General features: G+C 48.1%; 17 protein-coding genes, 1 long non-coding RNA gene and 1 other non-coding gene across 36 annotated transcripts; 5 read left to right on the plus strand and 14 right to left on the minus strand.

Moving 5' to 3' along the window:
- Positions 1-7,139: 7,139 nt before the first annotated feature.
- Positions 7,140-10,843, minus strand: LOC147208994 (sodium/hydrogen exchanger 9B2). Its single transcript, XM_086106012.1, has 12 exons — positions 10,671-10,843; positions 10,137-10,307; positions 9,851-9,993; positions 9,662-9,789; positions 9,510-9,591; positions 9,309-9,402; positions 8,618-8,724; positions 8,398-8,547; positions 8,161-8,269; positions 7,949-8,085; positions 7,667-7,841; positions 7,140-7,307 (listed from the first exon to the last, which is right to left on the minus strand). The coding sequence occupies exons 1-12, from the start codon at positions 10,768-10,770 to the stop codon at positions 7,237-7,239; spliced, it is 1,467 nt and encodes a 488-aa protein (XP_085962138.1). The 5' UTR covers positions 10,771-10,843; the 3' UTR covers positions 7,140-7,236.
- A 434-nt stretch (positions 10,844-11,277) lies between these two features.
- corin (corin, serine peptidase) lies at positions 11,278-21,201 on the minus strand. Of its 4 annotated transcripts, none has more exons than XM_086103570.1 (24): positions 21,072-21,201; positions 19,964-20,108; positions 19,082-19,306; positions 18,663-18,774; positions 18,480-18,584; positions 18,237-18,418; positions 17,719-17,832; positions 17,530-17,637; positions 17,185-17,295; positions 16,924-17,046; positions 16,735-16,806; positions 16,390-16,621; positions 16,028-16,170; positions 15,848-15,955; positions 15,658-15,771; positions 14,655-14,765; positions 14,424-14,547; positions 14,194-14,322; positions 13,963-14,012; positions 13,694-13,880; positions 13,426-13,588; positions 13,241-13,349; positions 12,838-12,971; positions 11,278-12,188 (listed from the first exon to the last, which is right to left on the minus strand). In XM_086103570.1, the coding sequence occupies exons 1-24, from the start codon at positions 21,114-21,116 to the stop codon at positions 12,003-12,005; spliced, it is 3,132 nt and encodes a 1,043-aa protein (XP_085959696.1). In that variant the 5' UTR covers positions 21,117-21,201; the 3' UTR covers positions 11,278-12,002. The 4 variants fall into 4 exon arrangements, with proteins under 4 accessions (XP_085959696.1, XP_085959706.1, XP_085959688.1 ...); XM_086103580.1 differs by lacking the exon at positions 21,072-21,201 and adding an exon at positions 20,737-21,041; XM_086103562.1 differs by lacking the exon at positions 21,072-21,201 and having other exon boundaries at positions 19,964-20,198.
- A 126-nt stretch (positions 21,202-21,327) lies between these two features.
- On the minus strand, positions 21,328-28,629 carry nfxl1 (nuclear transcription factor, X-box binding-like 1). Of its 3 annotated transcripts, XM_086103603.1 has the most exons (25): positions 28,542-28,629; positions 27,942-28,228; positions 27,199-27,390; positions 26,915-27,024; positions 26,709-26,839; positions 26,589-26,633; positions 26,390-26,523; positions 26,236-26,321; positions 25,459-25,534; positions 25,281-25,378; positions 25,085-25,199; positions 24,870-24,994; positions 24,658-24,780; positions 24,480-24,570; positions 24,284-24,404; positions 23,280-23,436; positions 23,097-23,188; positions 22,981-23,002; positions 22,781-22,903; positions 22,503-22,657; positions 22,321-22,390; positions 21,995-22,099; positions 21,842-21,922; positions 21,701-21,754; positions 21,328-21,614 (listed from the first exon to the last, which is right to left on the minus strand). In XM_086103603.1, exons 2-25 carry the CDS (start codon positions 28,186-28,188, stop codon positions 21,393-21,395), a joined length of 2,775 nt encoding a protein of 924 aa, XP_085959729.1. In that variant the 5' UTR covers positions 28,189-28,228; positions 28,542-28,629; the 3' UTR covers positions 21,328-21,392. The 3 variants fall into 3 exon arrangements, 2 of the variants coding, with proteins under 2 accessions (XP_085959729.1, XP_085959737.1); XM_086103611.1 differs by lacking the exon at positions 28,542-28,629 and having other exon boundaries at positions 28,123-28,228; XR_015099318.1 differs by lacking the exons at positions 21,328-21,614; positions 21,701-21,754; positions 22,321-22,390 and having other exon boundaries at positions 21,878-21,922.
- A 106-nt stretch (positions 28,630-28,735) lies between these two features.
- cnga1b (cyclic nucleotide gated channel subunit alpha 1b) lies at positions 28,736-36,053 on the minus strand. 2 transcript variants are annotated; one of them, XM_086103629.1, is made up of 15 exons: positions 35,684-36,053; positions 35,500-35,567; positions 35,072-35,122; positions 34,952-34,999; positions 34,223-34,306; positions 33,362-33,466; positions 33,195-33,301; positions 32,950-33,124; positions 32,739-32,875; positions 32,429-32,601; positions 32,243-32,368; positions 31,010-31,162; positions 30,689-30,920; positions 29,968-30,143; positions 28,736-29,893 (listed from the first exon to the last, which is right to left on the minus strand). In XM_086103629.1, the coding sequence occupies exons 2-15, from the start codon at positions 35,511-35,513 to the stop codon at positions 29,687-29,689; spliced, it is 1,788 nt and encodes a 595-aa protein (XP_085959755.1). In that variant the 5' UTR covers positions 35,514-35,567; positions 35,684-36,053; the 3' UTR covers positions 28,736-29,686. The 2 variants fall into 2 exon arrangements, with proteins under 2 accessions (XP_085959755.1, XP_085959764.1); XM_086103638.1 differs by having other exon boundaries at positions 35,500-35,564; positions 35,684-35,763.
- Positions 36,054-36,597: 544 nt separating this feature from the next.
- trnag-ucc (transfer RNA glycine (anticodon UCC)) lies at positions 36,598-36,669 on the minus strand. Its single transcript has one exon. It is a non-coding gene; the product is annotated as a tRNA-Gly (tRNA).
- Positions 36,670-37,289: 620 nt separating this feature from the next.
- LOC147208999 (uncharacterized) lies at positions 37,290-42,672 on the plus strand. Of its 2 annotated transcripts, none has more exons than XM_086103661.1 (4): positions 37,290-37,435; positions 38,071-38,217; positions 39,156-40,133; positions 41,055-42,672. In XM_086103661.1, exons 2-4 carry the CDS (start codon positions 38,101-38,103, stop codon positions 41,100-41,102), a joined length of 1,143 nt encoding a protein of 380 aa, XP_085959787.1. In that variant the 5' UTR covers positions 37,290-37,435; positions 38,071-38,100; the 3' UTR covers positions 41,103-42,672. The 2 variants fall into 2 exon arrangements, with proteins under 2 accessions (XP_085959787.1, XP_085959794.1); XM_086103668.1 differs by lacking the exon at positions 37,290-37,435 and adding an exon at positions 37,566-37,671.
- LOC147209000 (uncharacterized) lies at positions 42,662-46,577 on the minus strand. The gene is made up of 4 exons (XM_086103649.1): positions 46,346-46,577; positions 43,921-45,878; positions 43,661-43,759; positions 42,662-43,248 (listed from the first exon to the last, which is right to left on the minus strand). The coding sequence occupies exons 2-4, from the start codon at positions 45,873-45,875 to the stop codon at positions 42,846-42,848; spliced, it is 2,457 nt and encodes an 818-aa protein (XP_085959775.1). The 5' UTR covers positions 45,876-45,878; positions 46,346-46,577; the 3' UTR covers positions 42,662-42,845.
- Positions 46,578-48,138: 1,561 nt separating this feature from the next.
- LOC147209001 (uncharacterized) lies at positions 48,139-49,762 on the minus strand. Its single transcript, XM_086103732.1, has 2 exons — positions 49,475-49,762; positions 48,139-49,336 (listed from the first exon to the last, which is right to left on the minus strand). The coding sequence occupies exons 1-2, from the start codon at positions 49,584-49,586 to the stop codon at positions 48,438-48,440; spliced, it is 1,011 nt and encodes a 336-aa protein (XP_085959858.1). The 5' UTR covers positions 49,587-49,762; the 3' UTR covers positions 48,139-48,437.
- A 190-nt stretch (positions 49,763-49,952) lies between these two features.
- On the plus strand, positions 49,953-52,607 carry cyp17a2 (cytochrome P450, family 17, subfamily A, polypeptide 2). Of its 2 annotated transcripts, none has more exons than XM_086103703.1 (9): positions 49,953-50,545; positions 50,614-50,734; positions 50,807-50,990; positions 51,107-51,378; positions 51,439-51,525; positions 51,592-51,786; positions 51,857-52,023; positions 52,086-52,189; positions 52,261-52,607. In XM_086103703.1, the coding sequence occupies exons 1-9, from the start codon at positions 50,346-50,348 to the stop codon at positions 52,530-52,532; spliced, it is 1,602 nt and encodes a 533-aa protein (XP_085959829.1). In that variant the 5' UTR covers positions 49,953-50,345; the 3' UTR covers positions 52,533-52,607. The 2 variants fall into 2 exon arrangements, with proteins under 2 accessions (XP_085959829.1, XP_085959820.1); XM_086103694.1 differs by having other exon boundaries at positions 50,807-50,945; positions 51,149-51,378.
- Positions 52,599-57,468, minus strand: LOC147209003 (uncharacterized). Its single transcript, XM_086103716.1, has 5 exons — positions 57,322-57,468; positions 56,194-56,654; positions 55,945-56,109; positions 55,656-55,860; positions 52,599-54,637 (listed from the first exon to the last, which is right to left on the minus strand). Exons 2-5 carry the CDS (start codon positions 56,336-56,338, stop codon positions 53,914-53,916), a joined length of 1,239 nt encoding a protein of 412 aa, XP_085959842.1. The 5' UTR covers positions 56,339-56,654; positions 57,322-57,468; the 3' UTR covers positions 52,599-53,913.
- On the plus strand, positions 57,271-63,603 carry LOC147209004 (uncharacterized). 2 transcript variants are annotated; one of them, XM_086103753.1, is made up of 6 exons: positions 57,271-57,413; positions 59,606-59,878; positions 60,760-60,905; positions 60,985-61,124; positions 61,208-61,366; positions 62,369-63,603. In XM_086103753.1, the coding sequence occupies exons 2-6, from the start codon at positions 59,628-59,630 to the stop codon at positions 62,546-62,548; spliced, it is 876 nt and encodes a 291-aa protein (XP_085959879.1). In that variant the 5' UTR covers positions 57,271-57,413; positions 59,606-59,627; the 3' UTR covers positions 62,549-63,603. The 2 variants fall into 2 exon arrangements, with proteins under 2 accessions (XP_085959879.1, XP_085959872.1); XM_086103746.1 differs by lacking the exon at positions 57,271-57,413 and adding an exon at positions 58,673-58,912.
- Positions 63,604-63,798: 195 nt separating this feature from the next.
- Positions 63,799-67,720, minus strand: LOC147209005 (uncharacterized). The gene is made up of 4 exons (XM_086103767.1): positions 67,242-67,720; positions 66,768-66,926; positions 65,613-65,836; positions 63,799-64,820 (listed from the first exon to the last, which is right to left on the minus strand). Exons 2-4 carry the CDS (start codon positions 66,916-66,918, stop codon positions 64,677-64,679), a joined length of 519 nt encoding a protein of 172 aa, XP_085959893.1. The 5' UTR covers positions 66,919-66,926; positions 67,242-67,720; the 3' UTR covers positions 63,799-64,676.
- Positions 67,721-68,011: 291 nt separating this feature from the next.
- On the minus strand, positions 68,012-72,118 carry LOC147209006 (uncharacterized). 3 transcript variants are annotated; one of them, XM_086103684.1, is made up of 7 exons: positions 71,853-72,118; positions 71,327-71,422; positions 71,061-71,252; positions 70,849-70,944; positions 70,598-70,777; positions 69,231-69,590; positions 68,898-69,081 (listed from the first exon to the last, which is right to left on the minus strand). In XM_086103684.1, the coding sequence occupies exons 1-7, from the start codon at positions 72,012-72,014 to the stop codon at positions 69,043-69,045; spliced, it is 1,125 nt and encodes a 374-aa protein (XP_085959810.1). In that variant the 5' UTR covers positions 72,015-72,118; the 3' UTR covers positions 68,898-69,042. The 3 variants fall into 3 exon arrangements, with proteins under 3 accessions (XP_085959795.1, XP_085959802.1, XP_085959810.1); XM_086103669.1 differs by having other exon boundaries at positions 68,012-69,590; XM_086103676.1 differs by lacking the exon at positions 71,327-71,422 and having other exon boundaries at positions 68,012-69,590.
- Positions 72,119-73,192: 1,074 nt separating this feature from the next.
- LOC147209007 (kinesin-like protein KIF1C) lies at positions 73,193-87,833 on the minus strand. Of its 4 annotated transcripts, XM_086103789.1 has the most exons (28): positions 87,544-87,831; positions 87,364-87,449; positions 85,100-85,215; positions 84,959-85,035; positions 84,815-84,893; positions 84,640-84,740; positions 84,003-84,068; positions 83,751-83,929; positions 83,359-83,470; positions 83,216-83,293; positions 83,079-83,144; positions 82,901-82,979; positions 82,484-82,562; positions 82,261-82,409; positions 80,854-81,053; positions 80,695-80,774; positions 80,546-80,621; positions 79,910-79,989; positions 79,695-79,789; positions 79,268-79,351; positions 79,024-79,204; positions 78,867-78,939; positions 78,677-78,775; positions 78,006-78,167; positions 77,625-77,897; positions 77,030-77,143; positions 76,758-76,950; positions 73,193-76,377 (listed from the first exon to the last, which is right to left on the minus strand). In XM_086103789.1, exons 3-28 carry the CDS (start codon positions 85,203-85,205, stop codon positions 75,668-75,670), a joined length of 3,591 nt encoding a protein of 1,196 aa, XP_085959915.1. In that variant the 5' UTR covers positions 85,206-85,215; positions 87,364-87,449; positions 87,544-87,831; the 3' UTR covers positions 73,193-75,667. The 4 variants fall into 4 exon arrangements, with proteins under 4 accessions (XP_085959915.1, XP_085959923.1, XP_085959906.1 ...); XM_086103797.1 differs by lacking the exon at positions 87,364-87,449 and having other exon boundaries at positions 77,054-77,143; positions 87,544-87,833; XM_086103780.1 differs by lacking the exon at positions 87,364-87,449.
- A 1,195-nt stretch (positions 87,834-89,028) lies between these two features.
- On the minus strand, positions 89,029-93,368 carry LOC147209008 (CTD nuclear envelope phosphatase 1A). Its single transcript, XM_086103817.1, has 8 exons — positions 92,812-93,368; positions 91,744-91,810; positions 91,545-91,663; positions 91,401-91,472; positions 91,210-91,326; positions 90,027-90,138; positions 89,871-89,955; positions 89,029-89,759 (listed from the first exon to the last, which is right to left on the minus strand). Exons 1-8 carry the CDS (start codon positions 92,914-92,916, stop codon positions 89,699-89,701), a joined length of 738 nt encoding a protein of 245 aa, XP_085959943.1. The 5' UTR covers positions 92,917-93,368; the 3' UTR covers positions 89,029-89,698.
- A 1,063-nt stretch (positions 93,369-94,431) lies between these two features.
- On the minus strand, positions 94,432-96,613 carry elp5 (elongator acetyltransferase complex subunit 5). The gene is made up of 8 exons (XM_086103847.1): positions 96,217-96,613; positions 96,087-96,147; positions 95,939-96,019; positions 95,624-95,835; positions 95,342-95,511; positions 95,179-95,274; positions 94,741-94,841; positions 94,432-94,660 (listed from the first exon to the last, which is right to left on the minus strand). The coding sequence occupies exons 1-8, from the start codon at positions 96,269-96,271 to the stop codon at positions 94,558-94,560; spliced, it is 879 nt and encodes a 292-aa protein (XP_085959973.1). The 5' UTR covers positions 96,272-96,613; the 3' UTR covers positions 94,432-94,557.
- A 9-nt stretch (positions 96,614-96,622) lies between these two features.
- On the plus strand, positions 96,623-101,339 carry phf23b (PHD finger protein 23b). Of its 2 annotated transcripts, XM_086103837.1 has the most exons (6): positions 96,623-96,876; positions 96,949-97,086; positions 98,710-98,741; positions 98,814-98,906; positions 99,501-100,038; positions 100,339-101,339. In XM_086103837.1, exons 2-6 carry the CDS (start codon positions 97,059-97,061, stop codon positions 100,530-100,532), a joined length of 885 nt encoding a protein of 294 aa, XP_085959963.1. In that variant the 5' UTR covers positions 96,623-96,876; positions 96,949-97,058; the 3' UTR covers positions 100,533-101,339. The 2 variants fall into 2 exon arrangements, with proteins under 2 accessions (XP_085959963.1, XP_085959955.1); XM_086103829.1 differs by having other exon boundaries at positions 96,623-97,086.
- Positions 101,340-101,349: 10 nt separating this feature from the next.
- On the minus strand, positions 101,350-103,011 carry LOC147209011 (uncharacterized). Its single transcript, XR_015099395.1, has 5 exons — positions 102,920-103,011; positions 102,119-102,202; positions 101,883-102,022; positions 101,606-101,675; positions 101,350-101,528 (listed from the first exon to the last, which is right to left on the minus strand). It is a non-coding gene; the product is annotated as an uncharacterized LOC147209011 (long non-coding RNA).
- Positions 103,012-103,682: 671 nt separating this feature from the next.
- LOC147209012 (phospholipid scramblase 2-like) lies at positions 103,683-109,029 on the plus strand. 3 transcript variants are annotated; one of them, XM_086103872.1, is made up of 8 exons: positions 103,683-103,910; positions 105,018-105,058; positions 105,220-105,497; positions 105,882-105,924; positions 105,988-106,208; positions 107,446-107,607; positions 108,046-108,207; positions 108,316-109,029. In XM_086103872.1, exons 2-8 carry the CDS (start codon positions 105,052-105,054, stop codon positions 108,373-108,375), a joined length of 933 nt encoding a protein of 310 aa, XP_085959998.1. In that variant the 5' UTR covers positions 103,683-103,910; positions 105,018-105,051; the 3' UTR covers positions 108,376-109,029. The 3 variants fall into 3 exon arrangements, with proteins under 3 accessions (XP_085959998.1, XP_085959992.1, XP_085959989.1); XM_086103866.1 differs by lacking the exon at positions 103,683-103,910 and adding an exon at positions 104,227-104,600 and having other exon boundaries at positions 104,987-105,058; XM_086103863.1 differs by lacking the exon at positions 103,683-103,910 and adding an exon at positions 104,229-104,600.
- The last annotated feature ends 378 nt before the right edge of the window (positions 109,030-109,407 follow it).

Raw genomic sequence — 109,407 nt, forward strand, 5'->3', positions numbered from 1 at the left:
GTCTTCTTTGGGGGGAAGGTGAGAGGGGTTCCTCCCCTCTACATAAAGCGTAACACAAATGCCCCTCTGCCCCCACCGCCTCCCTCTGCACGAAATCGCCAAACAGGAAGACACTCCCATGGGCGCTCTCTATCACCCAACTATAAAGATGCGCACCAGAGTAACTCCGGGGCTTCCATTTTTACGCATTCATGCAGTCTCAACATATGTACGCATAATGTTCACTCCATTTCATACACCTGCACCTCAGGTTCAACTCAACACAAAAACAAACCGCATCAACACAAAATATATCTTTGCATCCAACCAATCACGACGCGGCATAGCCCAAAGTCCCCGGCGCCCCGTTTTGTCGGTTCCTGCTTATTCGTCAGCATCGTTAGTCGCGGGCCACCAACTTGTAAGCCACGTCGAGTGGCGGCTTTCTCACACTCTCGGGATGATTGTTTCCCATCAACTTGAGGACATTATGGCGCTAACAGCCGCACAGTTGAGACAAAGCATCTGGCAATATGTTCATTTACGCCCCCCCCCCCCGTCTTGCCATCGGAGCCGATTGTTCGTTGCGCACACGCACGTGCTCAACACACAGACGGTATCTGACACGTTCCCATCAAGAATGACGCTTATGCAGATCAGCCTCCTTCCGTCCTGTCAAGTCAATGATCATCGTTGTTGATAAATCAACACCCAAATCCAAACACACACTCCGGGTTATGATTCCTGCAAGTCCAGTTTGTTGACATTCAAAACATTCACTTTTGCCTTCTTTGAGGAAACGGGGGGGAAAAAAAGCAGGCTCTCTTGTCATGATTCTGTTTGTGACCAACAGGTGGCACTGTAGGGCTCTCCCTGCAGCTGCGCACCCGTTGGTCATTATGTAATTAGTGCTTTAAAAGGACTCCCAGCCCGAACGCTCGGTGTCGGGTTATTGTTTGCTCTTGGCTTCTGTCATGTTTGTTTCAGTCATGTTTAGTTCATTGTTATGTTGTAGCTTCAGTCATGATTTTTGTTTGATACTTTGGACTTTGTTTGTTTAGGATTTAGTTTTCTCTGTTTTAATACAATTCATCAAGTACACCCTGCTCCTCTCTCCTGCCTGCTTTTTGGGGTCCACCACCACCACCACGCAACGTGACATCTCTTGCTTGTACAGCTCTCCAAAGAAGAGGACTAGTGTGCTTTGCTTCAAGATGTTTTTCACTCCCAATTGACGTTTTCATTCAAAAACATATGGAAAACAAAATACCCAATCACACACTGTATATTCAGACACCCCAAAGTTCAACCAAAGTGTTGAATTTGTGGAACCAAAGTCCAGGAGAGAACTTGTACTTGTCTATCTACGGAAAAAGAGCGGAATTAAATTGGACAATGATGCGTGAAGAAAAAGATGAGAAGAAGTCTGAAAAAAAAAGATCCCAAATTACAATTCATCACTTGAATCTGCTCACTTGCTTCTCGCCTGGAGCGTTTCTGACCTTTCACCATGATTCGTATCTTTATCTTCACACACACACACACACACACACCTACACACACACACACACACACACACACACACACACACACACACACACACACACACACCTGTAAACATCGCCGCACGTCCCGTGTCGTGTCGCCACATGCCAATTTGACGCCGCACAAAAGCGAGTGACTGTGCCAACAACATGAATAAAGGGCGAGGGGGGCAGCGGGTGGGAAACAGGCTGACCTCAGTTCAGTTGAATAATGAAAAGGGCCTAAAGGAAGACAACACAACAAACTGGCATAATTCATAAGCGCCGGCACCAATAATGCATGAATTAGAAAAAAATAAAATGAGGCAAGGCTTATGCAAGAGGCAGCTGGATGAAAGGGGGCGCCACTCGCTACAATGAAAGGCTGCGCCCTTCGCACGTTAGCGAGCGCTCGTCTTTTCGCGGGGAGAAGCGCGACGGTTGACTCGGTTTCGCCGGCTCTCGCTTGCGTTTAAGCTCCGCTGCACTTCCATGCCAGTGAAGCAGCTTGTTCCCATCAAACAACATCAATTAAAGACGAGCCATGACGCCGTCACATTCTGCCTGAACTAGTTCAGTCCGCATCTCACATTCACCGGGGGTGGGGAATGAGTGAGGATGATGAGATGGAAGAAGAGTGATGCGAGCGTAACGAGGACGCTCGGAGACGGAGGGAGGATGGGGAAGCAAAAGACCGAGGCGAGCGAATCCACTTCGTGCACATCGCATGTCTTCTCCTCACCCTTTGTTTGGGTTTTTTTGGACAGCGTTGCGCCGTCTTCCACCAACCACCACCCCCCCCCCCCTTCGCTGACAAAGGGCAGCAAATCAAATTTGGAGGCGGGTGGGAGGACGTGCACGCTCCGCTTGGCCGAGACGGCCAAACGTCCACATGCCGTCAAGGTAGCACTGCATTGTGCGTTTCATACCGCTCAAAAGTGAGAACAGTTTTTTTTTTTGTTGTTGTTGTTTGTTTTGTTTGCCACAACTGTCGTCTGAAACGCTTACTGGGGGGGAAGCACAACAGAAAACTACGACTGATGGCTATAAAATTTGACACGCACATTTCTACTCGTGCCCACATCAATCGCTGAACGTATCATAAACGATTGCACCAATATTTGGGATTTTATGGACACTGAATGATGGCAGCACGGTGAGCACCCGGTTAGCACGTCCGCCTCTCAGTGGAGAGGTGCAGGGTTCGAATCCGGCTCTGTGTGGAGTTTGCATGTTCTCCTCGTGACTGCGTGGGTTTTCTCCGGGTACTCTGGTGTCCTCCCACATTCCAAGAACATGCATGACAGGCTGATTGAACCCTCCAAATTGTCCCTAGGTGTCATTGTGGACGTGAATAATGCGTACGAGCTTCCAGCTTCTGTTGATTCCAAGCTACGGGGACGCCATTTATTGGTTGTCCTTTTTGTTCACATAACCTCTCATTTGTTGCATCTGCACTATCGAATGCGACAATAATGAATTTCTATTCTATTCTGTGGTTGTTTTTATGTCCTCTACAACAAAGTTGGGTTGAGCGCGTCAAAATGAGCCATGCTAGCTGCAAAATGCTAACTTGAGCACATGCTAGGCTTCGCTATTAGCAGTTCTTTTACCAATAGCACACACCTTGAACAACCAGCAAACCTTTAAACCACATGAGCACCGATCCATTGTGGCTCGCTAACTCACACACACACACACACACACACACACACACACACATGGACACACACAAAAAGCCTCATCCTGGTGATGAGGATGACATCCCTGGGTTGAAGAAGGGCTGCAATGGTTTGTTTGTGGTTTTCCAGGCTGACAAGATAGAGCGCTGACGTGTGTGTGTGTGTGTGTGTGTGTGAGTTGTGATTGTCTTACAAAGCCAATTTCCTTCTTTTGTGTAGCTCGCAAAATGAAGTCAGATTGTATCAATGTCTTTCAGGTTGACGCAGCTGCAGGTTCCTCCCTAAGTCCAGCCCAAAAATGAAAATGTGACCAAAATTCAATATCTTAAATAAAGGCAAAAATATGCTCTTTCTTTGTCTGCTGAGATATTAATTACAGTATTTTGTGCCACCATTTTATTTCACTTAACCCAGGGGTGGGCAAACCTTTTGGCTCGGGGGCCGCATTGACTTTTAAAATTTGACAGAAGGGCCAGGTCAGCACGAGCTATGGTACATTAAAAAAAATAAACTGCATTTGTTGACAGTCCATATCAAACATCAACAGAACAAAAGCATGAAAGTACTGTATTAATATACTTTTTTAAAATGACGACAGTGTTGTTGATGACCTATTTTAGCCTGTGCATTTCTGCAGATGGGTTGTGATCAGACCAGTAGAAGTAGAGCGATACAGAGGTCCTAGGTGGTCGAAAAGATCCCGCCCCCCCCTCCCTGTGTTCTGCAACTTCAAGTCAATGCACCACCTGGCGGTGAAATGCCTGTCATTACAAGTCCAATTGAAATGAATGCAATCATTCACATCGAACCTTAATTGTGGACCGACCTTCGGCGGGCCGGATTAAAAGGACCAACGGGCTGGATTCGGCCCGCGGGCCGTAGTTTGCCCACCTCTGACTTAACCCCTTCATGCACCCTGTAACCTGATAACATGGTTAGCTATCATTCGCATTCAAAGCATTTTGTTCAACTTAGCGATTACGGGCAGCTCCGAGTATGAAGCAGTGCAGTTGAACATGCCTGCAAACGGTTAAGTCATCACTTGTGGATGCAACTCTGGACAAGCCAGAGTGTGTCCGCTTTGCCCAAATCTGCCACATTTGGATGTAGAAAGCAACCCGACGCGTCATCTGCAGAGGCCAAGCTTTTGCGGCAATGTGGGCAGGGCAGACCGAATTAGAAGGCTGCCATATGTCAACCTTGTGATCACGCAGTCGTACAGCGAGGGAGCGGCCGCCGGTAATGAGCATGTAGCCGTGAAGGGTTTCAAGCCCGTCTGTTTTTACTCGGTTCTCTCTTAACTTTAGCATCTGTCTGCCGTTGGATGACTTTGCGAAACGATTGGCAGCTTTGGGGGGTCCGGGGGGAGGTTTCTTTTCAGGGCCAACTCGCTCTTGCCCTCCGCTGCCGGCGTCGAATCATTTTAAAGCGTCTACTTCAATTCAAAGCACATTCTTGGAAGCGCATAAAAGTTAGATGTTTTCCCAGACTAGTAACATGTACAGTAGTTGCTTTACAAGTGTATGTGAAGCCATTTTTGCATTCATTCAAGATCCTACTAGTACGCTCAACTGTCCATGAACTAATACGTGCTCTGTCCTCATAAGTAGAACACTTTAGGGCAACAGTGGAAGAATTATGTCATACTCGTACATTTTTCCCACTAGCGCATACACGAGCAGCTATTATTTTGTGTTTTTTGTTATTGTTAAGTGTCCTTGGGTGTCTTGAAAGGCGCTTATAAATAAAATCTATTATTATTATTATTATTACACTCTTCAGCAACTCAGCAGACTAGGTGTCGTGATTCTGTTTGTGACCAACAGGTGGCACTGTAGCCCCCCCCCTGCAGCTGCACACCTGTTGGTCGTTATGTAATTATTCGTATAAAAGGACTCCCGGCCAACCACTCATTGTCGGGTCATTGTGTGGCTGTTTGTTTGCTGCTGTCGTGTTTGTTCTGGTCATGTTTCGGTTCGTGATCGTTTTTTTGCTTCTGCCATGGTTTTTGTTTGTTACTTTGGATTCGTTTTGTTCTTTGGACTATGTTTTGGATTTAGTTTTCTCTGTGTTTGAATACAATTCTTCAAGTTCACCCTGCTCCTCCCTCCTGCCTGCTTTTTTGGGGTCCTCCACCATCTCGCAAACGTGACACTAGGTCGAATGACGATGTGTCATTAGTAACATATTTGCAATAACATTTCTTCATATTCGTCGAAACAACTGTCTGTGACTTGGCATCTGGGTGCTACGAGCGCCTCTGGTGAGATGATACAATCCTAAATGGTCACATCTGGCTCTTCATTCGTAGTACTGTACTTGTAGCGTGCAGTTTTGTCTGAATAGTAAAAAAAAAATAATCATCAAAAAATAATAATGTAGTTGTCCCCTTTGTCATTCTCCTCATGCAAAGACATACAGTCGTGGAAAAAACATCAGTCATGAGGCACAATTATTCGACGAGCAGGCTGAATTGTCTTACTTGTGAGGACCAAGAGTGTACTAGTACATGAATGGGGAATAAACGCTCAAGTGGTTTTGTACATACACACTACACGCAGAGTGGGTGGCGGTTTGAAGCACATACGCTTGCCTGCCTCTGTGTGTGTGTGTGCTTGCGTGTACGTGGGTGTATGCATGTGTGTGCATGTGTGTGCGTGTGTTTGTACTTCCAAATATAACACGCCAGATGAGGGGCAGTGAGGCAGGGCGAGGTTGGCGCAGGGGGATATAAATGGATACTAATTGTATGGCTCAGTCAGATTAAAAAGCAGAGGATTTAACAAAAACGCACGCGCCCGTGTGAGTGCACGCACACCCATGCGCGCACACTAACACGCACGCACACACGAGCACACGCTCTTCCTGTGAGCGCGTGAAAATGGCCCCTGCTCGTCACTCTCAATGCGTCATCGAGCGCTCCAAAATGACACGTGTGGTTGTGCATGACAATTTTACGCCTCTCATTTGACAGCCAAATCCAACCAAAATGACTTTTTCCTTGTATTATTCCTTTAATCCTTCCCAAAATTCAACCCCGCCTGTCCCCCCCCCCCCCCCAGACCCCACCTCCCTGCACTGCTGTATGGATTTTGCACATTTGTCAGAGCTTAAAAAGCCAAACGACTCTAAAGAGGAAAGCAGGAAATCAAAAGAAGTTGAAGCTCAACCGGCGAGAAGGTGCAAGCTGATGAAGAGGAGGACGAGAAGCAAAACACAACAGCTATGAACTATGAATTCTGATAGACCTGCTTGATGGGGGCGGCTCACTGGCTCCGGGGTCACACGCACCAACCCTCGTATCACATTAGTTCTACGACTTGAGAAGGACTGCCTGAAAGACAAGTGTCATTGAATAAATTCTCGTCCAGTATATGCCGTCTACTGTCAGTTAACTTGGTCTCAGTCGCCGTTTGCTCATTTAAGAACGCGGCAAAAATACCTGCCGAGTGGCGCACAAGCATCACCGAAAGTTACATCAATTGTTTGACTGCATTAATTGGCTCAAATGTTTTGTAAGTTAAGGGTATCATCATATTTGTCCAGGTCTGGTTCATGATTTTTTTAATGAATCTGCTGAACCACAATTCAAAATTAATGCCTGATTTTCATTGGTTGATTTTTGTTATGGTCTGATTATAATTATTATCATTTTTTCCTTAAAAGAGGGGTACCAAAAATTTTCTCCGTTCGTAATTAACGTTTGTGGAATTTAGGCTGAAGATGGATCATTCCAGAACACGATATCGTCCTCAGGCGCTAAGCTGTCGCCATCTTCTGGTCAATACGAGTAATGCTGTTGGTGACAACTTCCGGGAATCGAAAACAAAAAGACGAGCCGTTTTTGTCTCTGTCTCTATTTTCGTTTTAGAAATAAAAGTTTTAAATCGATGTTGTTCGACTTTTCCTTTCCAGACAAATAAAACGAGTAAAATCAATTGTTTAATTTCACACTTGATGTGTGAAATGGAAATCCATACACACAACTATTTGGATACAAACACAACCCAAAAACAAAATCACTTGTATCTAAACTCTCCTCTTTATTGTCATCAGAGCCTGCTCTCAAATATCGCGGGGTCTTCGCTTTGGCCAGACGGAGATCCGTCCACTGGCTCCGGAACTAATAAAAAAAAAAAAAAAGCAATGTCAAAAAAATTGCAAAATATGACCCGTCAAGAAATCAAGTCCAGAGGCAATTTCTGAAGAAAGAACTGACATTGGATTCAAACAAATACTTTAAATCAGTCCAGAAATGTGAAAGGACAACGTATTCAATATGTGAAGGTGTCTCTAATTTGGAAATTGGGATGTGACAAAGTGGAATTTTTGTTGGGAAATGACAAATAGATCATGAGATGTTTTGAATGAGCTAAAGATTTTCAAGCAGTCAAGAAACATAAAAGATACAATAAATACGTCAAATGGCTTAACTAATTTTGTAAAGGAAAATTCAGCACAGTAAATAAATTGTGCTCTGACCTTTGACCTGCCGGCTCAGGAGACGTGGCCCTGCCAAGCCGATGCCCAGCGCTCCGATGGGCGCGGTGATTAAGATGGCCAAGACGGCTAATGTTAGCACGTCTAAACCGAACTTCACCAAGGTCTCGTCACCCACGTCCCTCGCCGTGTCTAACGCCGTGGAGCCGATGGCCGCCTGTCACACGTTTAGTTTTCCATTGTGGCCTCAGAAAATAGGCCACTCCCAACCATTACCAAGATCTGTTGGGCTTTGACCTCCAGCTAAGAGATCGAGTGACGTACCTGCACCGTGGCCTTGGGCAGCCAAGCGATGGCGATGAAGAATTTCTCCTTTAGCACAAAGCCCGCGCCGTGTACCACCGCAAAGGTGGTGGCCAGTCGCACCACCAGACCGATGGCGATCACGGCCACACCCAAACCTGTACGAGACCGCAGATGACTCATCGCAACCTGATGGGTCGCCACCCCCTGTCGTGCCGCGGCGTGCTTCTCACCCACAGTGCTGAGGCTCAGTGTCGTTATTACGATCTCTGCTCCAATCAGGCCGAAGAGGAGGGGCTGGAACACGTCCCAGCACCTCCCCAATATGGCCGCCACCCCCATCTGCAGCAAGATGGAGCAGCAAACCATAATTGCCATCCAGAAGCTATCCCATGGGATTCATCGGTAGTCGTCTAATTGAGGTACGGCGTCTATTCGAGCACACGTTTTTGTCCCTCAACCATGATTACCTTGTCAGTGCGCCAACCCAGCGCGGCCAGGAAAGCCAGAACCAAGGTGCACAGGCCGCCAGCCCCGGAAGCGCCCACCACTTGAGTGAAGAAGACGGCGAAGATGGAGAACGCCAACAGGAGGAAGCTCCTAGTCGCCACCACGTCCTCCTGCATCAGCACCGCCTTCAGCCCGATATCAAGGTCGCGGACTAAACATAAAAGGGTTTTCCACACGAACCTGATCCGCGCCGGGGAAGAAACATAAGAAGACGCCCACAAGGATGCCGCCCAAAACTCCGCCCGCCACTTCCAGGAGACCCTTCAGGACGCTCATCCACGTGGAACCTAAGCACACCCGCACACATGCACACACTTGGATAGGGAGCCGTTACGTCTCGGACAAGCCGAGTTTAGTTTGGATCCTAAAGCGTAGACGTAAACAAGGTCTCCGTAGCAAAATATGCTTTAATGCAAAAATCGCACCGATAAAAGAGGGAACATAAACAGCTGGTCAAAACAAGGACCAGAGGGCACATAAACGAATAACAAAAAGCGCTTGCACAAAAGGCAAGGGAGAAAAATAAAGACCGCGAATACCAACAAAAAACAACGTATCAAAAATACACGCAAGAAAGTCCAATCACAAAACCAAATCCGTACTTACTAACCATGGGTACCGAGAATACAAGAAGCGAAACACGACGAGGTCTAAAGCCAAACAGTCTATGAGCAGCGAAACAGCAATGCAATAAACAATCCTCCGACAACCGGTGCACAGCAGAGGAGTCCCTAAATAGAGAGTCTACTGAATCATTGATTGGCAGCAGGTGTGCACAAAAGTCCGCTCATGCCACCTGCTGGCCAGACCGAAAACAGAACCGTGACAGGTGCAGAACTCAACCCGGCCCAAAGCGAACCAGAAGCCGAACCTGTGGAGAAGGTCACGCCCAGACAGGTGGAGAATCCCGTGATGGCCAAAATGTCATCAAAGCTGCCGGCTGCCATCAGGAGTGTCGGGATGCCCTGCGGAAGCCCCAAACATCTTCGGTCGAAGCCAAGAGGAACTTCAGGAGTAGCCTGGCACAACTTCAGTCGTATCGCAGGCCAAGCCGAGGAAAGCAGCAGTTTACCTTCTCGGTTCCGTAACCTTCCTTCTGCAGCAGTAACATGGATGGAACCACCACGGCCGGTGACACCGCTGCCAGGACAAACCTGCGCACGCGTGAGCACGGGTCACTTGCTGGCCCGCAACCGTGCAACTCCATCGGCACGCAACACGTACCCCAGTAGGAAGCCCCACGCCCACGGCAGAGCCAACAGGAAGTGAGAAACCACGGCAACCACGCAGGCCTCCACCACACACGGCCCGACCGCCACGCGCAGGCACACGGCCTTCAGGCGGCGCAGCGCCTGCAAGAACATCCCCGTCACCTCGTGTGCGTGCTTCCGTGCGCTCGTGTGTGTGCGGTACCGAGGGGTCCAGCCCCAGGCCAGCTCGGGCCAGAATGATGGACAGCGCCACACTCCTCAAAGCTGCGGACCAAGCGGCGTCCACGTAGACGGCATCCGTCACATAGGGAACATTCCTCAGGACCAAGCCGGCCAGCAGCATGCCTGTGCAAACACATACAAAGCATCAGGTGTGTGTGTGTGTGTGTGTGTGTGTGTGTGTGTGTGTGTGTGTGTGTGTGTGTGTGTGTGTGTGTGTGTGTGTGCGTGTGTGTGTGTGTGTGATGTGGACTTATGTCAGGTCATACCAAGCAGTGGTGGAATGGGGGGCAGTCCAGGAAACTGGACCATCCCGAGTAGTCGCCCCCCCAAAACTGCGCTGATGAAGATGATGACCACACCGAACACTCTCCCTCGCGGCAAACACTCATTTCCTGTTACTGACCACGCCGCGCCAAAGAGCAACGCCAACATACATGCTGCGGAAGCATGTGCGCACACACGCACGCGCACAAAAACAAACCGGCACGGAGAAACATACACAGACACTCATAGAGACAGATAGACACAAACATACACGTACACAAAGGGGAAAATAGAAACACACACACAGGTGGACACATTGACACACATTCACCGACGCACGCATACGGACACACGGACAGAGAGAAACACGTGTATACACAAACACACACACACACACTCACACACACAATCAACAACCATGCACGCGTGTAGAGACACAGAGATAGACATTCGAAAAGACACACATGAACACACAGACACACACATCAGCGGAGGGCCCAAACATGTATTGACAAATCGGATTGGCTGGTTGGCACCTTTCGTGACGATCAGGTTGATGAGTCCACGCGGTCGAGGACATCTGCTTCTCAGGCGGCTGAAGGACGAGGCGCAGCAGGAACACATCTGCACAAACATAGAAAGACATAATCATTGTGTGTGTGTGCATGTGTGTGTGTGTGTGTGTGTGTGTGGATGCGCGCGCGACGGACCTCACCATGTCATCCAGCTCGTCCGTCGTGGCCACGACCGCAGCGATCTCTTTGAACCGTCCTGACCTTTACTACCACAATGCACTGTAACCGGTGTGACTTTAACACACGCACACACACGCAATCAAGTCTTGCACTTTGACCCAACTTGCATGTGCAAGTGTGTGTTTTGTAAATTCCTTCCTTGTTGTCACTCCATCCATCTTTCTCTTTTGTGTGAGTCCGTAAACACTCCGTGAAACGCAAACACACAAACGCGCTCATACACAAAAAGAAAAAAAAACATGCGCGCGCACACACACACACACACACACACTCAAAAGAAAATCTGACACACAAACATGCACAGACACACACATTCACCTAATGTACATGCAGACAGACATACACACATTCATACACCAAACACACGTACAGTCAGAAACAAAAAGAGTTTGAGCAGGTGTGTGTAGCTTTATTATTGAACACAAAAAACATTTCACTTCCCTTACATGGCTCCTCACAATACAAAAGCAGGAAGTGACATCATAGGAGGATTCCCCCCCCCCCACGATACACACACATGATGTACAAAAAAGTGTAGAAAAATACTCTTGATAAAAGCAAATCTTCCAGACAACAGCTAACCATTAGCGACCAGGAATGTGAACGTGAAGGAATGAACAAACATCAACAAGTCACAGAATTTCTGCCTGTCGCCATAAGCGTGTTAGCTTCCTCTTTTAGCCTACGCTAGAAAAGTTGAGCTAGCAACAACACCGACGGAACACAGGAATAATCACAAAACTTCACACGCTGTTAACCTCTACTCAACAAAAAAAGCTTTTTGAGCATTTATTCCATATCCTTGATATCCAAATGAAAATCCAAGTACTAGTACACCTTAAGATGGATATAAAAGATATAGAATAAACTGTGCTAGTAGGCCAAACGAGGCACTAGTAGTGAAAAAAATTCATCACTGGTTATGAGACAGTGATTCTGCTAATGTGCCCTAGCTAATACAATGACCTCAACCTGGATATCCTGTAAGTGGCTAACGCGTTAGCTAGACTCTGTCATGTTAATATTACAGCAGCTAACATCTGAAGGCTAACGGTGTCAAATGAGTGCGTGCGGCGCCGCGTCACACCCCCTCAAGAACAGGAAGCCTGCACGTCAGTCAGGCAGGTACGTGCGCATGAAGATCTGCTGGCGGATCCACGGCGTGAAGTGGCTGACGTTGCTGTACACGCCGGGTCCCAGGACTTTGCTGAAGCACACGCTGCCCCATGACGTCAGGCCAAAGAGCGTCCAACGGCCACCCGACAACTCTTCGCACACCAGCGGACCGCCACTGTCGCCCTGGGAACGGGAGCAACACATCACGCTCGACACAGGCCGCAAGAGGGTGGAGGTCATAGGGGCTAGGGCCTAGGAAATAGGATTTGGATGCTACAATTTACAGATTTGACTTAGAACTTGGAATTCGGAAGGTAGAGTTTTAAAGATAGACCTTGAAGCTACAACCTAAAATCTACCTCCTGGATACCTTCAAAGATACACTCTGTAAGCTACACCCTTGTGGCTTGACTTAGAAGCTAGAAACTAGAGGCTAGAAGCTAGGACTTGGAAGGACGACCTTGAAAACTGTAACCAAAATGCGAGAGCCAGGAAGCTAGACTCGTAGGCTAGAACTAGTAAGGGGGACCAAAGGTCTTGAGCCTAGCACTTAGAAGGTAGAGCCTAGTCTCTAGCTCTTGGGAGCAAGTACTCGAAAGGTAGAACTTAGAATGTCAGTCCTAAACATGAGAACCAACAACCCTATGAACTTGTCAGAAGCAAGACTTTAGATTTTGATTCCAAAAGCGCCTTTCAAGGGACCCAAGACCATAAGAACTTCTAAGAGAAGCTAGAACATCAACACTTTTTAAAATCATCAGAAGCTACAATTTACAAGCAACCGACTAGAAGCTAGGACTGTGGCTAAAATTTGAAGGCGCGTGGAGGTTACCATGCAGGAGTCGACGGTCCCGGCCTCGTAACCGGCACAAAGCATCCTGGCAGTTATGGTCTTCATGTCAAAGTAGGACTGGCACTGGGACATGGAGATGATCCGTACCTGGCCCTCCTGCAGCTTGAATGGCACTGCGGAGGTGGCAGGGCGTGTCACACACAGGAAATGGGCCGCAAAACGGAGCCGAGTAGCTAAAACGTCTCAACTCGAACTCGAACGCTCCAACTTAAGGCTTAAGCTTGACCTTAATAACTAGACAAGAAAGTGAGACCCTAAAAGCTCGAACCTACTGGTCAGACCTTGATAGCTAGACTCGCAAGCTAGGACCTACTTTGTAAAAGCGACAGCCCAGAAGCTACGACTCAGAATGTAGAGTCGGGAAATGGGTGATCGGACTTACTCCTGTTGCCCATGTGACCCCATCCAGTGATGTAGCAATAGGAGTCCGGAGTGGGAATCCGATTGGGTCCGGGCAGACACACGGGCCTCACCCATTCCGTCTCCTCCACCTGGGGGGGGATGATATCCCACAATTCCTCAGCAGCTCCAAAAATATTCCCCTCACCCGGCGCTGGGATGGCTCACCTCAGAGTCCAATTCCACCACACTGATGTCGTAGTCCACCACGGCACGGTTGTAGCGTGGGTGTACAGTGATGGCCCGCACGGCACGCCTCTGGCTGTGAACGCCGGGATGGTCCAAGTTGTTGAGACCCAGGAGAACGTTCCACAGGTGGGCCTTATCTCTCCTACGCAGGTAAATTAGATCTTGGAAGGTCAAATTTTTAAGGTAGAGCCCATCATTACGAAGAAGCTAGAAGCTTGAAGCCCAAGTTAGTCGTAGATAGGCTCACCCCTCGAAGCAATGCGCCACCGTCAAGGCCCACTTGGTGCCGATGAGGACGCAGCCGCACACGTGACCGCTCTGACCGCTCTGCAGAGAGCACTGCCACGGCCACGCCCCCCGTCGCGCCACGCGGCCTCCCAAAATCCTCTTCCGCCTTGAGAGATGCGCGCCAACCGCCGGGCGCAGGCCGCATTCTGGCCGAGAGACAGGAAACAGGAAGTCGACTCGGCCCACGCCAGTCCGAGGAGACCGGTCAGAGGGATTGATGAATCTTACCGTCTCTGAGGCAGTCGAAAGCCACTCGCTTGCCGGAATGACACGAGTGACTGACACGTACGTACACACACACAAGCAGAGATCCATAAAACAAAGTTACACACACGCAAACACACACGCAGTCAGAGGTCAGACATGGAGTCTAATGTTAGCATTAGCACATTTCCAGCCTCCTCAACCCCCACAAAAAAATTCGACCTCTCTTTCAAACACACATACGGACACACACACCTCCTCTTCTCGAGGCGTGCCTGTAGAGCCAAGCCTTTGCGCTCCTCCCACTCGGGATGAACATGTAACCAGCGACGGCGGCCCGGAGGACTTCCCTGCTCGGGTACCATGGAAACGGAGGCAGGAACCCTGCGGGACACGCTGCCTGTGATGGATCGGCCGCATCACCTGGGTGTGCATGTGTGCATCTGTGTGTGTGTGTGTGTGTGTGTGTGTGCTACTGACCTTACCCTAGTCCCAGCTGGTCACAGGTCACTTTGCTGAGCTGGTGGTTCCACTCGTCGGCACACACGTGATAGCGGTCCGCCGTCCTCAACACTGTCAGAATGGAACCTGACGACTGGCTCAGAGACACTCCACACCACAACACAACGCTTCATTCATCTCACTATTTGTGTGTGTATGTGTGTGTGTGTGTGTGTGTGTGTGTGTGTGTGTGCGTGCGTGTGTGCATGCCTTACCACAGTCCCACTCGTCGGAGGCATCGCTGCAGTGTTTCTTTCCATCACACCACAAGGTCCTGTGCACGCACTCGTGGTTGTTGCATGCCAACTCATTATCTCCACACGCCGCTACCGCCCCAATACATACAAACATACACACACACTGGGTTAAGTCAAAGCAGGAGCATTTGCAAGCTAGTGCGAGAATATAAAGGCTAGAGTATTATGAGAAGGACTTGGAATCTACGAATTTGAAACTCTGTTTTGTCAACTACTACAGAGAAGCTAAGAATTTGAAACCATGACTTGGAAGCTCGAACTTCAGAAAGAAGAAAGAAGTCAGTATGCAGTAGCTAGCCTTAAATGCTAGAAACTTGTCTTAAAAAACACAGAATAAAAGGTCGAACATATTGCTCGATATAAAGGCTACTACTTAAAAGCTAGTGCCAGATTATCCTCACGAGAGACGCGGGTGTGCTGGAGCCTATCCCAGGTGACTTCAGGCAGTAGGCGGAGTACACCCGAAACAGGCTGCCAGCCAATCGCTGGGCACACAAAAGCGAACAACCATTCGCACTCACACCTATGGACAATTTTGAGTATTCCATTAACCTGCTATGCATGTTTTTCGAATGTGGGAGGAAACCGCAATACCCGGAGAAAACCCACAGAGGCACAGGGAGAACATGCAAACTCCACACGAGAAAGGCCAAAGCCGGAATGGAACCCTGCACCACTGCACTGTGAGGCGGACGTGCTAACCAGTCATCCGCAAAAGCAAGAGCATCGCCAGAATGTAGAAACTAGCTATCACCAGGAAATTAGCACTGAGAAGCTAAAATTGAAAAGCTAGAATCTAGAAACTAGAACTTGGAAGCTACAATTTTAAAAGTCAGAAGTCCGGATCTCGAAGCTCAATTTAAAAAACCTTAACTTGGAAGCCAGACTTAGGAGCTAAAACCAGAGTCAAGAAAGTACAACAGAGAGGCTAGAATGCTGACACTGGTGGGTAACGACTCACAGCAGTTGACCTCGTCAGCCAGCAGGGGGCAGTCTGGGAAGCCATCGCAGATCATGCTGGTCTTGATGCAGACGCCGCTGCCGGGACATTCCCACAGAGCTCGTTCGGTGCAGCCTGCCACATACGCGCAAAGACATGTGAGCGCAGCCGTCTCCACTTTTGTGTCACAAACGCTCGACGGCGGTCGCACCGCAGTGGTCTTCATCGCTGCGGTCGTCGCAGTCGGCGAGGCCGTCGCAACGCTTGCTGGCCAGGACGCAGCGTCCGGAGCGACACTTGAAGTGGCTCGGGGAGCACTCTGTTGACACAGGAAACACGGACAGGAAGTTAGCAAAAAGCGAGTCCAGTGCCGTTGCGTACACGCACGCACCGTCCACGCCAGCCTCGGGCAGAAGGCACGTCAAGTTTCCGCCCTCTTCGGGAAACTGAGCGCAGTCCGAGTCGTCGGGCCACTGCAAGCCCACGATTCCGAGCACCGACTCGCACTTCTCCTTGGCCGTGCGACACAGAGACCTGCGAAAGGGGAGTCGCTCCCATCACACACCGGTAACAATGGTTTGCTCATCCAGTCACTCGTTCATCCTGTCCCGTCTTGTCCTATTTGCAACTTGTTGCTTCTGTGTTTCACATAGTGCAGCGTTGCTTCGCTCACTATTGTCGTTCTGCCTTATTTGAGGAAGGATATCCAATGACTCCACGAGCAAGGAACGGACAGGTTGGACGCACACTCACCTGCAGGGTGGCACGGTGCTCAGGCTGAGTGGATCGCACTTGGGTACGAGCAGCGTGCAGGCGTAGAACATGAGGTACTGGTAGCACCCCGTCTGGACCAGCGCCGGGAAGAGCGACGACTCCCACGACACCGAGCTCTCCCGCTGCGACACGTGACCCAGGAAGTTGGGGAAGCGCGTGTAGTTGTAAGGCAGGTTCATGCACAGCTCCAAGCTGATTGGCTCACAGCCGGCTGACACGCCCACAGGAGGAGGGGGAGGGGGGGTCAAAAGAATTGCAAAGACAGTTTGGGAACTGGAATAAAAATAGGAACCTTGACTATCGATCCATTTGTCAAAGGCTTACTGCAGTTGTGGTGTCGCGAGTCACAGGACGTGGACGTGCATCCCGGTTGAGTAGGGGGGCACGCAGTGTGAGCTGCAACACACACACACACACACACACACACACACACACACACACACACATGCACAGACAGTCAGACACAGACACATGCACACACAAAGGCAGGCTGTTGCCAGGTGGATGTCTCACGCTGCTCGCGCATGCAAAGTTCTTCGTCGCTGCCGTCCTTGCAGTCGTCCTCGCCATCACAGCGGAACGCCGGAGGAATACACTGCCCATTACGGCATTCCCAAAGACCCTGGCTCCGACATGCTGCGCGCCCACATACACACACGCACACACACACACACACACACACACACACACACACACACACACACACACACACACACACAGGTGAGTCCTTCCTGTGATTTGAGCGGCGGGGTCATCGTCACCATGGCAACTCACAGCAGTTGAGCTCATCACTCTTGTCGACACAATCGTGGTCACCGTCACAAAGCCAATCCCTTGACACGCAGCGGCCGTCACCACAGCGATGCTCTCGCGTCGCGTCGCACACTTCCAGACAACAGTCGGTTAGCCTAGCCTAGACTAGCCTAGCCTTGCCTAGCGGCGAGGTTCTCAAACTTTTCCGCCCAATATGGAGAGAAATGTTTCAAAGACCATCTCAAAATCCTAACGTATAAACCGCAAATAATTCTTTCAATGACAATACAGAATTACTGTATATTTTGCAAACTGTCTCTGGCTGAGGGCCATTTGAGAAGTACAATTTCATGTCTGTGCTCTCACCACAGTTGAGCTCATCGCTGAGGTCTCCGCAGTCGTCGTAGCCGTCGCACAGCAGAAGCGGCGGCAGACAGCGGCCCGTCTGGCAGCGGAACTGCGCATCTGAACACACTGAATGATGATGTCATCAATTGTAATGACGTCACGGCATCACGATGACGACCTTTCAAACGTGCATGCGTGCGTTCTCACCGCAGTGCGCCTCATCGCTCCAGTCGTCGCAGTCGTTTTGGCCATTGCACACCAGCTTCTGAGGGACACAAATCCCCGTGGCACACAGAAAGTTTTCCTTCCCGCCGCACGCAGCTGTTGGCCAATCAGAGAGTAGCGCATGACACCACCAAACAGGCTGGGACAATGTCCCTTTCTTATATCAACAGAAAGCACCACTTGGCATCTCCAAAAATGTTATAACAATGTCCTGTCCTTTTCCATCCCGCCCTGCTCTGTCCGAGCCACTCCTTTAACTGTCCCGTCTCAGTCCATCCTGTTCTATTTTCTACTTGTTTTGTCTCTTTCTTATGTGGTCGGCCAATCAGAGAGCACCGCTTGACTTAACCAAAATGAGAGAGAGAAGAATGTCGTGTCCTTTATTGCCCTTGACTGTCCTGTCCTACTAGTCCCATCCTGGCCTATTTGCGGCCCTGTTTTACAGGGCAGCGTATGACATCACCAAATGTGCCAGACTCGTCAAAAGGCATGACACTCACATGGTTTGCCCACAGCTTGTCGGGGTGTGTAGCAGGCCGGGGGCACTCCGGACGATGAGGTGGCCTGGCTGAACTGCGAGCAACGCAGGAAGTCGGGCCAGGAGGCGTTGAACATCTGCAGGACGGGCTCGCAACCTTCCCTGGCTGCCTCGCAGAAGGACGCACACGGCAACACCACCCACCTGCAGGCAAGCGGGTGAGCGAAGATTCTTGGATGTGGCGAGCGGAGCGCCACGCGACTACCTGTGCTGAGTGGCGTCGTCGTGGAAACACTGCGGCAGGGCCAGAGAGCAGCCGAACAGCATGATGTGCTTGTAGCAGGACAGTCTGCTCAAGTAGCTGAAGAACCTACAACACACGCCACGTCACTTCCCCAACGCACGTTTCCCATCGCTGCCACACTCGCCGAGCTCCGCCCATCATTACCTTAGCAACATGTCCACCTCAGAGCTCTTCACCACAGCAGCGGCAGAGGACAGCCATGTTTGGTTGTATGGCAACATGTGACATTGAGGCTCCACCAGTGGCTGGCAACCACCTGCACATATTTTGGATAAAAAAAAAAAAAATCACACAGCATTGTACTTTGAAAAAACATATTACAATAAGAATGTGGAGAATGAAACAATTTGTGAATCATGATATCAGTTTTTAATTCACAGAGCATTATAATATAACCAATGGAGAGACAAAGAAAACAAAGCTGTAGTTATTTTTGTCTTTCTTCCCAGAGGATAAAGAATATGTATGTCTGTGAGACATACTTACACGTGTCTATATGTTTTGCTGCACCATCGGTACTTCAATATCTACTCTCTCTCACACACACACACACACACAATTACCTGTGTCCGATGCAGAGGTGGCGCCAGTCAGCCAGGTAGAGCTCAGCGAGGGGACAGACGTCAGAAACTCGGTGGCTGTCGTGATTGGTGGAGTGGGCGGGGCCTGAGATGCATCCATCGGGAGGGAGGGGATTGTCCTGTTCCCACAGTAACCGTGTTCCCTGTTAGCTATCAGCTCTGGAGAAGGAAGGGGGCTGGAGTGTGAGACATGGCTGCCAATCATACCTGAGGAAAAAAAAATGTTTCACAACTTCTGTGTGCGTGCATGTGTGTGTGTGTGTGTGTGTGCGTGTGTGTGTGTGTGTGTGGTTGCGCGTGCGCGGCCAAGGAGCTTTTTGATTGGTTCACTTAAAATACACAAGCATGCTCGTATGAGTCGTATGAATAGTGTCGGAGAGATCAGGTTACCATGGCGACCCCGGTTACATGTCTCGCTCACTCACAGACTCAACTGTCGGCTAATAATAACAATCATTCGGGAAGGTTGGGGCGTGGGGGGGGGGGCCTCCACCACAAGTGCCAGCCGGGGTTAGTTTGCAACACTAAAGCGGGAGTGTTTGTGTGCTTGTCCCACTTTCAAGGTCGTTTCAAGGTTGGCGGTAAAAGAATCAGAAATATACGCACTCGTTGATAGCTTGGACAAAATGAAGATGCTGAAAAGGTGGCAAGATGTTTTATGGCACTCGTAAATATTTGACATTCCTCCACACTTTACATGCTCCTGAATGGCGGACACCTTGTGGTTGTCATGACAACACCTCACACACACTCTTTGTGTCAAACCAACATTTCAGAAGGACAGCCAGATGTGTGTGTATGTGTGTGTGTGTGTGTGAGAGAGAGAGAGAGAGAGAGAGAGAGAGAGAGAGAGAGAGAGAATACCAGTGAGAGCGAGCACAAGCATCACACCGACCACCAGGCCGGCGACAGGAAATAGGACGTAAATGAGTCGGAGGCGGCTGGACGTCTGTAACTTGTGAGGACATGCGTCCTCGCCCATCCCGCTTTCAGTTACTCCACCGGTAGCCTGATGGTGCACAAAGCAGCAGCATAGGTTGTTTGGACAGCAACACAATATTATAACGACAACAGCGCCGAGCATTTATCATCCTGTGAAACCGAAACTGAGCACTAGTGGAAAATGTAAAGAAATGTCTACATTATGAAGTTAAAATGCATGTACTGTATGTAAAATCGATGATTTTTTAATGAAATCATTTATTTACATTTTGGTGTTTAAAATTTATGTAACTAGCAAAGTATTTCAAACAACAACAAAGATAAAGTCTTTTTTATTGTATTATTTCTCATTTATTTCATGAACTAGGCTCATTCTCATTTTTGAATTTGTCTTTTTACAAAATTGATCTTTTTACAAAAAACAATTATTTAATGAAATAATACAGTATGAAGAAACGTTTAATCTCAATTTTATTTTTACGTAATAATGAACAAGCTAAACAATTGTTTGATCAAAGTAATAAATGTTATGTGTGCAATAAACACTTTGCAATTTTTTAATGAAATGTCTAGAATACAAGGTTTATTTTAGAAATGAACTGATTATGTAATCAAATGCTTTTTAAATGTTTGAAATTGTTTTATTTACGATTATGTTACTTGCAAAATATCAATCTATATGATCAAATAAATACCTGTATAATGACATCTGTGAAATTTCAGATAAATGAAATCAAAAGTTAACCAAAAAAAAAGAATAAATCCATTTCAAAAACTATATTTTAAGAAAACCGGTTCAATAGAGAGGATCCTTGACGAAAGTAACGATCGGTGCTAACGGGCCTGACGATGCTCACCGATTCCCAAAACGATGACGTGCTTACGAAGGGCGGACCAAGACGAGTCTTAAAAGTCACGTGAGGCAATTAGCGCGAGGCAGAAGCTGATCCAGCTGGGCTTTCTGCTTCCGGTTTATTCCTTCCGTTGCTGAAAGGTACGTGGGCGCCTGCGCGCTCGAACACAAACTCACCGTATCCGTTTCCGCGCTGAAGGTGACTCGCGGCCACGAGAACATGACCTTCCTCTGCCGCCTCGCAGCAACCGACGCGCCAAATGAAGTCTGCGCGGCCGCCGCCGGACCAGCAGCTGCTAGGCCCGCCCACTCCTCCTCCTCCTCTCGCCACGTGACCGCGCCTGGACGTGTCGCGCGCGCGCGTGCACGTGACAAAATGTCACTTTTGTCTTAACCCAGACTCTCACATAGACATGCACACAGACTCAAGTGATAAACATCAACAGGGACTGACTTTTATTTGCCAAACAAGTCATTATTTTTCTTTCCATCGTGACATTAGAACACGTGACCCAACGGCTCTGTCCCCCCGCCGTCTTGAGTCGCGCCAAGAAGAAAGTAGGCGGCGAGTGACAGTGCGGCGCCGCCCAGCGAGACAAGGACGGCGCACCTCTGCCAGCGCCCAATCCAGCCGCCATCCTCTTCGTCATCTTCGTCCCGCCGACCTCGCTTCTTGGCGCGGCGCCCTCCGCGCCGCTTTGTGAATGCTTCCAGCTCCTCCTGGACACACATGTGCTCGAGCAATTAGCTTAGCGTGGTGGCAGGACCGAGACGTGACTTTTTTTTTTTCCCTTTTCCATCCCCACCTGTTGTCTCCGTTGCTCTTCTTCCTCAGCCGCCTTCTGCTCTGCCTCCTTTAGCTAGACACATCCGCATTCCGGGCTCAGTGACAACTTTCGGTGACATTATTGCACTGCACGCGAGTGTGTGTGTGTGTGTGTGTTCACCTCGCTGACTTTCCTCTGCTGTTCTATGCAGTTGTGGTCGCACTCGACAAGGCATGAAGAGGACAACGCGCACGCCAACTCCTAAGCAGACACACAATGACGCCATGACGGTGCGAAAATAAGGCTCCGGAACTTGCGGAGGCCATTTTGTACCTTCTTGATCCTCCTGCAGGGACATCGCAGTTTGACCTTCTGGTGACATTCGAGCCCACACGCCCCCGGGTGACATACCTGCTTGCAGCGATGACCGCAACTCAGCTACACACACACAGGCAAACACACATACAAGACAAAACAGAAAGAGCACACATTTACACAAAAACAAACGCACTCAGGGACACAAAAACAAAATGCACCCATGCAAACAGACACACATGTTGTGGATGAGTCGTCGACTTCCTGAACTGCAACCAGATGGGCGGCCACGTTGCCCCCCCATCACCGTGCCGACAAATGGCAGCCCAGTGAGTCGCGTTTACCTCTTTGGGACACTGGTTCGTGCACGAGACCAATGCTTTCTTCGTTTCCTCGTCGGCCATCGTCATCTTCCTGTCACACCATTATGACATCCAGATAGTGGGAATGGTGAGTGACGCGCTCGCAACCATTCTCAACTCCCCAATCCTTACAAAGGCATGACAAGGTATGTGCAAGTGCTTACATGCAGTCCACATAGATGGCGCTCATCTTGCAGTGGCAGCGTTGGCGAATCATCTGGTGACACGGCGGGCAGTCGCCACTGTGACAGGGAAGCGGGCAGGCATGGGGGCAAAGGAGCGGGCGGGGTTTGGAGCAGCCCTCCTCGCAGTCGTCGCACTGGCGGCACACACTTCAACTGTTAATATTTCAATACTCATCGGAGTGTCCCGTCCATTTTTCCGATGGCTTGCGGCTAGATCTGGCGCATTCAATATGGCGGGGACGTCACGGCCGCCGTACTTTGTTGCTGTTGTCCAGGAGGTGGCACTCTCTGCTGCACGTGTGGTTCCCGCAACGCAGCGGTCGGCCGCACGGCCTCTTGCAGGAGAAGCGGCCCCGGCGGGAACACGGCACCTCGCTCACCTGAAGCACATTGCAAATTTGGTCATCGCGACATCACCGAGCCACATCGACAAAGCGTGCCAAAGAAACGTTCTTACCTCGTGTTCTCCAAAACAGGAGCTGGAGGAGAGCGAGAGAGAAATAGTCAAAACCTGGATATGCGAGTCAAAAATTGGCCGTGTGTTTGTGTTGTGTCTGCACAAGTAAGTCATACACTGGTATCGGCACTTGACATGGGGGACAGGGCAGGGCCTTGGTCACAAAGGCCGGTTCTGACGGCTGCTCCCACGGCCCGGACAGCTGCACCTGACGCACCCCATCAGCAGAAACGGTCCGGATGAGAAGCACGCCACAAGTGGACAGAGATCATTCCAGAAGGGAAGGACGTGGGCGTTACCTGCTGGGACTTGAGCAGAACATGGTCGTGGCAAGGCTGCGGGCACGTGTGCGGGCAGCCCGCCAGAGGCAGCACGCAGGGCTGCGCGCAGGGGGGGCAAGGCCCGGCGTGGCAACGGTGGCGCTCTCGAGCTGCGTGGTGGCAGGATGATGGAGCCCTGCGGCGGGCGTCCAACAAATTCAGATTGGTTGTGGATGGTGCGGGGGTGACGACAGCTGAGTCGACGCATCCACGACACCGTGTACATTTTTGCACTTGTTCACTTGCTTCCAGTCCGCCTCCAAATACCGTATTGGCCCGAATATAAGAATGCCCTGATTATAAGACGACCCCCCTCTTTTTCAAGACTCATGCTTGAAAAAAGAATAAGACGGCCCTGATTATAAGACGACCCCCCTCTTTTTCAAGACTCATGTTTGAAAAAATACTTTTTGAACACCAAACAAATTTTTATACAGAAAATAATTACAGTGCATTTGAAACAAATGATAACAATATATTTGAGAGAAAAAGCATGTTATTTTCCCTCATTCAAATCTAAAGTGCAATCACATTCGTCAATGAATGGCTTCTGGTTTTTGAAATGTAAATGACATCATAACTTCTCCTCAGCTGCCGGTTAACCTGGCCGATCTTCGACCCACTTTTCTCCAGATTGTTGCTACGTTTCTCCATTTTCTGTTATCTCTTCTATTATTTTCTTCTCTTTTCCTTCTTACCGCTATTTTTTATTTTTCTTCTTCGTGCTACCGCTATTTTTATTTTTATTCTTCGTGGCAAGGGTTAACTTTGGCCTGGGAGTCAAGTACAGCATTTGCTTCAATGTTATCTGGCGCCATCTAGCGTCGTGAATGGTGTAATGTCTAGACCCCGAATATAAGACGACCCCCACTTTTTCAGTCTTATTTCAATGCATAAAACAACGTCTTATATTCAGGCCAATACGGTACAAGCTCACCCAGAAGAAGGAAAAAGATGGCTACTGTAACAGGAAGCGTGCATACGTGCAGAGCTCCTTGCAGCGAGGAGGCTTGGTGCTCCGCTCGCCTCCACACGGCACCGTCAGGGAGGCGGCGCCGCACGAGCAACGGACGTCCACCGTCTCTGGACATGGATAACAACTTCCTGGCGGTGCGAGAAGACTCATCAGACACACGCACGCACGCACACATACTGTACATCAAAGTAAATGTGCGTTACCTCGGTGACACACGGACGGACATTTGTGGTTGCGACATCCCAGAGTCCGAGCGCAGATCTGGTCACACGGGGGGCAGTTGCCAGGGCAACACTGACACAAAAGTTAGGAGGGAAACGGAGGTTAGCGGGAGAGGGAGTCGGGGGGGGCTTCAGACGGGCACTTGGCATGGTGGCTCACCTTCCTCCGACATGGATGTTTCTGGCAGCTTCTGCTTTTTAAACATTTGGACTCACATAAATATTCTTTGTGACACGCCATCAGCTTCCTGTATTTCCCACACCGGCACTCTTTCTCCACTTCCTGATACGCACGCACGCGCATGTGCACACAGAGCAGGTCAACAGCAACGCCACACGCATGCACGCACGCGCAGGCGAAATGTGTGTTACCTGCCGGCAGGTGTCACAATTCCCACGGTGACACCTCATCGAGCAGGTGTGTTTCCCGCAAGACAGGGGGCGCTCACACGTGTCGCCACACAGCGACACTTCTTCCGTGCACGGCAGGCTGGACTCTGAAGGACACGTTGAAATTGACTGGGAAATGTTCACCCGTTTGCAATCCTAGCAAAGACTCCAAGCGCGCGTGTGTGTGTGCGTCTCACTGGCTTTGCCACATGGACATGATCTGCTGAGCGAGCGGGGACAGGGCGGGCAACATCCGTCGTGGCACACAAGCTCACAGGTGTGATTCCCACAAGAGAGGGTGGCGCCGCACGTCTGATGAACGGGACAAAGGCGCAGTCAGCCATTTTGTGTCAGCCAACTGTTCCCCATTAAAGTGGCCCATCTGCTACGTACACGATCGCACTTCCACTTTGGGCCGGCGCAAGGTCTCTCCGATTGTTGTCGACCGCACATGCACTTCTGAACGCTGACTTTGGGACAGGGGGAACATTCTGGCAGACACACACAAATACCCATGCTGATTGTACAGGAAAGAGAAAAAGATGCCACTGGTTATTCCATGTGTGTTTACCAGAGTGGCACGGCTGGGAACACGTGTGTTGGCGGCATGGCAACAACTTTCCACACGGCTGCTGGCATGTCCAGGCCTGGGGAAAAAAAAAATAACAATAATACCGTATTGGCCAGAATATACGATGGTGTTTTTTTGCATTGAAATAAGAAAAAGTGGGGGTCGTCTTATATTCGGGGTCTAGCCATTATACCCATTCATAACGCTAGATGGCGCCAAATATCATTGAAACGAATGCTGAACTTGACTCCCCAGGCCAAAGCGAACCCCTGTCACGAAGAATAAAAATAAAAATAGCGGTAGCACGAAGAAGAAAAATAAAAAATAGCGGTAAGAAAGAAAAGAGAAGAAAATAATAGAAGAGATAACAGAAAATGGAGAAACGTAGCGACAATCTGGAGAAAAGTGGGTCGAAGATCGGCCAGGTTATCCGGCAGTTGAGAAGTTATGATGTAATTTACATTTCAAAAACCAGAAGCCATTCATTGAAGAATGTGATTGCACTTTAGTTGACATATTTAAATGTTCAGATATTAAGATTTGAATGAGGCAAAATCATTTTCTCTCCAATATATTGTTGTAATCATTTGTTTCAGATGTACTGTAATTATTTTCTGTATAAAAATTAATTTGGTGTTCAAAAGGTCATTTTTCAAACTTGAGGCTTGAAAAAGAAGGGGTCGTCTTATAATCAGGGCCGTCTTATATTCGGGCCAATAAGGTAATAATCTTTGGTTGAGCTGTGCCGAGTTTTTTTGAAAATGCGCCCATGAGCACCTTGTTGCTACAGCGCCGGGGCAGGGGTGTCGCTTTGCCACACAAGCAGGAAACAGACACCATCTTGGGACACGGCGGGCACGGACCTGCGGGCACGAAGACAGCCACAAAGTTATTCCGAAGACACACACAAAGAGTGTGTGCGCGGGCTTACCGGGATGACACAGCAGCAGACACGCGTGTCCACAGGAAGGCTTCAGCTCCTTGTGACACACGCCGCCGCACGAGTGAGGCGCTAACCAGGGATCGCAGGGAGGATCCTCAAGCTTCCCACAGTAACACACATACCTGAACGCAACACACGCTCGCAATCACGCCCACGATCACGTTAGCTCGTCCCGGTGGCCGCTTACCTGGTGGGCGTGGCGGCGTGGGAGTACTCGGTCCGACACTTGGGACTGCGGAGGGGAAAATGATCACGCATAGAAAGAAGAGCATCCACATGATTGTTTTTCTGGTATGTTTAGCCTCACCAGGGCCACGGATGCTGCTTACGGCCGAAGTCTTCGTCTGTGGCAGAGCAGAGGAGGAACACCGAGTCCCTGGCCCACTTCTGGATACACGGAAGATGGAAGAGGGAGAAGCAGCCGGAGCAGCTCCACACCTGGAGGGCGGCAGGTAGACGTTAGCCGGGTGGCGGCGTCACCCGACCAAACCGAGCCCGTTTTTTGTCCCTCACCGGCTGAGTCCGCTTGACCGAGGCGATGCAGATGAGGCAGGTGAGCGCTCCGGACTGGAAGAGTTCGCTGACGTACTGGCCTGTCCTCTGCAGGTCTGTGATGTCGCCGCCTGGCGAAGACACGTGTTCGAAAAAGATGCACGTTAGGGCAACGGGCGTACATGTGATTGTTCTGTCTGTCACAATATGTCAGTGTTAGGAAAAGTTGAATCAAGCTTAAAAAAATGTGTCAAAAATGGGATTGGGACTGACAGTCTGACCAAAGTCCCGGTGACGTGTCTCACCTGTGTGACTGGCATACGTGATGAAGGTGGACTGAAGGACGCGTGCGTCCTTGTGCTCTTTGCTGTCATCATCATCATCATCATCCTCCTCCTCAGAAGAGGAGGAGCAGTTGGTGTGACGTTCCATCAGTCGTTGCACGGCGGCTTGGTTGGACTTTCGGATCTCTTCGAACTTGCCCGGACCGGAAGCGCCTGTCCGCCAGAGGAGAAGAAGCTGGTCAGCGGACCACTGAAGCAGACACAATGATTATGTATGTGACAACTGACTCTTTTCCGCCATTTTATCAAGATGTTTTCATGTGATCATATCGTGCAGGTCCTCTTTGCACTCCTCTCAGCAAAATTAGCTCTGGCTTGTTAAAAATACGTTGTCCATGTTTATTGTTGGATATGATGTACAGTGGAATCTCCTCTGTGGCCCCGTTTTTGATTTGATGCAGTATTTCCAGGTTTATCACATCCACGGCTGGATAACTCTTTGACAGCTAGCTGGAATATTTCTATGGCTTTATCCTGGTCAATTTTTAGGGGACATGCAGATGATGTTACATCCAATTTGCATGTTGCCAAAATTTGTCAAATTTAAAATGTCATGATGTTAATTTTTAATGTATTGACAAAATTTAAACCCTGTTTTGTTCCTTTGTTTCAGCTGTTCCAGTGACACTGGTCATGCTGGGGAAAAAAGGTTTTCATTTTATTGTCACGTCCCTACAACGTTGCGATCTTTGTGTGGTCCTCACCGTGCCCAACGTCGGGTGGGACCATGGTCTTGGCGTTGCCTCCTCTTCCTGTACCACTTCCTCCTCTTCCTGCGCCACTTCCTCCCCTTCCTGCGCCACTTCCTCCCCTTCCTGCGCCACTTCCTCCCCTTCCTGCGCCACTTCTTCCCCTTCCTGCGCCACTTCCGGGTTTCTCTCTTACCCTCTCTGCTGGAGCTTCCGACTTCCGCCCACGCCCCCGGCCCTGGGGTCTCCAGGCTGGCTCCATGTTAGCCACTGGGGCAAAGTCCCACGTTCAAGCTGATCTTCTACACAAAAGGGATTTTTTTTTTGTTGACCTATTCAAACGTCACCGCGACTGAATATTGCACAGTAACAGCAAAAGCAGTAACAATAATGATAGTTGTTTAACAAGCTCTCATATGACGACAGATGACGTTCCAAAAGTGAGCACAAAGCTAACAAGCCGGTTAGCTAGTTGGGACGAAGACTTGCGGTAGAAGCTCCCCAAAAGCAACGTGAAAGTCGTTATGGAACATACAAGGTTAAATAAGTGTCTATTGACATAGAGCCGAACGCGTTAAACAAAGGCACAAAGATAAAAAGGCAGCGTGCACAAACCTCGGTTCTTCTCTCAGAGTTGCAGCAGTGTTGATTCAACGCGCAGCTGCCACGCGCACCTCTTCGCGCTGCATGCTGGGACTTTTCGTCCATTTACAACCGTGTGCGGGAAGGCTGAGGACTACAAATCCCATCACTTGTTGAGAAACAGCTGCTAGGCGACGTGGCAACTGATTATTCATTAATATTGTTTATTATCATGCCATATCATTCCAGGAAACAACATTTAATCAGCGCGTTTCTAACACAAATCAAACTTTGGCTATTTAGCTGTGGTGATTTAATGCAAGGGGTTCTCAAACTGGGGATTGTGAGCCATTACTTTTTTTTAGGGGGGGGGGGGGGGGTGACTGCAAAATCGCAATCAGTTATGTCGACTCGTACCCACTTGATACGTTGTATGTTTCAGCAGAAATGAAGTTGCTCGTCTGGAAATAGTCGCTTAAGCAGTCACTAAATGTAGCAACCAAACCGCCAAGTTAGTAATCGTGACACTTGTCAAAAAGGTCCTCTTTGTTTGCAGCCATATAGTCAGCGTAAGCGATGTACGTCCGCTTGGGACAATGGATGTGCTAAATGTTATTCAGTTCAATGTGATTAAATTCCGTTCTATGAAGCAGATGATAAATATTTATGTTGAAACCAAGAACAAATTATTCCACTGGCATTTTGGAGATGCGTGGCAGTTACGTTCGGATAATGAGTCCGACCTTGGGAAAAATTATCTCCCTGGACCCCAAACGTTTGAGAACATTAAAGGTTTTGTAAAAGTAATTGATCTTTCAATTTTGATGATTGTTTTAATTCCGGCACCTATGTTTAATGTGCATTAGGATTATGAGGAGGTCCTTAGCGCAACGTCTCTATGTAAGGGGTCCACTGAGGCCAACATTTTTATAAGCCGTGATTTTGCAGTCTAGCAATTAACATTATGTCTGTGTCCTTGGTTCAGAATATGAACAGAACGCACACTTCCATAGTCTTGCTGATGTTGGTGTCACACATCCCACAATGCACTGTGCCAAATGTAAACAACGCCATCTTGGCAGAATAGAAAACGATGAAAACCAACGGCGAATCAGGAATTTCACCATAAACAAACGCCTGCGGGAATCAGTCACATGACATCCGGAAGTCTATGTTCGTCACTCGCTAGCTGACGGCGGTGGGCCGCCGCCCGCCTGGGATGGGAGCTTCTTCTCCAGTCTGCTGACTCGATGTTTGAGTTTGCTGTGCGTAGCCTCGTGCTCGGCAAGCAGTCGCGCGTAGCGTGTCTGCAGGCCATCCAGCATGCTCGCCATCCGCTCCACTTTCTCTTCCATCTCCTTGGGGTCGGGGCCCTGCGCCGCCACCTACGGGACAAGAGAAAACATAACAAGTGAGTGGCAGATGTTTCCAGGAGATGAGGTGGTGGCGCTGGATGTACCTCCAGGTCCAGTAGGCCATCCTTCATCAGGATCTGTCTGCCCTTTTCCTCTAACAAGGCCTTGGCGTCGGGGTACTCGGTTAGCGCCTCCATCAGGTCGTCCTTGGAAAGGCAGAAGAGGTCGGAGTAACCAATGCTGCGGATGTTTGCCGTTCGCCTGTTTCCAGCTTTGCTGCCTGTTAGCGAGGAAGACGGTCAAAGTTGTAAAGACAGAGGTGGCAAAAAGTCATCGCACTCTGTACTTAAGTACACATGACTACATGCTTGCCCAACTTACTGTTTTTTTATTATTATTAAAATTATTATTAATAAAATTATTACTAAAGCAGGGGTGGGCAACCAGTGAGAGACTTAGAGCCAATTTTTGTACTGTGTTACTGCAAAGAGCCATAACACACACACTCACACACACACACACACACACACACACCCCTGCCTTAAAATATGAGGAAATTCGCTGAGTAGCTTAGCGTTTAGCACTGAGCACCGCCGAGGCGTTTTCGACGCTTGTCATTTGAAAGCCCGGGAGCTGCATTGTGAGCCAGCCAAAGAGCCGCATGCGACTCGCGAGCCGCGGGTTGGCCACCCCTGTTCTAAAGCATCATTGAAAGCCCAGAAAAAAATCCATTATTATTATTATCATTACAGTTATATGTAGCAGGTTACACTTGGTCTCCTTGACCACTGTGACACGCTTAGAGAATGAATTTCTCATGCTGACCCTTGATGGCCAGGATGCTGATCTCGCCAAAGTAGCTGCCGTCGCTAAGGACCACAAACTGCTTGATGCCGTCGTCAGCCACCACGGCAAGCTTGCCCTCCTTAATGATGTACATCTCACGCCCGATGTCACCCTTTTTGCAGATGTAGTCTCCGGGACTGTAGACCTGCGGCTGCAGCTTCAGCACCAGCTCCACGAGCAGACCTGCCTCGCAGTCGGCAAAGATACGCACCTGCACGCCAATGAACACACAAATGAAATGAGTTATGAACTGTTCCAACATTTAAAAACAGCGAGGGTCATCCTGCCGTGGCTTCTGACCTTCTTGAGTGTGTCCAAGTGCACGTTGATGGCAATCTCGGCTCTCAGCTTGTCCGGAAGACACTTGAGGACTTCCCGCTCATCCACCGCCTTCTTGTTGGTCCACAGGAAGTCGAACCACTTTATGACGCGCTTCTCCAGGTCCTTGGTTACCTGGGGGCCACCAATGTTGTCAGATCCTTGGATAAAACTTGCGAAAAGACTCACCTCCACTTTGACTTGGTCAAGTCATTCGACTCAACTTGAAATTGTGGATGGGATTTGACATCTGTGCAATTTTTTAAAATAGCGCCTCTGGCAACCAACTGGTAAGTATTATGGCGGGAGCACCGAAGATAACATTTGGATCATATTTTTGGTGAAGTCATGAAAAAGAAAAAGAAAATAACATCCAGGCGGCTCGGTGGACCAGTGGTTACCGCGTCGGCCTCATAGTGAGGAGGTACCGGGTTTGATTCCAGCTCCGGCTTTCCTGTGTGGGGTTTGCATGTTCTCCCCGTGCCTATGTAGGTTTTCTCTGGGCACTCCAGTTTCCTCCCACATTCCAAAAACAAAAAATGCATGGCAGGCTAATTGAACACTCTAAATCACAGGTGTTTAACTCAAGGCCCGGGGGCCAGATCTGGCCCACCACATCATTTGATGTGGCCCGCGAAAGCAAATCAAACATGCTGATTTCTGTGATTCTGTGATTACCAAATTCTCATCCATAATGTATAAGACAGCGATTGTACGTTTTCTTGTGACCAAAACCCTCATTACAGTAACTTCAACTACAGTTGAATAAACCATTATTCTTGACTTCCTTATATGGTTTCACAGTCATAATGGCCCTCCAAGGGAACCGGGAACTATAATGTGGCCCGTGACAAAAATGAGTTTGACACCCCTGCTCTAAATTGTCTCGAGGGGTGATTCTGAACTTGAATGGTTGTACGTTCTATGTGTGCCCTGCGATTGGCTGGCAACCGGTTCAGGGTGTCCCCCGCCTACTGCCCGGAGACAGCTGGGATAGGCTCCAGCACGCTCCCCGCGACCCTTGTGAGGGCTTTAAATTTACAGTTCGTCTCACAGATAGCTGGCTCAAGTACGAATACATGTGGTTGAGCGAGATTGTACAACTTGAATTATGGCTTGTGATGACTTGCTGGATTTTTGCCACTGTGACTTGCGACGTTCTCGAAAAGTGTGCATCCGTCAATCAACGTGATTTACTTGGCTGGCCACACTGACCTTGCGGAAGCTCATGTACTGCTTGATCGCATCAATGCGAGCCTGAAAGCTGGCACGGGCGGCATTCATGTTGGTAATCATGGAGCCCACATTACCCACGATGGTGGCAAAGATCAGCACGCCCACCTGCGGCGGATGGAGTGTGAGTGCCGAGGCCTTTGAGAGCCGGGGTGTGATGAAACGCACCAGGAAATCGGTGACCACAAAGAAGTACTCGGAGTTCTCCACAGGTGGCGGAGTCTCTCCAATGGTGGTCAGTGTCAGCGTGGACCAGTACATACTGTAGGCGTACTTTCTCACCAGGCGTCCGAACTCCGGGTTGGCCGGGTCAGGATACACGAACCTGTCCGAGCCAAAACCTGAGGAGGGCGGAGGAGAAGCATTAATTGGCCAAAAATCTATTGAGTAAAAATAATGGACTAAAAATGGAAGATTAAGTTTGATGCCACGTTCGCGATACGGAGACACCGAAATTTTGGAACCGGGGAAGGCCCACCAATGGCTTTGGAGAAAGAGTAGTAGAGGCAGGCGTTCCAGTGGATGATGATGACGATGTACATGACCAAGTTGGAAATCCGCAGCGCGTTGGGGTAGTTGGTTCTGGTCTCGGTTCTCTGGAAAAACTCCAGCATCCTGAAAAGAGACACATCATGCTAGCCCCCGGTCGCCGCTGCTAATATCACCGAGGCGCTCCTGCCGGTTGTCACCTGTTGAACCTCAGCAGCTTGTTGAGGCGGATCTCGGGGTAGTTGTAGCCCAGTGTGCCGTACAGAACATCGGTGGGGATGATGGAGAGTACATCGAGTTGGAACTGGAAACTCTTTCTGTAACGCTGGCATAGCTTCTGCTCATCCTTCACCAGAAGACCCTGCTCCAGATAGCCTGCACGCAAAGCATGACCGTGGCCATAATAACCATGATAATGTTCAAGACGACGACTGCGGGCACAAACCTGTCCTGGTTCTGAAAACCATGTCGGCCACATACAGCAAGTCGCAGAGAAAGTCCAAGAAGAACCAGTATCGTAGGTAGTCCATTTGAAGCTCCTCGAAGCACGCCCTGATGTGGTACCGGTAGTTGGCGGCGGAGCACTGGGATGACCGGGATTGGGAATATTACCTGGCGATGATGAAGGTCCAGTTGTACATGACGGGAAGCGTGATGATGAGGAGCCAGTGGTAATATGTGTTCCCCGCCGGGTCCACCACTGCGATCTCCCGTGGACTAAGGACAATCCACACACACACAATCCGATTCATCTTCCAAGGGGTGAGAGTAAATTGCTTTTGAGGTATGCCAGGAGACTTTCGGGAGTGGTGTCACAAAAGATATTTTTCAATCCCCAAGTACAAGCTACAGTTAGTTTGGCCCTTCAACCGGCATGCCTACAAAGAGATCCTGTCGAGAAGAGGCGAGAGATGTGGAAGGACGACTTAATGGAAATGCGGCTGCTCACAATTTTCTGAGCATCCAACACTTCCTCGCCGTGCTGGAGCAACCTCCGTACTCACCTGACTTGGCTCCATAAGATTTTTTTTTTGGTGTTGTATTATTTTGTCATTTTATGTGAAATGTTCTTTTGATGGCTGCGCGGGCACCCACAGCGGCTCCTCTTGTTGTCTTGTTGTCTGGTTGAGAGGGAAGAAATTTCATCTGTGCTGTATGTTGCACATACAGCGCATTTGACAATAAAGTTGAACTTGACTTGACTAAAGATGTTGATGACACCAAGATGTGAGTGAAGATGGATCTGTGGAGGATCTCGGAGGAATCCTTTCAAGCGGCAGGGACAGCTGGGAAAAGGCATTCGACTTCCAAGGGGAAAATTCGTAGTTTGGATTTGGAATATTTCTTTTGTGACACCAGTTCCGGAACTTTTCTGACACACCTCAAGTGTGCAAGTCATAAGTTAGTCTCAAGTAAATCTAAGTATTGTAACTCGAATCGTCCACCTCTGTCATCTTTATTACATCAACCTACACCGCCTCCTTTTTCTCCTCCTCCTCCTTTGCTTTCTTCTTTTCCTCCTCTTCTTCCTCCTTAGCTTTCTTCCTTTCCTCCTTGCTGTGGCGAAAGCAAACAGAGGTAAAGGAGGAAAACATCAACAGAGTCCATCCAATCGTTGGTACCTCCGAACCAATTTTGGGAATGAAAAAACAAAAAGACAAGGAACTTTTTTTGGAGGGGGACTCACACCACCCTGGATCCCGTTGCCACATTCAGAACCGAAAGACGAGGATTCTGTTGTATATGGGCTGTCTCTTACATCGCGGTTTTCTACCTTTGGAACTCAAAGCACTTTACAAGGTTTCCTCATTTACCTACTGATGATACAGCATCAGGGAGTTCAGTAAATTGCTCATGGACACTTAGATACAGTTGCAGTGGTTGAGGATTGAGCCCCACAACCTCTGGGTTGGAGATGACCATTCTACCATTGAGCCATGTCATCCCGTTAGTCAGCTAACATTTCTTTTCAAGCAGTGTTTACATCAGGATCATTATTTAGAAAGTCTGTTTTGCTTCCTTCTCGGAATTATGGTTCCGCACCGGGGAAAGAATTGCTGTTCCTATTTTAACTCATTCAATACCAGCCAATTCTGGACCAAGTCTGAAAAGACGTTTAAAAACGTCTTTGGGAGTGAATGAGTTAATAGTGAACTGCCGGTCGTAAGGGGGAGGAATAAGCAAAATAATCTAAGAGCTTACACTTTCTTGTCTTTCTTCTGTTTTTTCTTCTTTTTCTTCTTCTCATCCCTAGAAGACAAACGGAAATGTGTGCAGTGGCGAGCATTGGGAGTAATGTGTGTGTGTGTGTGTGTGTGTTACTTGTCTTTGTTGTTGTTGCTGTTGTTGATATTGAAGAGATCTCCCGCACACCTGAAACACACAGGCAGAAGAAAAAGTACTTAAGTAGAAGTACTGATTGTGTAAAAAAAAAAATAATAATAAATTTTAAAAAAGCAGAAGTACTCATTCAATTCCTTTACCACAATAAAATCCAAAAAGTAGACACCCAGAAATTAACTCAAGGACAACAGCAAAAATCCATTTTAAGTGTCAACAATGAAGTGGTTCTGCAAAGCAATTAATTAAGATGTACCCCTTACCAGATATCAGTTTTCAAATCTGGGAAGTAAAAGTTTTTTTTTAAAAATTGCCCGAAAAACTCAAGCACAGATGAAACTGGAAAAAAAATGTGCTCAGGAACAGTCATGACATTTTTGTCACGTCCAAGCACTGCGCTTGTGACTCACCGGTGGTCATCCATGTCGTCCAAAAGTGGGGCAGCCGCACGAACTGTTGAAACCTGGGCTCCTTCCTTCTGGTGTATACACACACACACACACACACACACACACACACACACACACACACACACACACACATACACACAATGCGTACGAGGTCTCTTTGCATTGCAGTCATTGCATCACTCACCTGTCAGGTGATAATCTGTTGACCCCTCCCCGGGTTACGCCGTCTACATCCAAGCCATTGCCATGGAAACACAACTGCGCCCCCCCCCTCGACCCCCAAACAACCTTGAAATGCACCAGAAGAAAGGAAAAACTTCCCCCCCCGACCCAGCAGAAGCATTCAGTCGTAGATAAAGAGATTAGCAGATGATCGGGGGCGACTCACGCGCACGCACAGCTAACCTAGGCGTCAACAAACATTTGAAAAACTACAACTTTGGGCTTCAAGTTGATAAACTTTGCACTTGAGATGACTCTAGACAACAAGGAGGAAGAAGAAAGGACGAGAAGAATACATGGAGAAGAGTAGAATAAGCCACGCTCATTTAGATGAGTCAGCACACACACACACACACACACACACACACACACGCACACACACAGGCAGCTTTGACAGGCTTATGTTTGTCACGTTAAGAAGATAGGTGGTACAGTTTCTAGTGACCAGCAGGTGGCGCTGAAGGCAAGGGTCGTGTGGGAAGCATTCATCTCAGTCTCTATTTCCGAACGACTATACAGTATTGGGGTTTCGATTTGGCAGCCGTGGCCAGATAATTACGGTCGTTATCTTCCCCCCTGGGGGGACGACGGTTCAAAACCACCGCTCCCGGACACACGGCTGCAGTTTGTGCCATTTACATTGCGTGGCCAAATTTCGTGTTCCGTGTACATGATTTTTAAAAAATGATCTTCTAGTTGACTATTGTACAATCATCGAATCATTGAAATAAAACATAGTTTTGGGATCTTAACTGTTTTTTGAGGCTGGTGACTTTCATGACGCATTCAAGTTTGTTGAAACGACTTTTTGAGACAATAAACTAATGTAGAAAAGAACACGTAAGTGTTGATTAAAATGAAGGAAAAGAATAGATGTGCGTTGGCCGGGAATCGAACCCGGGTCAACTGCTTGGAAGGCAGCTATGCTCACCACTATACCACCAACGCCTCCGATGAATATAGGGAAAAATACTTTAATAAAGATTATTTTTATGATTTTTTTTTTTTTTACCGATTGAAAATAATAATATTTACGTCTAATGTATGTTCCCCCCTTTTCTTTGTCAGCTGCTCAACGTGAAGGAGCCATGTATGCCTTTTAATGTTGCACCTTCTACTGTGGTCCACTAGAGGGCGGTGTACCGTGCACCTATTTCAAATTCATTTGTTTTGGGAAGGGGTCAAAGGTCACCGGATCACCCAACGAGAAAGGCCAATGCTGACCTGCGACCTCTGATAAATGAAGGTGGTGACTAATGACAGCGCAGCAGCAGAGGCCTCTTACTGGCATATGTGTGTGTGTGTGCGTGTGTGCGCGTGTGTGCGCGTGTGTGAGACATCTCTTCCTGGCGAGCCGCCAATCATCTTCACACTTTGCCGCCTCCTCTTCCTCCCCGGGCGCCAATCAGACGCCACGCGGCGCGCGGCCACGGGTGGCGCCAGACGCAGCGGAGGGCACGAGCCGACACGCGCTTCCCCTCCCCCTTCCTGTCAGCGAGCATCAGCCTGCCAACAAGCCCCCCACCCCCGCCTCACATCAGCGCGCCCCCCCTCCCCTCCGCCGCGTCGTGAGGACGACACACGTATTCGTTCATAACCTCCGCCATTATTCATCGCCCCCACCCCCCCTGCAGGGTCTCTCGCTGTCTCCACGCCACCTGCTAATTGAACTCCTTCCTCCTGCCTCGCGCGAGCTCGCTTGTGCCAAGCCCAGGTGATTATACGCCCCCCCTACCCCCATTATCCATCAACCCCCCCCCCCCACCCTCCCCCTTCCCCGCCACTGACAGACCGACAAATCCCTCCCGGTGCTCCTCTCCCACCCTCCCTCCTACCCCTGCCTCCTCCTCCACCTCCTCCTCTCTCCATCTCCTTCCCCGCCAGCCATGATCCGTGGCGGGCTAATTCCCAGACGGTCCTCCTCTTCCTCTTGTCGTCCTCGCGGGCCTGGTGAGTAGCCTCATCTACTCCTCTTCTCCTCCTCTGCCTCTGCGTGAGTGCGTGTGTGCGAGCGTGCGCGTGTTGGACCACCGCATGCCGCCTTCACGCTTTTTAGCCTTTTACGAGCCGCCTTCAAGATCCCCCCCTCCCCCTCTCGTCTTCCTCCTGCTGCGCCTGTGGGATGAGGGGGAGGCGGAGGCGGTGTGAAGAAGGAGGAGGGGAGGGGGGGGAGGCGTTAATGTGCCGCCCAGGAGAGTGGTTTCCTCTCACGGTCGGCGGCCGCTGTGACCTTCTGTCACGCTGACCGGATAATTAGTCCCACCTCCAGGGTGTGCTGTCACACGGCCGCTTCCCGCCACGGGTCAGAGGTCACAGGAAGTCAGCGTGTTTGTGTTTTGTCCCTTGCAGGAAAGTAAACAAAAGGTGTGGGCGGCGGCCATGTCGGGCATGACGAGCGGCGTGTGCGTGGAGAGCGACCTGTCGTCCGTGCTGCAGCGAAGCTCGGCCTCCTCGCACCATCACCCCAATCACCACGGCTACGGAGGACAGGGCCAGGTGAGTCCAGACCACTTGAGACTCAAGTCTCAAGTCTTGACCTTGCATGCAACTCGCAGCAGCAAAAATCAAGTTTGCGTGAGGAGGCAATTTGGTTGGGGCAGGGGGGGTGCAAATCATATATATCAAGTTATCAACAAGTCTCAAACCTTGATCGCAAAGTTTCAGACAAGTCACAGTGGCATCCAAATTAAGCCAGTCAAGCCCTGACAGATTTTCACTTGAGTCAATTCGTGCAATTTCAGACTCTGTACTGCCTTTGACTTGACTTGAGTGACATGACACGATGCTTCGCCGATCTTTGAGCAGCTATCAAGGTGCTAAACGGTCAACGGAGCTTAGCTGTCTTTGTGGCGCTTATCGCGATAGATGACATGCGATGTCATGGTTGCCATGGCGACTGCTGTCTTTTAAGTTGCAAACCTTCCATGTTGCCGTTCTTTTCCCCGACTTGGTCAAAAACATAATCCGCAAATCCATATTTAACTAAATCTTCATCCATATTTGCTTCATGAAACGGTCTCTGGATCATAACCTGCACACAGGTTGCCTCATTTGTGTAATTAAAGAAACATTTAAGAAGAAAAAAAGATTTTCAAAACTTCGTAAGACTCATCAAGCTCCGTTTCATTATTTTGATCATCGAATAATCATTTAGAGACCTTGTTTAACATCTAATTGTCCAAATCTTCAGAACAGTAAATGTTCTCTGAATGGGGAATTCCTCCATGAAAAATTTTCTTTGGCAAACATCAACATTGGTGCCAATTTTATGACAGATGTTAGCCACCAGACCAGTAAGTGCATCTTCATCTATTTATTTTTGCGCTTTCTGTACTGTGAATTTGAAATCATCTCGTTTTTATGCAGATGATTAACTTAAAAAAAAAAGAGACTTGGATGTGGTTTATGCCCCCCACCCCCTCCGGTGGTCCCAGGTGTCCACGCTGGCGCCCATGCTGGACTACAGCAGCGAGATGGACCGCTACCGCTCGTCCATCGCCAGCTTCTACAAGACCAACGTGGACGTGGGCAACTTCCCGCAGTCGGCCAAGCTGGCGGCACGCTTGGCGGCGGCCGCTCCCATCTTCCCCCCCGCCGCCACCAGACTGGGGGCCATGGCCACGGCGCCCTGGGGCTGCCACGACAACGTCAACCACCCGGCGGCCGTCTTCTGGGGCCGACCCAAACCCGGCGGCGCGCACCACCGCCACCACCCGGCGGCACCCGCGGGTCACATGACCCCCTCGCATCCACACGGGAGCGGCATGCCCCAGGGCGGGGGGGCGGATGACGTGGGGCGAACTGAAAAACACTCTGCCGCCTCGCTTCCTGTCACCCAAACGGCTCACCACCACCCCATGGCGCCCAGCAACACCAACTTCCTGCCCGGCTACAGCGGCGGGAGCGACTGCGGCGCGGGCAAGCAAGGACACGCCCACCCGGACGTGATGGGCCTATCGGAGGGGGGCAGCTGCAATGGCGGCGGGGTTCTGGGAAGCGGCTTCCTGGGAGGACTGGGCTTACCCCCGGGGGTCATCGTCATGGCGATGGGTTCGACGGCGGGCGGGATGTCGGACGCCGGCAGCGCCTTCCAGATGACAGGCGGCCAGCGGGGGCCCGCGGACTGCCAGCAGCACGCAGGCTCCTCGCCCTGCCCCTCCTCGTCCTCGCCCTCATCATCAGGTGTGGCAACGGGGGGCGCAGTCCTGTCGCCGCCCTCCTCATCGTCGTCATCGTCGTCGTCTAAGAGGAAGCGGAAGCGCTGCGGCGTGTGCGGACCGTGCCGGCGGCTCATCAACTGCGGCGTGTGCTCATCCTGCCGCAACAGGAAAACGGGCCACCAGATCTGCAAGTTCAGGAAGTGCGAAGAACTCAAGAAGAAGCCGGGGGGAGGCGGAGGAGGGGCGATCGAGGTGAGACTGGGCTTGGGAACCCGTGATGTCATTAAACGCCAACACGCGCGCGCGGGCACGCGGTCTCAAAAGTTCGACGACTCCAGCTGACCGAGCATTTTCACCATTTAGGTTGCTCCTCAATTCGATTTGGATTCTTTAGCTGGTGATTTGATTCAATATTGATTTAAATGCTCTGATGTAAAATCCATAAGAAGCAAAATCTTTTTAAAGATTCATTCTAGTTCCTGATTTTGGACAAATGCACAGGAATCCAAACGAACATTAAATTTTCAAAACGAAATGTCGAAGTTGAAGGCACCGCCCTCACTGACTCACACACCGGCCGCCATTTCGTCATTCTCCGGCCATCCAACGCCAGGCTCGCGCAGTTTTCATTTGTATCTTAACTCATTCAGTACCAGCCAATTCTAGACCAAGTCTGAAAAGACGTTTAAAAACGTCTTTGGGAGTGAATGATTTAAATATCTGGGTTAACGAGAATTATCAATAATTTTTAACTAGAATATTATGTTGTTACAATAAACAACTTTTTGAACCAGCTAATGTACTTTTTTTTGGGGGGTGGGGGACAAACATGAGGCGAAATTGGCCTTAATTGCCATTTTTTTTACTTTGTGTGTGTGTGTGTGTATGTGCGTGCGCGGCTCAATTAATGAGTGTTGCCGGACCTGGACGACATCTTCATTCATCCTCACTTCTTCCCGTGAGAGTCGCTACAAACCGTAGCTAATTAGCCCATCCCCACACACACCGACAGGATGCCCACGTGTTAGCACATTAGGCTAATCTTTGTCAATTACACGCTAATCGAAGCCGTGGCGCTAGCATGAGTGACGACGTGGCGTATGTGTGCACGTGTGTGTGGTCAGAAGGTTTATGAGTTGCTCACGCATTTTTTTTCCTCTTAACCCTCTGCAGAGGCCGCCATCTGTCCCGACCGGCGAGGCTTTCAGGTGGTTCTTCTAGTCGGCGCCCGGGGCTCAAACAGGAAGCTGCGCTGGCACGTTGGCGCTGGACTGAGGACAGTTAGGGCACGAGCTGCCCGCCCGTTGGCTGCTTGCGGTGGAGAATCTGTGTGTCGCTCCTTCTTTCTCAAAAATAAGACAAAGTGACTGATTATTTCGTGATTTTTTTTTTGGTTTGTTTTTAATCTGACGCAAACATAATATTTTTCATATTTCAATTTCAGGCTGAGGAAAAACAAATTCGAGTCAAATGTTATGGCCCATGGATTGCGGTGGTGGCAGCTAACGTGCTAGTAATGATCATTCCCAAACTTCAACGTCACGCAAACCCAATGAAATATTCAAATCAAATTCAATCTGAGCTTTTTTTAAATTTCACATTGTTAATCTGGAGCCTCAAATTGAATTATTACAAAAAACATGTATACAGCACTGTTACACTGTTTGGTGTTGGATTTCGAGGAACATTTATTGATCAATCGACACCTAATCTAATATAAAATTAATCGACAACTATTTTGATCTTCGATTGATCGTTTAGAGACATTAATTTTTAAAATTGTCCAAATCCTTAAAATTTCAGTCTCTCAACAGTAAATATTCTCCGATTTCTGTCGTCCAGATTTCGGGAGCAGATTGGTGATCTTTTTGTGTTGAATCCAATGAAGATATTTGGAAGCATCTCCTTTACTTTGGAAAATACCGATCGATATATTTGCAGATTTTCTGACCACTGGAAGGAAATCCTAACGACTTTGTTGTGCTTTTACTGCAGTGGAAATTTGAAATTGGGTAAAGGGATTGACATGAAAAAAACATTTTTGTATCCAATCTACTAAACAAAAAAACACTAATAATAAAACCATATGGATTCATTGAGAATTTGAATAATTTGAGGCCCTGAATTAAAATGATGAAAAATCAGGCCGTTTTCTTTTTTTTTTGGTCAAGGGTTAAAAAAGAAATAACTAATCAGTCACTGTGTCATTTTTGTTGATTCATTGCCAATCGAAAATGTCATCGAACAAAACGAAACGAGCGAAAGAAACACGGACTTGACAAGACGACATTGTGTGGACAACCTCAACGGACCACACGACTTCTGTTTCTTCACCTGCTGTCAATGGTCCAGCAAGACTTTGGTGTGGGACGCGCGTCAAACGACCACAACTTTCCTCAGGCGGACCACAAATGTGCTCATGGATAAGACAAAATGACAACAAGGAACGAGGAAGTGTCAGCGATGCCTGACGCGGGTGCGCATCAAGCATTGCATCATAGCGTGTGTGCTCGTCAACCCCCCATACTTGGCGAGGCAGAACGCTGGTCGTCCTTGACAACAGAGCGCTTTGTTGCTAGGAAACTGCTAACAATGGACCGGCACTTGTGTGCGCCGATGTGGGCGTGGCGGGGAAATGCTTCCACACAATGACGGACACCTTTTAAATCCCCTGAAAGTGTTTATTGTCAATCAAGTTTGTGCGTGTGTGTAAGTGTGTATGCGTGCGTGCGTGCATGTGTCATCCACATACTCACTGCTACCCAATTTCACATTAAAAGCACTTAGAAAACATGTTCGTCATATTTTGAAGCCTCTGTGCGCCATCCAGCGGCCACAAATGAACACATGAATGGCATTTGAATGGAGCCCTGGGCGCGTTTCCATGGAAACAGGGTTGAACGTCAAGAGGCGGTACAAAAGCACAATTCGAGTCACGTGACTGGGAGAAAGAGTGCGGTGACATCAGAGGGGGCATGACATGATGGAAGGGGAGGGAGGGGCACTGATGGAAGGGGATGGCAGGGCGCTGAGGTCACCTCCGGCAGCCGCATCGATTTGGAAGAGGTCAGTGGTGTGAGACACGAAGTCAAGGGATGAGGAGCTTGGGAAAAAGTTGGCCTCTTCCTCCTCTTCCTCATTGTTGCCTTCATCCAGAAGTTTGAGTGGCGGCGCCGGCATCAGCGGGGCAGTGTCGCTTCTTACCTGGCAAACGGCTGCTCGCTCCCGATTTGAAAAGCCGCCGTCCTTCACGTCCGCCGAGGTGTCCGAGACGCCGGCGCGGTCTAAGCTCAGCAACGGGGCGGCGAGAAGACATGACGACTCGTCGTCGTCGTCGCTGCTGTCCAGCGTGATGACGGGCGGCATCCTGCCAGACAAGCGCGATGGATGGCGGCGAGTGAGTTAATCGCACCCGCGACGGCATATGTGAAGATTGCTTGGGGCTCAAATTTTAGTTTTCAACAAAAAGCAAAAAAAAAAAAAAAAACAAGTGGCGCCTCGAAAAACTAGTTTGTTTCTAGTACTACTGTATGTGTTGTACAAATACGTTTTCGCTGGTGCGTGGGTCACTACTTTGAAACTTGGAGAGGTAGCCATAATTACTCTCCTCCCAGCTCTTAACTTCTTTATTACTTCTATCTACGGTACTTATCTATTCATTTTCTTGCACTTTATGTATGTTTACGAGATTTTTTCTGTCATTTGATTCTGATTGTGAGGAAAATGTGGCTTTCACGGATTGGTTGTCATGGTAAGGTTGTTTTATTTTATTTTTTTACCTTCCTGGTCGCTGAGTCTCGCGATGCCGCTTTGGTGAGGTGGTGCCCTCGAACACAATCTCCACGCTGGGACTGCGCTCATGTTGGAGCCCTCTTGTGCTGCAGGATGGGAAACGAAGGTGTGTGTGTGTGTGTGTGTGGGGGGGGGGGGGTTAAATGGCCTTCGCATCAATACGAGCGTACAAATTAGCGGTCAAGGCAAGGTCCGGGTACATTCAGGTGTCTGCAGCCGCAAAGAAAAAAGGGTGGGAAGCTCTCACCTGTTGCCGCCAGCAGCCATCTTGCCGGTGTCGCTCTTTTTCTTGCTGCGCCCCGCCCCTCGCTGCCTGTTGCCGGGGTGGCTGCGCTCATCCAGATGTCGGCTCTTGTACTTCCTCTTCCCGCTGGGTTTCTCTCCGCCGGAGCGCGACTGTGAGAGAGGGGATGGCGGCGGCGGCGAAGAGGAGCAGATGGGGGAAGAGGAGGATGAACAGGATAATGAGGAGGACGACGACAAGGAGGAGAACAGCCCGCCACAGTCCGGCGGGCTGAGGGCCAGCGGAGAGCCCGACTCCAGGCTGGAGTATGAAAGGCAGCGCATCATGGCGGGATAAATGGAGCGGTTGGGATTGGCCAAAGTGCCGCTCTTCCTCGCGCGCTCCCGGCTTCTCCTCCTCTTCTTTTTCTTCTGCTTTTTGTCAGCAGGCGTCCGGGGCGACGGACTGAGGGTGCAGACTGAACTCGCCGAGCCCACCGCGGGGTTCTTCTCCAGGCAGGCGGTCGAGGTAGAGGGCGGCACGGCGGGCGACGAGCGCTCCGAGTCGGACGACAGGTGCACGAGCTCCGGCGTGCGCTCGGCCATGGGCTTTTTGTAGCCCACAATCATACATTCCCCTTCATCCTCCTGCGCGGCAGGGCTGGAGGGTAGCGACGTCAACGTGGCTGAGTACGAGGGGCCTGGCGTCTGGTCGTTGCGCCGCCGCCCCACCTCTTCCTCCCCCTCCTCTTCAGAGATGGTGATGACAGAGCTGGAAGCGGAGCCGCCGCCGTCCGCGGGTGGCGGATGGTAGGCGGCGTGTAAGTCGTACTCGTCCAGGCTGAGCGGCGAGCGGGCGAAGCAGAGCAGCTCGTGGAGGAAGTGCTGCGTTTGCGCCAACAGGAAGGGCTGTAGCTCTTCCTCCATTGCGGCCACGTCCTCCAAGCCACGGCGAGCCATCCGGGCGGCGATGACACGATGCACAACATCCACCAGCGAGCCGTGGGAGCCGTACAGCACAGTGAGCTCGCGCCTCAGCCAAGGCCGCAGTCTGTTCAGCTGGCCGGGGTCCCGGCGGAAGCCGTCCACCGAAATGTCTCGCTGCGGCTGGGTGGCGCCGGCGCCCGCCACGCCGTGCGCGCGGATGCCGCCGCGATAGAGGGCGCGTCGAAAGGCCACCATCTCGCCCTCCCTCAGACGCCTCACCGCCACCCCTTCTCGCTGTAGACGCAGCCTGGCGGCCAATCGGGTAACAAGGCGTTGCGAAGCTCGACCGGCGACGGCTTCGCCGAGACCCGACAGGCCTTCGAATATGACGCCGCGATCGCCATCCTGGTCCGAATGATGCGGGACCAGAGGAAGTGGCGGGACGTCCAGATACCACTGCCACACCCCCTGCTCGTCCTCGCTCCTCCCCGCACCTCCTGCTTCCCTCCTCTGGCTCCTGGTGGCGGGCTCGGCGACGTCAGCCACCCGGTGCCTTCTCAGCATGAGCCTCAACTGGTCACTCCTCGCCGCCGATGCCATGGCGGCCACCATGGCCACCGTGGCCGCCACGCTGCCGCCAGTTGGGGTTGGTCGCAACGTGTACTCCTTGAAGTCGTCCTCGGCGCGAACTGAGTGCAATATTGAGGTGAAGGGCTGCTTGCAGAGCGGACACTCGGCTTTGTTGTGCGACCACTCCTGTATGCATGGAAAACAGAAGCGGTGCAGGCAGCGGTCCAAATACGCCATGTTGTTGAAGCGGTCGAGGCAGATGGGACACTTGGAATCGGGTGACGCCTCCGCCGACGTCAGAGCTGCTCGGGCCGACGCCGCAGGAGGAGGCGTTGCGGCGGCCTGCGTTTCGGCACTCGTCCTCTTCCTCCTGCGACTTCCTCGGCTCCTTTCCGCTTCTTCGGGCGGTCGGTCGCCGTGGTTACTGTTGTTGTTGTTGGTGTTGCGGCGGCGAACACGCAGCTTCATAGCCGTGGGGGCCATCACCTGACCGCACAAGAGATGCAACTTAGTCATCGTTTGTGGAAAAACAATATTCGTGCGATCAAATTGCAGCAGAAAGACACAAACACCTGATTCACAGTGTCTTGTGCATAATCGAACATCGTTCGTCATTGTTAATGGAGAATGATTATTTAGCATGAGCTAACGGGAGCAGAAGCTCACTCTCTCAAATAAAAGTGACGTTTACATCATGTGTGATTATTTGAAGGTAATAAAAACATTCAGTGTGAAGCAATGGTTACAGGAAAACACATACACTCGAATAATGATATATTTTTTAATCATCACCAGGTAGGGAGTCATATTAGCCGGTTAATTTAACTGCTATGCCAGTGGGAGATTGGATCCGGCCCGTCCATAGTAACAGAAAACTGATCTTCTCCATACTACATTTGATCATGTTTGATGATTATGTTATGTTAGCATGCAATGGCGGTTAGCTTCTGTACCTGGTCGCGATCACTCTTCGCTGCTCGACCCGGCACCTTTTCATGAGGCTCTCACTCCTCAGTCGGCAGCCGGACTTGATGTTTCACGCTCCTCGACTTCCGGTGATTTGAGGAGGAAAAGAACGCCCCGTTCCGTTAACACATTGGTTGAGTTTTTGGGATTTGTTGGCCGCCAAACGGTCAGCTGTGCTGTTGCTGGTTCTTGTGGCTTCGACAAACGTCATCAGTGGTGGACGGAAGTGGAAGACTTTGAGTGCCTGGATGTCGCCCCCCGCCCAACCCCACCCCATGATGCAGCTCAGAGACAAGACACCAAAAGCGGGGTTATCACGTTGCTGTAATACGACAGCGTCGTCGCCATGTTAGATGTGGCAGACATGCTTCTATAACGCAAATAAATGACAGAGTCATCATAAATCCACTTACCACAGTGCACAAGCAAGTTCATGTCTCAATCACATTGTCTTTCTAATGAAGTTTTATGTTCACAAATGTAAATTGGCTGACGTAAAACCGATTTTCTGTGTCTTGTTGTTACAACTGGAATGGTATTTAATGTCAATTTCTGTTGCTAGAATCAAGGGTTGGATTCTGGACATATTTCTTGAAAGAATGCTGCTATAAAATGTCTTTGGAAATTTGATACTGTTTATCACGTTTCTTTCAGGTTTATGACTAACTGGAAGATGTCCACTCACCATTATGAATTGTACTGTAATGCCTTCTTTTGTGTTCAAATTACGACAAAATTAATGATGCTCTTCAGTTATTTTATTCCCACAAGCGGTTACCAGAAACAGAATCCCCATTCACTCAGAAGCTGCTATCGGCCACAGCTCTTTCTCAGCCATCCAACACAATATCTGGCTGCTGAAGTTAACCTTGAATCCTCGAAGCACTCCTACACTTTCATCTGCAACGCTCTTTTGAGCCCGTGATTCTCTGTTCCTTTGCGCTTCCATCTCAAAGACATCATACTTTCAACTTAATACCATTGCAGTAACTATTTACAAGCATGCCATGAAGTATGTGGCTTCATCGCTACAATATTTTTGATTAAATTGCTACACTTTTATTACTAAGGCAGTATTGGAATTACATATATTTGTGCCTTAATGAGTCTGAGAAATGCTGAATTTTAAGTTTGTTTGCTGCTTTCGGTCCACCACCCTCCAAAACAGTTGGCTAAAATAGCTTGCTCCTTGTGCATGGAATATGCTACAAAAAGGCTGGAAACTTACTGATTTAATTGAGTGAAACATTTTTAAACACAAGCTGTGAGTTTTTGAGACAAACTCTACAGCATCCACTTGGTTTTCACTAGATTTTAAAATAGTTTTAAAATTCTGTGAACAATATGTAATTGTATTTTATATTGGCGTTTGGCCAAGACACTCAGTGGAATATTTGCTGGTTAAATAAAGGTTCCTGGTTAAATAAATAAAATTGTATATATATATACACACACACACGCGTTTTTTTTATAGAATGTTGTTGCATTACTTGATTGACTCCAGGCCCCCTTCTGGACGAAGCTGATGCTACCTGAAGGACCTTCCGCGTCACGTGACTAACTGTTGTTATAGAATCACATTGGCTGACGATGTTATGCGTTGTCGCCATGGCGATGCCGCCCCGATGCCACAGCGACCTTGTATATGGAACAGTGTCGAGATGACTTACACAACTTCAGTTGCCATGACGACTTTAACTTCCCAGTTCCCACACACATGCAGACACACACACTGACAGTTGATGATGATGATGATATGGAAGCACATTGGATGTCATCCTGCAGTTTCTTGCTTTTTTTATTGAAGCCTCCTTAAACAGGGACATTATACACATATCCCAAAATGCATCACTGCAAGTCAAATTCACATGATAAGTCATAGAAACATCTAGAAAAATAGAGCTATTGTACAAACATGGCGGTCACGTCACTTTTCACCCTCATGCAGGAAAGTTGATTGGTCTCATCCAAACGTCCGACTCCCAGCATGCAACTGCTGGGCCCGGCGTGCGTGTTGTCAGAAGACCTGAAGTTTTTGCCAACCCCACCGTCACGGCACACACCGCAAGATGCCGCCTCTCACACGGCGCTCACAGCCAACGAATAGGCGGCCATCATCTGCGCTCGCAGCTGCTGCTTGACGTGCACGCGGCCGTGCCGCTTCCTCTCATCGCTGCGTGCAAAGCGCTTGCCGCACACGTCGCAAGAGAAGGGCTTCTCGCCCGTGTGTGTGCGCGTGTGCGTGGTCAGGTGGTCGCTACGGCTGAAGCTCCTCGCACACACAGCGCACTGGAAGGGTTTCTGTCCCGTGTGGACCCGCACGTGCCTGTTGAGTTCGTCCGAGCGTGAGAAGCGTCGCTCACAACCTTCCACGGAGCACGGGAAGGCCTTGGCCTTCACGCCGCTCTTGGCGAGAACTCTGCGGCCCTTTCGGGACACTTTAGCGCCTGTTGGCACGCTGCTGAGGTGCGCGGTCGGGAAGGTGCCGTGCAGGAGGCATGATAGGAGATCGGGGTCCACGGTGGAGGGGATGTCCACCTCCATTTTGACATGGTCTCCTTCAGTGCCGACCTTGCAGTTCTTCAGCCAGTCCTCCGACGCCACCGCTTCCTGCTTGACCCCCAAGGCCTTCATCTCACCCTGGCCGCCATTTTGGCTCAACAGAGCCTCAATGAAGTCCGGAGCAGCCGGTGTTGCGAGGTAGTCGGCCCCACAGCTGGAGCCGGATGACTCGCTCTTGACTGTAGCCAAAGGAGGAGAGCCAATGTCCCCCTGCTGCTCCATTTCGGTGCAGATTCCCACAATCTCTGTGATCATGTTGAGGATGGCGTCCGCTGTGCTGCTCAGGCCCACGGTCGCTGGTGCGGTCGGTTCAGCCAGGACACTGCCGCTGAAGTCGAGGGAGGGTGAGAGCGAGTCCGAGTCGCTGAAGTCAGAGAAGAAATCTGAGTCGGAGGCGTCAGTTCCTGGAGAGACAACTGGAGAGCAACAGAAGAAGTGAGGAGGGGGGTGGGGGGGATTTGTTATTATTGCGTAACAGCACAATGACATCAGCATGCAAGCAACAAGATGATGATGATGATGATGATGATAATGATGATGCTTCGCCAACTCACCTGTTAGGTCGGTTTCATTGACATCGCAGTGGTTAGACTCCACGCTGTTCACCCAAGCGCTGCACGCATCCTCAAAGTCGGACAGGAAGCCGCAGTGGCGCTCGGCATGCATGGCGGTCAAAAGAGAGGTGGGAATTCTGTCTGTCCGGTTCTTCGGGCGGGATGATGCGTCCGGAGTTTGGGTCGCTGCGCTCACTCGGTGCCGAGGATGCCGAGATCCTGCGCTCGCCGGCCCTTTTATACCCTCCGTTTCCGTGGCAATGCTGGCACTGCCTCATTGGCGGAGAGCGGCGCGAGGGATTCCCCCCACCGTGAACGTCAAGAATGCCCAAACATGGCCGACTTCCTGCGGTGACGGCGGGCATCCCCACGCCATAAAAGGAGCGGCGGGCTTTCCTCACTGCGGCAGTGCATCTCACACCCGCTGCAGTCACATCCACTCAGTGTGTGTGTGTGTGGTGTTGCTTCCATGGCGACACCTGTTGGAACGAAAATCCGCATGTTGGGTATAAACAACAACTGATTCTGACAAACACACAACATTCAGTTTTGCCGCAGAGGATGGGATGTGGTTTCCATGGCGACAGGAGGACATTCACACAAGTTGAAAAAAATCAAAGATGCCAACGTGCTCGGCAGCGCACCCTAGTGGCCGGTGTTTCAATGGCAACCAATCTCAGCCCTGGGGTGTGTTTATCATGGCATCCAATGATCAACATTGGGCCTGCTTTGGATCGGTATGCGCCGTGATATCAGCAAGGTCGCCTGACGCAGACAAACACATGTACGCGGCCTCCAACCGGCGCAAGGTCTCTGCAGCCGTCAGACTTTAAAAGACGAGCCGCTCGGCCTTTGTCTTCATTTCCTCGCCATGGTGGCCTATGTTTTTCCCATGAGCGTCTCGCCGCTCCTCACAGTCCTCCTCGTCCTCGCCGCGCTTGCCATCCTGACGGCGCTTGGTCAGCGCTCCAGCGGGATGCCCGGCCTGCCCCGACTGCCCGTAGTGGGCAGTCTGCCTTGGATGACGGGGAGCACACCCCCACACCTGCTCTTCATGAAGTTTGGCCGAAAGTGAGACCTTGAACTCGTGGACCGGCACGGACTCAAGCGGCTCACTGAAGCTTGCGCATGTGTACCAGGTACGGGCCGTTGTTCGAGCTCTACCTGGGGCCGCATCGCACCGTGGTGGTCAACGACCACGACCGTGCCAGAGAAGTTTTGCTGCAGCGAGGGAGAGACTTCACCGGGCGACCCAGCATGGTGACGATCCGTGAAGCCGTCGAGGGCGCCCTTTTTTTTGTGCCACACGTCAACTGTCGTTACGTCCGGCAGGTGACCACCGATCTGCTGACCCGTGGCGGGAAAGACATTGCCTTCTCGGACTACTCGCCGCTGTGGAAACTGCATCGCCGCCTGGTGCACTCTTCCTTCGCTCTGTTCGGAGAAGGAAGCAGCCGCCTGCAGGATATCGGTAGGGTCGAGTGGAACCTCGGATCACGAATGCACCTGTTCATGAGCAAAATTTTCTGACAAATATTGCTTTGGTTGCGTAACTGAGAACAGAGTAAGTCTTTTTCCGTTCATTTTAATGATGAAAATATGTTTCGGAACAAGTTAAGTTTGTGATCTGAGGTTCCACGGGCCTCCTGGCTTACGGCGATCACGTTTTGTCAGTTCTGTCCGAGGTGGACGGTTTGTGCGCAGAGCTGCTGTCCGGCGATGGGCGGGGCTTCGACCCGTCACTCGCAGTAACCACGGCCGTCACCAACGTGGTGTGCACGCTGGTGTTCGGCACCACCTACAAACATGGCGACGGAGAGCTGCAGGAGGTGATGCGCTACAACGACGGCATTGTGCAGACCATCACCAGGGGAGGACTCGTCGACATCTTCTCCTGGATGAAGGTACAAGACTACCCATTGGCGTAACTGCCCCCCACCTCACAAGCTTCTGCTGCTACTCAGGTGTTCCCCAACGAGTCGCTAAGCAAGCTACGGGCGTGCATCCGCGTACGAGACCGCCTCCTCACACAAAAACTGCACGAACACAAGGTGAAAGATGCGAGGAGAAGGCGTCGGCTTCTCCTAGGTGGCGACTGAGCAAAGTCTCGCCTCCAGGCGACGCTGAGCGAAGGTGACCCGCGAGATCTCCTGGATGCCTTGTTGAAGGGTCAAGGGTCACCCGGGCCCGACGGGACGGTCATCACAGACGACCATGTGCTGATGACAGCGGCGGAGGCCTTCGGCGCCGGCGTGGAGACGACATCCACCACGCTGCTTTGGGTCCTGGCCTATCTACTGCACCATCCCGAGGTGCGGGCTTACGCGCATTTTCAGTCAGACGTCACATTTGATGACTGAAGATGCGAGGCACCTCCTGCAGGTCCAGGAAAAAGCACAGAGGGAACTCGATGAGGAAGTGGGCGAACGAGCTGTGCGTGCGGCGGACCGCGGGAGGCTCCCGTATCTGGATAGCATCATCAACGAGGGGATGCGGATCCGGCCGGTGAGCCCGGTGCTGATCCCGCACATCGCCATGTCGGACAGCAGGTACACCGAACAATCACGGGCGCAGTGTGCACGTGTGGGCTAACATCAGTTTCTCACCACAGCATCGGAGGTCACGCCATTCGCCGTGGGACTCGCGTGTTGGTCAACATGTGGGCCATCCATCACGACCCCGACCACTGGGACCAACCGGATCTGTTCAGGCCAGGTAACCCGGCCCAGCCCGCCAAAAAGGGGATCAAAAAGTGAACCTAAAAAGTTGTCATAACATTTTTCCAGATCGCTTCCTTGACGACCAGGGTCAGCGAGTCACACCCTCCTGCTTCCTGCCGTTTGGGGCGGGGCCTCGCATCTGTGTGGGCGAATCGCTCGCTAGGATGGAGCTCTTCCTTTTCTTGTCCTCCATGCTCCAGCGAATGAGCTTTATGCTGCCGGGGGGGGCTACTCCTCCCAACCTGCGGGGTCGTCTCGGCGTAGTATTGCAGCCACTGCCTTATATGGTTGCCGTCAGGCCAAGGGCGGGGTGGGAAGTTAGCACTCACGTTAACTAACCAATTGCTTCTGAAAATGTCATCTTTTTTTTTCCATTCATGATCCGAAATGACAGTGCTTCAATAAACAATTGTACACGTGATCCGTTTATTTAGCACAGCTCACACACCAAAACACATATTCAAGATCATCGGAATGAGAAGACTTGGCCTCATTAGCGCCTCATCACGACACAAACAGGAAGTAGCGACGAGCAGAGAAAAACTAAACCCGTCGATGGGTAAAAGTTGTAATCCTGACGCAAGTAATGTACTGCAATTTAGAAGCCACCTCCCCTACAACCACACTCCAACACATCAGTTTTAATGGCTTTACAAAAATTAGGTGCCTCTTTTCAACCTCTTACTTGCAACCATGATTTTTTTTTTTTTTTTAAGGTGACAAACTTTGGGCGCTACTGGTGATTAGCGCTGAGCTCCTAGGTAGTTAGCATCTGGCAAGCACTGTGTTGACGTACTTATATTCAACTTGGGTGTTGTGACTACAGTCAAAAGCGACAAAAGGAGAAAGAAGAAGAGAGCTACAAACTTGGCTAGCTGTAGTAACAGTAATCCACCACAGAGGGTGCTCTGCAGCTGCAGTCCCTCAGCTAAAGAAGAAAAGCACCACATCTAGCACACAAATGAGGGATGGAGTGGAGCCTCATCTTCCACTCACCTGTCTGTCAAGTCAACGGTACAACATGAAGTGTCCATTTCCAATAAGTAAGAGTTCATGTCAAATCAGGAAGTGTCAAAGTCCGTTGAGGAAGTGTGCATGACCAATCAGAAGTTGTATATGACCTATCAGGAAGTGTACATTTCCAATCAGGAAGTGTAGAGGTACAATCCGGAGTTCAAACAGAAAGTGTCCATGAGCGTGCGTCTGGAGTATGCGTTGACATTCAACAGGAAGTATCCGTGTCCTATCAGGAAGTGCGAGTCCAGATTCCTAAGTGTACATGTCAAACAGGATGTGTCAACCTTGAAAATGTCCATGTCCCTTCTGGAAGTGTACAAGTCCAGTTGGAAGTGTACTTGTTCAACACCGCAAAAGCCCATGTCCAATTAGGACGCATCCATGTCACATAGAACATCTCCACATCCAAACATACCAATTAGGATATGTACGTAAAAGCCCAAATGGAAATACACAGGTCCAATCAGAACGCATCTGTGTCAAACACGACGCCCCTCTGTCCAATCAGGAAGTTGCCGTGTCAATCAGGTGATGTCCAATGTCCATGACCGATCAGGACATGTCCATATCAAAGAGGAAGTGTCTACTCCTCAAAAGGGAAGTGTCTACATTTGAAATGAAAATGGATGGCTGGAGCGTTCCGTCTATTGGGAGCTCAAGGCAGGCCTGTCAATCATCTGCAGTGACGACCGCATCTGTCCATCACGCCGTCTCCATGACGATCACAACATCGCCCGCCTCCTCGCGGGGGTGGCAAGGTGTGGCGGCGCACTTGGAGGGACAGTCCACGCTGTCGTGTAGATGAGATTTCTTTCCGTCACTGCCGCTCTCTGGCTCGGCATCCTCCTCCTGCGCCTCCTGGCCCTGGACACGGCAGCGGCACACCTCGATGCCCGAGTCGCCGGTCAGTCTTCGGTGACGGTACTGGCTCTCGTCGGCGTCCACGTCGTCTTCGTTTGCCTCCTCCTCCGGCTCTGCTGGAAAGACATCCACGCACGGCGAGAAGAGCGTCTGCTTGGGTGGGGCCTGAGCGGGCCGGGTCGGTAGTGGTGCGTCCAGGAGGAAAGAGGTGGAGGGAGGGGCCAGGGCAGAGAGGGCCGTGCACTCGCTGGACCCAGCCGACCCCGACTTCTCGGGGGCGGAATCCGGGTCCACGAGTGGAGTTGGGACGAGGTTAGCGGGAGGACTGCTGGGCAGCGGCGAGCTGGTTTTTGAGGCAGTGGCCGTGTCGGCGAGGGCAGGTGTGGTGTCGGGGCCGGGGGAGAGAGGAGCCTGTGGGGGGGTTTCTATGGCGACATCGAAGGGGAGGGCCGCCACCTCGCTGGGCGTGGAGGCGTGACTTGTGTCAGTTTCATAAGTCAGGGGTGCAGAGGGGGAGGAGCTACACAGAGAGGAGGGGCAGCAGGAGTCACAGGAGCAGCTGGAGCTGCAGGAAAGACAAATAGCAGGTCTGTTGTTTTAAGCCGTCCTCTTCGGTTACTCGGTAATGCAGTACGGTGGATCCGGATGCCTTTTTATGCCACAACAAAACAATACACTCCCTGTGCGGCTATCTGTGTTATGATGGATATTTCTTGGAAATCCACTCGGACAGAACAAAAATGACAAAAGAAACAGCAGCAACAACATATGACATATGTTGGATTTTATCGACATGTGGAAGCCAGAGCGACAAGAAGCAAATAGGCAGCGGTGGGTAGCCACAACCTGTACTCAAATGGCAGTCCTCATATTTTAGCATAACAGGACTCAAGTAAGTGTAAGATGTAATCCTCCAAATAATAAGTATTCAGCAAAAACAACTGGAGTACTACCGTAATTTCTGGCTTTTTTTTTTTTAATCAAACCATGAACGTCAATTAGAAACAAATATAAAATGGGATGTGCAAAGTCACTTTAAATGGAACGCAAATAAAGGTAATCTTTATCAATGAAGTCAAATTCTGCCACAAGTAGCGATTGGCAAGTACCAATACAAGGTTTTGTTATTGGGCCGATATGGCCTTATTTGAAGGTATCGGGTACTCATGGAGGTTGCCAATACCAGCCACCAATACTTCAGGCAAAAAAATAAAATCTGACATTGAATAAGTCCTCCAATGCAGTCAGTCGCCTTTGCTCTATTATGTCAGACACATTGGCAAATCATCACCTGCGTCAGAAATAAAGCTCTTCATTCACAAAAAAGGTATCGGAATTTTCTATATCAAAAGTACTTCAGGTATTGATATGGTCATTGGTATCTGTCTTAAATGAGCTTTGTTGACACTCATGAAATGGCACAATAGTCTCTTCAGCCAGAGATTACATAGCCATTCTTTTTTCTGTCGTTTTACTTTGAAAATGTTGCTTCTGTGTGAGGGTACTGAGATCTTCTGTGTTGTCATGTGACTGCTGTGCACCATTCGATTGGTGGAGCGGAGACAAAGCTCACGGCTACGCACCTGTTGTCTGAGCTGAGAGAGGAGGGGCCGTCGCTGAGCGGGCGGTGCAGCAGCGGGTCGTGCTGCATGAGCAGGTGGGGGTCGGCAGTGCGGGGGGGTTGCGGGTAGCGCGGTGCCGTAAAAACTGAGTTGTAGGGGGGCGGCGGCGTGGAGGGCTGCGCCGCCACCTCCTCGTACGACGGCAGCTTGAGCGATGCCAGGAAACCTGCACGCAGGTCACACACACGTCAACATCCGCAGCGGAGGTGCATCTCCTCCTTCTGAGGCGCACGAGATGCAAACGACTTACTGAGGTCCAACATGGAGGATGGGTAGGAGGCGGTACCCCGGTAGGCCAGCAGGCTGATCTCTCGCTGGCGCCGCTGCTGCTGCTGCGCTTGCACTTTGGCTCGCCGGTGACGGTACGCGCAACAGCAGCTGAACATGATGAGGGCCGTCCACAGGAGCCAGAACCCTGAACGTGACATCATCATCACAAGATAGGTACACAGTCCCTCCATAGGCCACTAGTGCAAAGGGAGTGATTCAGAAAACTCACACCACAGCTCGTAGTAGTACGTGCAGCAGCCTGTCTCACCGCAGCAGTGTCCTGTCTCGCACAGGTAGCCGCCATTAGCGTTGGTGCCAGGGCAGTAGCGCGGTCTCCCCAGCAGGGGCAGGCTGCCACCAGAGTGGTACTCCATCGCACCCCTGCTGCGCCCACTTCCCTAGTCCCGCGCCACCGTTAGCTGCTTGCGCTAACCACCTGCTAGCCACTGAACTTGCTGGCTGATCCTTGTCGTTCCATGATTATTACTACAAGTCAATTCTGACCCTACGATCCCAGCACTCAGCTATCTTATTGCCGGTAACTGTGAGGAGAATTGTCTTGAGTTGTCAGCTTGTTAGCGTTTTGACAACACAGAGGTCACAAGTTACGCTAACAGGCAAAATCCTTCAAGCGCCATACAGGGGGACACGACTGCTGGAGACAAGATGACAGCCCAGAGGAGATCCCACCTGCAGAGACACAAGACATACGATGCTCAGAAAAAGTATTTGCCATATTTTTTCCATAGCTCTCACGTCTTTGTTTCCTTTTACAGGTGAACTAATTTCGACCTTCTCTACACCTTTGAATGTACATGACTGTTGAACGTTTCAGTACGTTTTGCACATTTGTGATCATTGGTAGTGTCATCTCTGTCTCATGATGTCAAATTGTAAGCATGATGAATATTCAGAAGAGTGTTTGAAATTACATTTGTGAGTAAATTGAGACAAGACATCATCATTATTTCGAGATATATCTTTGGGATGTTGCTAAAGGTGTGACATTTTCTTTCCAGTCTACGATATGTGCCTTGGCTCAGTAAAGGTTAGAAAATTGTAGTGCTCCTCCTTCTAGCTTCTTTGTAGCTATTTTAGTAGCATACTTTCCGTGTTAATTTTGCCTCTGGCGGTCACGTGTTCGTTTGCTACAGTTGCCATGACAACTGAAGGCGCAAAAACTCACTAGCGCCCCCTGACCTTCGAAGAAGTCATGACAGGAGGCAGCTCGCAGCTTTATCGCGTTCACACTCGACTCAGTGCAACAACAACCAAGACATGATGGCGTGTGGTCGATGAACGCTACATCCAAACAAACACACGTTGTGCCCACATATAAGACAAACAAGACGCGTACCGCTCCATCCGTCCTCGCTGTGGGCTTCTGGTTCGGTGTGTCGGTACCGCCGGGGCCTCCTCGCTCTGCCTGGAGCCTTCCCCGCCTCCTCGGTGAGACCCTCCGCCAGCCCCGCCGCCATCAGCTCCGGTCGCACGTAGACTCGCTGTACTGCGCCGCTTACGTCCGGCGCACTTTCGAAACAAAAGCTCTCTCTGCGGACTTTTTGAACGCGATGATCCGAGGATAAAAAAGCTGCGTCTCTTTTGCGGTATTTGACTTTTAGGATTATGTTTGATGAAGATGAATGAGCAAACATGACACCACACAACGGTACGACAATATGAACATTTCTTCCAGCAAAAGCACTTATTTTGAAAAGTAGAAAGCTCAGTATCATCACTTGGACTTGACATTGTTCAACATGTTTTGTTGTAAACAGCGGCGAAAAACAGCAAGCGGAGTAATAGTATCTGATGTATTATTTCATTCAAAACGTAGAGGATTTTGATCGGGTTATTTATTTTATATTGTCATCATGACTAATTGCTGTTGATTTCACCCGCTGGAGGAATCGCTGGACTCTGATTGGCTTATGAGGCAGGCTCCTGGCCAATTACAGTGCATCATGCGCGGAAGGCCTCTTCCCTTAGCAACAAGGCAAAGAAAGCAGTGCACAATCTTGCACCCATTTCCGGCTTACTAGGACTGAACGATGTTGAAAAATAAACTAATTGGGAGCCCCCCCCCCCCCAAATTGTGGTTGCAATTTAATATACGATTGTTTCTTCAAGGTCCTCTTCCCATGTGTGTGCTTTTTTGAACAAACACAAGCAATAAATTAATCAATTTCACAATCAGTGTTAGATTTATTTGAATTGAATCCATCCATCTCTTTTCTGATCTGCTTTTCCTCACAAGGGTCACGGGGCATGCTGGAGCCTATGCAAGCTGTCTTGGGCCAGTAGGCCGCGTACACCCTGAACTGGTTGCCAGCCAATCGCAGGGCACACATAGACAAACGACCATTCGTGCTCACACTCACGCCTTGGGACAATTTAGAGTGTTCCATTAACCTGTGTGATTTAATTTCCGTGATTATTCCCGGGGAACTGTTACAAGACAGAAAGTACGCAACTCATGGCTGTCACTCAGCCACTCGCGCGTATGCAAGCACACTCACACACACACACACACGCACACTACAGTAGCTGTATTTTAGAAATATGAGTACTAAAATAACGTTTGCCACTTCTAATTTGATGAAAAAAAACCTTGTACTTCTATTTCTCTTTCAATATTTACCACCACGGCAACAGTGTTACATACGTTGGTAGGTGTAAATTAATACTCGTACAAACATTACAAGAATACAAAGCTTGTAAGCACCTAAAATGGAGGTGCCTCGACACTCCTCGCTCCTTTTTAACACATCCAATATGGCGGCAATGTCGACGTATATTTTGAAGTCGCACCTAGATAAAGTACGAGTGTCTATGATTGAGCCAACCCTTGCCCGGTGCATGTTTAGCGGTTCCAACTTTCTTTTCTTCCTCTTACTTCCTCTTTGCAGCCTTTTATAACAAAGAACGCAGCAGAAAGGACTGGACAGGTGAGATAACGTTTCACTAACACATCAATGTGACGTCAATAGAGTGCTGGACAAGCGGTTCGTGTTACTGTCAGTGGTGGATAGAGTAACCAAGTACAGTACATTTACTTGAGTAATGTGCTGCACCAGGCTCCCTCCTCTTTATCACTACTCTCATTAGAACTGAAGTTTACGGATCTTAGTTAAACGTGTATTGGAGTGAAAAAGTACAATGTAAAAATAGTTAAAAGATGTAAAAATAGTTGCAAGAAATCAATATTGAGTCGCTGATGGTCGTGTATGTGAATGGTTGTTTGTCTCAGTACGTGCCCTGCGACTGACTGCCGATCAGTTCAGGTGTAGTCCGCCTGAAGTCAGCTGGGATAGGTTCCAGCGACTCCCTGCGACCCTGTTCAGGATAAGCGGTGTTGGAAATAAATGGATGAAGTCAATCCTGATAGATTTGATTTCTCAAGCTCATTTGATATGTTTCGCCAGAGAAGGTTCTCTAATTTGACGGGAGCTTGTTCTTTTGTGTTATGGATTTATGTAAGAATGCTTATTGTGAAAGGCAGTGTTATGTGGCGACTTACTACACTGCTCCACTTGTTAAGCGTTTTGTCATGAGACGAGTGGGCCATCGCCTTACTCGGTCAGTCAGTGCACACAGTGAGACTTCACAATTCCTGGCATAACTCTCCTCCTTGCCTGCAGAACATTAGCTCCACAGACAAAGATGTCCTCCTCAGCCTCCACTGCACCATCCGTCCTCCTCAACAATGGGGTTAGGATGCCCCTTTTGGGTTTGGGCATGTACAAATTGTGGGGTTGGGAGGACGTGCTCCAAGCTGTGGACGCGTCCCTGGCTGCGGGCTACCGGGCCTTCGATAGCGCCGCCGTGTACGGGAATGAAGCCGACCTGGGTCGCGCCCTCAAAAGTCTCCTGCCAAAATACGACCTGACCAGAGAGGATGTATTCATCACCAGGTGTGTTTGAGTGTGTGTGTGTGTGTTGCAAACAAGTGTTCACACGCTCTTATAATTGGAAATGTTAATGTGTTCCAATCACATTCAAACTCATGTTCAATGGGAGTCAGCACACACTTGCCACCATTTAAAGTGCCTCTGATAACCTCAAATAAAGTTCAGATGTTCCGGTAGGCTTTTCTCGACATTTTTTGTGGTCACATGTCACAGCACAAGACCCGCTGCTATTCTAGAAAAAAATGAAAATGTTCTGATTGACAACACCTGAAACAAGTCAGCTTCACACCTTTTGTATTTGTTCTTTAGCAGCAGACAAGCTGGAGTCACTTCTTGTGCAATTTAACCAACAGTTGCAATTCACTTAACTTATTTACAAAACAATGCAATACCAGTTATTGATCATTCATCATGAGTAGGCTACAAAAGTATTTCGAAGGCATAAAGTAATTACGGGCAGCCTGGTGGGCGAGTGGTTAGCGCGTCGACCTCACAGTTGTTCGTCTCTGTGTGGCCTGCGATTGGCTGGCAACCAGTTCAGGGTGTCCCCCCGGCAACTGCCTGAAAACGGCTGGGATAGGCTTCAGCATGCCCCGCGACCCTTCTGAGGATAAAACGGATCAGAAAATGGATGGAGCGATCGAGTAATCGCAGCATTATTTATCTGGCTTCCATTTGTTTATTTCCCATGATATGAACCGCGGGGTGTGTAGACTTGATATCCGCTCGAAGTTAAGGAGTTGATTCTGCAAGTCTCCATTTGCCAGTTTCAAGAGTCTTATTTTGGTTTTTGACAAAAGTATCTGAGTATGAGTAGTTTGAATACCTCAAAGTCCCACCGGACTGGCAAATGTTGATGACGCATTCTTTTCTGCTCCCTGCAGTAAACTGGGCCCCAAAGATCAAGGCGAGGGGGCTATGGAAGGAGCCCTCCACAGCCTGTCCAACCTTGGGATGGATTACATCGACCTCTACCTGATCCACTGGCCCGGGACTCGCGGCCTGGATGTGACTGACCAGCGCAACCCAGGCACGTATAAATGGATTTGTGTTAGACTTTCTCTTCAGTTCTTCTCAAGACGTGGCGCTAATGAAGGTGGTGCCAGCAGGCAACAGAGCTCAGAGTTGGGCCGCGCTGGAGGAGCTGCACGCCCGAGGGAAACTCAAGGCCATCGGCGTGTCCAACTACACGCCGTCACACATGAGAGAGCTCATGGGCAGCTGTAAGGTCCGGCCCACGGTGCTGCAGGTATGGTGAAGGACGTCCGTTGTCTATCTTGCCCACCGCATTTGTGTCTTGACATTGACGCCCCCCCCCCCCCCCTCCTTCAGGTGGAGTTCCACCCACTTGAATGCCAGGTTGAGTTGAGGCGCGTGTGCCAGGAGTTCGGCGTGTGCTTCCAGGCTTACAGTTCCCTGGGGAGGGGGGAACTCCTTACAGAACTGCAAGTGCTCCAAGTGGCAGAGTCCTGCCAGCGCACGCCTGCTCAGGTGAACGGCTCATTTGCAAACATGGCTTTTCTTTATTGAGAAAAACACACACACACACACACACACACACACACACACACACACACACACACAAAAAACCCCACTAACATTTAAACCTCTCCCAAAAAGGTAGGGGAATTTGGCTTTTTGGTGACATTTCAGGATGAACCCAAAAATTGCACTACAACCTAGCTCACTAGTGACGGGACATTGTGATTTCCTTCGAACGTGATCACATACCTTCGTCGTGGCCAACATGAAAATACAGCAATAAAAAAATACAAAGGCTGAGGTTTTAATCTTAAAAAAAAATCACATTTACTGTACTAAGGATAAATACAACTGAACTGCAAAAAAATTCAACTACTGCTACAAGCGTCATTTTAATGTGTTTGTATTTCATGTGGGCGGCCCGGTGGTCCAGTGGTTAGCACGTCGACCTCACAGTGCAGAGGTTCAATTCCAGCTCCGGCCTCCCTGCGTGGAGTTTGCATGTTCTCCCGGGCCTGCGTGGGTTTTCTCCGGGTGCTCCGGTTTCCTCCCACATTCCAAAAACATGCTGATTGAACCCTCTAAATTGTCCCTTGGTGTGGGTGTGAGCGTGGATGGTTGTTTGTCTCTGTGTGCCCTGCGATTGGCTGGCAACCGGTTCAGAGTGTCCCCCGCCTACTGCCCGAAGACGGCTGGGATAGGCTCCAGCACCCCCCGCGACCCTTGTGAGGATAAAGCGAATCGGAAAATGGATAGATGGATGGAGGGACAGTGGTCACCACAGTGGACAGCTTCGCATGTTATCAGGTTATCGTTATTGCTGCACGGAAGGGTTAATAATATATAATTAAAGGTAACTTCAGCCAATGTGTTATTTCAGAAGTGTGTATGTAACTGGTAGCCCTTCACAATTACAGTATCACTAGCCAAGAAGTTGCTCTCCCTTTAAAAAAAAGAAGTTGCTGACCCCAGTTTTTGATGTGTTTTCTGTTCCTTTTCCGTTCCATTCAGGTGCTGCTGCGCTGGGCGGTGCAGCAGGATGTCCCCGTGCTCCCCAAGTCGTCCAACCCGCAGCGGATTCGGGAGAACTGCAGGATTTTTGACTTCACGCTGAGCGACGGCGACATGGGCAAACTGTCGGCTTTGGATCGAGGACAGAGGTTCTGCTGGGATCCCTCCCAAGTAGTTTGATGGCAACTGCCAGTGACGGGTTCACAGTGGGGACTTAACTCACCCTTGTAACAGCAACACTGTCACATCACAATTATAATCAGAAGCCATCGATACTATACCAAAAGGCAGTATTAACGACGCGCAGCTCTGCCTTGTGCATCATCTGAAATGACAAAAAAAAAAAAAAACATAAAACCTTTGAATGAAATACAGAATACTCACCTGAGATGCTGAAGATCAAACGTATGTGCATGTCGCCACAGATTTGCTCGACCAACTTGCCTGGAACAAGTTTTACTCCGACCAACCAATCAGGGGACAGGAAAATGATGATGTCATCAGAGCCAGGAAATGAATTTGAACTGAAATATGATTGATGCAAGAAACTGCCCCCGAGGCCCAAGTTAGGTGGGCCAGCATTTTCTGCTAGTGATGTGAAGGCCCGGTGCAGATTAGATTGGTCCCGGAAACGTGCAAAGGCTGAACTCTGATTGGACAACAGCAGCACTGCAATCGAGGAAAATAAAGACACTTCAGACGAAATGAACACAATTTCTTGGAACAAATATTTGAATTGAGGTTGTGAATGTTCAGGCTCATGTATGAAGCTCTTATATAAGCAAAAAAGTCACTTTTTTTTTTGTCCTAAGTGTCGTTTATTCAGGACAGCATCTACAATAAGAAGTTTCACAGCTGTAGAGAAAATGCATGTACAAATCTCCCCCTCCCAAAAAAAGCACAATTCAAATATTCTCCACATAGATTCAAGTAATACCGATTCAAAACTGCACGTGCCCAAGTTTCTTCCATTTTTTTTTTTTAAGTGTGGCTTGGGCATCATCATGCGTTGAAGTTTAAGGCGGTACCGCGCAGCGTCGCGTTCACAAGTTGAAGGCATTTGACAAGATTCAGTTGATGATGTTCGGCAGCGTGCGCGCACGCTTAACGCAGGTCCACAGGGTTGCCCTGACAGCAGTTCTTTCAACACTTGTTTTCCCGAAACATTTCATACTTAATGGTTGCATCACTCCTTAATAAAAAAATTATGATAATCATAAATGAACATTTAAAAACCAGAACTCTTAACAAGGTTTTGGAGGGGTTAGATATCATTTTCAGTCTATTCATAATCACACAACTGGGATGATAATATTGAATTAAACACGTGGTTGAACGTCCAAAAAATAATCATGATAATAATAATAAAGTGGGCAGTTAGATTGTCTGAATTTCCATTTGGAGAATCTACAATAAAAGCATCCAAAGCGCACCGATTATCATATTTTAATGATGACAGAGAGGTCAAGCTCAATTTTCAAGTGGCCGTAACAACAAACAAACAAAAAAAAAAAACGCGTATCGATCCAGTGTTAAGCCACGTGAAGAGCATACATACGACATACGACGATGCGAGCCAAAATGGGAGCGCGTCCCCGCCAACACTTCAAAGTCACGCGCAACCGCATTCCAGTGACACCAAACGCGACGTCATGGAAGGCAAACACATTGTGAAACAGGACATGACGACACCACGAGACGCTCCGATCGCCGCCACGCCACGAGAATATTTACACCGTTAGAAATCTTTTTAAAACATCTCCTATGAATTTGTGCTTTCAAAAGTCACTTCCTCTCCGTAACCCTGACATTTGACCAAAGATTGGATTGAGATTGTCTGTGTACAAGATTGTTCTTTCCTCGACTGATTTTCGCACGGCAGCGGGCAAAGAGCGGCAGGCCGCTGGCATGGCCTTTGCTGGAATGACCAAAAAAAAGCTTTTGCACGGCGCCGGAGGACGCAGATTGTTGAGTCACGTCAGCACAAAAGGGTACGAGTTGGACCGGCTCGATTTCAGGTCCGCTGTCTGGAACGCTTGTTTGTTTTTCACCAACCCGTCTACAGTATGTTTGCATAGTGTTGGCGCGAGACGAGCGAGTCCCGTGGGAAGGACCACGTGCGTTAAATACACCGGTTGCCCGGTTTACAACAATAGATCGCCAAAAATTGGATTTAAAGTAGTTGAAGAAAAGACACCTGAGTCCGCATCTCTGCGTCTCTTCAATGAATCCAGACCAAATGTCCAGCGGAGGAGAACGCCACCCCGCCCCCCAGCCCTCTCATCCTATCCGCAGTCTCAGTCAGAGGCTACTCAGTACGATTAGCATGGTTGTCGTGGTGGTTGTTGTTGTTCTCGCCCTCCGTCTCCTGGTGGCTGAAGAGGTAGCTCCACCAGGTTTTGGAGTGGTGGATGGTCCTGGATGTGCCGCCGTCGCTCTTGAACTTCAACTCCTGCACCCAGAAAGTTGCACAACAAGTTAAAAGTGCATCATTTCTCTGCGATATTCCATGAGGGGTTGAAGTCAACAACTGGATGTTTTCCTCTCAGAATCCAAAATCAGACTCACTAAAATGTGAGTGGGTGTCCCCCGCCGACTGCCCGAAGACAGCTAGGATAGGCTCCAGCACCCCCCGTGACCCTTGTGAGGATCAAGCGGATCGGAAAATGGATGGAAGGACGGTGTGCAAAAGAGGAACTGCCGAAGTACAGTTCAGTTGTATTTAACTTTTAAGTACATAACATTTGCATTTAATCTTTAAGAAATGTAATTCTTTGAAAGGCGGAGTCAAGTCAACAAAATTTACAGTAATATGTTCTAAGCGCCCTCACTAGTCTAAACATGGTATTCGGATTAATATAAACATGTCGAGAAGGTCAACTGCGATTGGCTGGCAACCGGTTCAGAGTGTCCCCCGCCTACTGCCCGTAGTTGGCTGGGATAGGCTCCAGCACCCGCCGCGACCCTAGTGAGGATTAAGCGGTTCGGAAAATGGATGGATGGAGAAGGTCAAATGAACTGTAAGGGAAACATGAAGGTGTGAGAGCTCATCCTTTTTCCAAAGCGTTGTATGACTTGAAATTCAAAAATGTCATTTCGATATTAGAAGCTTTTTCCTCTGGAATTTTTTTTTATAAATTCTCTCTCTCTATTTGAGAGGGAAAAAAAAAATTCTGTTGTTGAAAAACACGAGCCCCCAAGCTACAATTTAATGACACCCCCCCCCCCCCCCAACGCTTCTCACCCCTTTGTCCATCAGGCTATCGAACTCGTCGCTCATGCGCCGCAGCTGCCGTCCATACTTTTTCGCAGCCCATAGCACGGGGGGAGCCGACTTGGAGCGGCCCCGGAACGGCGCCCCGTCGGTGGGTGTGCCGACCTCCTCGTCCACCCTGGCCTGGAACTCCTCGTCTCGGGACACTGCCAAAGCGTGGGACTCCGAGTTGAGCCGGATCCGCCCCGACATTGCTAGATGGGGGTACACGAAAGGTCAGAGACGGGCGGAGGCACTGATGGCGCTTCATGAACGCTATCTGCGACAGCCTCGGGTCACTTGGCGGCAACTGATATCTCTTTGGATCAGAACTGGCTTCGGGCAAGGAATTAACAGTCAAAAGGCCTTGATAAATAGTTGAAGTTACATTTCGTCCAGGATTCTAAAATGTTGGGATTTTTCATTATAGTCGTTTCAAATTTCATTTGGACTTTTTTTTTGTGTATGTTAGTTTTAATTAGTTGTAGACATTTTAGTATTGTCAACTCTGCTATCTTTATATTTTTGAGTCATTCTTCCCCACTTTATTGTTGCTTTTGATAAATTATTTTTTGCAGGTGTTCTGAAAGTGAAAAATAATTAACTAAATAACTTCCTGACTATATTGGATTATTTTTGCTACTTTTAGTTAAGAGTTGATACATGCTTCTGAAACAAGTTGTAGCAAATTAACTTTGTCATTCATAATTATTGACATTCATGTGAGGACGTCATGCTAGTGATCGCTCACAAAAATTATCACCAAAGATTCACCATGGCAGGCAACAGATAACGATCAACATGCAACACTTCTGTACGTCTCTGCAAGCGCGTGCATTCGTTCAGACGATCACGTCGACAACATTACAGGGGAAATCACAATGTCCCATCACTGCGGAGCTATTTTCAGTTGGTTTTCTGACTTTGAACATGTGAGTGTTGTGTAAAGCCATCGCAAGGCTCTCTTGAAGTGAAAGACTGCTGCAAAAAGTTAAGAGTAGGTTTCTGGATGATTAAAAAAAACACGTTTTGCTTTGGGCCGACTCTGAATGAACGGGCTTGTCTCCAGGACAAATGACATGAATGAAAACCAGGACAAGCCAGGCAACTAAATAATGTTGAGGGTGTAATAGCGTGTTGGCCCACCTGCCATTGGAAGCTCCGGCAAGGTGAGGCGGAGGCCTTGGCGGAGGCACTGCTCCTGCTCCTTTTCAGCGGCTCCTTGGCCGTCGTCCCCTTCTTCTACCTCCTCAGATGGCTCGGACTCGCTGTCGGATATGCTGAAGTTTGCGGCCATTGTGACATCTGGGGAATAAGCCCAACAAAAAAAAAAAGAGAGAGAGAGAGAGAGAGAATTTGGCTTGGGGTAAGAACGCAGTTGTAAAGTGGCAACAACAACAGCAAGAGTCCCAACAGCTGCTCTCGACCAGCCGGTCCGAAGGTTGTTCTGACAATCAGGAGCACCTCGAAATGTGTCGTTACGCGTTTGATCGACAGAAAACGCGCCCTAAACGCCGACTCGTTCTCTTGGAGTGAACAAAAGAAAGTTGCGACTGGGCGGAAGCTGCCGCGGGCCGATTCGCAAGAAGCCAAACAAGCCCGCGCGAGGTTTTTCCTCACCGGTTTCCTGGTTGGCGAAGAGGCGACTGAGCCCAAAGTTGAAATGTGGCTTTAGCGGCGGCCCTCAATCGAGCAGCTGTCGTCGTCTTGGTCTTGGTTGTCGTCGTCCTTGTTGTTGTTGCGATCTCTCTCCCTTTTTTTCCCACTCTAATTTGTTGGAGCCGCGCGCTCACCCAATGGCCGCGCACTGACGTCACTGTTGCGAGCTCAGACTAGCCTGTGGTTTTTGTTTGTTTGTCGCCGTTTGGTACGGCCCAATTTTGAACATCAAAAGTGACTTTTTAAAATGAGACAAACCCCTCGCATGACGAGGGGAAAAAAGTGTCCGTGTACGTGTTTACTGCGTTTCGAATGTATACCGCGCAGCGCACCAAATGAACAACCATGTCTGTCGTAGTACCAATACTAACCTGTAAGGGGCAGCACGGTCCCACGCGGCAATCAGAATACTGCATGAAATATCAAGAAAAAAAGACTACGACTGTAGTTTAACTACAGTACAGTATGGTATTAACAACCGCACTCTCCTTCACATAAGCATCGAGACAGTAATTCTCTCCTCTTTCATCTATAACTGCTTCAAACAACAACGCGTATGCAGGGCAAGTGGTTATGATTACATGACTGTCCGTGTCTGATGTGTTGTGTTAATATTTTGTTTTATGTTAAGTGTTCTGTAAAGTGCTTTGTTACAGCTGAAGCTGTTGCGAAAGCGCAATATAAATAAATATGTATTGTATTGTAGTAATTGACGTTCTTCACGTGACTCATTTTCAATTAATGTATCTAATTTTATTTCATTAATCTTGAGACCGAACACTAATGTCAGCCATGCTTGCTGACGCACGACTAGTTGGTGGCAACCTCTGAAATGTCTGCCGAATGTCCAGAAAGAATATAAATCGCCATCCATCCTTATTCTCACATCAATTTCTGAATTTTAACCCTTGAAATATATGTTTTAATTTTTTTATTAAAATGACCCATTTAATAATAAATAGTACGCATCTGGGGCTTTGGTGGTTGACAGAATCATATTGGCTATATCAAATTTGATTGCATTGTTTCCATTTTTCATGAGTTGACCTACAACAAGAAATTGAATTTAGAAAATAAAAATAATATCATCCGCCTTGCATGCATTAATTGTCATCAAAAGCATTTTCACTTGCTGACCGATTGGATTTGGTTTTCATTTGCATCATCTCTTGGTGAAATTTGACTCAAAAAGCTTTTCATACTTTTGAGGCCGACTGGAATCGTCTCAGAATAATCTGCTAAAGATGGTTCTCGTGTTCATTTGCATCCCGATGAATAAGACGTTGGTAGAAGCTGTCATATAGTTTTTGATTTGCGCCATATAACTTGATTAATTTCATTCGTCCTGATTTTAAATGTGCATGTTGTATGAACATTGAATGAAATTATCATGAGCAAGATTGCAAACAGAAATTAAAGGGTGGAAGTCAGTGGGAGGACTGACACTCACTCACATTCGGGCAGGTGTTGCGCGAGCCACGAACCCACCACCCAATCTCGCTCCTCTCTCCCACCGTCCGGCCCCTCCCTCTCCTGGCGCAGAAGCACGCTGAAGCGCTGCCTCCACCCTGCGCCATCCTGACGCCTTCCTACGACATCACTCCATTGCTGCAGTGCTACCTGAGTCCCGGGCGCACGGTGCAGGGTCGTCCTATACACCGGGCCGGCTTGGACCGTCTCCTCCTCTTTGCAGCTCACGAAAAGGACCGAACGATACACCGCTGTCACGCCGCCGCAGAGCCTCACCTGCTGGGTGCCGCCCTCACTCGCCAATGCGACCCTCAGCGGCTTGTACGCCCCCCTGTACAAGACCACCAGTCTAACTATAGTTATGAGGGAACTCACCGCCCCCATCGCACAGAGACATGCATAACCGGCCAAGAACCACACACAAAATACACCGGCACTGGGTCTTCCGCGGAGGGGAATGGCGGCACCCTCATTCCTCACCCACTGCCGCGTCCGCGGGATCTCAGAGCTGGTGGGTGTTACAACTGGGAGAGCAGCGGGAAGGGATGCAGTTAGAGTTGTAGGAAGTGGCGCAGTTGTAGGAAGTGAGGCAGTTGGAGTCGTAGGGCGCGGTAGAGCGGTAGTGGTGCCGGAAGGTTCAGGAAATGAAGTCCTGGAAGCGGTCCGTGCAGGCTGCCAGACAACAAGCCCGTCACCTCTGGGACCCCCACTCTCCTGCTCTCTATTGGTGGGGCCTGTCGATAAGGGGGTGGTCTCTGGCTTCGGAGAAGGCGGACACAAGTCCTCCGGGTCCAGATCGATGACGGCTTGACCTTTGAATCGCTGAGGCGAGTGGCACACCTGCAAGGCCAGAGTGGGGCGTGACTTTGAAAGGAACTCACCCGACCTGACATTATTACACATGACGCAAAGTGCAACTTCGGCTCAAACTACGGAAGAACATGTCTTCCCGAAATTGAATGCGGACAGAAATGCATAGCTGTGCAAGGGGTGGAGGCAATCCATCCATCCATCCATTTTCCTATTCGCTTTATCCTCACAATGGTCACGGGGGGTGCTGGAGCCAATCCCAGCCGTCTTCGGGCAGTAGGCGGGGGACACCCTGAACCGGTTGCCAGCCAATCGCAGGGCACACAGAGAAAAACAACCAGCCGCGCGCACACTCACGCCTAGGGACAATTTTGAGTGTTCAATCAGCCTGCCATGCGTGTTTTTGGAATGTGGGAGGAAACCGGAGTACTCGGAGAAAACCCACGCAGGCCCAGGGAGAACATGCAAACCCACAACCTCTGCACTGAGCACTGTGAGGTCAATGCGCTAACCACTGGACTCCCGGGGGTAAATATACAAAATATGACTTTATTTGGCTATGTTGTTGAGAAAAGGTGCAAATTTGGTGGTCTACTTCCTGGAAAAAAAAACGGAATAATTTTAAATTGGGATGGTTGTAAGTAGTGTTGTCCCGATTCGATCATATAATTTTCAATTGATCTGTATTAGCTAATAAAGATTGGGTTCTTTATTTTACACATTTTTAGAGGTTACAAATGAAGCTGTTTTATGCAACGTTACATGCTGTACTACAGCATCAAACCTTTTACGGTACTATAAAAGCCTTCATCCTTTCACACGTTATTTTGATGTGTGGGCTATTGAGTTAGCTTTGTTGCTACAGCAATGTAGCAAGCGCCTCCATTTTTCTATGATGTTATCCTTGTAAATTTACACTCCAGGCGTGATTAATCGACTGACGATCAGCAAAAGTCTAAGAAATGTACAAGGGAAGGGTACAAAGGTAAGGATGTAAAATGTCTCCAGTGGTTTGTTTGGCGCGCGCGACAACTAACCACACTATTAGCATCTCTCCAGATGATCTTGCCGTCGCGCACGTAGAAGTTGAAATCGAAGTCATCCAAGTACATGCGCAGGTACGTCAGGCCGCAGTCACACGACCATGGGTTGGCGGAGAGATACAGGTAGGGCACGTCCTCTTTCGGGTTGAACCAATCATCTGGCAGCGTGCTGATCTGAGGCGGAAACGGAGAAAGCGAAGGTCTCTCGGTTGTCCCTCACGATGATTTCGTCTCTCGTCTCCCACCTGGTTGTTTTCCAGGTAGAGTGTTTTTATGGCAACCAGGGGATGGAGTAAGAGGGGCGGGAGCACCCTGATGCGATTGGATGTCAGGTCTAGAATCTGAAAGGGAGGACGCGTAAGGGACATGCAAACAAAAGCAAAATCATTTTCACATTGTTGTTTGTATGACAAGAAAAAATCTCGGCCAAAGTCGATCAATCACGCTGACACCTGACCTCTAACTTGCTGAGTCCAGCGAACGCGTCGTGGCTCAGAGATTCAATGGTGTTGTTGTCCAGGTAGAGATTTGTCAGGGCGGGGCAGGCGGAGAAGGCCCCGTTGACTAAAGACGTGAGATGATTGGATCCCAGTCGGAGGACGCTGAGGTTCGGCAGAAGCGGCGTGTCGCTTGCCGTCAACTCACCCACCTGAGGGGACAGCGAGGTGGGATTTAGCCCAAGGCGGTCGGGCCTGCGTCACCTGTCGCGCGACTCCCGGTGACCTCGTTGGCCGTCAGGTCCAGCTCGTGCAGCTTGCTGAAAATCTGGAAGGATGCCCAGGACAGGCTGGAGAACTGGTTCCTGGGAAACAAGAGAACCTCACGAGGGAAAGAGATGAAACTGTCAAACAGGAAGCAGGAAGTCTGCGCTCGTCTGCGATGTGTCACTCAAAGGCGACCGTCTGACAATCGGCATCGTGTTTGCACCGAAGTATATATTTCTTGACATTCATGGGACAACGACGGACAGGGAACATGAATACAGTTAAGATTTCGACAACGCCTGAAACAGCGTTTTGTAACCTTTTTTAAGCAAAAAGTGCATATTTCCCATGAGAATCATCTCATGGCAAGGCATCAAATACAAACGTCAAGTAGACTGTACGCATAAGCGCCATGAGAAATGTTCAGGACTGCCGTGGAAAATAATGCAATATGTCACTTGCATCGATAGATGAAAAAAATCTGTACCTTATGCACATAAAATTAAAATTGTGCCTTACTTTACCAGAAGCTACGGCGCAGTTACCTCGATCGTGGGTTCGAGACCCACAGAAACGCCATCAAGAACGGCCGCCGTGCAGTTAAGCCGCACTCGGTGGTCCGTATCCCGGTCACTATGGCAGCCGTCCGCGGCTGTAACCGCCGGGATGCTGACACAGAGGAGGACAGCGAAGAAGAAGAACTTCATGCTGAAGGCGATGTGAAAGCGATGCGAATGAAGAACACTTTATGTATGCCTGGACGTTTGTGTGTGTGTGTTTTGATTGACAGCCGCTCACTCAGGAAGTGTGTCGCCTGATAACATGTCATCCTGATGTGGGAACTGCATGTGAAGTGTGAACTGAAATATTGCGGAGTTGTTACTTTAATATGGAAACGTTTTCTTTTTTACGCTCCGAGTAGGTGATCTATGCAAGTTTCCAGCCACACTGCCCTTTACATGAAATGTTTGAATGACAACGTGAATATGATCATGCATTTAATCATTTTTGAACATTTTTTTTTGTAGAGAGAAAAACACTACCATCAATCCTCATCCAACTTGAATCATATCCAGGCGTCAAATGAAGACTTTCATTTGGACAGACAGGAAATGAGCAAATGAACGAAGATGGTTGTACAAATCCTGGAAATGCAACATGTGGAAAATGTAACCAGCATTTGTCAACTTGGCCTCTTGTTTATTTCGACGCTTTATTCCATGATTAATCATTATTTACTTTTAACGTGTGTCTATAAACTCCAGACTCTAAAGAGGGCCACAATCCACGCATTGCGCATCCACACAAAAAATATATTTCTACGTGTTCCGACTAATTCAATGTTTATCGACTCAGTAAACAAGTTGGTCATTTATTTATGAATCAGGATGTTTGTCACGGAATGTGGTGGTGGAGGACCCCAAAATGCAGGCAAGAGGGAGTAGTTAGCAGGGTGAACTAGACAAAATGCTGAGGAAACTAAATCCAAAACAAAAAAAGTCATGAAAACAAAACAAATCCAAAGCAACAAACAAAAACCATGGCTGAAGTGAAAAACTAACAGCAACAGAAACCATGACTGAGACAATGACCCAACACCGAGTGGTCGTGCCGGGAGTCCTTTTAAACAGACAACTAATGACACAACGACCAACAGGTGTGCAGCCAGCTGCAGGCACAGCCCTACAGTGCCACCTGTTGGTCACACACAGAACAAAGACAATACAGTACTAATGACACAATGACCAACAGGTGTGCAGCTGCAGACGGAGCCCTACAGTGCCACCTGTTGGTCACAAACAGAACCATGACAATGTTGAACATATAAAGTCGCAGAATGCCAACGTTTTGAAATAACGTGACACAAAAAACACACGCAATGAAGTTGTGATGCAGTAGTTTTTATTGGGGTGCAGTCTTTTGAGGTGTGGGCGTTCAAGACCGCAAAATAAAAGTTCAGAGACAATGACAAAGCCAAAGCTTTTATAGAAGCCAAACAACCTTCACTTTGTGATTCGAAACTCACGCACGCACACGCCAAGCTCTCATACACACTAATAAGCAGCACCCAAGAGAATCCCCCACTTGAAAACGCATCCTGATAATAATTATAATAATAATCAAATGAATAATAATATGAGTGAGGATGAGGTTAGAAAGCACACACAGGTGGGGGGTGGGGGGGGTTTACACGAAAGGCATGGTCATCATTTCCCATCATGCTCAGCGGGGACAGGGCGCTTGTAGATCCCTCAATTGGCTAACATGAGTGGGGCGGAAAAAAAAAAAACACCTCAAAAAAGAAAAATGGAGAAAAAAAAAACGACTGCACCTTCATCACTTCCAGCTCCCCCCCAAAAAATCCCAAAATATGATTCCATGAGCTTTGTCGAATATTCTCCCAAAACACCACATCCTTCACTTTCACATTCCAGTAATCGTCCTGACTTATTCCATTTCCTGCAGTCCATTTCAAAGTACACATAAACCGCGTCAGCATCTTTGGTTCGAGTTATTAGCAGGCAGCTAACCTGCTAACTTTGGAAGCCATTCTGTACATAGCATCGTTTGTCTTCATCATTGTACACAATGTTGTCGGTGTGTTCAAACGCTATCCCGATGCTACGCTACGTAGCCTTAGCATGACAAGATATCTAACCTCCTGGGCAAAAAAAATAAAATAAAATCCGAAAAACAACAACTACAACAAGCTAACAGCAGTAAGCCGCAGGAGCTGACGTGATCACATGACCACCATCAAGTCAAAAAAATCAGCTTCCACACATATGACCTGTTTACATGGCAACAGTGTATACACATACACACATACAACACACACACCAGTAATCCCCCGCATATTAGCGGCTGGCCTTTCAGAAATTCACCTATTCGCTTATATTTTTCGAGGAACGTCTCCTCCATTATTTGTGGTAAAATTCTCCGAACTGGAGCTTTCGGTTTTTTGTGTCACTAAGATGGCACCAAAGCCCTGGAAACCAAAGTAGTCATTGCTGTCAAGGAATTCGGTTAAGATTTTCGTGTGTGGGGGCAGAGCTAAATTTAGCCCGGGTTGTTAGCGGACGTTTGAGAGATGAGAACCAAAAAAAAAAAAATAAATGTAACTAATCTATCACACCTCATATTTTAGCTTTAACTCCATCCATCCATCCATTTTCCGAACCGCTTGATCCTCACTAGGGTCGCGGGGGGTGCTGGAGCCTATCCCAGCCGTCTTCGGGCAGTAGGCAGGGGACACCCTGAATCAGTTGCCAGCCAATCGCAGGGCACACAGAGACGAACAACCATCCACGCCCACACTCACACCTAGGGACAATTTAGATCGTCCAATCAGCCTGCCATGCATGTTTTTTGGAATGTGGGAGGAAACCGGAGTACCCGGAGAAAACCCACGCAGGCCCGGGGAGAACATGCAAACTCCACACAGGGAGGCCGGAGCTGGAATCGAACCCGGTACCTCTGCACTGTGAAGCCGACGTGCTAACCACTGGACTACCGGGCCGCCCTTAGCTTTAACTCATGTAATTAATTTAGCACAAATGGACATTTTTAACTTCATTCGAACTCATTTCTTAAAGCGAAGCAAACCAATCATTCAAGTGGTCTGAAATTAAAATAACTGAGTTGGATTTATAACTTAACCCTTTCAGGGACAGCTTATCATGTGCATGAAAGGGCTCATGCAAATAATATTTTCGGGTGAACCTGAAAGTTTTTACTGTCAATGTAAACATTTTTGAAGATTGGAACAAACTCATATTTGCACCTAAGGATAATTACGAGTCTTTCATGAGCCTAACGCGCACACATTTGGAGTGCGGGGAGAAACTACAGGACCAGAAGCAAATCCCAGCCAGCGCAAGGTGAACATGCAAACTCCACACACGAAGGCCAGAGCTCGGATTTCAACTCTCAACCTCTAAACTCTGAAGCAAATATTGTAACTAGCCACCACTTGCAATTAAATGGTTTGTTTCATCATAAGAAATGACTTTACATGTAGCTTTGCGCTAAATGAATTATTTACAGAGGTTAAATCTAAAATATGAGACGTAAGTTCATCTGATGTTCAGATTATTATTTTTTAAATAGTATGTATACACTTTTGCTCTCCTGAAATCAAATCATCTGGATGTATGTACAGGTATCTGTTAGTGTTTTTGGATCTTTGTTTGTGGTTTCAACTTTGAAACTAGGCAGTTGGAAACCTTTTAAGGGGGAGAGTCAATGGCTTGCGTTTTTTCATGATTCGTGACAGGGCCGCTGGTCCCCACGGCCGGTGAATTGCAGGGGGGGTTTACTGCATACAGCATGTTGGGAGTAGCGAATCTGGGCTCAGAGTTCAGAGGTCAGAGGGGGTTTGCTGGTTGTTGAGGTCCGGCTCACTGAACTGTCGTCTCATGCGCGGCGGGGGCGTGGTGAAGCCCCACCCGGCCAAGGGCGGGCCCAGGAGGATTTGGGCGGGAAGAGGAGGGGCAGCGTGGTAGTTAGGGAATGGTGCATTGTGGGCGTTGTAGTACGGATGATGAAGATGCGGATGTTGCTGCTGATGATGATGATGGTGAGGAGGAGGGGCAGGATGTTTGTTGAAATGGAAACCCGCGTCGCCTCCCCCCCGTTGTCCACCCGGCCCGGGTGACGGACCCCTCCTCTGTCTTGGTCTTCCTTGGTGACCCCCGCCCCTTTGGTGCTGCTCACTGCCGCCATGGTTACCGTTGCCGGGTGCGGAGCCGTCAAATGAGTTTCGACGGTAGCGCTGCTGCCGGTGGTTTCCGTGGTTTCGCTGTTGCCAGGCGCGTTGCGGGCTCGGGCTACGCATGCGTGGGGGCGGGGCCTGGAAAGGAAGAGTGGGGGTCCCCTCAACCCCACCTCCCTCAGCTCCTCCCCTCCCCTCCCCCGGAACCTCCCCTTCTCCCAAACCCAGTGCCTGCAGGGCGGCGCTGGCCGGTCCCCAGGAGAATCGGTGCGCCGGGTTGCTCTTGAAGGGGAACTTGAGCTTGCAGTCCTGGGGAGGGATGAAGCGGCCTGTCCCGGGGAGGTGCACGTTGTGACCTGCGGGGGGCAATCAATGCAGAAGTCAGACCATAAATAAAAAAGCTTTTCAAAAACGTTTGCAAGCAACTGGTGCTTTGCATTGTAAACAAAAACATTAGCTTGTTGTGTCACTTTAAGGAGGTTGCCCCGTTACTGCGATACAGCAACAAGACCGCCATATTGGATGTGGCAGATTCGGTCCGTAGTAGTGCCGGTTTACCAATTTAACTTCCAATATTTAATCTATATACCATAACCACATCCTGAAGTGCAGATGGGATGTGTGGGCTCTGCGGATAAGGAAGGACTAATAAGGGCTAATCCAGTGGAGACTTTCCCTCTGACAAATGTGTGTAACGTAAGCGGCACATGAACGAGGCATCACAACTTCTCCTCACCGGGTTCTCCTTGATTGAGGCCTCGCAGCTTTTTGCTGATGTTCTGTTGCTGTAGGTTGACGATTCTCTGCTGTTCCTGCTTCAGCCAGCGGAGGCGCCCTCTCCTGAAAGCCGGATCCTCGTCCATGAGACGCTGCACCCGGTCCTCCCTCTGGGGAGTCCCGCCCCCTTCTTCGCTGTTCTCCTGCTCACTCTGCCGGAGATGAAGAAAGTAAGCGTTGAGCGGAGAGGGTTGGCGCCGACAAAAGGAGGCGCCGTTGCCGGCGTGTTACCTGATCAGACATAGCGCCCTCTACCTTGACGGGGATGACACTCTCCATCTTGATCATTCGGTCGCGCAGCGCTTTTATTTCCTCATCCTTCATGTTGTTCTGCAGTTTCACCTCCTGTCACGCCATCAGTTCACATGACCAAAAACATAAAATATGACTCGACCTCAAGCACCAAATTACATGTCAACGTCGCTGACATATTGGATGTGGCAAATTATTGTGATGGGTGAAGATGTGGCAACCCTTTTTCACTCAAAGCCTGATTTCATAGGGTATGAACTCATCTTTTTGCCAATAAAATTGGTTAATTTTGTGGCTAATACTACAAAGTCCTAGACGTGCCAGATTGTACATTCCTGCGGTGAAAGCAGCTTGCGGACAAACAAGTCTTTCCTCTGAAACTAAATTACCCCAAACTACACCAGTTAAATTGAACGTCACTGAACATAAACGTGATTCATTAAAATTGTAAAATGTACTAATTGCCTCTATCTCAAAAATTTTGGGAAAAATCCAAAATATGAAAAACTACAGAAAAGAAAAATCAGCAAATATGCAAATCTACTGTTGGACAGAGCCAAGCTTCTAATCTCACCTCCAAGATGTCTGTTAGCTTGTCAATGTGAGCCTTCAGGTCGTAGGCGGTTCCCCCTTCACTGGCCTCACCTCCTCCTCCTCCTCCCTCCTCCGAGGGGGGGCTCCTCTCCTCCCCGATGCCCACCGTGTCGCACACGTCCTGTGCCACCGCCTTCCAGGTGTCCTTCTCGTTGGCGTCCTTCTTGGCGTACATGCGGCACAGCTCCTTCATCTTGACAATGGCCAGAGCCTCAATCTCCTGGCGGGAGTGGCGAAAGTCTCCCAGCGCCACCTGAGTAGAAGCAAAGGCTCTCTGTGACTTCCACTAACAACCCAGGCTAAACTTAGCTCCTCCCTATCTATCAGCGCATATGCGCTTGTGCGAGCGATTGAGAACGACCTCGTAGCAGATCTCTTTGACGGCCTGCAAGCGAAGATCCTCCATGGTGACGCGCTTCGGGTCTTTGCTAATCCGCCTCCTCTGAGGAATCTGATAGACTCTTTGAGGCTCTCTCCTCTTCCCGCTGCTCGGAAGACCGCAACGCTTCACGATGGACTGCACCTGACACACACACACACACACACACACACAATGTGAGTTTGAAAACTCCCACAATGTGTACATTTGATAAAGAGTACCAAAGTTTCCCTGTCTTATGTGTTCTATAACGTACAGTTATTTGTTTAGTGACTTTAATGAGTCCTCAAGTGTTGGGACAAGTGTCGACCTGTATTTTATTATTCCTTAACTATTAATTTTACAATTCGCGAATGAGGTATATGCTGTTCACTTAAGTCTCGTCAATTATTACTCCCCGCTACATCCTGCAGGTGGTTAACTGCAACTGCCTGAGCTGTTTTGAGGGTACCACCGTTAGAAATCCTGTTGTTACCTACATGTGGAAGTCAATGCAGCCTTCAAACTAATGCTTTGAGATCTTAGAAGAGTAACTGCAATTTAACTACTTGACTGGTGGAAAGTGATGTGCTAGATTAGTTGCGACTGAAAAACGTGGAGAGTTGGAGTAACGCGTTCCCGGCATCACTGTAGGTGACACACATGACTGGTACCTTGTTGGCAGGTAGTTTCTCTCGAAGGGAGGAGATGAGCCTCCAGCTTTCCTCGCACGAGCGTTTGTCGGAATCATCCCCGCTGTCGCTGTCTGCATACTTTATACACACATTCACAAACACACACACAAGGAGGGTCAGAAGTCAAGTGTGGTGGTGATGATGGTGATGATGATGGAGTGGCACGCACTAGCCGCTGTTGCTCCAGCAGCAGATCAGCCTCCTCTTTTTCCTTGCGGTATTGCGTCTCCATGTCCTGAAGCCTGCAATATGTCAATCATCCCTCAGTCAGATGTCAATCAAAGCCATCGCTGTGGCAGGGGTCAAAAGGCCAGAGGCGGGCGTACCTCTTCTCCATGTCCAGTTTGATGTCAATGCCTTGTTTCTCCAGCAGCTCTCTCTGAGCGTATGTCCAGTCCTCGGGCTCCCCCTGCTGGTCGGCCGTGACGCTGCGCTCCCGCTCCAGCCGGGCCTGCTCCGGGTGGTTGAAGCGGAACACGTGGTTCTTGCCCATCACGATGCGGTTCCCTGGGCGAGCAAAGACGTCAGAGAGGGTCGCACCGTGTGTGGCTCCGTTGTTTCACTCTTCACCTTGTTTGAGAACGACCGCCTCCGTGATCTGCTTCCCGTTGACATAAGTCTCCGCCCCCACCAGTGGCTCCAGAGTGACCACCACTGCAAACATGCAGTAACACAGGTCAGGCGAGCGACTTTGTGACTTTGCAAACAGCTAACCTTGAAGATGCAGGCATTCAATGTACTTTCAAAATTCTGCAGCTTAACTTTACTGACCTGAAACTTTCTGTTACTGATTGGAAATTTGACACTCCTTTGCAACCCCTACATTGAACTATATGCCACAAAGGCAAGTAGATACAATACCTGACATACTTCCTGGCAGCTTTTAGACGCAAACACACACACAAAGAGAGAGAAAGTCACACAAACACGCAAGCACGTGCACACACACACACGCACACACACACACACACACGCACACTGTTGTGATCAGGCTCACCTTCTCCTTGCTCGTTGGTCTCACTCACAAACACACAGTGGATCTCCTTGATGAAGTGACCAGACAGCTTGATGTCCACATCCTGCTGTCCCACTCTAACACACACACACACACACACGCACACACACGCACACACACACACACACACACGCACACACACACACACTTAAAAATGCCTCCTCTTCTTTTAGGTGCACACAAACACGAGGTCCAACCTGGTGAATCCTTCCTTAATGTAGTAGAGGAGGCACTCGGACATGAGAGGGTCCTCATTCAAGTTGACAAGGTGAGGAGTCTAAACACAGACACACACGTACTGTGACCCTTTCAAAATAAAACACCGGTTACTGTATGTGCCGTCTAATGGTGGGCAAAGGCGAAAAAGATCAAGAATGTCCCAAAACATTTATCTGCCGAAATATCAATGTCATTCCAAATGTACTCCTACTCTCATGAACTCATTCTGTTGTATGAAGGACAAAAGGTGGATGCACAAGTAAATTGTACCTAAGTAGCGAAAAAGCAATTCTTTGCTCTGCTTGTCAATCAATATATGTTGTCAGCGCAGAGAGGTTGACAAAGATACATTACATTTGGAGTCAATGAATAGGAATGCCAATTAAAGGGGGATTTTGCAGGTTTTGTTTTCAATAAATTACTGTGTCCATAAAAGACGTGATAGATGGCGTGCCGATTTGAAAAGTGCAGCTGAAAACTGCTCAATACCCGTTGAAGTAAAATGAAGATAGATCACTCCCTACATCGTGCACCTGATGATCTCCCACTCACTTGACACCCACGTGGTTGGGAATCATGACTGTATTTTATGTGTGTGCTGTACGGTCACTCACCCCTTTAGGAGAGAAGACACCAAGGGTCCCTCCATCCTCTTTAATGGACACGCCCATTTCGGCCAAGAGCGACTCCCTGCCGCGCACGCACGCACACACGTTTACGAAGCGAAGGAAAAGTTGAAGATGTTCCGACGAGCTCGGCTCACCTCTCCAAACGGATGGATTCCGTCTTCCTTAACTTCTCCTCCCATGTCTCGTTGAGCTCAGCCATGATTTTCTCTGTCTCCTGACACACGCAAACACACACATGCATGAGAGAATGTCTGTGTGTGTATGCTTCTGCATCATCATCATCATCATCATACCAGGAGTCTCTCAGCCGCCTCCTCTTTACTGATGGTCTCCGTGGCAACTTCGGCCTCCCCGGCCGGAAGGTGATTGACATCCGCTGACTCACTGAGGTCAAACACACCTGAGGAGGCGGAGTCTTTCAGATCGGCCGTCCCATTGGCTGTGATAGTCAGCGGTAAGGAAACACCTCCTGTGGAGGAGCCGTTGTTGTTGGCTAGAGAAACGGGGGGGGGGGGGGCTCATATTACTTTTGGAATGTGAAGGCTGACGGGCACGCGCACATCTGTAAATATCAGTCTGTAAACATAGCATGCGCAGGCACAGACACACACACGCACACAAACACACACGTGTGCATGTAGCACATGGTTCAAACACGCGGCCTGGGGCCAGATCCGGTTTGCCTCATTATTTGTTATGGCCCAGGAAAGCAAATAGTGCCTCGATGTGTCTTGCTAAATGACGGGAACAAAATTGCAATTATTCTGCCCTTTAAAAAAAAAGAGCAATTAAATTCTTTAATATAAAGCATTGGAGAATTAAATATGTGGTTAATTTGTCACCATTTTCCATGACTTTAGTTTTGTTTTTAAATAGAGGTGGTATTCTCTTTCAAGAGCCCCACTTTACGAGTTTGTTTTTTTTTCTACTGGATTAGATATACAGTACTGTATAGTAGCAGTAAATTGCGTAACGAGCTAGATCACAGAACGAATTAAATCCCATTAAAATGCCATTTGTGGCCCACTGTTAATTCACACATATTCTAATAATGAATTAAAACGTGGCCTATATCAGAGAGTTACAAGAAACAATTATAATGCTGAACAATATCTCAACATGTATTAAAAACACATTTATTATTGTATTTCTTTAATCATTTTTAATTCTTATGACATTTAATTTTTAAAAATTGGCACAAAAATAATGCGAAGATATCTAAGCTTATTCTTATATTAAGATAAGATAAGAAAACCTTTATTTGTCCCACAATGGAGAAATTTGCATTATATGATAATAATAACATAATATAACCTTTCAATACATTCAACTGTTCAGCATTTGTTAACCTCCCCTAGTGGATTGTTTTTTTAGCAACATCTTGTCTTCTTTCCATTTTCTGTGGCCCTCTATGGAAATAGTTTGGACATTCCTGAATCGAGCTCATACGTCAATGTACCACTGTAAAGCATATACTGTATAATAACAATGGAATGCCGGGCCCATAGCAGCACGTCATAATTTGATGAGATGATAATACAGTCATAGCGACCATCTGACGGAAGCTTTAAAAAGTACGATGTGGTGTGTAATAAAACAGAGTTTGTGGAGGACATGGAAGGAGTGCAGCTGAGACGCGTGGCATGCGGTGAGCACGGTTGATGGAATGCGGTGAGCGCGGACACTGGAATGCGGCATACCCTGGTTGTGGATGAGCTCGTGCAGGCCCTGAGCGAAGAGGAGGCTCCGGAGTCGTTCCACTTCCCCTTTCAGCTCTCGGATCAGTTTGGCGTTGGGGTCTTCGTTGATGATGGCGTTACAGCGGATCTGCTTGGCTCGGTCGGCGTACCTGCAGCGGCGGCGCAAGCGCGGTTAGGTCAAAGCGGATGAAGTCCACGCAAAGGAAGCGTGAGAAGCTCTTACCTCAAAGTGCTGAGCGTTTCTTCATAGTTGATATCAGCAGGACTGAGAGCGGCGATCATGGCCGTGCGAGAGTTTCCGCCTGGGACATGGAATTGGCGCAAATTTAAAAAAAAAAAAAAAAAAAAGGATCTTATTATTTTATAAGACTTATTGGTTGTTTTTTTTTAGAACAATTCATAAAAGGGGAAAAGTGCATTGCTTTTCATTATCCGATTTTAGGACCAATTGTATTTGAATTGATCAGTTCAATACATTTGCATTTAATCTTAGTCTAACATTTATAGATCATTTTTTATGAACTTTTTTTTTTATATTTTGAAGCGCTGTGTTCTCTTTATCTGAGCCGAGAATTGAAATTACAGAAATAATCACCATCGCTTGATGATTTGCGGATAGATAGGGAAGCCAAGTTCTCACCCAGATTCTCCTTAAGGAGCCACGTCAGCACCGAATCTCTGTAGGGAATGAAGTCGCTCTTCCTCTTCTTGCTGCTCTGCTGCACCACCACCAGTGACGGCAAGATGAAGACGATGAAAATGAATATGCGGAACTAAAAAAAAAGTTGGGTGGCATGGGGGCGAAGGAGTGGTTGTACCATGTCGGCCAAAGCAGAGATGACTTTTCCCAGTGTGGTGAGAGACTTGTTGATGTTGGCTCCTTCCTGTACACAATTGTCACGGTAACTGCCCAAACATTAAAAAATAAATAAAAATCATCTGTGCGTTCTCTGACCTTGAGTCGGGTGCCCTTGGACCCTGAGGAATCGGCGCGTTCACTCCCCGCCAGGTCCACTAGACTGATCTTGCTGACCTGAGAAGATACACAAACACGTCAAGTGTGCACGTGTGCATCGAGTCACACACACGTGCGCGCACCTTTTCTGTGTCCAGGTGGGTCAAGAGATCTCGGCGCCGCTGGCTGAAGACGATGGTGAAGACGGCGTGCGAGCGCGACGACGTCTCGTTCATGTTGGTGGCCGCCACCGTCCTGTCGGTCGCGTCGGATATCAACACTCCATCTCAAGCTCCGCAAAAACATGCAATGTATTGTAACGTATACAAAGGCCTCCTTGAGCATGCTTGCCCGCCGATGGTATACGAGTGCATGTTGGCCATATTAAAAATGTCACATCTGTCCCGTAAACAAATGCAAGCCAATAACGTGAACTTAAAGTAAAGTCGCACTTTAACGCACTCGATATAGTGGCGACATTTATATGTCGGATTTCGCACCACGAATATTTGATGTTGATGGTGGAACAACTGACCGGGCTTTGTTCCCGGCATCCATCAGGTCCCGAATGTCAGGGAATCCAGTCACAGCCAATTTGGACAAGTCCTCCACGTATGGTCCCAGGATGGGGTGCTCCCTCACCCGCAAGGTCCCCTGGGACTTGGGGTTCAACAGATCCCGGACGCGCTCGCAGTAGATCTCCATGTAGGACACCTACGGTGGGATCACTGTCAGCCAAGAGCGTGGTTGCGACACAAGCGTGCGGCAAGGTGTGGGGGGGGGTTACCTCGACAGAGTAGGTCAAATCGGGATCGGCGTTGGCCCCGGTCCTCTGGAACAGGTCGTCGCACAACTGAACACACACACACGAACTCATTAACAAAGATGGCAAAAGGATTGACCTATAATGTTACAGCACACTAATAATACAGTCTAAGCAGTAATATAAACTTTATGAACATTGACAAACAAAGAGAAATTAAATTGCATTGGATTGGATGCAATTCAAAAGAGGGAAATGCTGTGTCGGCCGTGCAGAAATTGAATTAACAAATCAACATTTATTTTGGCATCAACACTAAGGATTAATATAAACTTTAAAAACGTACAAATGGATCATGGGTGTTTGAGAGGATTTACACGAATACAGTTCATTGGGTAAAACGTTCAGGCATGTCGTTGATATCGGCCGCCGTCGTGAGTACTCAAATGCATGAAAAAAGGCAGATACCGGGCCGATACCTGCTATCGATACTTGGCCATCACAATCCTGTACCAAAGTCAAAGTATAGATACAAAATAAATAAAACTCTATACGTCAAAATAGAAGTGCTGATACAACTCCACTAAAGTAAAAAAAGACTACACTCATTCTACTGACGTACAAAAGTAAGCATTCAAATAAATAAATAAATCGAATCTACCTGTGGAATGATGCCCTCCTGCCCCGCCTCCTGCTTGCCCATCATGGTGTAGCTCTTCCCCGCCCCGGTCTGGCCGTACGCAAAAATGCACACATTATAACCTGCACAGGAACAAAATGGTGAATGCCCGCTTTCTGCTGCCACGTCGTCATCATCGTCATGGCCGACAAGTCACCTTCGAAGGCGTGCAGCAGCATCTCCTCGCCGATATCCTGGTACACCTGACGCTGGCTCGCAAAGGCCGGGTCGTCGGCCTGAGCATAGAGTACACACACTCAATATAGTGTGTGTGTGTGTGTGTGTGTGTCGGCGACATTACCATGGTGTGCGACCAGTAGGAGTGGTCAAAAGTGAAGTTCTTGGCTGCATCTTTGGGCTGTTTGGGGTTGACGATGCCTGAAAGGACAACACAAAGCTGAGCACATGCATGTGTGTGTGTGTGTGTGTGTATGTGGCTTACAGGTGGTGTTGCCCTGCATCTGGATGACACACTTGGCGTTGCGCCCCGTCTCCCTGGCGTTGAACGGCCGGACGCGCACTGCCACCTTGACCGAAGCACCCGCCATCTCAGCCCACCTTTAAGCAGCCAATCAAAAACCCTAAGTCAAAGGTTAAAGGTCATCCTTGAAATGGATTTCTTTGAGACGCTACTTCTCCACCCCCCCCACCCTCTCGCCGTCTCGCTGATTGCTATCTCGGCGCCTGGTCGACGTGCCGCTTCCCACGCCCTGGCCTCGGGCCCCCGGAGTCACCTGGTAACAGTTTTGCGTGTGCGTTTGTGTGCATATTGATCAGTGATGGTACAAGCCGTGAAGATCAGACCAGTCACAACAACATGCAGCTAAAAATACACACGCACGCACACACGTGTGCACACACACATTGCTGGGATGCCAAGGGAGCGCCACTTTAGCCAGGCATGCTAACTTTAGCAACAACTCCAGTGTAGCGGCCACCCGCCAGGAGGAAACGGCTTCCGTGTTCGCTGGGAGAATATTTGCTCTGCTTTTGTCCTGTGGCGGCCTCGGTCGCCACGGCAACGGAACCCAAGTAAACATGGTGTGGGTCAATATCACTGATCTTCACTACTCATGGAATCATAGACCATCTCGAGTTCATCTAAAGCAGGGGTCACCAACGTGGTAGCCCCCCCCCCCAAGGACCGCATGGGCCATGCTCCATAAACAGCTCACCAGTGATGGGGCATTGTGACTTTCGAGGAATAATGCTGTATGAATGATCATGATCAATCATTTGAAAAAGTAAACAATGGAAGACATTTGTAGAAAGAGTTGCAAACAGTATTTGGTATGGATCTGTTGCCTAATCATTTTAAGAAATCATTAACATGATCAGTGTTGATTAATTATTCATGAACCTGGGCTGTCACTAACCCACTAACTTTTTAGAATTGATTATCCAGTCAGTTACAACTGGTCGACAACAAATTTGAATCTGAGATGGCTTTATGGGTCAATAAACGAATTTTTGAAAATCTCTTTATTTTTCCCGAACACATCAGCTTTTGGAGATATTTTCAGTTTTTGTTTGTAAATGTGACAAATAAAAGCTTGTGCGATACAGTATAGACTTTACCATGTGTTGTAATTTATAGCGGTAATGTTTCAGAAAAAAAAATCCACCACTTGCTGAACCTAAACCTTACTTCACAAGTATTACTACCGGTAAATATAATCCTATTTTATATATGAAATAATCCCTCGTTTATCGCTGTGGTTATGTTCGCAAAAGAACCCGTGATAAGTGAAATCCATGAAGTAGTCATCTTTATTTATTTCAAGTATTACATATACAATACAAGACTGCATCCCTAGTTATAAGATTATTAATGTTATGAAAACCAGATATGCTAGAGAAAATAATTGAGGCACTTTTGGAATCAGCGCAAAAAAAGAAAAAAAACCCACCCAGAATTGTCGATTGGCATCTCTGATGAATAAAATTGTACACATTTGTTGACCAGTGTTATTTAATCAATTCCTCACTTAATTGAACCATCACTCGTTCTGAATTATTTTTCTGCCCCCCCCCTCCGGGCCTAATTATAACATAATAATAATAATAATCAATAACCAAGAAGTAGCTCTCAGCTTCAAACAGGTTGGTGACCTCTCAACCAAAGATATCCTCCAGTCCGCCTGAACTGGTCGCATGTTCATGGCAAAGCACGAACTGTATAGCCAGTCCTTCATGTTTTTGGAATGTACGGGCAAGTATCTGCAGAATGTACACACAAGCTCCACACGGGCAGGCCTGAGCCAAGTTTCCAACCTGGAACCCCAGAACCACCATACTGATTGAAGAGAAACTACAAACGAATGAGCACGATGTTTTCTCATATTGGAAATATTCAAAGCGCATCCTCATTGCGGTCCCAGGTCAAGTGGAAACCATCCGGGGTGTGACTTTGGATGAGAGGCGGACTGGTGGGTCACAGGGCACATGTAAACAAACAAGAGTTCACACTCGCCAAGTGACAATTTCAGGACTTTAATGACATGGTTTGGGAACGAAAGCGGAAGCTGGTGTAACATGCAAACTCCACACGGGAAGGCTGAAGTCAAGATTCGAACACCGAACCTCAGAAGTGCGTGGGACACTTCTGATTTTGAATTCTGATTCCGACACGTGCAAACAATGTCGTCACCAACAGGCTTACGTAACAGAGACACCGTCTGTGACGTCATTCAACTCAAATTCTACCTGACGGGTGTGAGTGTGTGCGTTTCCCGACCGCCTCACGCGACCACCATGTCCGGAAGCCGCCGCTCGCTGCTTCCGCTCCCGGCCTGTCGGTACCGGGACACACCGTCACAAAGTTGACGACGAGCGCTCCCACCACGCTCGCACGCGCGGGGCGCAAGAAAAAGTTGGACGACTTACGAAGTGACGGAGTTGACGTCACCGTGACCGCTGAAAAAGTTGCGGGCCGGCCGAGCGGTAGACTCGGAGGACCCAGAAGTCTCGACAGCCGGCGGCGGCGACTGTGGGCGCCGGCGACCCTCGGCGCTCCGCTACTGCTCCACGCGTCGTCGCCGCGGTAGACGGCGGCCAAGGTGGACTTTGGAGAGGGGAAAATGGAGTTGGAACAACAGGAAGGAGACGGGGTTGAGGGGGGTGGGGGGGAAGCCTGGCCGGTGGCGTGGCCGCGCGGCGGGTGCGTGCCTGAGCTGGCGGGCGCGTTCACGACGCTCAGCCTCGAGACCCGCGAGGGCCCGCCCAATCTCCAAGAGGAGTCGAGTTACTGCCAGAACCGGAATGGTTGGCTCTTACTCTGAAAGTCTACATCACATTTGGATGGAATTTTTAGGGTAGCATCCTGCGGGTCCAACCATTAATACCAATTTAGCAGTTTTCTTGCCAAATTGAGGAACTTTTCAGAATACACCAGCAACCCCCCCACCAAAAAACCCCCCAAACAATTTAGCAGCTTTTAAATTGTCTATCTGTAAACTGTAAGGAACTTTGGAAAATGTTTACACAATCCCGTGTAGAGGAGCACACACGTGCATTAGCACCAAGTCATACATCGAAATTCGACCACCATCATGACCAACATTCAAACTCTGTACCATAATAATGGATTTAAATGTTCTCCAAAAGATGCGACATAGGTTTCCTAAAAATATACATTTTATATGGCTTTTTAAAATGAATATTAGTTATATATGTTAGAAATGCAAGCCACTGTAACATTATAGACTGTATAAATGTTAGCACTGCGTCTACATTTCAGGAAAAGGGGAATTATTTTTCATTTAGAATTTAGTTTATCACCATGACATATACGGATTTCAAAGTGCTTTTATTCTGAAATGCTACATTCAACTTCCTAGGTCCATCCAAGCATAAGTCAAGCGTAGTGTTTCCCATCTCCATTAGTGTGGTGCAAGAAATGACTTAAAAACTGTTTGAAATTCATTTACTACAAATTATGTATCTTTGCTCATCTTTTCATTTCAGCGCCATATAGTGACAGGCAGAACAATTAAATGCGCTTCCACTACATGGTAAAATTAATCTCTGTATTGTCCCTCTGTTTCAAACCAGGGAGACCCATACAAGATTTGTCATCAAATTAGGAGAGTATCAGTACTCAGTACTTTTGGTAACATTTTGCTCATGTACTGTAAGATACAGTACATGCCTTGTCTCAATAAAGGTCGGGAAACCTGTTATAGGTGAGGGATACAAATAATGCACTCTAACGTTGTTCATTGTAAAAGCTTCCTGTTACACTGGTATGACATGCTACACTTCAGACGTCACTGTCGGTTTTAGATATCGAAGGTTTTCTGACAGGGACGGTTTCATTTCCAAGACGACACTTTTGAGGTTCAATGAGGACAAAAATGATCAGTTCTTCCATCTGATACTAACAGGTGTTTTTTTATTAGTAAGACAGAGCCAATAAAGACGTGGCTTCAGAACCTGGACATATTGTTCAGAAGGCATTTTGAAAGGCTCTCAACTCCATACAGTAAAGGGAGGGCTGGCAATCAAACAAGAAAAAATAGAAAGGGGCGGGGGCACAAATCAAGTGCAATTGCAATTCCATGAACAGAGTGAAATGTTACTTCGTGGTGACAGATATGGAAAAGACGGCACAGCAGTCCATAGAATGGGTACAAGCCATATGTTTTAATCTTGTGATTTTCAGTCTTATTTAAAAACCCACAAAATAAACAAAAATATCCAAGGATGGGAGGTGGCTTGCAAGCAAAAAGATTGTTTGTATCCTTTTGAAAAACCAGGGCCAAAAGCATATTTGATCAGAAAATCATGAAAATATGACATAATATTGTTGACTTTGGGAATCCTCTTCATTGCATCATCATCAAGGGGAAAAAAAAGTTTTGAAAGGCGTCAGAGATGATCCATTTCATTGTTTTGTTGTGGTTAGGGCGAGGACTCAAATATCGAACTAAAATTGCGGTGGGGCTAAAAATCTGGCACCCAAATTGTTCATCCCAACCCTCCCCTTCGATGAGGGGGTGGCGGCAGGTCGTCTTTTGACCAAATATCTCCATTTGACCCATCACCAGAGCCGATGCTGGTGGAGGTTTCGACTAAGGACGGAGCGGACATCTGCGGTGAACCTAAAACAGACACTAACTTGTTGGTATGATGATAACCCAAGGGCAGGATTTATTTTATTTTTTTTAATATTGTCAGAAATATAATCATTTAACACACACACAAACTCTTACCTTAATGCGTCCAGCATAGGCAGCAAGTTAAGAAGTGCTGTGTCACTGGGATCACTGAACCAGGACTTGATGGGTATTGCATTGTCTGGAGAGCAAAGGGTTTGGCTTACTTTTACACTCACATTTGACACTGGGAGACCCGGATGGGTTCATTACCTGGATGGCTTCGATAAGCACCGGGCGAATTGTCGAGGATGACAATACTGGACAGGTCGTCGTGTACTACTGACAGGTCTTTGATATAACTACCTAGATCCAATGTACAATGCTGCCAGTGGAGACACAAAGATAAGATCACTTCAAGCTATTTCGGTGGGAGCTCAGGACATTCAAATATGTACCAAGACAAAACAGGACAGCTGCATCTAAAACAGACGGCAGAAAATAAAACCAATGGAAAAAAAAAACCCACCCTAATTCGTTGCAAAAAGAAGAAGTTGATCCCAGTCCATAGATTCAGATGAATTATAAATATCTAGTCAATATTTACATTTTTAATTTCCTCTAAATCTTTTTTTTTTTTGGCACATTCAAGGAAAGTTTGTCACGTCAAAAAAATTGTCAATGCGTCAATTTGACGAAGTTCTTTGTAAGTTCCAATTGGCTCTCATGGGCCAAAAGAGGCTCGTGTCATCCACCAAGAGGACTTTGTGGAGCACTTTGGAAGAGTTAACAAGGTCACTGGGCTACAAAATAAAGAGAAGTGGTCCCATTATGTACCCCTGTGGAACTCCATTGTGAATATCTTTCACACACACACACAGACAGAGAGAGAGAGAGAGAACCTGCTGAAGCAGGTGTCAATGGTGTGCCTGTAATGCCATCATGCTGCAGATTTCTAATCAAAATGTGAATATTGCATGTATCAAAACTCCAACTCCGAAATTACTGCCATCCTTTGCGTCAGAATACAACAAAAATGAAATATCGATCGGAATCCTCCCCCTTATTACATGTTATGTCTTGTGAGTTGTTGTAACTGTCATATGCTTATTTATGTGCTAGGGTCTTTTTTTATCCTGGACTTAAATTATCCTCAGAAGAGGATAGTTTCAGCGTGGTTTTTTTTCCCCCTCCCTACCCAGTGTTTTCCTTTCTGAATTCTGACTGTAATTTCCCCATTGCGGGACAAATAAAGGATGTCTTAATCTTAAAAATTACAAGATAAAAGTAATCATTTTTGGAGAATGCTGTGCAGTCATAATATTGGCAGGAAAAAAGTTGCACTCTTAAATCAACCTTTGAAACCTTATTTCTCGTGTTGATATGATCTTTACGAACTCAACCTTCTGTTCAAGAAAGACTGCTTTATTGGCTTTTGAAGCGCTTTGTGTGCTACCTGTCTGTAGTATCTGCGTCGGAGGATGTTCCTATTGTTGTCCAACTTGTCGGCCACTGCCGAGCCGTAGATCTCCATGCTGGCTGTGAACACCACCAGCTCGTACCACTGGCTCACCTGCGAGCACGAGATGTGTAACAATACGTCCACGGTGACACACACACACACACACACACACACACAACACATACCACTTCTAAAAAGAAGTCCACGTGCGGCCTTTTATGGACGAAGAATCGCACCGGGTGCTTGTCAATGACAACCTGTGCAGAAAGACAAACCAACGTCAGTCATGCCAAGGCAAAAACATGCCAATCGTAATATGACGCACTTACTTTGAGGATGAAGTCGGGCGGCGTCCCCGGCCTCACCGTGGGCCTCAGGACCCCGTCGTGATGAGAGTGGATTAGGGTCTCGTCTAGGTCCAGCACCAGAATTTTCCTCTTGACTCCATCTGGAGCGGAAGGCAACGAGTGGCTGGCGTTACGCTTACACATGCATGCTAGCTGGACTGTTAGCCGAGCGTATACTCACTCAGTCTGTTTCGGGAGAGTGGCGACAGAGGCAAGGTGTCGTATCGCACAGTCTGGTACTGGATGATCTGCAAAGCAAACACTAAATGGTCACAGTCGTCGGAAAAATATGGAACGGTCAGAGAAAAGAGACATGTAGAGAATGAAAGAATCAGGGAAGCAAGCTACTTTATTAACTCATTTCAATTCACCGGTCCCCACAATTATTTACGACCAAGTATTGCTGCTCATCGATCTATCCCGATGACATATCGTGAAAGCAGAAGGAGTAAATGCTCTTTTCCAACTGTGAAGACGCATGTTGTAATTCATATAATGGAATTACCGGTAGTCCCGTTTCCTGCACAACATCAGTTTGTGAGTGAGTTGAGATGAGATCATGATTTGTAGTTTTGGTGACCTTTTTGTTTGGTGGTGTACTATAAGATGTAAAAGATGTGCCTTGGCTCGATAAAGGTTGGGACACTGAATTCAGTCATAACCCTTTGAGAATGAAGTCCAATTATTACGATATAGCTAAAGGCAATAATGCAATACTGTATTGTGAGTAATCAGCTAGAGTCGTCATCTTAGAGTCACAGTTCCCTGGTGACTCTAAAGTTGAGTAAGTGAATTAGCCAGTCCATGGATGAGGAACAAGGAAATGTCCATTTGTTTAGGTGCTCATTTTATCCGGGTCATCTCAGGTCTCCTCCAAAGAGACTCAACAATTTGGCTTCCAACATTCAACAGACAAGCAACACAGTCACTTTGGGTGCCTCCTAAACCATTGGTCGAATTAGGTGGAATATGAACAAGTAGGAATCCCATTCAAACGACTGTTAGTGAGCGGCGAACTCTATTTAATTCATCTTCTCAAGTGTCGTTTTGCATCGCAAAACAGTGACGCCGTTGGTGGTTAGGACAGCCTATCATGCATGAACTGCTGAAGGGGCCAAACATTTTGGAGAACAACCCGAAGAGTACAGTTGGGAATAATTGACAGGCACGTCTCTGTTGTTCAGGTGTGCCTCACCAGCGCGCACGTCTTACCGTTCGCAGGTGCGCCTCACCAGCGCGCACGTCTTACCGTTCGCAGGTGCTTCCTGAGGATATACATGAAGAAGCCCCATATTCTGGACGTGACCCCGAGGAAAGTCCGGATGCCGAGTAAACACTGGCGGGTCTTCAGCATGTTGACGGGCCAAGACAAGTCAGCAGTCGGCGGAAGAACTGCGGCTGACAGTCGGCATTAGCTGCCAATCGAGCGATTTCCTGGAAGAGGCGCGAGTATCTCGATCTGCACGCTTGTTGCACGATGACCATTAAATGGAGCAGATTGGCATAGCAGACGACCGCAATTGCGCTCAGAAGGGCTGCTGCTGTTTTGGACCTCGTTGAGCTAAGCGGCGTTAGCTCCCGCTAGCTCGCTCGATGGGTTGACCACCTTGAACCCGGCTCCAAAATAAGCCAATCAGCCACCGGGCGCCTCGTATTCAGACGCTTTTTCGGTTCCGCTTGGCTGTGCGCGGCGTCCGAAGTTGTTCTAAAAAGTAAAAACTCCCCCAGAGTGCAACTTGTGGGTCTAAAATCAGTTTGTAGTCCACTGTAAATCCGGAATGAAACTGCGAGCCGCCATTGGCGACGTGACATCACTTCCGGAAGGGAATCTAAGGGTCGCGCGCAGCACGTCCACGTGGAAGGAAAATAAACAGACGTGGACAGCGATGCGCTCACTTCATTCATTCGTTTCCCAATCTTTTCTCAGCCAAGTTATTTCATCTTGGGAAAATCTCACAACGCAAGCAAAGCTCCGGAAACTATATACAATAGTGAAAGAGATACTTGATTGAAGAGAGTACCAGGTTACTCGTAGTACTACATCAATTCAAGTCAAGTACAACTTTATGGTCAAATGTGCTGCATGTAACATACAGCACAGATGAAATTTCCTCCCTCTTAAATAGACAACAAGAGGAGCCGCTGCGGGTGCCCGCGCCGCCATCAAAAGAACACTTAACATAAAATGACAAAATAATACAACACAACACATCAAACTGAAAGTCGTGCCACCTTAACCACTTTTCCTCCATTCACTTTGTTGTTTAAAGCATTAATAGATGAAAGAGGAGCGAATCAAAGTGTCCTTTTCACCAGTGGATCAAAGACATCATGCTGCAATGTGCACACGTCTGCTACAAGCTAAAGCAACAAGAAGCTGTAGCATCCATTATCGAAAAAGAGATTGGGTCTCTTCTCCTGTCCCATGTAAATCCGCGACTCCCAGTTCCACATACGCATCGTCGGTTCCTCAAGTCATGCATCCATCCAGCCGCAGCCTGTCCATCAGCACCGACCTTTTCGCTGAACAAAGGCGGGGCTGTGAAAATGCTGCCTATTTCAGGTGCAAGACACAAGCACCCCGGAGCTGTCCAGCAACAACAGTCAAATGGCGCCAACATACCTCCCAATCAAAATCAGTGCTGGTAAACACGTGCCGCCGAGAAGGCGCAACCACCAAGCACAGATTCTTCTTCTTTGACGAATGTCGTGGACAAAAATGCTGAAAACAGTCCACATCAGGTCCACACGACGTAACAACAGCACCATGTGACAAACAAAAGGCCTAAAATACATTTTTATATCTATTTTCACCCCACCATGCACTGAACATATAATCTTTCCTGCATCGAATTCAAGACACATAATGTAGACCACCGCAGGCAGTTTTTTTATTTTACGTTTTTTGTTCATCCATTGTTACATGTAATATTAAACAATGGATTTAAAAGTCATTCAAAACAAAAAGTTTGTGTTAGTAAAGGAAACAAGATGATCACACGTCAAGATCATCGTCTGGATCCTCTTGATCGTAGTCGTCGTTAGCGTCTGGCTCATACATGATTCTCCCTGAACCAGTGTGGAGAAGAGCTGCTTTCCTACCAGACGAAAACAACAGCCAAAGAGTTAACGTCGAAAAAATGGAAATGACAAAGAAAAACTCAAACGTGTCTCTTACTTCTCTTTACTGAAGACAAAGGGCAGTGCTAGCTTCTCCTTGGCCTCGCGTTGGCTTTCAGACAAGCGAAGGTTGAAGGTCAAATTTGCTGTTGGGTCTGCCTGCAAGAAGAACCCCACACAGGACTTTTCATTCGTACTTCTAATTAATTTTAATTCAGTTTACCATGTTACACATTATAGCTAAGTGTGTGTTAGGAAAAAAGCAGTATGATGAGAAAAGTAAAATGTTGTTTGAGGAATAACTATTTGTAGTTTGAGCCTAAAAATACCGATACAACACGCTATAACACTTTGAAAAAGTGTTTCAACATTTTTTTATGTTTATCAGAAAAATCTGCCATTACTATAATGGGAGGTGGGGTGCCATGTCGTGAAACTTTTTTGTTTTGTATTTACAGACAAAAAGTGTTAATATAAGATAAATATTAACAAGTACCATGTTGGATATGCACATCTGTTCTTGTGGTTCAGTCCTGCTGGGCTTGCCCTGTCCAATCACCGTCAGGTCATCTTTGATGGTGAACACCTCCTCCTATGCAAATACTTCATGTTCTTTTGTTGCACCACCTCAAAATCTTCATCACGTATTTAATACTTACACCTTGCAAAACCTTTCCTGACTTTAAGCGCTTAGTTATCGTTGCTTGGTCTCCTCTCAGGACCGTCTTCACGGTGATGAGTGACGTGGCCAAGTGGCACAGGCTACCCACTGTACCCCGCGGGTGCATGTCGGAATGGAGGAGTCCAATGACGTTTGCCACACACCCACCTAATGTACAAAAGACGCGACTGAAGTCACACACAAGTTTAAAGTGAGACGTCAGTGCAGCTCGAAAACACGTTTTCTGATTTGTTCCAGGAACAAACCAATGATAGATCACCATTTTTAAGCTGTTGGAGAGTCTTGCAGACTGCAGACGGACTAACGTGTCTCAGGATCCACGAGAGTGAGTCGATGGCTAAAATGGCCGGCTTAACTTGCGAGGTCTGCTTGATGAGTTTCGTGACTCTCTCCGCGCAAAACTGGTCCACCGTGAAGATGGCACTCCCGGTCCAGGCCAGGGGATCGCTGTAAGCGTTGTGAAAGTGGAGCCTGAAATGACAGACGCAAAAATTAACTTTACAATGCTGGCAACACTTGGCCTCTGGATGAAATAATAATTCCAACTGAACTTGAGGGTTGTTTGAATAACTACCTTTCAATGGGAGATCCTTTCAAGCCATCCTTCAGCTCATCCTCGCTGACTTCAAAGCCGAGAACATGGACTGCTTCCGTCCTAAAATTCACACCATGAATTTATGCCTCAACAATCAACAAGATGCCGACGGCAGCAAGGTGTCAACCTGTACAATGCAGCCTTGATGAAGCTCCATAGAAGACGTCGGCCCGAACAACTACCGGAATCTTTGATTCAGTACAGGTTTCGTTAGCCTTTCTGTGATGTTACTGGAAAGCATGTTGAGTCTCATGTACCTTGAATGATGAACAAGCCTCCGGTGTCAGTTCCTTGCAGCAAGTCATGCAACATGGTGCTACAGATGCTAAAGCTAATTAGCACACGCCAACGAAAGTGGTATTGTTGACACGAAATCACGTAAAGTGACAATATGGCTGACGCCACATTCTCAATGTTAGGCCATTCGGTATATCAACACATACATCTATAAACATCGATCGCCTTGTTTGGTCCAAACTATTTTGTGGCGTCGGCTGGAGAAATCGCATTGGCGGTGGTGGCTTTATGTCCCGGTGCCCCAGTGGAAATGTAGTTCAATTACGCCAAATTCGCGGCTGTTCGTCACCTACTCAAACTTCAATACCCATAGTCCTCTGGGGTGAACCATTCCTCCGATGGACTATCTACAAGCTTCTGCCGCGCGTAGACCAGTGGGGAAGCCTCCTTGTTGTGTTACGCGACCGCGGGAGCAAGGATCTAGACATTTATATTTCTATATATCGGGAAGTGCCCAGCGCGAATCCACTGCCATTGGCTTGAATTTAACGATGTTTTACAGCCGAGCTGTATGGTGGAGGCACGGATTTTAAATGCGGCGGAATGGTACGAGCTACAGAAAAAGTGCTTTTTCTCGCTCGTGTCGATAGCGTGGCGACACCTGGACTCGGCAATACACGGTGAGGAGTGTTCCTCAACTCGTGTAATTGTTGAAGAAACGTCTTTTTTTTCTTGCCTCGGTGTCCGAGCAGTTTCCCAACAGTTTGGGCGCAGTCACGCCGGGAGAAGGTACAGCGCGACGGCCGCCTCGCTCCGGCTGGTTCCGTTTCTCGGACCTTAAGGCCTGCTCGTCGAAGGGACAATGCTTGACATAATGTCCGAGCACCAAGGTATGTTTTGTGTCATTGATGAGGGCTTCATAAAGTAAGGCGCTTTGCTCTGCGTGGGCTTTAGCACGTTCGCTGAGGGCAAATGGAGCGTTTGAAAGCCCGGTGGCTAACGTCGCTGTTACGTTCGTCTGCGTAGGTCACAATTCTCAATTTTCGCGACAACTAGTTAAAAGTTGTTGACAAATAATTCATTTTAGTTCACTCTTGTTGGAGATTGCTCGTATCATTAGGGATTTTGGCGGGGTGACTTTTGTGTATTCACGCGGCGTTCAGTTCGTCTAGATAACCGCGCCGAACTAGCCGACAGTGCCCGACGCGCATATCGGATTAAAGTTGTGCCACTTTGGTGTCAGTGGAGTTGACACTGTTTCCCCCCGCAAATGAAACTAATCTACCTCCATTAATGACGCCAAGATTGAATTGACAAGCGACATTGAGACCCCTTCCACTCCCCTCTCGCAAATTCCGGTGTGATTAGCATGTTAGCCGCTAACGGCTAAGTCAACGTTCCCTTCCTTGACGTCTTGCCACCGGCGGTTTTTATAGCGATCGTCGCGTCGCCATCGAATAACCGCCGAATGCGAACGCTATATCGGTGCCCTCTCAGTGACAGTTCTGTCGGCTAATATTAGCCGCTTAGCTCTAAGACAATTCAAACACGCTCCAAGTTGCCCGGTCAACCAACCAGCGTCAATTTTTGCTCTTACCTCAAATGTCTTCAAGTGTGGTTAGCCACCGCCTGCTTTAATCTACGCATACGTTCGTCCCTATCGTTTTAGGTTTCTTGCTCAGCCAATTGTTTTAGACCCACCCTTTTGTGTTTAGGTCGCTCGGCACGTATCATCATCGAATAACCCCCCCCGTTAAATATCTTGAGCCGTTTAGCGGCTAATGTTAGCGTTAAATTAGCTTGGCTCACGTCCTAAACGTGCGGCCCTGGCGAGGGAATGCATTTCGACAAATGAATGGAAACCTAGTAAATGGGCTACAGTGCTCATCGTTGACGATGACAAACAGTGAAAGTTGTCAACTGGCTAACTTGATGTAATGACTTGACAAGTGGCCGTCATCCTTGTGGAATTTTCGAAATACATGGAAGTCTGCACGACCTCCAAAGTCCTCCACAACAAATACATTTGGGGGCGTGGGCAATTGCTGACTGAAGTGCAAGATATATTCCGCTGCCAGCAGTACTCTTCTCACCAGTAATGTTCCTTGTGTGCTATTTATGTACAGTTTGAAGGCTGAGCACCACAGTTTGAAACTTCAGTCATTTGAGACGGTGACCAGGAGTACTCATTGGGATTTTGCCCTGTGCCATCTTATTGATAGATATTCCTGAATTGAAACTTACCAGCCACTTGAAGAATGGGTTCCCTGAGTAACAGATGAAATGAAAAGAGGCTAGACATAATCCAGTTCCAGATTTTCTATAGGCAATGTCACAAGTAGCTACTCAAACCACCCCCTCCCAAAGTAAAAAAAAATAACTCCCCATTTCCCCAATTATGCGATATTCAAAATGCTGAAAGTGGTCCTTCCAACCAGACATGGCATTGCGTCAGATTGTTATTTTTCTGAAATCTGATCGCGTTATCACTTCATGTCTTTCTCTGCCTACAGATTCGCTTTTGACGTGCAAAACTGAACCTTTGGTAAGTGCCCTGACGAGACTCGACACATTTCTTAAATAAACAACTGTTGACTGAAGTATTTAATTTGTGTAGCCCCCAGAGAGGAAAAGGAGGACTGTGGAGGACTTCAACAAGTTCTGCAGTTTTGTCCTGGCTTATGCTGGTTACATCCCAAGTCCCAAAGAGGTCAGCTTCAAAATTCACTTACTTTTAATATACAAGAATAGTCGCAGCTGAATTTTCTATGGCGCCTTTCAATGACGCTGATGGCTGGCGGGCTTGACAGGCAACTGCATCATGACGGAAGATTGCAGTCCAAGTGAGACAGGGAGGCGAAGAAGCTTCTTGAGAAAACCAGCTGCAAAATGTTGAAAGCTAACTTGTGCTCTTGCTCTTCGCTATACGTTGCTATCCAAGTATCAGCAGTCAGCAGTGTTTCCCAACCTTGAATGAGCCAGGGCTTATTTTGTGTTTGGATACATAGCATTGTACTTTATGCTAGGTCGTGGAATTGTTGCGCCTATCACAGTAAGTGACTGGTATTGATAATGAACAAAGGAATGGTATTTGTGTTAAATGGATAACAATCTTCAGGATTGAAAATGAAGTGGCATTAAAAAAAAAACATAAGATGGGGCACTTGTAAATTAAGATATCCCTGCAAATGCAGCTTCAGTTGATTTCTATTTTTTCCATGATGAGAAAACTGCTAACCGAGCTAATAACAAAACATGGAAGTCTCTCGTTGAGCAACAATCATGCCTCTTTCCTGGATCATAGGAAAGCTCGTGGTCCCCGACGTCATCCAGCTCCGCCCACAGTTCGTCGGCGGATGGCGGCGGCGTGAGCAGCACATGGGCGGACGGCGGCCCAGACATCCACACCATCCACACGTTTGTCCACAAAGCCCGCGCCAACAAGAGCAAAAGCGTCCACCCCGATAGCACTTTGCTGGACAAGATGCGCCTGAAGGACTCGCTGTACGAGAGCCAGGCGCCCAGCGCCAAGGCCGAGCGCAAAAAGGACAAAAAGCTCAAGAGGCTGTCGCTGGCGGCGGCTGAAAGCGGCAGTAGCGAGGGCGAGAAGCGGGCGCGCATAAAGCGCAGCAAAAACTCCAAGCAGCCCAAAGCCAAGAAGCTCAAAAGCTCGCCGCCGCCGACGCACAGCGACTCGGAGGAGTGGCGGCCGCTCCGCGGGGGCCCCTCGCCGCACGCCGCCCACGACAAAACGCCGCCCCACGAATCCGTCAGGGACGCCGAGATGAGCTCCAGCGAGGGCGAGACCTGGATCGCCGATGAAGACATCATGGTGGAGTCAGGTGGGCCACCATCTTGTCGGAAGGAAACGCCCTTAAGTGGGTGTCGCTTCCTTTCTACGCCCCTTCTCTATCTCTCCATTCCCCTGCACTCCCAATTATCTCCTGTCTCTCCCCCACTCCCTCTTTTCCTCTCCGTCTCTCTCTCTCCCTCCTCCCTTCTCCCAATTTTTGGGGTTTTCTGTCTCTCTGTGTCACCATCTGTCTGCGTTAGGCTCATAAAAATCAGCAGGATTGATGTCACAGTTTGAATTGTAGTCAGCCGCGTGCACTAAGTCGGCCTTGCGTGTGTGTGCGTTTCAGGCGACGATTCATGGGACCTGATCACGTGCTACTGCGGCAAACCCTTCGCCGGGCGGCCGATGATCGAGTGCAACCAATGCGCCATCTGGGTGCACTTGTCATGTGTCAAAATCAAGAAGTCCAACGTGCCCGACATCTTCTACTGCCACAAGTGCATGCACTCCAGGCGCTCGGGACACAAAAAAGACACTTAAACAAAATAACAGCAAAAGAAAGTTCTTGCTTTATTGCCCCCCCACCTCGCCTAAAGCCAAAACAGCTGAACATTTAGCCACAGATTAAACCAGTCAGAAGATTTCTGTTGACAATCAGGGTTTTTATGGGGGGTTTTTTTGTCCGATGCACAGTCCAAGTTTAAGATTTTTTCCCCACCTTTTTGTGGCCTCCTATAAAATATCATTGAATTATAATTTTCCACCAGAAAATGTCTATCCATTTGGGGGGGGGGGTGGAGGGTAGTTGTCAGTGGTAAGGACATGCCATTTGTAAATGAAAGGAACACGACAGCAAAATCTGGCGAATGATGAGAAAAAACATTTGAGTTTTAGCAATCTGATCAAGTCCCCTTTTTGGAATGCCACCACTTTTTAAGTGATATGGATCGCTACAATTGACTTTTCAGGGTTTAAAGGAAGATTTATGGCAAAATAATTTTGGGTGACAGCATGAAAGACATTGAAAGCATTGCACTTTTTGGAATGGAGGTCGGGTGAAATATGTTCACGACGAGCGCTTAGCAATGCCAATTATTGCCCTCCCCTTTGCGAAAAAGAGCGCATCTGTTTGTTTTTTCCTCCCTGTTCGAGAACGAATGTTGGATGTTTTTGGCGCTTTTTTTTTTTTTTTTTTGGGCTTCTCACGGTGGAGGGGGCGGCAGGGCTGTACATATCCTCTTTGACAACTGTACATATGTGAAAGACAATGCAAAAATCTATTTTCTGCAGTCCAATATTGTTTTCTTTAATTGTAGTTTAAGAAAATAAAAGTCTTTGGCAACATGACACTGAAGCGTAGTGCACAAAGTATTTATTGGAGAAAAAAAAAGGAAGAGGGAAAACGTTTTAAATGCTTGCATTGCTCTCAATTATCCACCAGAGGGAGACAGTCAGCAGCCACTGCGAGTAAAACAGTACTCATAATTCTTCTGAAATATGGCCAGTGTTGTTTTGTCATTCCTCGTCTGGTTAATCCTACAACAAAAAAAGGCCAACGTTATTCAAAAGTAATCGAGCACTTGTTAATTGTGAGTTGGTTTTGCAAATAACACCTTTGCTTTCCGGAAAGTCAACATCACCGAGCTGCCAATGGAATCCACACGAGCCACCTTCGCCTTCCTCCTGGAAAATGAAAGCAACTCTTTAGCCTTCTCACAATCATGCTTTATGCTCTCAATTGATTTATTCTCATAAATTGACTTTCCTGCAAAAAATGAAAACTTTATCAGACGGTAACATTGTTTTTTTGTTGCTTGCATTTCCTTTAAGGCTCGTTGACTCGCATTTGTCGGTGGATGTTTGGATTTTAAAGAGCTCCTTTTTGCTTGCCTCCTTTGGTTGCTGGTGTGTTGGTTGTGGCGAGTGTGGAGGACCGCCGTTGGCCTCGGGTTGCGCTCGCTATCAACGGCAGAGACATGCCAGCCTGCCGTCAGATCCTGATCCTGCTCCTGTTCCACTGTGCTGACTTCCTGATGCGATGAGAGACACATCACCAGAGAATAATGAGAAATTGGAAGCCCATCGTAGCATATCATAGCAGTCCTCAAATCCTGATGATGGGTTACCTTTATGATCCTGGGTCTTGCAGCCGCGACCTCCAGGAACAGGTACAAAGCCAACAAGGAGAGCGCACACCTTGAACAATGCATCTAAAACGCAGGCAGGGGAAAACCACACACACAAAAAAAACCACAAAAGCTAAAGTTTTTTTGATAGTTGTTTTCCAGGAGCAATCAAATCCAAACTACAAGTGAAAGTCCTGAATAAAGTGAGCACATTTTTTCTTCAACTTTGGTTTCATTTAATGACTTTCCTTCTAAAATTGTGGCTTTTCCTTGTAAAATTTGACTTTTTGTTTGGAATTCATGACTTTTCTTTCAGACTTCCCCAAAAGTAAAATTATGACATTTCTTTTATAAAATAATCACTTGTTTTAAAAAAATCCTTTCTTAAAATATGGATTTTTTTTCTTTACACAAGTTTTTCCATTTTTCTTGCAAACTTGACATTGATCTAATGATGTATTTTCTTGTAACGTTTATTAAATTTTCCTTGTAAAACTTATTACTTTTTTCATTTGAAAATGTATGAATGTTTCTTGAAGAAAAAAAAATCAACCTTTTTTTCCGGTGTCAAATTAAAAAAAAAATTCTTGTAAAATTTGAAACTTTTAGGATTTCACAAAGAAAGTTCTTTGTAAAATGCATGAATTTGCTTGTAAAATTATAAATTCATTCTTGGAATTTTTTTTCTCCGTGTTGCAGACTCATCCCTAATAAAATTCTGACTTCATTTTCGTCAATTTAGCATTTGTAAGGCTTGAAATGGAAAAATTGAATTTTGAGGTTGTCCTTTGAAGCTCTTACCTCTTTTCAGCGTTTCAGCTTGTATGCAGAACGAAGGCGTTGTGGTGTGTGGAGGCACGTAAGACGATGCGGGTGTGGGTAAATGCGGCGTGCAGGCTTTTTGTAGCCGCGCGTCCAGGGCGGGTTTAAATGGCGCGGGGCTGTTTAGGCTAAACGCGAGACAATTACGCTCCATCTCCATCTTCACATTATCAACAACAGGAAAATGTGCCCGACACGCCTTGGCACACGTTCACATGCCAAGATAAGAGCGTATCATAGCAATCTCCTCACGTCTCCAGAAAGGACTTTTGCCACAAATTATTCTGGTCATGTCTTTTATTTTCCTTTTTAGTTTTGAACAGAGTTGAATTTTCTTTTCATCGTGCAGTTTTTCTCGGTGGGAATCATTCTGGTAAGCATGTGGGTAACTCACATCAGCTCTCCTCAGTGATAGGAATGGAAATACTGTACCATTCATCCATTCCTGAATGGTCCTTGAAAATAAACCACAAAAATGGTTCTGTTTTTGTCATGTGAAAAAAAATCCAGTCTTTGTAATTGTATCATATAAAAACATGCAATACTAACATAATTAAATACAATATGAGGAATAACGTGGCGAGTGAACCAGAATTTAATGTAGGTATTCATTGTGGTGCTCCTTCTGATGTGTGCGTCATGGCCACCAGGGGGCAGTATAACAAAACCATACACGAAGAAGGGTTATACAAGTGACATTTTCTGTACAAGTGACTGTACAGAACAGTGCAGGTGACTGTTAGTACAGGTGACTGTTTAACAGTACAGGTGACTGTTAAAGTACACATTTATCTTCGAAAGGGGGAACTTAAATCTTGTAAATTATGACTTTGTTTCTTACAAACGATATTTTCTCACCCATAGGAATAATGACGTTCACGCCACGGTTTTCTCGTGAGAATTCTGACTTTGCTTTGTGAGATATTGCCAGCAAGCTTTTGTGCCGAATTGACACTCGGAATTCCCATAGGTAAGTGCGTTGAGCAAGTCTGCTCTTTTCTTGCGAGTTGTACTTTACAGCGTTAAACGAGGCAGCTCCAGTATTCTGACGCGTTGACTGATTAGCGTCCTTATCAAGGACTCGTCGAAGCTCTCGTGCGGATGGGGACCACCCAGTGTGGACGGACACGACACCAGATACAGTCCAAACCCACATCAGGAAATTTTGGCCTCTATTATATTCATGAAGACAATGATTTATTCCATGAGCTATTTTTATTAATTAAATTAAAGAACATAGAAAGCGAATGTACAGTACAGTATCGTCAATTTTATGGGAGGCATGCGTATGTGGAGTAATGTCGCCCTCTTGTGGACGAAGCGACATAACAGCAGAAAGTCCGACGTCAGTGTCTCCAAGCGCTCATTTCGCAGCAAAGTCAAATCGACGCAAATGGGAAACGTCATCATACATCGATCCCATAGCCTTTCACCGGAGCTTCAATGTTGACCATTTAGGATTGGGCGTTTCCGTTCACTTAATCAAGGCCGCGTGACAATTCCCCCGCCAACCCCTCCCGGCCTAAAGTTTAAAAAAAAGGGGGCGTGGAGGAGTCGGCAAGACGGTTGCGAGGAATCCACCAAAACATTTTCCACCTAAACGATTCCAGTGTGGATTTTCTGTAGCTTGGAGGACTACAAACTATCGCTTATTCAACAGGTGAGTTTACTTCCGTGTAGGTTTAAACAACAACTACAAAACATACAAACGACGTTTGTTTTAGTCCCGGGGGCTAGATCTCCGACGAGTCGCAAAGGACGGACGAAAAAAGCATTCTTGTTGCCTTTCCGTACGCTCAAACGTCGCCGTTAAACCTCATTTTAATCACCAACGGAGATTTTTTCCACCAATAAATCGTACTAAGCCACCCGGCCTCAACTCAAGGCTTCCCAAGTACGACATCCAGCGCTAGCGATGGAAACAAAGTTGGTTTATAATCGGAAAAAAATGTTTATTGTGCTACAGGTTTTGTGTATATGTATGTATTTGAACACAACTATAACTGTTTGGTTTTGATTTGACCTTCTTGTTAATTGTGTTGAAAGCCTCCTCATTCCCTTCCATTCGGTTTTCCAGGAAGTAACCGGAGGTCACAACCACCACCAGCATCATGTCCGGTCAGTGCCCCCATTCGTTAAAAAAAAATAATAATAATCATTTCACGCAGTTTAACAAGATTCGCCCGGTCCTGTCACACTAGTTTATGTGTCCCAACGTTAGTGGCCATTCTTGTAAAATTCCATCAGCGCAGCAAACTTCCTGTGGCTGTTTCTGCCAGGTTACACCCACCAGGCCCCCTACCCAGTGACGCAACACGGGGGCCAATCGGTGGCCCCCTATCCCGCATTTCAGGGTGGCTATGGGGAACCTGTTCAAGCCCCCACTCCAGGCTTCAACATGAACTACAACCAAGGTCCACCTCCTGTCATGTTTCAACCGGGACCCATGGGGGCAGCCCCCCCTTACGGCGGGTCACCTGGGGCCGTTACCCCTGCACCGGCCCCGGCTGCCATAGTGCCCGTTGGGGTACCGCCAGGGCTTGAATACCTCACTCAGGTAACTCAATTTTTCAGAATTGTTGCATTGGTGGCTTACTCCATCAGTATTCTTACTTATTTGATCAAAAACAAATAAATAAATGAATGTGTGTGTGTGTGTGTGTATGTATGTTAAAAACAAATATATACATTATATGTATATATGTGTATATGTATATATATGTGTGTATATGTATATATGTGTGTGTGTATATGTATGTATGTATATACAGTATATGTGTGTGTGTATCAATACACACACACACACACATATTTCAAAGGTGTAGCCTACCTATCAATGTGCTTCTGCTCTCTGACCTTTGAACAACGGATTGTGCAAGATTGTGAACCATTTTATGGGCAGAAAGCAAGCAATTTGTTTCCTTGCGTGTTCCCTTGTTAGATCGACCAGATTCTGATCCATCAGAAAGTGGAACTCCTGGAAGGTAGTTTGCTCCGGCGCCGCCTCTGCTAAAGAGGCCACACGTTAACCGATTGCCGTTTGCCAGCGTTCATCGGCTTTGAGACCAACAACCAGTACGAGATCAAGAACAGCCTTGGCCAGAAGATCTACAAAGCCAAGGAGAAGAACGACTGCTGCACGCGCAACTGCTGCGGCTCGCTGCGCAGCTTTGACATGAAGATCAAAGACAACACCGACCGCGAGGTCATCCGCCTCATCAGGCCCTTCCGCTGTGTTTCCTGCTGGTGTCCGTGCTGCTTGCAAGAGGTCAGCTTCCCTTTACAGTGATCCTTATTATCGATCATTAACCCACTTATCGCGGTTAATGGGGACCGGGACCACCCGCGAAAGACGAAAATCCGTGAAGTAGGGTTTGCCCTCCTCCCCTGCCCCACGAATTTTTGTGTCAGGGTTTGTGGGTACCAGCGTGTTTAAAATATGTAAACAGTATTTATACTTTACATATTCGAGACAAAGACTAAACCAGTACGCACTTTTACTTAAATCTTTCATTATTATACCTTATACAGTAATTAGCACTCATTAGCATTCCCTTTATGCAGCTCTGACAGAGTAGCCACGCAGTAGTAAACACAACATTGATCTAGGCAACCATGTGACGAGACACTGATCAAAGAGTAACCCACGTGATAAGACACAAGGGAGGTTGCTGGGCGGGCTGCGAAGATCCACAGCCAATCAACATGGCTGTGCATCATCGGATAGATCCACTCGTGCTGTGATTGGTCGACGTCACGCTGGGAACCAATCAAGCTACAGACAGCCATGTATAAAACCTTGGAGTCATTAGGCATTTTTTTCTGAATACAGTGCTTTGGGAAAAAAAAAAACGCGATCCACCGAGGCCGCGATAATCGAACCGCGAAATAGCGAGGGATCACTGTATATATGTTTCGCTCCAATACGCTTTCAGCCTCTGCGTTGCCGCGTCAGTCATAATCCGCACCACCCAGCGCTGTCGCTGGCGATTTTGAAGTTGAAACCGTCCCGTTTGACATTGTTCACTCAATTCAACTCAAATCCAGTCCCGATTCTGTGCCATTTGCCAAAACCCGCTATGCTTTTAGATCCCGAAAAGCTGCGTGACTGGTTTGACTGGACAGGAGGTCGTTTGTGCTCTCCTATGACTGTGGCTCTGTTGTTTTGCGTTCCTAACTGGAGTCACGCCACCTCCGCAATGTTTACTCACGCGCTGTCCCAAACCAAGCCATTCAGCCGCCTCGTGTACACGACAATCGGCAACAAGTGACTGACGGTGACTCACCTGCCGATCGAACCTTGCATCTGCAGTCCCTTCCAAAAGTAGCGGTATTGAAATGGTAAGGTCAAGTCCCCTTTTTTTGGTCCCACGTAGCCTTTCATGTGTGATGACTTGACTGAACCCGCGACATGATGCGATTGTCAAGGACTAGGAAAGTTATTGTCAAACCGCCAAGCGAGGAAGTGAAATGTTAATAATGTGGTTGTTGTGAATGACCCACAGATGGAAGTGCAGGCACCGCCGGGCACCACTGTGGGTTTCGTCAAGCAGGACTGGCACCCGTTCCTCCCGCGCTTCTCCATCCAGGGGCCCAACAAAGAGACTCTGATGAAGTTGGAGGGCCCCTGCTTCGCCTGCAACTGCTGCGGGGATGTCAACTTTGAGGTCACACAAACAACCAATCCTTTTTCAGCTTTTTTTTAAAAACTTTATTCTCATCCAATTTTGTTTTCTGGGGGAGAGGGTTTAGCCTTTTTTTTCTGGCATGAAAAATAGCATTGTAAGATTTTTTAAAGTTTATTTATTTATTTTTTGGGTCACCAGATTGTGCCTATTTTTGTAATAAAAAAATCGACTTTTTTTTACTCCACTACAGATGACTAATTTTTTTTTGAAAACTGTATTCTAGTCAGATTAATTTAAAAAAAATGTTTTGTGAGGGTGGGGAAAAAAAAGCACACTTTTCCAAGTTTTTTCTTTCGGTGAGAGTGACTAAAATATAATCCAAATCATCCTTGTACAATTAAGATTTTTTTTTTAAATTCCCCATTTTAAAACAAAAATCTCTTGTAAAATTGTGACTTTTGTGTTTTGGGTGTGTAGCTGACGGGAAAAGATGGCGGTCAGCCAATCGGGCGCATCAGCAAGCAGTGGAGTGGCCTCTTGAAGGAAGTCTTCACCGACACGGACAACTTTGGCATCCAGTTCCCTCTGGATCTGGATGTGAAAATGAAAGCCGTCCTCCTGGGCGCCTGCTTCCTCATTGTACGTTTTGCTTCCTTTTCATTTTGCTTCGGTTCAAAACGCGTCACTAAGCACTCCCCCTTCATTTATTTATTTATGTATTTTGGGGGCTTTGTTTCCTTTTGACAGGATTTCATGTTCTTCGAGAAAGTGGGCGAGGCCAACCAGCGCAGCTCCGTCTTCTCCTAAGACAGCAAATTTCTGTCCGACCGCCACTTTTATCACTCCAATAGCAAGATCCAATTTGCGTATGTTGGGTCAAATATGACCACATGACTGAAGTGGTCAACATGTGTCGCACAAGCAGGGTTTTCCGAAAACACAATATGGACTATATGTCAATAAATGCCGATTAACCAGAGCACAAAAAAAAAAAAAAGCACATCAAAACCTACTTTCTTAAAAGGGCATTAAAAAAAAATCTGCTCTTGATTTAGGAAAGCCCTGCTCTTCGCGACAGAGGAATGTACAAAATTCCGTTCCATTGCATTGCAGAGTGGCGTTCAAGCAAGGCTGTATGGAGCGGATCCGTCCAAATGTGTGCAAATTGAAAATAGTGCGCTTGCCATGCATTTGTCCCAATGGAAGCGGTGCAAATCATCCAGCAAAACTCAACCCCGCAGTTCTCTTTTGGAGAACGTGCCAGTCTCTGCCGCAAGTGCCTGATTGTTTAACCACTCCGAGATTAGTCCCCAAATGTTGGCACTATCTCTTATCCTACATATGTAGTCCCTTTTCTTCGTACTTGTTTGACATTTTTATTCATTCTGAAGATTGAAAAGGAATTTAAAACAGTCTACCATAAGACCATTTATACATGTATATTAAAGCTTATGCACCGACGATGTCGCATGCTTTTTTTTCTTTTTATATACAGGTATATATATATATATATATATATCCATCCATCCATCCATTTTCCGAACCGCTTGATCCTCACTAGGGTCGCAGGGGGTGCTGGAGCCTATCCCAGTCGTCTTCGGGCAGTAGGCGGGGGACACCCTGAACCGGTTGCCAGCCAATCGCAGGGCACACAGAGACGAACAACCATCCACGCCCACACTCACACCTAGGGACAATTTAGAGCGTCCAATCAACCTGCCATGCATGTTTTTGGAATGTGGGAGGAAACCGGAGCACCCGGAGAAAACCCACGCAGGCCCGGGGAGAACATGCAAACTCCACACAGGGAGACCGGAGCTGGAATCGAACCCGGTACCT

Source organism: Hippocampus guttulatus, chromosome 2 (assembly GCF_054856545.1).
Source record: "Hippocampus guttulatus isolate MCC_2025c chromosome 2, RoL_Hgut_1.0, whole genome shotgun sequence".
NCBI classification, from domain to species: Eukaryota; Metazoa; Chordata; class Actinopteri; order Syngnathiformes; family Syngnathidae; genus Hippocampus; species Hippocampus guttulatus.

What these genes read in the sequence shown, in the direction of transcription:
- LOC147208994 (XM_086106012.1), bottom strand. Translation starts at nt 10,770, where the DNA reads ATGTTTGTGCAGATGTGTTCCTGCTGCGCCTCGTCCTTCAGCCGCCTG. An exon ending in CAACCTGATCGTCACGAAAG is followed by an intron (nt 10,308 to 10,670) that starts GTGCCAACCAGC and finishes ATGCTTCCGCAG; the next exon opens with CATGTATGTTGGCGTTGCTC. An exon ending in CCTGAGCCGGCAGGTCAAAG is followed by an intron (nt 7,308 to 7,666) that starts GTCAGAGCACAA and finishes TTTTTTTATTAG; the next exon opens with TTCCGGAGCCAGTGGACGGA.
- corin (XM_086103562.1), bottom strand. Translation starts at nt 20,183, where the DNA reads ATGCTCGGCGCTGTTGTCGTTATAATATTGTGTTGCTGTCCAAACAAC. An exon ending in GAGTGATGAGCTCAACTGCT is followed by an intron (nt 17,047 to 17,184) that starts GTGAGTTGCCAT and finishes GTGGGCGCGCAG; the next exon opens with CATGTCGGAGCCAGGGTCTT. An exon ending in GCCCGAGGCTGGCGTGGACG is followed by an intron (nt 15,956 to 16,027) that starts GTGCGTGCGTGT and finishes CTGTGTCAACAG; the next exon opens with AGTGCTCCCCGAGCCACTTC.
- nfxl1 (XM_086103603.1), bottom strand. Translation starts at nt 28,188, where the DNA reads ATGGAGCCAGCCTGGAGACCCCAGGGCCGGGGGCGTGGGCGGAAGTCG. An exon ending in ATGTCCATGTGGCAAAGCCA is followed by an intron (nt 24,995 to 25,084) that starts GTGAGACGCACA and finishes CGTGTCCTTCAG; the next exon opens with AGTCCAGCCTGCCGTGCACG. An exon ending in CGCTGCAAGGAGCTCTGCAC is followed by an intron (nt 23,437 to 24,283) that starts GTATGCACGCTT and finishes CGCCCGCCGCAG; the next exon opens with GGCTCCATCATCCTGCCACC.
- cnga1b (XM_086103629.1), bottom strand. An exon ending in AGCAACAACAACAAAGACAA is followed by an intron (nt 35,000 to 35,071) that starts GTAACACACACA and finishes TTTGTCTTCTAG; the next exon opens with GGATGAGAAGAAGAAAAAGA. An exon ending in ATGGCCTACTGGACCTGGAG is followed by an intron (nt 29,894 to 29,967) that starts GTACATCCAGCG and finishes CTTGTCCCGTAG; the next exon opens with GTGGCGGCGCAGGGCCCCGA.
- LOC147208999 (XM_086103661.1), top strand. Translation starts at nt 38,101, where the DNA reads ATGTCGGGCATGACGAGCGGCGTGTGCGTGGAGAGCGACCTGTCGTCC. An exon ending in GCTACGGAGGACAGGGCCAG is followed by an intron (nt 38,218 to 39,155) that starts GTGAGTCCAGAC and finishes CGGTGGTCCCAG; the next exon opens with GTGTCCACGCTGGCGCCCAT. An exon ending in GCGGAGGAGGGGCGATCGAG is followed by an intron (nt 40,134 to 41,054) that starts GTGAGACTGGGC and finishes AACCCTCTGCAG; the next exon opens with AGGCCGCCATCTGTCCCGAC.
- LOC147209000 (XM_086103649.1), bottom strand. Translation starts at nt 45,875, where the DNA reads ATGGCCCCCACGGCTATGAAGCTGCGTGTTCGCCGCCGCAACACCAAC. An exon ending in ATGGCTGCTGGCGGCAACAG is followed by an intron (nt 43,760 to 43,920) that starts GTGAGAGCTTCC and finishes CCCATCCTGCAG; the next exon opens with CACAAGAGGGCTCCAACATG. An exon ending in GAGACTCAGCGACCAGGAAG is followed by an intron (nt 43,249 to 43,660) that starts GTAAAAAAATAA and finishes CTTGTCTGGCAG; the next exon opens with GATGCCGCCCGTCATCACGC.
- LOC147209001 (XM_086103732.1), bottom strand. Translation starts at nt 49,586, where the DNA reads ATGCATGCCGAGCGCCACTGCGGCTTCCTGTCCGACTTTGAGGATGCG. An exon ending in CAATGAAACCGACCTAACAG is followed by an intron (nt 49,337 to 49,474) that starts GTGAGTTGGCGA and finishes GTTGCTCTCCAG; the next exon opens with TTGTCTCTCCAGGAACTGAC.
- cyp17a2 (XM_086103703.1), top strand. Translation starts at nt 50,346, where the DNA reads ATGGTGGCCTATGTTTTTCCCATGAGCGTCTCGCCGCTCCTCACAGTC. An exon ending in TCACCGGGCGACCCAGCATG is followed by an intron (nt 50,735 to 50,806) that starts GTGACGATCCGT and finishes TACGTCCGGCAG; the next exon opens with GTGACCACCGATCTGCTGAC. An exon ending in ACGAATGCACCTGTTCATGA is followed by an intron (nt 50,991 to 51,106) that starts GCAAAATTTTCT and finishes TTGTGATCTGAG; the next exon opens with GTTCCACGGGCCTCCTGGCT.
- LOC147209003 (XM_086103716.1), bottom strand. Translation starts at nt 56,338, where the DNA reads ATGGAGTACCACTCTGGTGGCAGCCTGCCCCTGCTGGGGAGACCGCGC. An exon ending in GTACTACTACGAGCTGTGGT is followed by an intron (nt 56,110 to 56,193) that starts GTGAGTTTTCTG and finishes TGTCACGTTCAG; the next exon opens with GGTTCTGGCTCCTGTGGACG. An exon ending in TCTCTCAGCTCAGACAACAG is followed by an intron (nt 54,638 to 55,655) that starts GTGCGTAGCCGT and finishes TCTTTCCTGCAG; the next exon opens with CTCCAGCTGCTCCTGTGACT.
- LOC147209004 (XM_086103753.1), top strand. Translation starts at nt 59,628, where the DNA reads ATGTCCTCCTCAGCCTCCACTGCACCATCCGTCCTCCTCAACAATGGG. An exon ending in GACTGACCAGCGCAACCCAG is followed by an intron (nt 60,906 to 60,984) that starts GCACGTATAAAT and finishes TGGTGCCAGCAG; the next exon opens with GCAACAGAGCTCAGAGTTGG. An exon ending in TCCGGCCCACGGTGCTGCAG is followed by an intron (nt 61,125 to 61,207) that starts GTATGGTGAAGG and finishes CCCCTCCTTCAG; the next exon opens with GTGGAGTTCCACCCACTTGA.
- LOC147209005 (XM_086103767.1), bottom strand. Translation starts at nt 66,918, where the DNA reads ATGGCCGCAAACTTCAGCATATCCGACAGCGAGTCCGAGCCATCTGAG. An exon ending in GCCGGAGCTTCCAATGGCAG is followed by an intron (nt 65,837 to 66,767) that starts GTGGGCCAACAC and finishes ACCCCCATCTAG; the next exon opens with CAATGTCGGGGCGGATCCGG. An exon ending in ATAGCCTGATGGACAAAGGG is followed by an intron (nt 64,821 to 65,612) that starts GTGAGAAGCGTT and finishes TTCTGGGTGCAG; the next exon opens with GAGTTGAAGTTCAAGAGCGA.
- LOC147209006 (XM_086103669.1), bottom strand. Translation starts at nt 72,014, where the DNA reads ATGAAGTTCTTCTTCTTCGCTGTCCTCCTCTGTGTCAGCATCCCGGCG. An exon ending in GTCTCGAACCCACGATCGAG is followed by an intron (nt 71,423 to 71,852) that starts GTAACTGCGCCG and finishes TTCCCTCGTGAG; the next exon opens with GTTCTCTTGTTTCCCAGGAA. An exon ending in GGAGAGATGCTAATAGTGTG is followed by an intron (nt 69,591 to 70,597) that starts GTTAGTTGTCGC and finishes CTGGCCTTGCAG; the next exon opens with GTGTGCCACTCGCCTCAGCG.
- LOC147209007 (XM_086103780.1), bottom strand. Translation starts at nt 85,205, where the DNA reads ATGGCGGGTGCTTCGGTCAAGGTGGCAGTGCGCGTCCGGCCGTTCAAC. An exon ending in ATTTGACCTACTCTGTCGAG is followed by an intron (nt 83,930 to 84,002) that starts GTAACCCCCCCC and finishes ATCCCACCGTAG; the next exon opens with GTGTCCTACATGGAGATCTA. An exon ending in AAACTGGACATGGAGAAGAG is followed by an intron (nt 78,940 to 79,023) that starts GTACGCCCGCCT and finishes GACATATTGCAG; the next exon opens with GCTTCAGGACATGGAGACGC.
- LOC147209008 (XM_086103817.1), bottom strand. Translation starts at nt 92,916, where the DNA reads ATGCTGAAGACCCGCCAGTGTTTACTCGGCATCCGGACTTTCCTCGGG. An exon ending in GACGCAGATACTACAGACAG is followed by an intron (nt 90,139 to 91,209) that starts GTAGCACACAAA and finishes CTCCACTGGCAG; the next exon opens with CATTGTACATTGGATCTAGG. An exon ending in TGCTTATCGAAGCCATCCAG is followed by an intron (nt 89,956 to 90,026) that starts GTAATGAACCCA and finishes TTTGCTCTCCAG; the next exon opens with ACAATGCAATACCCATCAAG.
- elp5 (XM_086103847.1), bottom strand. Translation starts at nt 96,271, where the DNA reads ATGTTGCATGACTTGCTGCAAGGAACTGACACCGGAGGCTTGTTCATC. An exon ending in AAAGGATCTCCCATTGAAAG is followed by an intron (nt 95,836 to 95,938) that starts GTAGTTATTCAA and finishes CTGTCATTTCAG; the next exon opens with GCTCCACTTTCACAACGCTT. An exon ending in TTTGTCTTCAGTAAAGAGAA is followed by an intron (nt 94,661 to 94,740) that starts GTAAGAGACACG and finishes TTCGTCTGGTAG; the next exon opens with GAAAGCAGCTCTTCTCCACA.
- phf23b (XM_086103829.1), top strand. Translation starts at nt 97,059, where the DNA reads ATGCTTGACATAATGTCCGAGCACCAAG. An exon ending in CATAATGTCCGAGCACCAAG is followed by an intron (nt 97,087 to 98,709) that starts GTATGTTTTGTG and finishes CTCTGCCTACAG; the next exon opens with ATTCGCTTTTGACGTGCAAA. An exon ending in AGACATCATGGTGGAGTCAG is followed by an intron (nt 100,039 to 100,338) that starts GTGGGCCACCAT and finishes TGTGCGTTTCAG; the next exon opens with GCGACGATTCATGGGACCTG.
- LOC147209012 (XM_086103872.1), top strand. An exon ending in GGCTTGAATACCTCACTCAG is followed by an intron (nt 105,498 to 105,881) that starts GTAACTCAATTT and finishes TTCCCTTGTTAG; the next exon opens with ATCGACCAGATTCTGATCCA. An exon ending in GCGGGGATGTCAACTTTGAG is followed by an intron (nt 107,608 to 108,045) that starts GTCACACAAACA and finishes TTGGGTGTGTAG; the next exon opens with CTGACGGGAAAAGATGGCGG.